Raw genomic sequence first — 144,179 nt, 5'->3', positions numbered from 1 at the left:
TGATGTAAAATCAATATTTTCCAAGATACAGCCAGTTAAATGGGGGGAGGTCAATTTCATCAAATTTCACACAGCCACAGTTAAGAACTAAACCACTAAGCAGGCTCAGACTTTGCACGCTGGTACAGTAATAGGTATAATATGTGACAAAATTAAACATTTGGTCCAGATGGGTTTTTGGCTTAGCTATGTTAGGCTTCAGAAATACATATTTGTAACCAACACAGACCTTGTGTTTTTTTTCCTTATTCAGATAACTAATACAGGCTTTCTGAAAAAACAATAAACAGAAAACTGTATCAGGTTTTAAACAGCAGACCTTTCAAATCGAAAAAATCATTTTAGATTTCATTTTCAGAGAACCCTAATGACATGTGGGAATGTGCAGATAATTTAAAAAATATTTCTCATTCTACACTGTCCCTTCTTTCTCAAAACACAAAACTTTACTTTTCTTATGCAAATCTTTTGTTTATTTTTCATCCTTAACATAAGCTGAACGTGCCATGTGTCAGTAATGGTAATCTTTGAGTTCAATCAGTAAGTTATCAAAAATGTCAAACTTTTTTTCATATCAAATGACAATGTCCTATCGCATGTTGCTGAAGACAGAATGTGATTCTCTATGGTCAAAAGAGTACCTGGCACTCAAGAATACCACTGTTACATCCCTACACAGGATGGCAAACTCAAAGTAAACTGGGTGACTGGTGAAGACAAGTTACTGTCCGAATATTCACCACTGAAGCAGCAGCTGAGATCTTGCCCTCTCATGTTCACACTCCAGATGGATCAGATGTGTCCCTCACATTAGACCAGTGTCCTATTGGAGGCTATGTTGGGTGCATGTATGATGAAAAATGTTGGACTGGTGATTCATGAAGCAGAGTCAGACATCCTGATGTGTTTCATGCATCCAAACTGTCTGGCAGTCTTTCCACTGGCCACCTAAAGGTGATATTTGTTGGGTGCCATTATAGTGTGTCATTGCACTGCTTAGTACACCTACAAAGGCCAATGGGAGGCAGCATCATCCTGATCTCAAAAACAAAGATGCCCTACACTTTGAACTTCAATTGAAACAGAAATGAAATGGGTCACATTCTTGCTGAAACAATATCAAGATGTTAACATTTCATTATAAACTAGTGCTGTATTTAATGATAAATTAAGCAGCTGTTGGTCATGTGTTGTGCTTAATGTGCCTTTGGTGATTTACTTTCTTCCATTAATCCTATACCCAAGATAGTGATGAAGAACTTGATGATCATCATCACTGATAAATGATGTTCAGAATGGAAAATAAAAATAAAAGATCCACATACGAAAAGTAAGACTTGTTTTTTTGAGAAAGAAGGGACCATGTAGGATACAGGACAAATACATTTAAAATGTCTGGACACTCCCACAGTGCATTAAGCAAGTCTGAAAAAGTAGACCTCAAAATGATTTTTTCATATTTGAGATGTCTGTTGGTCAAACCCTGATGCAGTCTCTAAATTGTTTATAACCTTTTCAAAAGCCCTGTGTAGGTATCTAAACATGGAAAATATTTCAGCAGGCTGTATCAGAAGTGTGCTTTCTGGATGCCTAAACATGACAAAGCCAAAGACACAAAATATTTTTTTTTTCCATTGTTGAAGGTCTGCTCTTACCAGGACCAAACATTTTGATTTTGTTACGTAATATGCTTATAAAGGTATCAGTATGCAAAATTTGAGGCTGCTAGGTGGTTTACTTCTTGAGATATGGTCTTGTGAGATTGATGAAAAAAAATAAAGCCATGCCAACTTTGACACCCTCACAAAATTGGCTGTATCTTGAAAAGTATTCATCTTACATCAAAATAATTTTACAGAGTGTCTCCTACATAACATGGTTACCCCTGGTATTTTGTTTTTGAAATTTATGAGACTGAAGTGCATGGATTTCTGTAAAACTGGTTGATCTGACATGGAAGGACCCATACAGTATAATAAAGAACTATGTGTCTATTTTGTGGAACTGAAAAAGCCTTTCACGGAGTAAACTGGATAAAACTGCTAGGAATACTAAGAGACCTAGGAGTAGATTGGCAGGACAGAAAGCTTATTAGGAAGCTACACTCATTGGCCACTTTATCAGGGACACCTTGCTAGTACCAGTTGGACCCCCTTTTGCCTTCAGAACTGCCACATTTCATCATGGCATAGATTCAACAAGGTGCTGGAAACATTACTCTGGGATTTTGGTTCATATTGACATGATAGCATCACACAGTTACTGCAGACTTCTCAGTCGCACATCCATAATGCAAATCTCCTGTTCTACCACATCCCAAAGGTGCTCTAATGGATTGAGATCTGGTGACTGTGGTGGACATTTGAGTATGGTGAACTCATTGTCCTGTTTAAGAAACCAATTTGAGATGATTTGAGCTTTGTGACATGGCATGTTATCCTTCTGGGAGTAGCCATCAGATGAAGGGTACGCTGTGGTCATAAAGGGATGGACCTGGTCAGCAACAATACTCAGGTAGGCTGTGGCATTTAAGTTATCTTCAATTGGTAGGTACTACGGGGCCCAAAGTGGTCCAAGAAAATATCCCCCATGCCATTATACCACCACCACCACCAGCCTGAACTGTTGATACAAGGCAGAATGGATCCATGCTTTCTTGTTGTTCACGTCAAATTCTGACCCTACCATCTGAATGTCACAGAAGAAATCGAGACTCAGACCAGGCAACGCTTTTCCAAATTTATATTGTCCAATTTTGGTGAGCCCTTGTGAATTGTAGCCGCAGTTGCCTGTTCTTAGCTGACAGGAGTGGCATCTGGTGTGGGTTTGACATGTTGTGCATTCAGAGATCCTCTTCTGCATACCTCAGTTGTAATGAGTGGGTATTTGAGTTAGTGTAGCCTTTCTATCAGCTCAAACCTGTCTGGCCATTCGTCTTTGACCTCTAGCATCAACAAGGCATTTTCACCCAGACAGCTTCTGCTCTCTGGATATTTTCCCTTCTTTGGACCATTCTCTGTAAAGAGGTGGATGTGTGTGAAAATCCCAATAGATCAGCAGTTTCTGAAATACTCAGACCACCAACAACCATGCCACATTCAAAGTCACTTAAATCAACCTTCTTCTCTATTGTGATGCTCAGTTTGAACTTCAGCAGGTCCTCCTGACAATGTCTACATGCTGAAATGCTTTGGGTTGCTGCTATGATTGGCTGATTAGATATTTGTGTTAGCAAGCAGTTGAACAGATGTACATAATAAAGTGGCTGGTGAGTGTATATCAGCAAAAGTAAGAACAATATATGGGCTAACAGAAAGGAGGAGGTAATAGGCAGGAATGCTCACTATCACCAGTCCGACTCAAACCACCTACAACTGAACACCAGCAAAACCAAGGAACTGGTGGTGGATTTTAGGAGACCCAGACCCCTCATGGACCCCGTGATCATCAAAGGTGACTGTGTGCAGATGGTGCAGACCTATAAATATCTGGGAGTGCAGCTGGATGATAAATTAGACTGGACTGCCAATACTGATGCTCTGTGCAAGAAAGGACAGAGCCGACTATACTTCCTTAGAAGGCTGGTGTCCTTCAACATCTGCAATAAGATGCTGCAGATGATGTTCTATCAGACAGTTGTGGCGAGCACCCTCTTCTACGCGGTGGTGTGCTGGGGAGGCAGCATTAAGAAGAAAGACGCCTTACGCCTGGACAAACTGGTGAGGAAGGCAAGCTCTATTGTTGGCATGGAGCTGGACAGTTTAACATCAGTGGCAGAGCGACGGGCGCTAAGCAGGCTCCTATCAATTATGGAGAATCCACTGCATCCACTAAATAGTATCATCTCCAGACAGAAGAGCAGCTTCAGCGACAGACTGCTGTCAACAGATTGAGGAGATCGTTCCTCCCCCAAACTATGCGACTCTTCAATTCCACCCGGGGGGGGGTTTAAACGTTAACATTTAACATTATACAAAGTTATTGTCTGTTTTTCACCTGCATTATTATCAACCTTTAATTTAATATTATTTATTGTATCAGTATGCTGCTGCTGGAGAATGTGAATTTCCCATTGGGATTAATAAAGTATCTATCTATCTAACACATACATACATACATACATACATACATACATACATACATACATACATACACACACACACACACACAGAGAGAGAGACATACAGACAGACAGGCAGGCAGACAGACAGAGAGATTGAGAAGCACTAACAAACAACATGTCGGGAAAAAAGTTAGAGGATGATGGATTACACCGATAAAATAACATCCAGCAATAAAGGACTATAAAAACTAAACAAAATTGATTACATATGTAAGACGTATGGATTAAAGATCAATATAAAAAAACAAAATTGGTGTGTACAAGAAAAGAAAGAACAACGAAACAGGTAATAATAATAACAAATCTAGCATCACCGCCTCGTATATCAATTCATCCCACCACTTGCAGAACAGCTAAATACTCCAAAACTCCCTTTTTTGCATCAGTCGGACTCAATGGTCCACATTGAACTCAACTCCTCCTTCTTCCGCTGATAGCAAAAGTTTTATCCAATCATACCATCCATCTTCAGTCACCTTTTATATGTTCTCTTTTTTTATTGGTCAAGAATATTTTCCAAGATGTCTGCTACTATGGTGGAGCATGTTGTTGCCGATTCGGGAGCGTTTTTAAAGAATGCGCAGTTACAGGTGAAGTATAAACTATTACAGTATGTCATATGGTCTTAAATGTTAAATAAAGCTGAGAAGCGCATTTTTCTGTTGTTTCAATGGAAACTCACATGTCAGTAGGCATTCGTATCTCCCACTGACGTTCTCACCTAGTTTGTTTGCTCAGGAGTTTGTTCTTTTAGCTTTTTTATGCATTCTATGTACGAATCAATATTATAGATAAATAAATGTTACATTTTAAAATTAGGAGGGGATTTGAAGATTGTGGACCCTAATCAGAACGAGATGCGCCATGTTCCAAAGATGGATAATTTTGTTAACTGGGGTAACTTCTTTGTACAACTTAATTTTACAAAAAATAAATAAATAAATAAACGCTTACCGGTTTTAAAAGCAACAGCATTGACTAACGAGACAATCAACAATAAGTATTTTTTTTTTTTTTTTTGCTTTAGTTGTAAGTTTCTTGTTGGAGTCGACCGGAAACCTGGCTTTGTTAGTAAACAGGACCAGTCTGTAAGATGTACACTACTGCCAGTTATTCCTTAGAACTAAAATTATAGTTTTTTGAGTCTTTTTAAACTTAGAATTATATTGAGACTATTAACTTCTGTAGTTCTTGCTTGATTCGAACATTCACGGCACAAATGTGCTACAAAGTCATAAGGATTGGTCTGAAATTGGATCAAATGTGCATTTTCAGGTTCAGTTCACCCAGCACTTCAAATTAAAATCTGGAGTGGTCTCCCCTAGACTTTCTCGTATACTCAGATATGGGGATGGATATTTGAGGATTAAACCGCAATACAATGATTCAATTTTTATATCGTGTACATTAAATGACCATCAACAACAAATCAAATTAATAATATATTGAACAAATATTATAAAAGTTGAATAAGGAGCTGCATGAATAAAAGGTAAAGTACTACTTCCCGTTAAGGAAAATAGCCCAAAAAATGTTATGCAAAATTTTGTTGACCAAAGTGAAAGTGTACTCAAGGTATCATGTTTACATATACACACACACACACACACACACAATTCCAAAAATGTTATTTTCGGACTCTGAGAGGTCTAAAATGTCAGAATTCATCAAAATCTCGACATTGAATCTTTGGACCATTGTAATACTTTACCTATACTTCGTATATGAGAAAAAAGTATTAAGTGCAAGTATCAAACAGGCAGTAAGTAACGGTTTTTCAAGTGATCATGTATTGACATTGTTGTTCAACATATTTCAACAGACAAACAATAGATCTTCATGCAAACAGATAAAAGTAATATACCTTGAATAGCAACATAAGGGAAATTTTGCCTTTTCAATGCAAGTGTTGTCTTCAGTTTTCAACAAGCAAGGCTACTGTCGCTATGGACAAACAACTCTGTCTTTAATTCATCTGTTCAGACTACATTGTTCCAGAAAGCCTAGTCTTTGCCTTGATGTTCATCTGAAAACTGTAGTCTTGCTTTTTCCCTGGAGAGCAAAGGCTTTTTTATTCTGGCAGAATTCACATGCATGTCAAACTTGTGCAGTCTCTTTTGGATTGTAGATGCAAGTACTTTCACACCAACTTTTGCATGAATTACCTGGAGATCCTGCAATGAAATTTTGGGGTTTTAGTATCAAAAGTTCAGCTATGGGCTGAATTTGCTGGGCTGGCCAGTCCTGGACAAATCAGAAGTTGCTTGAAGTTTGTGCCACTTGCAGATGATTTTCCTTACCTTGAAATGATTGATTGATTGATTGATTGATTTCCTAGGTGTCCACAACTTTCTCTCAAAGGGCCTTCAAGAGCTTTGATCTTGGTATGATGACACCCCACATGTCAGTAGCAAAGAGAAAGCAGACTCTCTATCTGTGGTTTAAATAAGTGGTACCACCTGCATACTCCCTAAAGTGGACCTAATCATTGGCACCCAATCTGGAACACTGGAGTCTAATTTTATGGCTTTGAAGTGGTGATAAATGTAGGGATGTAATTACGTAGGAGTAGATCTGCATTTTGTTAATTTATCAAATCAAATCAAAATCTTTATTGTCATTGTAGCAATGAGACATTGTACAACGAAATTTAGGTGCAATTTTCCAATGCAAAAATAAAATAAAAAAACAAAACACAATTACTCAAGTTAAAACTAAAATTTTCCATTCATACATACGTCATATTGCACTTGTCCCATAGCCAATGTTGACTTAGAGCTGTATTGTAAACATTTAGATTATCAGAATGAATGCACCGTCATTTTGTTCAAGTATATCATCTTTACCTTTAGGGTAATATAGTTATAATTCTTCAGGGGGAAATCTTGTTAACTGATTATAATTTTTAATTTACTTAGAACTATGCAACCTTGTACGTATTCAACATGTGAGTCTTTTGGAGCAAAAAATATTTGACTTGAATTTAATAGAAATTTATAGTGAATGTAGTTCCAAGTCATTTTAATAGTAAAAATCAATAGTTCAAGTATCTATAAAGTATATATACAGTAATCCCTCCTCTATCGCGGGGGTTGCGTTCCAGACCCCCCCCCGCAAAAGGTGAAAATCCGCGAAGTAGAAACCATATGTTTATATGGTTATTTTTATATTGTCATGCTTGGGTCACAGATTTGCACAGAAACACAGGAGGTTGTAGAGAGACAGGAACGTTATTCAAACACTGCAAACAAATATTTGTCTCTTTTTCAAAAGTTTAAACTGTGCTCCATAACAAGACAGAAATGACAGTTCCGTCTCACAATTAAAAGAATGCAAACATATCTTCCTCTTCAAAGGAGTGCGTGTCAGGAGCAGATAATGTCAGAGAGATAGACAGAAAAAAGCAAACAATCAGAAATCAATAGGGCTGTTTGGCTTTTAAGTATGCGAAGCACCGCCGGACAACGCAGCTGCTAGGAAGGGAGCAATGTTAAGATAGCCTTTCAGCAATTTTTTAGAGGAGCGTCCGTATTGTCTAGTGGTGCGAACAGCCCCCCCCCCCCCCCCTGCTCTCACCCCCTCCGTCAGGAGCACAGAATGTCAGAGAGAGAGAGAGAGACAGAGAAAAACAAACAATTAAAAATCAATACGTGCCGTTCGAGCTTTTAAGTATGCGAAGCACCATGCAGGAAGCATATTGCTTGACAAAACGGCCACATTTAAGCCCAGCAAGGAAGAGAGCAATGTGAAGGTAATCTTTCAGTGTGTTTTGAGGAGTGGCCGTATCCTCTAGGGGTGCGAACAGCCCCTGTGCTCACAATATATTTGAGGAGTTTTATTTAATACGTAATACATGCTCTGATTGGGTAGCTTCTCAGCCATCTGCCAATAGCGTCCCTTGTATGAAATCAACTGGGCAAACCAACTGAGGAAGCATGTACCAGAAATTAAAAGACCCATTGTCCGCAGAAATCCACGAACCAGCAAAAAATGCGCGATATATATTTATCGCAGATTTTATATGTAAGCATATTTAGAGTGAAGCCGCGAAAGTCGAAGCGCGATATAGCGAGGGATTACTGTATACATTAGGAGCACAGAGCTGCTTAGGTCACTTTTTTCACAGAGTAAGTTACCTGGCTGAATTAAATCCACCCTATTGCGTGTCCTGTCACTAGAATATCTGGTAAATGCTGTAACATGTATTAGTTTTGGAATGATCATCCTTGGGGGGCACGGTGGCACAGTGGTAGCGCTGCTGCCTCTCAGTTAGGAGACCCGGGTTCAATTCCTGGGTCCTCCCTGCGTGGAGTTTGCATGTTCTCCCTGTGTCTGCGTGGGTTTCCTCCGGGTACTCCGGTTTCCTCCCATAGTAAAAAGACATGCAGGTTAGGTGCATTGGCGATACTAAATTGACGTGGGTGTGTGTATGTGCGCCCTGCGGGTGGCTGGCGCCCTGCCCGGGGTTTGTTTCCTGCCTTGCGCCCTGTATTGGCTGGGATTGGCTCCAGTAGACCCCCATGACCCTGTAGTTAGGATTTAGCGGGTTGGGTAATGGATGGATGATCATCCTTTTTAGATGTTTTACAACTGTCTCATCAGCATGTTTCAGAGGTCCTATTAATTCTTCAACAGGAATTTGGAAAAAAACTCTATACACTGAAAGAAGTGGTCAGTGAAATCAGGGACAAAGAAACCAAAAAAAGGCTGGCATTTTTGCCATATAAGCTGGAGTTAAAGGAACCTTTGCCTGAGTATGTAAAACTGGGTAAGTACCATTAACCCATCCAGTTTTGATTGATTGAATTTGATAGCTCTTCATATATGTTTATCGATCAATCACTTGCTCTTAACATCTCTTCTACTGAAAACCATGAACATACTTTTAAGTGATCTCCTTTTACCGTCACAATGTGCTGTTTTAAATTGTATATGCATTATACCATGAACAGATTTTTATTACCACAATCCTCTTCAGATAAAACATACCATAAGAATAATATTCTGTAAAATAACAAAAATCAAAATTTTTTTTTCCTGCCTTATTAATTTAGTTATTGCCAGTTAAACAAACAAGAATTTTCATTGAAACAGTGTAACTGTAAAAATCTTCCGTCAGTTAAAAAAAAATGCAAATTGTGAATTTTTTAAATTGCTTTGATCTCTTTCCTTCAGTGACTGAATTTTCAAAAAAGACTGGTGACTACCCAAGTTTATCAGCTACAGATATTAAAGTGTTAGCTCTCACATACCAGCTAGAAGCTGAGCATGTTGGGGTCAGCCATTTAAAAAAGGAACCAGAAGTAAAAGTGAGTTTTGAAAATAATTTGTGTTTGTTTTTAACATTCCATCCGGAAAAAATGACAGCATTTTGATATGACCTATTGATTTGATTTTAGGTTTTGGCAAGCAGCACACATAGACACCCAGAAACACCTTTTGATATTGCTGGATTTCACTTTCCATCTAAGGTAAGGCTTAAGTACAGGCAATCTTACAGTATCTGAGGTGAGAAAATGAATTTATTTAAACGTCATTAACAGATACCCTTATTTCAATCCCCCCCTTTCCAGTTGTGAGGATTATGTTAGTTAGGAAGAAAAGTTTGCTTGTTTTGTTTCCTATTATGTAAAAACAAGGCATAGATAGATTTAAAATATACTTTTATTAAGTTGATATAGTGCTTTGCATTCGGTGCATTTTTGTTAATGCATTGGAAGAGATTATTGTTGCCTCACACGGGCTTTTCTTTTATATATTTGAATTTGCAGCATTGTTATTCATTTTTCATTAATTTTTAGGTTGTAGTTACAGAAATATAATGCATATATTGCATACCTTAACTATATACAGAGAATATCCATTCATTTTCTATCCCTCATATCCAGTTTACAGTAACAGAGAATATTGCATTTGAAAAATGTGTAATGGCACTTGAACAGCATTGGTGCCTTAAAGCGAAAACAGAATTTTTTTTTAGGAATATGCACATATTGTCAAATTTGCTAAATCAAATTTAAAGCTTGCAAAACTAATCCTAGTGTTACTGGATACAAGGTAGGAAGCCTCTCTAGACAGTGCAGCAGTCCAATGCTAGGCACAGACACCCACACTCACTAGTTTATAGTTGCCACTTGTGGTAATTGCTTGTTTTTTTGGAAACGCAGGAAGAAAGCTCAAGGATAGAATGTGCAAACTTCACACAGATGACAGCCATACTTTTTTAAAATGACTTCTCATTATACAAATCAGTAATAATCTAGAAGTTGTAAAAGCATTCTTGAAATCTAATACACACTAATGGTAATTAAGTGTGTTCATTTTTCTCATGGGATGGATAACTTATGATAATACATGTAATTCTGGTGATAGTATAATATGAATAATTTCAAATCTCAGCTAAATTAGTATAGGAGTAAGTCAGACATGGGAACTTATAAAGGACATTGCAGCATAGACTGAGACAGCAAAGTTCTGCTTTAGTAAATAGTACAGAACATAACAATTGAAAATGGATAGGCTATTGTGGACATGGTATGAAATATTAACTTTTAATTTTGCTTGACTTTTTTTTTTAATGAAATAATTCTTTAGAAAATATACTCCAATATCCAAAATATTGCACAAAGTCCAATGTCCTTTTTATCAATTAATATATTAATTAGGGATAGTTTTATTTAATACATAATTTTTAATTCTAGTTATCAATTTGAGTCCTAAAACTTATGTATATTATTTGTAAACAATCAGTTTCATGAGATAAAGAAATAAACAATTATTAGTTTTTATTGTTGTTATTATTCTAATACATATTAATGCTCTAAATACAAAACAAGATTATAATATTACTGTCACTGAGTACAGTTTTCCTACAATATCTTGCAAATTGGTGACTCAGAAACTTGTCTTCTGATTCTGTTGTGATTTTGGGTCTGCCAGATTTGCTCCTGTCACAGTTTCCAAGTTCTTTTTGATGGTGTAGCAATCTGTACTCACTGACAGTCATATTTCCTACATATTTACCAACCCTTGTAAAGGTTAGAGTGATCTGTCTGTCTTCCTTTGATAATCGCCCCTTTCTGGCCATTACGTTAGCAATATACAATGCAATATTGTCCAAATAATGCTTTAGAGGGTTTAGCAACACAATTTGTTACAGCACAGCTTTTATAGAGAGGGTTTGTAAGTAATCAGCTAACATTGGGACACTTGTAGAAATTGCTTGCATTAGCTTTCAAAACATATGTAACTTCATTTGCTACAGAAATTCTTTGTTATTAACCAATTACTTCCTCCTTTGTATATAACTGTGAAAATTACATTATTTTTCCGTTTTTCGTAACTGAATTTTTTTTTTTTTTTTTACACTGGCACTTAAACTCTTACCTTTGTGCCATTTCAGATTATTCACAGGACTTGAAATACTGAAATTTCAATAAATTCTTTTTTAAAAAAAAAAAAATGTGATTTTGTTTTAAACATTTGACCACTAGTGTATTAATAATTATTTTGTGGACAACTTCAACTAAGGCCACTTAAGCATGTCATAATGCATACAAGAAGTAGTACTACTATATAATTAGACTAAGACAAAAAAATCCACATCCTAAGTTGGACTGGGTATTGGCACTAATGTCCTGATTCAGTTCTGATTCATAATGTATTGATTCCATTCGATATTGATTTTTATCTTGACTGAATTAGCATGCACTGATATATTTCAAGTACTGATATATTTCAAGTGGTGACGTTTTTTAGAGATTACTTAACCAGCAAAGGGAATGTTAATGTAATGCAAGAAATTTATTTGAAGGGTGTCTACTAGTGCTGGGCGGTATACCGGTTCATACCGAAAACCGCTTTTTATTTTTTTTTATGATATGGATTTTTCTTATACCGCAACACCGGTTTAAATTGCCTAAACGACGTTCGGAACGTGGCACAGCGGGAAACTGTTCAAGTGGGGACCTTTTTCACTGCTACACCGCTAAACACAGATTTATTGCACTAGGGCTCTTTTTCACTGCTACACCACCAAATAGTGGGCAGTAGCATAGGTATGCCGTGCGGTGAAAATGGACAGAGAGACAAAAAAAACCAGTCACGTCTGTCGCCTGGAGATGCTTTAGTTTTAAAAGGTCAGATGTGTAAATACTGTTTCTATACTACTGGATAATACTGCAAGCCAAGTTGTACTTGTTTTTGTACTTGCTAGTGTATGTTTTGCTTGTATTGATCCTGCGATGTGGTGGCGACTCGTTCAGAGATGGGCGCAACTCTGAATGGATGGCATAATTAAACATGTATAACGAAGATATTTTTAAAGTTCTGAACACTCCATCGGCTAAGTTAATAACTAGTTTTAATTTCACAAAGACGTTTATCTGTGCGGTGATTGCTGCAGGCGTCTGCTCTTAGTGCGGAGGAAGTCCGTTTAAGAAGTGTAGTGATTAACGACTGGGTCGGGGAACACTTAACACAAAGTATTTGATGTGCTGCATTAACTTGTGACGGGGTTTGAGAAAATCTAGTAAATTAAACATTGATTTTAGGATGAAGTTTAGTTTACAACCTTCTACTTTAATTATAAAATAAACTACGAGAATAAAGTGGAAATGTTGACTTTAATTTTGACATAGTCAACATGTCGAATTTATTCTCGACATATAATTTGTTTTTTTCTTCCGTGTCCATATTTTTTTTTCTTCACAGTGGCCCTAATGCACTTCCATAGGGCTATACCACAAACAGCATTATAAATGCAAGCTGCAGTTTTTATTATTTATGTATATAGCTTAGCTTGAAGCAAGGTCCATATTAATGCAGTTTGCCTAAATGATGGTACAGTTGGTAAGATGTCATCACCAAGTTGCACTTGTTTTATTTTATTTTAATTTGGTGAATACTGTGTAATGCACCTGGGCTTGAAGCCTTGAAGTAATGGTGCAACTATCAGTAATACTACTATTATTTATTTTATTGTTATTATTTATTAGTTTAAATATTATGCAGTTTAATGATGGTAAAATTGTTTAAAAAGTCACTTTAACGTGTCAGTGGACAGAGATTGTTAACATTAACAGAAAGTGTAGTTGGTTTACAAAAAATATTTACTATTTATTCCTTTTCTAAGACGTGTTCAGTGTAATCCAACTTTTGACAAACACCTCTGGATATTTTACTAAGTCTAAATGCCTCTTTGGATGGTTGAAAATATGTTGTCAAAATCATAGTTTAATCTTTTGCAAAATTTGTTCAATTAAAAGGTTCTATATTTTGACTGCATCTGTCATGCAATGTGATTCCTTCTCTTTAGTGCCACCCCCTTGAAAACTATCACTTTATGGGGCCATGCAAACCTGGATTAATACTTGTGTGCACATTAAAATGTCTTTTTGTACGATGTACAATTCTCATAACAGTCTAATAGGTTATTCTTAGCCAGTCTACTGCAGTAATTGCAGTGGAAAATGTGGTTAACATCCACTCATGCATGGGGAAAAAAATACCGTCTAATACCGTGAAACCGGCAGAATTTAGAAAAATACCGTGATATAGAATTTTGGTCATACCGCCCACCTCTAGTGTCTACATAGTGACTTCATAACATATGCATAAGCATGGAATGACATTTAAGAAGACTAGGGGGCTCTATGAACTAGATACGTTGCGGCTCTGACGCTCCCGTATGGGGAAGCGGATATACAATTTAAACAGATTATTTTCATGGAAATTGTTACATATGCATAATAGAACTATTTTACATTACAGCAGGTAATTAACCAATGTAATAAATTTGAAATAAAATTATGTTTCATGTTGTGTTAGAGGTATTCGTTGCGTTATACGTTTTCATTCTATTTGGCTTTGAAATTAACACGCAAATACTTTTTAAGCTTACACTTTCTTGTAAAACTTCAGTAAAAACAATCTTTGGAATTAACTTTTCATCAAAATCGCATTGAATTTTGATTTCGTGTTTGGAGTTACAGTAATCCCTCCTCCATCGCGGGGGTTGCGTTCCAGAGCCACCCGCGAAATAAGAAAATCCGCGAAGTAGAAACCATATGTTTATATGGTTATTTTTATATTGTCATGCTCGGGTCACAGATTTGCGCAGAAACACAGGAGGTTGTAGAGAGACATGAACGTTATTCAAACACTGCAAACAAACATTTGTCTCTTTTTCAAAAGTTTAAACTGTGCTCCATGACAAGACAGAGATGACAGTTCTGTCTCACAATTAAAAGAAATCAAACATATCTTCCTCTTCAAAGGAAACAGAGAGGAAAGCAAACAAATCAATAGGGATGTTTGGCTTTTAAGCATGCGAAGCACCGCCGGTACAAAGCTGTTGAAGGCGGCAGCTCACACCCCCTCCGTCAGGAGCAGGGAGAGAGAGACCGAGAAAAACAAAGTCAAAAATCAATACGTGCCCTTTGAGCTTTTAAGTATGCGAAGCTTCACGAAGCAGCTGCACACAGAAGGTAGCAACGTGAAGGTAATCTTTCAGCATTTTTAGACGAGCGTCCGTATCGTCTAGGTGTGCGAACAGCCCCCCTGCTCACACCCCCTACGTCAGGATCAGAGAAAGTCAGCGTAAGAGAGAGAGAGAGAGAAAGTAAGTTGGGTAGCTTCTCAGCCATCTGCCAATAGCGTCCCTTGTATGAAATCAACTGGGCAAACCAACTGAGGAAGCATGTACCAGAAATTAAAAGACCCATTGTCCTCAGAAATCCGCGAACCAGCAAAAAATCTGCGATATATATTTAAATATGCTTACATATAAAATCCGCAATAGAGTGAAGCCGCGAAAGGCGAAGCGCGATATAGTGAGGGATCACTGTACATCGTGACAGTGCAACATATAACTGTCCGTTTCTTTCTCTCTAATATATAAACTGACTTTTTCGACTGTTTGTCCCTGTGATTTGTTAATTATCATAGCAAAAGCTATTTTAACGAGAAACTGTAAACATTGTAATACGAATGGCATGTCAAGATCTCCTTTGGTGTCTAATGTTATCCGCGGAAGATGTACTATATTACCTTTCTTGTCACCTGTTAAAATTTTAGATGATAGAATTGTTCGACCAATTTTGAATACAACTAATCTTGTCCTATTGCATAGCCCATCACTCATACATAAATTACACAATAACATTATGATGCATCCTTTTTTCAACAGTAATTCGGCCTGTGGAAGACCGGATGGTGTTAACAGTTGTAGATATTCTATGGGATATTGTAAGTTGATGTTTTCTGCTGTGTAACCTATTAACCAATTTTCACATTAATTCGTTTGACTTCGTCGTTTCTCGGTGCAAGGATTGCCTGTGTACTCATTTTTTCTGTTGATAACCCTTCGGGATGAAATTCTTCAATAAGACTTTTGACATAATAAGTCTTCTTTTATTGGGAACTTAAAGTGAGGAAACCTAAAAATGTATAGCTGAGGGCACAGGAACTGTGTCTGACAAAAGCATTCACAAGAGTGAGAGAACAGTGGGCCGTTAATGGTTGAGAGGAGGGTGGGACTTGAAAAAAAATCTCTTGGCAATAGTCTCGTCTCGTCTCAAGATTTTCTTTTTTAATAGAGAGAAATATTTGATTAGTAATCATCAGTTAACATTATTTGAGAGAAAAACACTTATTATAGTAAATTTTGAAATAGTAGAGTACTAACATATATTTCCCACATAGTTCACACATACTGGGGGGGACTCCTTGTTTTAATAGGCTACAGTGCAATGGCATCTACTTTATAAAATATCTGTATTATCTTAATTACATTATTATAAAATAATCAGATATTGCTTCTTAAATAATAAGTATGTTATTCAATAACCTACTTGTGTGTTATGAATCTCCATGTAGACACCCTTCAACTAAACTGTTCGCTAAATTTATTTCCCCATTGGACATTTAAAATAATCGTGAATTAGTCGAAATTAAAGCTACAGTAGGAAGACTCATGCCTTTCTATAATTGTACAAGTTACACATCTTCAGTTGCTTAATCGGTTTTTGAAAATGTGTCTTTACACAACCTCCTCAGACAGAAAGGAAGCATTTTAAAATGGGGATCTGGAGCTTATGCTTGTTTACAGCAGCATTGGATGAATGGAACATAAAAGAAAAAGAACCGGCCATTGTGACTGACGATGCCACTAATATGATCTGTACAGTGCAGCTTATGAAGATAATTCACGTCGACTGCTTTGAGTATAAGCTCACTTTGGTATCCCAGGCTGCTCTGAAGATTCCAACAATAGCTCGCTTGCTTGGCAGGGTGAGGCACGTTGAGAAGCAACGTTTATTGGAGTTGCCAACACACAAACTTGTGATTGATTGTGGTCATGCGGTGAAATGTTTATTGGATATGCTAGAAAGGTTTTTGGAACAATAAGCAGCGAGGTTGCTCCCGCTGTGACTGCCGTGCAGCACGCTTGTCTGCAACACAGTCGTTTTTAATGTAGTGACATATGATTGACACGTAGGAATCTGCTGCCCTGCATGTTCAGCAGTCACAAGTTAGGGCTGTTCTATCCACTGATCTGAGAAATGTGGTGATGTTTTGCTGAAAGTCTTCATAAAGCCTCAGTACAATAACTTCATTCATCTCTTGTCTGGTTGATATAGCATACTGCAGGTCAAAGACCTGTAGTATTTGTGGAAAGCCTTAGTTTTCAGCAATGATGAAGGGTCTCGTATCTTCACAGATAAAAACTGCTGTAGATTTTATTTTTTAGGCGTATATTAAACAACCTGTATAAGAATAAGATTTTCTTTATATGTGTAAAAAATTGTGGAGGTGGAAAAAAACTTTCAGTAGATCTGAATCTTTTTTTTTTTTTTTTTTAATTCCATACTGCTAAAATCATGGCATTGTGTTATTGTGTTGGGGAGGTTATATTTGTATGTCTAAATGAATTTTCCCATGCACTTCTTGTGGGATGGTAAAGTACAACAAATTGTAAACTAATGAAATATCATTGTTTGCTTTACAGAATACAACAGAGAAGCCTTCTAACATTTGTTCAAATTTAGAAACACCTGCACCAGTAGACACAGAATTCAACAGTTTTCAGTTTTGGAGGAATCCATTACCTAATATAGAGGCTGAACTTCTAGAATTACTGGTAAGTTGGAGCACATTTTTGTTGAGCTAAATTATAAATTTGGATAGAATAAAACATGACAGTACCACCTATACTTTGTGTACGATACAAGTAATCAATTTAAGAAAGCTTCTTACTAACTCAGAAATTTTCTCAACTTTTGTTTGTTAAATATCAGAAAGCCATGTTATGCTTGGTGCAGTAGTATTGAAAAGTATTTGACCACGCAAAAGTTTACCTTTATTTCATTTTTACTTTCAGGAATTTAATGAGTCTCAGAAAACAAAGCATAATGAAGATAAGTATTCTGGCAAAGATGAGGGAATCGATGGTGAAGAAGATCAAGGGAGAGAAGACTCTGGTGGTAATAGTGATGATGATGGCGGTTGGATAACTCCAAGTAATATCAAACAAATCCAGCAGGAAATGGGGTACTCTGAGACTCCTGCACAAGTAACTGTGGGCTGTTTGACTACAGATTTTGCTATGCAGGTAATTTATTCCCATCACAACAATGAGTGTATTAGTTGGCTGTGCCTTACAATGCCAATGTATAACTTCTGGGTCAGTTGCCAACTATGTAAAAGAGGGATGTGTTTTGCATACATCTAATCTCGGGTAAAAGTAATTTATTAGTTTACATGTGAAAGTTAAGTGATTGTTATCACTTAGTTTCCCTCAGTAAAATGAGATGACATACTGTATATAAAACCCAAAGTTCTTGAAATGTAAAAGAGTTTTAAATGACACCTTAGACAAGTGTTATCTTCAAGCTGAAAGCAATTCATTATTAGTTAATATTATGAAGTTTAGATTGTTGTATTGGGCATTCTCTTTATGGTGTATCTTAGTCTTATTTATAAATTAAACTCTGATCAACTGTTCATCAATCTTCTAAATCCTTTCAGAATGTACTGATTCACATTGGTCTGAATGTGCTCTCTATCAACGGAATGGTCATCAAACAAGCAAGAAACTTTGTTTTGCGATGTCATGCTTGCTTCAGGTGAGTCTTACAGTTATTATAGTATGAAAAGGAGCATTTTGTTTTTTTAATTTTTTTTTTTTTTTTTGGTCCAATAAGTGATATTTTCAGAAAGTCATTATTTATATCTGAAGTATAATGTCACAAGCCAATGTCAATACTCTGCAAAAATAAAAATAAAAACAAAAAAATGTATTTTATGGCTGGTTATGCCCATGGTGAAGAGACATCTTCAGGTGTCTGGTCCAGCATACAAAGTGGACACGAATTTTGGGTGATCAAAATTTAGAGCAATATACGAGTATTAACGTTAAATTTTGTGTGAAAATCGGCAAATGCAAACATTACAACTGTTGCAAGTGGCATATGGTGAAGATGATATGAAAAAGTCGAGTGCGTTTGTGTGGCATAAGAGGTTCAAAGATAGGTGAGAAGTGGACAACCGAAAACAACAATGACGGACGTTAATATTGAAAATGAGTTCCAGGCCTGTTTCCAGAAATGGGAAAGCCATTTAAGTCGGTGATAGATGCACAAGGGCAGTAGTTTGAAGGTGACAGTAGCCACTAGTGTACAGTTCCACATGTATATTTTTTAAAGGTGTTTTCTGGGAATTAAATTGTCACAGCTGTGTTATTTCCCCTTTTTTTTTTTTAATCATCCTGAGGTATCCTGTATTTACTTAACCCAAGGGGCTTCAATTACAGTATATGCAAGCATATATAAGCATGAGTAGCAGAAAAAATGCTCAGAAAGAAACAGAAAACACAGCTAATGCTTCATCCAAAATAAAGAAGGTTACAAATGACATAAGGAAAGATATACAGAACATACACAAGACAAATGAGAAGCTGCTTCAGGATATTAAAGACCAGGAGAAACATTTAAGTAATCACTTTGTGGCAACCTTTAACCCTTTAACCGCCAACTCCCTAAATATTCCCCACGCCAGGTGAAATCTGAACAATTTTCGTTTTTTTACTTTTTTACATTTTTTTTACATTTTTTACATTTATGCAAGCAGTATTGACCACTAAATGTTGTGCAAGTTGCCAGTGTATACACGAAATCTATAAATGTAACCTGAATTCTCAGCTAAGCAAAACATCTTGATACCAAACTGTGCCCTTTTCAATGGTAGATACTGTCGAAACTGTAAGCGGCCCTTCCACGACAATAAACTTTCATCAACTGCAACTGACGGTCCTGGCATGTAGGGCAACTGAAATGCTTCAAATAAATGATCGATCAAAGGACGTAGCTTGAACAAGTGGTTGCGGTTTGGATCTTTCTTATCTGGCTCGTTTCTGTTGTCATTCAAATGAAAGAATTTCAGCAGCAAAGAGAATCGGTTACGTGTCATGACAGCTGCAAAAATAGGTGTTGCATACATAGGATCTGTAGACCAGTACATCTCAATATCTGGTTTTCTGATTATTCCCATCAATATCAAAATCCCAATGAATTTTTTCATTTCGTTTTCATCAGTGTCAAACCAAGCACGAACACGGGAATGTGGAGGTAAATTGGGATTTTTCTCAATAAACTGTGCTGCATACAGATTTGTCTGATGAACAAAATGTCTGATCAAATCAGGTGACACAAACAGCTCATAAAACTGCTCAGCAGTGTAATTGTTTACATCAACAATAAAGCCACACGTTCCCTCAAACGAATGCAGAAAAGGTAGTTCACCACGGGCAGCAGCCCAGCTGAGATGCTGGGGATACACCCACTCAGCGCCGTCATCTGATGCGTCTTCATTCACATTATCATGCAGCGCACGTTGCTGCTCATCACTGTCACTAAAATCTTCTTCAGAACTGCTACAATCATGATCAGAACTGTCCAAAATCGCCTGCAAAGCCTCACTTGAAGTCAGTTTACGTTTCGCCATATTCACAGCTGTTACATGCGAATCACGTCACATGACCGGCCAAAACAACTACAGACTTGTCGAAATACAACATAGTAATAATACCCACGCCAAACCGTCAGTTATACTACTTGCCAGGCATTCATATAACCACAGGCAAATGTGCCGGATAATTCCGGCAGTATGGCGTTAGCATTAAAACAACGGTGCCGGATATATCCGGCAGAGGGCGGTTAAGGGGTTAAAGGTATGCTAGAAAAAACTGAGGAAAAAATACAGGAAAATGCGTCTTAAGTTTGACAATAAATTTAGAGCACATGGTGCTCAGTTTGAAGATGTTAAGCAAACATTCACGACTCGTATTGAAATAGTTGAACAACTGGCATATACCGCTGACGGAAAAGCAACAGCTGCAAATTCCGAATGCAGAGTACTCAGAAACAGAGTAACTGCACTGGAAGATGAATACAGAAGTAATAATACCAGAATTGAAGGTCTCTCTGAAAACAGTGAAAGTCCAAACCCAGTGAAATTCATAGCTGAACTATTCCCTAAAATAACTGGAGAGGACTTCAAATCAGACAATGAGATAGCAGCAACTTAACACATGCATGGATCGAATGCCTCAAAACCTAGAAGCCTCATTGTGCATTTTGACAAATTACAATCTAAATTAAATGTTACTTCACGGACAGAAGCAAGAGAGTATATTTGAAAATAACCACATTCGTAATTTCCCCGATTTCTCACCTTCAACAGCTGCTAAACATACTGCATACATATACAGTGCATCTGGAAAGTATTCACAGTGCATCACTTTTTCCACATTTTGTTATGTTACAGCCTTATTCCAAAATGGATTAAATTCATTTTTTTCCTTGGAATTCTACACACAACACCCCATAATGACAATGTGAAAAAAGTTTACTTGAGGTTTTTGTAAATTTATTAAAAATAAAAAAATTGAGAAAGCACATGTACATAAGTATTCACAGCCTTTGCCATGAAGCTCAAAATTGAGCTCAGGTGCATCCTGTTTCCCCTGATCATGCTTGAGATGTTTCTGCAGCTTAATTGGAGTCCACCTGTGGTAAATTCAGTTGATTGGACATGATTTGGAAAGGCACACACCTGTCTATATAAGGTCCCACAGTTGACAGTTCATGTCAGAGAACAAATCAAGCATGAAGTCAAAGGAATTGTCTGTAGACCTCCGAGACAGGATTGTCTCGAGGCACAAATCTGGGGAAGGTTACAGAAAAATTTCTGCTGCTTTGAAGGGCCCAATGAGCACAGTGGCCTCCATCATCTAAGTGGAAGAAGTTCGAGACCACCAGGACTATTCCTAGAGCTGGCCGACCATCTAAACTGAGTGATCGGGGGAGAAGGGCCTTAGTCAGGGAGGTGACCAAGAACCCGATGGTCACTCTGTCAGAGCTCCAGAGGTCCTCTGTGGAGAGAGGAGAACCTTCCAGAAGGACAACCATCTCTGCAGCAATCCACCAATCAGGCCTGTATGGTAGAGTGGCTAGACGGAAGCCTCTCCTTAGTAAAAGGCACATGGCAGCCCGCCTGGAGTTTGCCAAAAGGCACCTGAAGGACTCTCAGACCATGAGAAAATTTTCTGGTCTGTTGAGACAAAGATTGAACTCTTTGGTGTGAATGCCAGGCGTCACGTTTGGAGGAAACCAGGCACCACTCATCACCAGACCAATACCATCCCTACAGTGAAGCATGGTGGTGGCAGCATCATGGTGTGGGGATGTTTTTCAGCAGCAGGAACTGGGAGACTAGTCAGGATAAAGGGAAAGATGACTGCAGCAATGTACAGAGACATCCTGGATGAAAACCTGCTCCAGAGCGCTCTTGACCTCAGACTGGGGCGACGGTTCATCTTTCAGCAGGACAACGACCCTAAGCACACAGCCAAGATATCAAAGGAGTGGCTTCAGGACAACTCTGTGAATGTCCTTGAGTGGCCCAGCCAGAGCCCAGACTTGAATCCGATTGAACATCTCTGGAGAGATCTTAAAATGGCTGTGCACCGACGCTTCCCATCCAACCTGATGGAGCTTGAGAGGTGCTGCAAAGAGGAATGGGCGAAACTGGCCAAGGATAGGTGTGCCAAGCTTGTGGCATCACATTCAAAAAGACATGAGGCTGTAATTGCTGCCAAAGGTGAATCGACAAAGTATTGAGCAAAGGCTGTGAATACTTATGTACATGTGATTTATCAGTTTTTTTATTTTTAATAAATTTGCAAAAACCTCAAGTAAACTTTTTTCATGTTGTCATTATGGGGTGTTGTGTGTAGAATTCTGAGGAAAAAAATGAATTTAATCCATTTTGGAATAAGGCTGTAACATAACAAAAGGTGGAAAAAGTGATGCGCTGTGAATACTTTCCGGATGCACTGTGTGTGTGTGTGTGTATGTGTGTATATATATATATATATGTAATAATAATATAAATTCCCCAAAAATAGGGACTGTTTAACACCATACCCCTGCTTTTTTGTAGTAGGACTTAATATCACATGTTATCTTCTTATCCATGGCGGCTGTTTAACATCACATCATTTCATGGGTAAATACACTTTCAGGACTATTTAAAATTATATTTTATGTTTATAGTATTGGGACTGTATTGTCCATAGATTATACACTGCTGCTTGGGGGGCTTGTTTTGTTTTGGATGTGCGCTGTCTCTAGGTATGTCAGAGGAGTGGGACTTCATGAAGTGTTGTCTAGCCTCACATGGGGTGGCAAAATTCGGGGGGGGGGGGGGTTGTGTAGAACAAGCTATTTCTAATTTGTTCTTTTAATTCTTACAATTGTAAGTGCCAATGTAACTATAGTCTTCATAGGAATAACTCCTGAAAAAATTGGAAATTGAGGTCAAAGCAATCTTATGTAATTATGTATTATCTGAAATTAAGACTACAAAATTTCAACAAAAGTTCAGAAGCAATATCTCCATGACCAAACAGTTAACTTTGTGAGCTGGAATGTTAACGGACACAATCAAGAGTTAAAGGAAAATAAAGTTTTTTCTCTCGCCTAACAGGTCTAAATGCTAAAACAGTACATTTACAGGAGGCCCACTTAGTAAGCAAGGATCAGTTTCAGTTCCACAAAGATTGGACTGGCCAACTATTCCACTCCAGCTATACAAAGAAAACTAGAAGTGTGGGAATTCTTATACATAGAACAATTTCACCTGTAGTATCTTATTCCGGAGGGTTATATGCAATCGTCACAGGTAATTTATTTAACTGTAAAGTGATTTTGACAAATATCTATGCGCCCAATGTGGATGATAGGGACTTCATCCAAAATGTATTTGCATCCATTCCTAATGTGAACACTCATAAAATTATAATGGCTGGAGACTTTGTGTTTTAAATCCAGACCTGGATAGGTCTCCTGACACAGGGCGATGACATCTAACACTGCAAAAACAATTAACACAGTTTGTATCTGATGCTAACTTATCAGACCCCTGGAGATTTCTAAACCCAAACTCTGGAGCATATTCCTTCTACTCACCAGTACATCAGTTTTACTCAAGAAATTAAAGGCAGTATACAGTATAGCTGGTGAAGGGTGAGGGTGGGGTTGGGGGGTGGATTAGTAAGGTGGGGTTCGAAATGTGTTGGTCATAAAGTCTTTTTTTTTTTTATTTAGACGTTCTTCTTTTCAAGTCTTCATATGCTAGGTTCAAGTCCAAGTGTCTGTTAATGGTGTTTTCATTAGAGAGTCACAATTCAGCCAGCTCTCTGGCACTCTTAGTGTTGGCCCGGAGTTTTACTTTTACAGTGTCCCAGTTAAATGTGTGTCTGGTGGAACTTATGTGTGTGAATCAGTGATTGTGGGTCTTTTTTTCTGACTGCATTGCGATGTTCTTTGTGTGTGTGTGTGTGTGTGTGTGTGTATAAATTTAAAACAAAGAAAGTTCTATATGCTCATACTAAATATTGCAATGTATAGAATGTGATGGTTAATGTTTCATTTGATGTATTTCTCCACAATTATTTTAATGAGGAATACACAGCAAAGGAATCTGAGTTATTTTTAATCTGCTTCAGTGTATTGATTTTGGTGAAAACTTATACCATCATTTATTGAAGTACATTGTAACGTAGTTTAACTATATGGTCATTCATCACATTTAAAACAAGCAAAATAAATCAACCTTAGAATAAATGTGCAGTTGTTCTCTGTCACTGTATTAAAAACATAATGTAGTTAAAAGTATTTAATGGTGCAGTAATCCCTCGCGCTTCGCCTTTCGCGGCTTCACTCCATCGCGGATTTTATATGTAAGCATATTTAAATATATATCGCGGATTTTTCGCTGCTTCGCGGGTTTCTGCGGACAATGGGTCTTTTAATTTCTGGTACATGCTTCCTCAGTTGGTTTGCCCAGTTGATTTCATACAAGGGACGCTATTGGCAGATGGCTGAGAAGCTACCCAACTTACTTTCTCTTGCGCTGACTTTCTCTGATCCTGACGTAGGGGGATTGAGCAGGGGGGCTGTTCGCACACCTAGACGATACGGACGCTCGTCTAAAAATGCTGAAAGATTATCTTCACGTTGCTATCTTTTGTGCAGCTGCTTCCTGAAACGACATGCTGCACGGTGCTTCGCATACTTAAAAGCTCGAAGGGCACGTATTGATTTTTGATTGTTTGTTTTTCTCTGTCTCTATCTCTCTCTCTCTCTCTCTCTCTCTCTCTCTTTCTCTGCTCCTGACGGAGGGGGTGTGAGCTGCCGCCTTCAACAGCTTTGTGCCGCAGTGCTTCGCATAATTAAAAGGCAAAGAGTTCTATTGATTTGTTTGCTTTTCTCTCTATCTCTGTGACAGTCACTGCTCCTGACACACACTCCTTTGAAGAGGAAGATATGTTTGCATTCTTTTAATTGTGAGACGGAACTGTCATCTCTGTCTTGTCATGGAGCACAGTTTAAACTTTTGAAAAAGAGACAAATGTTTGTTTGCAGTGTTTGAATAACGTTCCTGTCTCTCTACAACCTCATGTGTTTCTTCGCAAATCTGTGACCCAAGCATGACAATATAAAAATAACCATATAAACATATGGTTTCTACTTCGTGGATTTTCTTATTTCGCGGGTGGCTCTGGAACGCAACCCCCGCGATGGAGGAGGGATTACTGTACTGTACTAGTTTTAGAGCAACCAGCAGTCTTTAAGTTTCCCTGCCTTCCTTTTACTGTATAACAGCACTAATAATTCATACAAATAATTTTACAAGTAATTTCTTTTGGGTAAATTGCTGTCATTAAAATGGAGAGTATGGTGTCACAGTGGTTTGTGTTGCTGGCTCTGAATGCCATGCCTGCTCGTCTCTGGGGAGTTCAGTTACCTCCTGTGTTTGCACCCACTGCGGTACTTTGCCCCATTTGAGTGCGACTGTTGATGCGGTTATTGTGTTTTTTTTTTTTTTTTTCTTTCCAGACAGAAATGCTGCCAGGGTTTGGCTCTAGGTCCCCATGCTAGTGAGTTGGATTAAGCAGATATTTGAGAATGTCATATTAGATAGATAGATATTTTATTAATCCCAAGGGGAAATTCACATACTCCAGCAGCAGCATACTGATACAAAAAAAACAAATTAAAAGAGTAATAAAAATGCAGGTAAAAACAGACAATAACTTTGAATAATTTTAACGTTTACCCCCCCGGGTGGAATTGAAGAGTCACATAGTTTGGGGGAGGAACGATCTTCTCAGTCTGTCAGTGGAGCAGGACATTGACAGCAGTCTGTCGCTGAAGCTGCTCCTCTGTCTGGAGACGATACTGTTTAGTGGATGCAGTGGATTCTCCATAATTGATAGGAGCCTGCTGAGTGCCCGTCGCTCTGCCACGGATGTCAAACTGTCCAGCTCCATGCCTACAATAGAGCCTGCCTTCCTCCTTTATGCTGCCTCCCCAGCACACCAACGCATAGAAGAGGGCGCTCGCCACAACCATCTGATAGAACATCTGCAGCATCTTATTGCAGATGTTGAAGGACGCCAGCCTTCTAAGGAAGTATAGTCGGCTCTGTCCTTTCTTACACAGAGCATCGGTATTGGCAGTCCAGTTTATCATCCAGCTGCACTCCCAGGTATTTATAGGGCTGCACACAGTCACCTCTGATGATCACAGGGTCCATGAGGGGTCTGGGCCTCCTAAAATTCACCACCAGCTCCTTGGTTTTGCTGGTGTTCAGTTGTAGGTGGTTTGAGTCGCACCATTTAACAAAGTCCTTGATTAGGTTCCTATACTCCTCCTCCTGCCCACTTCTGATGCAGCCCACGATAGCTGTGTCATCAGCGAACTTTTGCACGTGGCAGGACTCCGAGTTGTATTGTAAGTCCGATTGTATGTAGGCTGAACAGGACCGGAGAAAGTACAATCCCCTGTGGCGCTCCTGTGTTGCTGATCACAATGTCAGACCTGCAGTTCCCAAGACGCACATACTGAGGTCTGTCTTTAAGATAGTCCACAATCCATGCCACCAGGTATGAATCTACTCCCATCTCTGTCATCTTGTCCCTTAGGAGCAGAGGTTGGATTGTGTTGAATGCGCTAGAGAAGTCTAGAAACATAATTCTTACAGCACCACTGCCTCTGTCCAAGTGGGAATGGGATCGGTGTAGCATGTAGATGATGGCATCCTCCGCTCCCACCTTCTCCTGATATGCAAACTGCAGAGGGTCGAGGGCGTGTTGAACCTGTGGCCTCAGGTGGTGAAGCAGCAGCCTCTCCATGGTCTTATTATTAGATTAAAACCAAAAAAATGTTTGATTGTATTATCCTGTAAGAGGGATCAATATTTTGTATTACTATAGTAATAATAATGGATTGTATTTATTTAGTGCCTTTCCCATGCTCAAAGTGCTTCACAGTAATCAACAACAGGGCACATACAGCATTGATGCAATAATATCTGCAGAAAACGCTAAAGATGAATGCATAAAACACAAAGCTTAAGAGGCAGTAAACCAGAATAAAAACACAAAATACTATGAGTTATAAAAGTGCTCAGTGTATATTTCGACTTGAGCTATTATCCGAGCTGTTTGGGCTAGGCAATAAACTAGGAGTTAAAGTAAAACTTTTAATATTTGCCGATCTTCATCTTGGCATGGAATGAACCTTGATATCTAACGCAGGTTTCAGAAGGTTAAGTCACAGTGGACTGTTTTTACGTGTCTTTTCTTGGCAGACATTCCACTTTTACACATCCAGTGAGTTTTACCCGTCCAAAGCCAATGCTGCGGTCATCTGCAGGGCAACATGTGGTGGACCCCCTAATATCGAACAAGTTTTTGAAGGTGTTGGAATTATGTTTGCCCAATTTTTCAGTCACTCTACTTTTGTAAAATTATTAATAGACACGTATACAAAATGAAATAGTCATGACATTCTGCCAGTATTATTTAATCTGCATATTATGGATAGAAATTAAAGTGGTGTGAAATCATTAAGTATACAGTGCATCCAGAAAGTATTCAGAGCACATCACTTTTTCCACATTTTGTTATGTTACAGCCTTATTCCAAAATGGATTAAATTCATTTTTTTCCTCAGAATTCTACACACAACACCCCATAATGACAACATGAAAAAAGTTTACTTGAGGTTTTTGCAAATTTATTAAAAATAAAAAAACTGAGAAATCACATGTACATAAGTAGATAAATATAAACATAAATCACATGTACATATTAAGCCTTTGCTCAATACTTTGTCAATGTACCTTTGGCAGCAATTACAGCCTCAAGTCTTTTTGAATATGATGCCACAAGCTTGGCACACCAATCCTTGGCCAGTTTCGCCCATTCCTCTTTGCAGCACCTCTCAAGCTCCATCAGGTTGGATGGGAAGCGTCGGTGCACAGCCATTTTAAGACCTCTCCAGAGATGTTCAATCGGATTCAAGTCTGGGCTCTGGCTGGGCCACTCAAGGACATTCACAGAGTTGTCCTGAAGCCACTCCTTTGATATCTTGGCTGTGTGCTTAGGGTCGTTGTCCTGCTGAAAGATGAACCGTCGCCCCAGTCTGAGGTCAAGAGCGCTCTGGAGCAGGTTTTCATCCAGGATGTCTCTGTACATTACTGCAGTCATCTTTCCCTTTATCCTGACTAGTCTCCCAGTTCCTGCTGCTGAAAAACATCCCCACACCACCATGCTTCACTGTAGGGATGGTATTGGCCTGGTGATGAGCAGTGCCTGGTTTCCTCCAAACATGACGCCTGACATTCACACCAAAGAGTTCAATCTTTGTCTCATCAGACCAGAGAATTTTCTTTCTCATGGTCTGAGAGTCCTTCAGGTGCCTTTTGGCAAACTCCAGGCGGGCTGCCATGTGCCTTTTATTAAGGAGTGGCGTCCATCTGGCCACTCTACCATACAGGCCTGATTGGTGGATTGCTGCAGAGATGGTTGTCCTTCTGGAAGGTTCTCCTGTCTCCACAGAGGACCTCTGGAGCTCTGACAGAGTGACCATCAGGTTCTTGGTCACCTCCCTGACTAAGGCCCTTCTCCCCCGATTGCTCAGTTTAGATGGCCGGCCAACTCTAGGAAGAGTCCTGGTGGTTTCGAACTTCTTCCACTTACAGATGATGGAGGCCACTGTGCTCATTGGGACCTTCAAAGCAGCAGAAATTTTTCTGTAACCTTCCCCAGATTTGTGCCTCAAGACAATCCTGTCTCGGAGGTCTACAGATAATTCCTTTGATTTCATGCTTGGTTTGTGCTCTGACATGAACTGTCAACTGTAGGACCTTATATAGACAGGTGTGTGCCTTTCCAAATCATGTCCAGTCAACTGAATTTACCACAGGTGGACTCCAATTAAGCTGCAGAAACATCTCGAGGATGATCAGGGGAAACAGGATGCACCTGAGCTCAGTTTTGAGCTTCATGGCAAAGGCTGTGAATACTTATGTACATGTGCTTTCTCAATTTTTTTATTTTTAATAAATTTGCAAAAACCTCAAGTAAACTTTTTTCACGTTGTCATTATGGGGTGTTGTGTGTAGAATTCTGAGGAAAAAAATGAATTTAATCCATTTTGGAATAAGGCTGTAACATAACAAAATGTGGAAAAAGTGATGCGCTGTGAATACTTTCTGGATGCACTGTAACTTAAATGTGACGGGGCTACTTTGCCAAGGTTTGGTTTCCGTGTTGCCCCCTGTGGCTGACTGCCCTGCAAGTCTGAATTAAACAAGAAACTGAGAAAACGGACGAGTGGAGAAAACCATTAATCTGATGGTTACTGTGATTTAATAATCCCAATCACCCCAACGCCTTTTTTACACTTCCTCTGAAGTCCTCATGACAGCAGATACGGTTGGTTTTAGATGTATGAAAAAAATGTAATGGGTGTGAATACAGGAACAAGACGACTTCACTAATGACAGCAAATTGCTTTTAATCAAGAAATGAATGTTAGTAAGTGTTTACTGTCTCTCTCCCTTGAGAGTATTTTATGGCTCACAGCCATCATTCTGACTTCCTTCTTTAGCCTTCTGCTTGTGTGAACGATCACAGTTACATTCATCGCTCTTTAAAATCAAACCAAATGAGAATGAAGTGGTTGATGTGGACTTTTCAGCAATCTGTGATTAAATGTCACATTTCAATTTAATGCTGCTGTTAAACTAGCTGCCTATGATGGCCTGGTCAGGATTAAGAGGCTTAGGGGTTGGGGTCGCCGGTGTGTAACGTAATGTAAAGCTGCAAGTCTCTTAATAATTGACAAGAGGCGCCGTGTAGGAAAAAAGCTGATAACTCGACCGACAGCAGAATTCTTAAATGTCGAGAATTGTAAGCGAAAATGTCTACAGTATGGATAATAGAGAATTACAAAACGCTTTACACCATAGGAGGTGTCACATTGGACAGTTTTGGATTAATTTGTGTTCCACAATTTCTCTCCAGGACAACTTCCAACATGACAAAGGTATTTTGCCCAAACTGTGGAAATAAAACCCTAAAGAAGGTTTCTGTGACAATTCAGGAAGATGGCACTTTTCAGATGCATTTTTCACGTAACCCCAAAGTGCTCAATCCCAGAGGTCTGCGGGTGAGTGTGAAACGACACCTTCTTTGGCTCCTTTTTGCTAATTATTCTACAAATATGGTGAAGGATACACGTGTGTATTCAGCTAGAATCGAGTCTGTGACCTTTACTAAATATCCGTTCATGCCATGTTTCCATCATATTGATTTTTGTTTTGTTTTATTTCCCAGCATTCTCTCCCAAAGCCCCAGGGTGGTAAGCATGCTCACAACCCTCGCCTCGTGGAAGACCAGAGGTTCCCCCAGCAGCGGCTGTCCAGGAAAGCCCGGAAGAAGACGAACGCGTTAGACCCCGATTACATTGCTGCGGTGTCTCCTTTTTGTGAAAATGATGTTTATAGTCGAGCTGCTAACCTGAACATCCGTGATGAGCAGTCTGGTGCCGGTCGACGCAGGATCAACCCAAATATGGCTGGCAAGAAGAACATGAAAAGAAAATGAGAGCATTGTATATAGAATGTATTTTTGGTTATTCTGTATGGACTAAATGGCGCCAACTCTTGATACTAAATTATGAATTGCTTAACATTTTGATAACGTAGTCTGTAATTTATTTTTCCCTTTTCTTTCCCTTTAATATCATAGCGTCACTCTCCACAATCCTGAAGTTAGCATTGTATATAATGCTGGCATTTCCATTTATGAATACCTCTTTGTAAAGTAAGATTTGGCTTTTATCTGTGAAATCCAAGTAGAAGTTCATTTCAAATTTGGTCGTCATATGTTGTAAAATCAGGGGCTTGTAATCGCTTGTAAATACCGAATATCACCAAAGTACAAAGTTCAAATCTGGCACTGCTGCTGTTTCAGACGCGACCACAGTTGCATCTTACTTGGCTTGTAACCACCTTGATAACTGAGGTTAACCATTTAAGACGGCTCTCCTGCACTGATCCTGGAGGGCCGTAGTGGCTACCGGTTTTCTTTCCAGCCACTTTTATTTAGTAACTTGTTCCTGTTCTTCTTTCGCCTTTCATAATTGGTTTGCTTGATTGTTTTCTCCTGCAGTGGTGGCTGAACGATAAAGAGATGCAAAGCAAGCCAACAGTTGACTGGCTAACTCAGGCGGTGGTCCTTAAAAACCACTTTCATTCTCACCACTATGCAATTTAGCAGTGAAAATGGTCGGGTATTCACTTCTGTGTCGTTTCAGTGTCTTCATTCCACCACAGCAGTCATTTCTAAACTGATTTGCTTTATTTGCAGACCACAGCAAATCCCAAGTATTTCTCAGACCTTCACGTTTTTCTTTTCAAACATCTTTAAGACAAATTATATTAATGACACAGGCGCAAATGGGATCCAAGGTATCTGTTGGCTCAGTTTGCATCTCATTGTTTTAGGCTTCTGCTTAAAGCAAAACTGAAACAATTAAAATACAAGTCAGTTGAAATCGAGGAGACATCGCTTACTCCATTAGCAGTAGTAATCGGTTACTGAAGTGAACGGCCAGCAGGATCGGAGGTGAACACCCGAGATTTCAGCCGTGGTTACGGCCAATTCAGTACTGGATTGCTTTTGAGTATCACAAAAAAAAAAGTTTGTTTTTATTTTTTGAACTTGAACATAGTGTCTGATGAATATTTGTAATTCACATTTGAAGTCAACATTTTATAAGAAGAATCTTTACATATAAATGTCAGTTTAAACTCCACCTCAGTTTTGTCCGTTTTCTTCTCCTTCACTGAACATTCCCGTTCTGCTCCTCAACATACGGGTCAGACGTTGTTCTTTCAGAATTTGTACACCTGGAGAATTAGTTATGATGTACACAGGGTGCAGCAGCGCACGTTTCAACATTTTGAATGGGATTCAGATTTCTATTCCGGACAGCACAAAAGTGTCAGTGAATGTAAGAAAAATTGTTTTGAAGCAGTACAAAAAAAACCAAACAGGATTCTTTTTATCCACCTTTACTGTTTCCAAACACCTCAAGCCTACACATCCATTATTGAAGACCCAGGGCCTACAGGTCACTTTGAAGCGCAGATTGTATTCTTTCAGAACATATCACCAAAGTACAAAAAGTTTAAATCTGGCACTGCTCCTGTTTCAGGCAAGTCCACAGTTGCATCTCACAGTGGATGGTTGCTGGCGCGCTGTCGGGCTGAATGGCCAGTTCTCGTCCAGATTGTTCTAATCTGTCGCTGGTGAAGAAGTCGCACCGTAAATCCAAATGACAACAACAAAAGTTCCAAGACTCAGAAACGCCTTTACCAAAAAAAAATTATATACTATAGAAAGATAAAGTGGAATGTGTGTCGTGGCATTTTGGAAAAAAAAGTCAAAGCACCCTTCCCATTTATTAGACAATAGTCTGTCTGTCAAATTGTGCACATTTGAAATCGGGGCGGGGGGGGGGGGCAGGTGTTGCAATTCAGCCTTCGTTGTGGGAAGAAAGAAAAACATGGCAGCATTCTGTTGGGGTAAGCAGTATGCATTTTTAACAGCAAACCGCTGTACTTTAATTATAGCAGTGAGGAGATTAAACGGCTACATGCAGTTTTCTAAAAATACTGCAACATTTAGTTGCGCCAGTAGGTCCAAAACACTGGCGCCGAGATTAAATTGATCATCTAATCCCATCTTCACAAAGTGAACTTCTAGTCGGCTTCAGAGACTCTGGTGGTTTCTGTAAAAATGTTTCATTTTGAGTTTCCAGGTGTTTTGGACGGAGCTCATGACGCCCTTCTATTAATACAAATCCCAGTACAGATCTTCCACCGTATTCTTCAGCTGAAAGGAGGTTCTGCCTACCATGGTCATCCTTTCACCACCAGCACCCACAGCCCTTTCTGTATCTCACACAGTACCTCACTGAAGTCCAAGAACTCTGAAATTGCCATCCAACATCATCACCTTGTTACAGTGAGGGTAACTCAGATTAGGCATCCAAAAGATAAGATATTCCACTTTTGTCAGAATGTTTTTTGCACCATCGTTGCCTTCGCATTCTCTCATAGTCCAATCCCACCACTATTATGTGGTATTTAACAAATTTAAAAAGCACTCTATGAATAATTATGTTTATACCTTTGTGAACATTGGAATCTGGGATGCATTACTTGCTTACCTGAAAGAACAATTTGGCCCCCTTCATCCGGCAAGAAGGTTTTCCTTGTGACAGAGCACCATAAACTACATCTCCCCGTAGCCATACTTCAAATTACTAACCCCACAAACTGCTCTCAATGAACAGGGTAAGTGAAACATGACATTTCATCCAAGACCTTCGGCTTCAGTAATGAAGAGAGACCCAGACAGCCAGCATGTGTAACGCTGGGCTAAAACGTAGGATCTGCTCAATGGCCGTTCATTTTGTGACTGTCATCCTTGCACAACTGATCGTGATATTGCCAATTTTTTTCTCTTTTGTAAACAGTTGACACTTGCAAGATTAAAGTCTTTTTCTAGCATTTTGGTATATATACTTTTAAAAGCAACAATATTGACTTTTTTTTTTTTTATTCTTCTCAAATTCTTTGGATCAACTATAAATTTCACAGGTGAGGTCAGAACCTACCCTAACAGCATCAGGTTCAAGGCAGGAATCAACTCAGAAGGAATTTTGAGAACTGTATTCTTAGAGAACATATCACCTTCAGAACATGTGCAACTTCTTTTTATTGGAGGTAGAGAAGCCAAATTCTCATGGTGATATAAATTCAGTTTTCAGACTCACGGTGCCTGCCGAGGGTCTTGCTTTGGGCTGACGGTGCTGGCTGGCCCATCCGATTCTTGGTGGGCGTCAGTCCTGTGATGTTCCAAAGGCTCGGACGTGGAGTGTTCTGCAGTTACAAATTCTTTCTGAGGTCCGGCGGATGTAATGTCTACATCAGTACTAAGAGTAACAACCGTAGAAATGGATTCCTTTTTAGGCAAAATAAACTCCAAAGGTTCCAAAACTGAATTCACATTGATGCACCCCAGAGATCCGTATTTGTGGACTTGTGTTGGTGGAATACCTGCAATAAATACAAAAAACTGTTAATTGGTATTATGTTCATTATAAGCAGAAAGTATTTACTTAATCAAAATGCACAATTTGTAGGTTTTTTATATGTACAAGTAATAACCATAAGAAAATATATCTACCAAGTATTTGTGCAATCTGTGCAGGTGGAAAGAGAACTTGGAGACAGCGGTTAAGAAACGGAACCAAGTCCTCCGCAAATGCAGAGCAAAACTGGACGAACAATTCTTTTTCCCGACTGCTGAATGCTGTTTCCTCAGCACGATGAAAAGCCAGAATTAATTTTGTCACCTAGAAAGGTTAAAAAAAGTCATTTTTACCATTCAATGTGGACAGAAAATATTTTCTTAATACCTCAAAATCTTAACAGTGGCAGATGAGGACATTTCAACTGCACTTCAGGCTGACTTCTGTCATTTGAAGAGAAGTTATCTGTGAACTGCAGCTCAAGACATTGGGATCTTTGCCTTTTTAATGGCACTGACAATACAACCCTAGTGGCCTCCCGAGTTGAGAGTATGTTGAGCCCTCTGCATACCACTGCCTGCGGCCATTAAGAACGCTAGAGTTATGATCAGATTTACTGACAATACAATGAAAACAGGGCTGCTCTTGAATGACAAGGAGGCTGTTTACAACGGTGGCACCACACCAGGTTATTCCTAACTAGCTGTGCGACCTCTGCGTTAACATCTGCAGCTCACCATACAACGCACATGTCTCTGTTATATGCCATTTGGTATGGGATTTGTAAAAGCACTGTTATTGGAATGACAGACACATGGCAACTGAATGGACAGACACATCCTTTCATTAAGGTGGATGAGTGAGCTGATCACAGCCTGGCAGTAGCAGAGAGCGTACACACACACACTTTTATCATTTAGCCGAAGAGAGTACGTTTATATTTCTAAGTGTTCACTTTGTTGAAGTCTGGTGGAAATGAGGCACAAAGGCATCTCTGTAATCTCAAAAAATGTTTAACCTTCTTGAAGGGGCTCTTAGAGGGCTGGGACCACTGGGAAAGAATCCAATATGAAAAAAGTTATGATCAGCACCCTCAAAAGAAAGCATAAAACACTCTTAATGCCAATGTGCTGAAGCCACCCATTGGTTTACTCTTTAGTAAGTTGAGGGGGTCATTTCCTGCACAACTTGTGGTCAAAAAATATTTTTTTTTGTGCCTAGAGGGGGAAAACAAAAAAATGTGGGAACCCTAAAAAGCTCAATGTCCTGCATAACTTGACATCAAAAAGATTTGAACAGTATATCATATCTACGATTTTCTTATTGGCGGTGGAAAAAAAACAAACTAACTGATTTATATGAACACAAACAAACACACAACACTAAATGATCCCCATGTAACCTACATAAATGCTTGGTACATTCTACAAAAAGTCTAAAAACGTAGTTTTGTAATTTCTGCATTGACCTCCAAGGAATAACAGCCTGTCTAATGAGGCTAGGAGACCAATCAAAAACAGACGTTGGTTGGAACAAAAACCCTACAGCCATTTGGGGGGTTGGGGTTGATCTCATGATGGGGTCCGAGGACAAACAGCTCAGAGCTTCTCTCCAGGCATGAAGCCTACACCAGACAACATGTTCAAAGGGCACACATCCACCAACAGGATAATAACCCAAAAAGTATCCAAAAAACAGCCAAGAACAAAACATTGGATTCTTCTGAAATGGTCTTCTATGAGCCCGGATTTGAATTCTATCAGACATCTGTGGAAAGAACTGAAACATACAATCTGGAGAAGACCCCCTTCAGACCTGACATAGCTGTAGCGGTTTGCTCAGGATGAGTGGGTGAAACTACCTGGTGGCAGGTGCAGAAGCCTCATGGGGAGCTACAGCCTTTAAAGGGTCTGCAAAAAAATATTCCATCCATCAATCCATTTTCCAACCCGCTGAATCCAAACACAGGGTCACGGGGGTCTGCTGGAGCCAATCCCAGCCAACACAGGGCACAAGGCAGGGAACCAATCCCGGGCAGGGTGCCAACCCACCGCAGAAAATATTACATTAGGGGCCTTATCAGTTTTTTGTCCATGCAATTTTCATTTGTGTTGTCATTTGAAATATTCTGTCGAATCCAAACTCTAAAGCAAAGTCTATGTTTTTGTTAAATACAAAATAAACAATGCTGGGTGGGATTGGCTCCAGCAGACCCCCCGTGACCCTGTGCTCGGATTCAGCGGGTTGGAAAATGGATGGATGGATGGACGGGTGGGTGCCAATTACTTTTATCAGTTTGAAGTTATTTCAGAAACAATTGTGGGATCACCTTTTTTCCCCATGGAGGGGTACCAACATATTTACCCAAATCTATTCTATCAGAAAGTTTGTTACATCCGTCCTCCGAGAAAATGTGACACAGAGAGAGAGAGAGAGAAAGAAAGAAATAGAGAGTGAGAGAAAAATAGAGAGATTGAGATTGTGGTGTAACGAGTACACAGCTCACGTCAAAAAGGCCACTTTTTAAATAAATAATCGCCGCACTCGCGGCTTAGCGAGGAGCCATGGTATGTGTGGCAAGAGCGGTTCCCAGGTGATGCATGATGTGGATGGTCCACAGGTGAAGAGTCGTCCGCATCCGTAATTGGTGCCGGGAGCTGCTGATTGCCACATCTATTTATTACAGGGACGTGGATCAGAAGCGCGAGGCGGCTAGAAGGAAGGAAAAGAAACAAACAGAGGTTAAGGAATAAGGCAGCTGGAAGTGCAGGAGCCAGTGTGTGCGAGAGAGAAGGAGAGTGAATGAGCAAGCAAGCAGACTCGTGGATGTATGCAGGCAGCTGGGAGAGGTGAGCCCGAGTGGGGTGTTTGGCCAGCACCCGAGGGCCGACGGTAGTGGTCACTCCTGCTGAGCGCTTGTTTGGAGCAGGAGTGACCGGGAGAAGGTTGGCTCGGCGCAGCAAAGGCAGCGGGAGTCGGAGATTTGGAGTAGAATCCCCAGCGTGAGCATCCTGGCTGTTGGGGGAAGCAAAGTCTCGGTCTGGCAGGGGCTGAACGAAGCCAGGGAGCGGGAGGCCAGCAGACCAGAAGAAAGTCAGCTGCAGGTAGGGCGACTCCCATGGTGCATAGTCTGGATGGGAGAAGCAGGGGAGTCGCCAGTAAAAGAAGGCACCGTGCTTTGTGTTTTTAAAGAGACGGTTTCCAGCCGTTGTTTTAACCGCATTTTTTTTCTTATTTAAAGGATTTTTTTTTCTGTTGGATTTTAACCTCCACGATTTCACCTTTATTTATTTATTTAAAAGATTTTTGAGATGCACTCACTATTTGAACACTTTGATTTTTGTTGTTTTAATAAAAGCACTTTTTGCACCATCCCCTTGCTTTGTTGCGCCTCACTGTCTAGCTCATCTGTGACATTACTGACGGTGTCGGGTTCAAGGGCTCCCAGAAGCAAGATGGGAGCATGGAGCAAACCTGCATCGTCACAGAGATAGAGAGAGAGATATAGATAGACATACATTTTTGGGCAAAGTATTACATGATCAATTAACAGACCTAAAAATCCTCATAAAAGTAAGTTTCGTCATGCACTCCTGTCTTAATGTGGCACTTGCCTATTATATTACAGAAATGGCTATTGGGAAGATTATGCATACTTTACGAAGTGCAGCTTCCAAGCATGTTGTCACATCATAAGTGAGGGCAACCGGACAACAAAGTCTTAAGTCGTTGAATGCTGTTAAAATATTATTGAGAAAACAAGCCAGTGGTGGAAAGTCCAGAAGCACCATTGGAGGCTGCAGGTTCCCAGGCTGGGTAGAGGGGACCACAGGTGGAATGGTTGCACCCAGCACAGAAGGCACAGAGATCAGAGTGTAAAGATTCATGTCATCTTGGAACTTATTCAGTCCTTCCCCGACTGCCTTTTGGAAGGTCTGAAATGCAACTGTTTGGAACATTGGTGCTAGCTGGCCACGGAAATCTGCTCCAACCCGACTGAAAGACAATCCAAAATACATGCACTGTCCCAGTAAGGAATCTAGTCGAGCCCCCACTCCTTTCTCCAAGTCAGTTTCAAGAGTCTGAAGGAAATCTGAGACCTTCTGCACGACCCAGCCATGAAAAATTGCACTCTCATTCACTAGCTGTTCACTGGTAGAAAGCAGTGGATCTTCATCAGAGAAGATTGCTCGGTACTGGGTGATAATATCAAACAAATGAACCCGGTAGGCTTCAATGGTTTTGGTTATGTGGAAGTAAGGGTCATCATTGGATATGGCACACAGGATTGAACGTAGCCAAGTGCCACGAGCCTGGAGGAACTTGATGCGTAGCTCGGCTTCAGTAAAGACGTCCATACGACGCAGGTAGCTGATAACTCGCAGGCAGGCAGGCAGCTGGACGTTGCTGCAGAGCTGTTGAATCAGCTGATTTAGCATGAGTTGTGCAGACTGCCGTACTTCACTCACAATGCCCTGGGGAGAAAGAGACAGACATTAAACTATGCTGCCTACTTAAAATGTAAAGGATTAGCATGGGTATTATAATAAAATAATAAATAAATAGTACAAACATTACCTGGAGAACAGGAATAGAGGAATGTTTTTTCTCCAGCCTCTTTACATAAGCAGCCAGCTCCAGGGCTTCTTCATAATACCCATTTCTGACACAAGTATCCATAAGCTGAGGAATCTCCAGAATCTCCAGAATTTCAGTGTGTCGATTTAGGGTGAGGCTGTTCATTCTCCGATTGGCACCAATTTCCTCAGCATCTTTTACAAAGTTTCTAAAAATGGGAACATATAGTAGAAAAGGTCAAGAAAGAAAGCAGCACGTGTATTTATTGTTCATCCATGTCCCATTCCATATTATACTTTAGATTAAGCTCAATCTTGATGGGCCCACCTAATATAACACTAAGTGGTAAAGGGGGGGGGGTCACAAAACTTAATGTGTAATATTTATGTAATGTAATACATTTTGTAGCATTCACAATTTCATTATAAAATTTTACACTCACCTCATGGTACCGAGTCAGACACACATTGAGATTTTAATCTTTAACTAGTGAAAACACGTGAACCTACGGCCCTAAAATAAGTTTTTTTTTTTTTTATATTATATATATATATATATAAAAAAAAACCAAGTTGAACTTTTTTTCCCATTTTGGCAACACTTGTTTTCCACATGAAAATAAAAATCCAGTTTGCCATTGACCACAGTACTAATGTATATCTTTCCCAAGTAGTGCTCGTCTATCAGCATTCATTTCTCTCACGCTCATTCTTGTATTCTGTATCCTGGATTTTGTCTTGTGTGCCTATGAGCCTTCGTGTCTGCTCTGTTAAGCACTTTCCAAGATGCGCCCGACACTCAGCACATTATCACCGGTCCCCCCCCCCCCCCCCCCCCCCCCTTCGTCCTGTTAGAGTTCTTTATCACATTCAATGATCGACACACACAATACTTCCACTTGATCATGAATTTTGAACACTTATATACCATGTCCTGTGGGGTCATCAATAGAATTAGCTTTCAGGGAGCATGCTTTTATTACAAAACAAACATTTCCACTCATTAGTAAAGTGGCCACCAGGTGCAGCGACCAATTGCTTTATTTGGACGTTTATTTTCTTTCTTACACATCATGATGATTCTCTGCATTCTCATAGCCAACCAATGCAGATTTTATTTTTTTATCGCGCTCAGCCGCCTCTTGCCTATAACGTCATTATCTCGTTTAGCCTAAAAAATATATCCCCCCCAAAATTGTGCCTGAATTTGTGGAGGTCTGGAGCAGGCTGCCGAGGCGTCCGCTACGCCAGCGGCTCACACGGATTGACAGCTACAAATGACAACTGATACCAAACCGGTAAATTGCGGAGAAGGGGTGTAACTGAAGCTGACGTTATGGGCGGTCAGTGACTGACGTCATAGGTATTACAGGATGCAGTTGCCTCTGACAAGCCTTCTTCACTAACCAATCAGCTTCTAGTTCCGAATACAGGGCGGGCCAATAAATAAAGAAATACCGGTTCAGTTCCAAGCGATAGCACGGTACCTACTCGTCATGTACCCCACCACCCCTAAGTAAAAGCAAGCACTCACCTGCATTTTTCTCCAAACCCCGGAAGCTTGTCCAAAAGACGAGACACACAGTCCTCTACCTGGCCGAAATCCCGGTAGATTTCCTGAGTGCATTCCGCGGTGCGGATGAAGGTCTTGTAGTTGGAAAAGGCCAACTCCCTGGTCTGCTGCAGGATCTGCGCCCTCTCTTCGGCCAGCCGCTCCGGCTCCCTGCATAGCTTCTCCAAACCATACGAACTCAATTCCGACAAATAGGCAGCAAAATCAGGATTCTCCCGCCAGTTCTCAGCAAAACTATCCTTAAAAATAGAAGCCAAGATACTCTCATCTTCCACATCGACAGCCGCCATCTTTGTAAGGGCAAAGTGCTAACTTCTCAACGAGCTTTATTTAAACCGATATGATGACGTGTAGACATAGCAATGGAAGTAAGGCTACGTTCGCAATAACACGTTTTCATGTCAAAATAGAATTTTCAAACGAAAACAACTTCTGTTCCAACCATACAGTCTTCGCATCGTTTATAAAAGTATCCCTGCCAATACTAAAACGCCCGAAAGCGCATCTGACGGTGATCTTTACCTACACTGAGCATGCGCGCACCGTTTGCAAACTCCTTGAAGGGATTGACTCTTGGAGCCTTGTGGAAATCAGATGCCCGTGTGCTTTATGTATGGACATATACATGCGCATTCATAACTATCCTCGCAGACAGGAGTTTTATAGCATGTTCACATCATAAAGAAATAAAAGAAATAAGGTCTTTAAGGAACCCCCAGTGTCACGTTAATGCGCTAATTATAACAGTTGAAAGTAACGGGTCATCAGAACTGGCGACAGTGGTCTTGTCATTAAACAAAACAAAGAAAATGTTAAAGCGACACTTAAAGTGCTTAGCTCGTTCAGTCCGCAGCAATCAGAGTACATCTTGTACCAAACGTAATCTGTAAAACTAACTCAATAAATAAATAAGGTGAGTGCATCTATTGTCCCTTTACAGTACTTGTCTCTTTCTGACTGCCTGTAATATTCTGAGTTCGCCTGTTATTAATTTTGCTGCGGAATGCGTCTGGGGGATACAAGTAAAGTAGCACAACAAGCGCCATTGAAAGCAACGCATTTATGCCCTCTATGTTGGAAAAGAATATAAATGGTCAGAATATCTTATCTAAATTAATTTTTAACAATATGCAGGTTGTCTCAAAGGACACAGAGAATAATGAGCTGAGTTGATGGGTGTTCATGCCCTGGTTTCATGTTAAATTTTAAAAACATTGATGGAGTTTTGCTATACACAAAGGAAACCTTATTTATCTTGAATTTTAAAAAGAATCTGATATGGTGCCACATGAGAGGTTGGGCTTCAAACTAAAAGACGTGAGAGGTCAGAGTGTTGTGTTTAAAATAGATAGGTGCAGAATTGGCTAAAATACATAAAGCAGAGGGTTATGGTGTGAGGAAACGTATCAGGATTGGATGACATTAAGAGTGGTGTCCCACAGGGGCCTGTGCTGTTTTTAATATAAACAAATGATATGGATAGGAATATAAGTAACAAGGTGGTTAAGTTTGCAGATGATACCAAGGTGGATTGGCAGATAATCTAGAATCTGTGGAATCATTACAGAGGGATCAGGGACCTGGACAGCATACAAGCAGACAAATGTAAGTAAATGTAAAGTATTACATGCAGAAGTAAAAATTGTAGGTTTGAATACACAATGGGAGGTCTGTAAGTTGAAAGTACACCTTATGAGAAGGATTTCGGAGTCATAGTGGATTCAACACTATCAACTACTAGAGAGTGTTCAAAAGCCATTAAGAAGGCTAATAAAATGTTAGGTTATACAGCATGATGTGTGGAGTACAAGTCCAAGGAGGTTCTGCTCAAGCTTTAAAATGCATTGGTTAGACCTCAATTAGAGTACTGTGTGCAGTTTTGGTTTCCATGGTTACAAAAATGACATAGCAGCACTAGAAAAAAGTCCATAGAAGAGCATTTAGGATGATTACAAGACTGTAGAGGATGAGTTATATGGAAAGATTTAAAGAGCTGAGCCTTTTCAGTTTAAGTAAAAGGAGATTAGGAGGAGAAATGATGTGTTTAAAATTACAAAGGCAAATAGTACAGTTGCTCAAGAGTGTTTCATTAAAATAAGTCTTTGAAAATAAAAGGACACACAAACTTGTCAAGGGTAAATTTTGCACAAACATTTCTTCACACAGAAAACCATAGACACATGGAATATGTCACCAGGCTGTATGGTAGACAACAAAACTTTAGGGGCCTCAAAACTAGACTTGATGTTATAATGGATGAACCAAGTGCATACGTCTGACAAGTTTTGTTAGGGTGAATGATGTATTCCCATCTGAGTTTTTTCAAATGTTCTAAAATCAGTCAATGAGATAAAATAGGATAAAGAAAAAAAACAGACAGAGTAGTGATCTGTTCAGACTTCGGACTTAATGTTCAAGAATCTGAAGTCACATCATTTATGGAAGTATGTCATTTTTGATGGTCATTTACTTTATTTTGTTTGGTTATGTGTGTTTTGGCTGAAGTAGTACAGTTTTGCCAGATATTACAGATACTATATGATTTATTCACCTATGACTGTACAACAAAGCAAATGGGAAACACAACATCAAGTTTTCAGACAACACAACCATGATCATCAACAACAATGCTGAGGTTGACAAGAAGAAGGAGGTAAAATACCTGACTGTATGATGCCGTAACAACAATCTCTCCCTGAATGTCAACAAGAGAAAGGAGAGTATGACTTCAGCCAAGAACAGATGCATCAATGCTCCTCTGTCCAGATACAGTCATGGCCAAAATTATCGGCACCCCTGGAATTTTCCCAGAAAATGCACCATTTCTCCAAGAGAATTATTGCAATTACAAATGTTTTTGTATATACATGTTTATTTCCTTTTTGTGCATTGGAACAACACAAAAAAACAGAAAAAAAGCCAAATCTGACATCATGTCACACAGAACTCCAACAATGGGCCGAACAAAATTATTGGCACCCTTTCAAAATTGTGGGTAAATCGTTTTATTTCAAGCATATGATGCTCGTTTGAACTCACCTGTGGCAAGAAACAGGTGCTGGCAATATAGCAATCACACCTGAAGCCAGTTAAAATGGAGAAAAGTTGACTCAGCCTTTCTGTTGTGTGTCTGAGTGTGCCACACTAAGCATGGAGAACAGAAAGAAGAGCAGAGAATTGTCTAAGGACTTGAGAACAAAAATTGTGAAAAAATATCAACAATCTCAAGGCTACAAGTCCATCTCCAGAGATCTTCATGTTTTTTTGTCCACTGTGCACAACACAATCAAGAAGTTCACAACACATGGCACTGTAGCTAATCTGCCTGGACGTGGATGGAAGAGAAAAATTGATAAAAGACTACAACGAAGGATAGTCCAAATGGTGGATAAACAACCCCAATCAACTTCAAAACATATTCAAGCTGTTCTGCAGACTCAGGTTGCAACAGTGTCAGCTCGAACTATCTGTGGACATCTGAATGAAATGAAACACTATGGCAGGAGAGCCAGGAGGACCCCACTGCTGACACAGAAACATAAAAAAGCCAGACTGGAATTTGCCAAAATGTACTTGAGGAAGCCAAAATCCTTCTGGGCGAACGTCTTGTGGACAGATGAGACCAAGGTAGAGCTTTTTGGTAAAGCTTATCATTCTACTGTTTACAGAAAACAGAATGAGGCCTACGAAGAAAAGAACACAGTACCTACAGTCAAACATGGTGGAGGTTTTAAGATGTTTTGGGGATGTTTTGCTGCCTCTGGCACTGGATTCCTTGACTGTGTGCAAGACATCATGAAATCTGAAGACTACCAAAAGATATTGGGGCGCAATGTAGGGCCCAGTGTCAGAAAGCTGGGTCTGCGTCAGAGGTCATGGGTGTTCCAGCAGGACAATGACCCCAAACATACCTCTAAAAGCACTCAGAAATGGTTGAAGAGTTCTGAAGTGGCCAGCAATGAGTCTGGATCTAAATCTGATTGAACACTTATGGAGAGATCTCAAAATTGCTGTTGGGAGAAGGCACCCTTCAAATCTGAGAAACCTTGAGCAGTTTGCAAAAGAAGAGTGGTTGGAAATTCCATTTGAGAGGTGTAACAAGCTTGTTGATGGTTATAGTAAGCGCTTGATTTCAGTTATTTTTATCCAAAGGGCGTGCAACCAAATATTAAGTAGAGGGTGCCAATAATTTTGTCCAGCCCGGTTTTTGAGTTTTGTGTGAAATGATGTCAGATTTGGCTTTTTTTCTCTGTTTTTTTGTGTTGTTCCAATGCACATAAAGGAAATAAACATATGTATACCAAAACATTTGTAATTGCAACAATTTTCTGGGAGAAATGATGCCAATAATTTCGGCCATGACTGTAGTTTCCAGCTTCAGGTGGGTGTCCAGATCACTCATTGCCTTTTGTGGCCTTATATAATTTTTGTTTTTCTTGGCTTGTAACTACTTTTCCCAGATCTCATACACGCACTTTGAGCTACATCCTGTGTATGAAAATGTTCTTTAGAAATAAATGTTGTGGTTGCTGTTGTCTGTTAACACCATCTACATCCTCAAAAAGGCTCAGAAAAGGATCTTTTTTTCACAGGAGGCTAAAAAACTTTTGGGTGGAAATCAAACACTGGTGAACTACTACCACTGTATTATTGAATGCATCCTGAAGGTGGATAGGAGCAGATGGTCCATGAATAACAGAAGAGATAAACCGAATTCATGTTCTCTCCTCTCCACTGTTAAAATTACAGAGAAAGGTGGCGTTAATACTTATTTTTTATTATGCCTTACTGTTTTACATATTGTATTAAGTCGGTAGCCACACAAGACAAAGAGTGTGTTCAGAACTGTTTGTTGGCCGAGTCTGAGGTGACTGAAATGAATAACACCGAAATAACTCCTTAAAATGGAGATTTTAAAGCTGTTATATTAAGAAAAGGATAATTATGGAAATTAGGTTTCATTGTCATTAATGACAAAGAAATGCAGCTTTTTCTTGATTTGATTAGTCTAGCAAGAAGCAACAGTTGATCAGAGATCTCAGAAGCCTTGACGCTTTAATAATGACCAGAAAGTCTTAGCATTTTTTTTTATCCACGTTTTATATTACTATCTCTTTTTCAGAGGTGATAAAATCCTTGTCATTGGTGGTGCAGAATGCGGACTATTCTTTTCTTTTTATATCATTTTCCTATTGTTGTCTTTCTTGAGAACTAACTTTTCTATATTTGGATTTGATCTCTGCATTGTGCCTCGTGCTATATTGGTAGGCTCTGGAGGCTTAGGGAGATTTCGATTGTAAATGGATGGATACATTTAAAATGTTATTTGTTACAAAAAGGAATACATTTCTGGCCGTGCTTTCCCACGCAATATTTTCATGAAAGATGTAATGAATTAATTGTATGTACTTGAATATTTTAAATTAACATTTCACTTAATAAAAACATTTTAAAATCCATTCTGCAATGCATGAGAATTACTGCATATGGATACCTTGTTACATTGTATAATGTTAAGTGGCAGTGCCGGATTAACCAATAGGCACATGTAGCATATGCTACGGGCCCCGCAATTTAGGGGGCACCCAAATGGTGGACCCAATATTTAATGAAAAAGTGTAGCATTGAAAAACTGGTCTTTAAAAATATTATCTTTACGTTTTTAAACTGTAAATTTCTTACACAACAAAACTTTAGGGGCCCAACACATAAAATTCACATAAATATTATAAGATTCTTATTATAATCGAGAGTAAAATAATTATTTAGTCCGGTTTGAACTGTTCAGAATCTAAACTTCAGATGATGCAGACCAAAGGGCCCCCAAAGCTCTTAATCCGGCCCTGGGTAATGGAACTTAACAATGTTTGCTCACGTCGATCTGAGGGAACACTGAAGGTCAGACCTGTTTTATAGCAGACAGCTTTATATTAGTCAGCAACTATACAACTATATTTGTAGCTGTGATTGACTTACTTAAAAAAAGTTCGAGTCCTTTTTCGTGTGGGGTTTCCGCTATTTTGACTGACTTCAGTAACGGCTAGCGCACTTTGCTGTAGATGGCAGTGTTCACACAGCGCACACTTTCCAACTTTTTCTTTCCTCATATCTTGTCTCGGCTTGTTGTCTCGACGGTGACCACGATAAAGTTCCGTTTCCGGCTCCTGAGGTCCACATGCTTGTTTGTGTGCGCGCGGCGTGTGTTATATCGGGAGCAGCAAACACAGCAGTTTAAACTGACCTAGCGATGCGACCGTTAACGGACGAAGAGACCAAAGCGCTCTTTGAAAAAGTGTCTAAGTAGTAAGTACGCGAGAGTTAGTGCCTATTTATTCTAGTTCTTTTACAGTTGAGAGGAGTTCACGTGTTCAAAACGAGCTTGAGCTACTTCCGATCCTTGGCAAATTAGGTTGTCGTTCTTTACGTTGCTTTATTTCAATGGATCTGTCATGTTTTAACAGTTCTGCCTTCCTACTGTTATTGTTTACTGATTGTACTGAATTGTCATCTCTTACTGTTAAGTCTGTTTACTTTCTAAATTATAGTTGTCTTTTGTTTTATCCTACGATCCAGGAATGTCGTCTAGTTCATTTTGTAAGGTGATGGTTTGCTTTGAGAAGAATGCTGTGGTGATATCGATCGGTGCCGTTTTTAACTTCCTGATTCCAATTACTCTTGTATATAAAAGTATATGTAGGAACAAGTTTAGTGATGATGATATTCTGATTCAACCCAAAAATATACAGTGGAGGTGGATGCTAGTTTTTGTCAGCGATTGTCGTCCCTGTGAAAGGTGCAGTTGTTGTGGTCTTAAATCTTCCCTCTTGGTAGCAAAACTGATAGTGAATTGATAAATTGCAGAACATTCTGCTTTGGCGTTATGAGCCCTTAAGACTGAAGCAGGTATTGCACATCCTTCTTGAGGCCAATTGAGGTTTCTGAAGCTGACACCAGTCTGCTACTGTGATTACCATTGTGCTTTTTTCAGTCAGATATAATGGCATATAATTATTTTACAACTTGCTACTTCCTTCATGTTTTACTGAGTTAGTGAATCTTGTGGTTCACTTGCTTTTTGTCTATTGCAAAAATGATTTTCTCTAAACGGTTGTTACCTTTCAAACAGGTATGAACTAGGTTTGATTACGCAAAACCCATTGTCACTATGTCCCTCTTGAAGAACATATTCACCAATGTGTGTGTATATCATTAGTAATGCAGTTTTCTTCACTTTTTCCTTACTCAGCATTGGAGAAAACATCAAACTTTTAGTGGATCGCCCAGATGGAGTCTACTGCTTTCGTTTGCACAAGGATCGCGTTTACTACTTGAGGTAAGCTCCTTCTCTAAACGGTCACTTAGCCATTTTACAAGTGCTGCCTTCATGAGCCACGCTCTACCTCCTTATGACATACAATTCCACCAGCTTGAACATCTTTGTCTCTTTAGTGCAGGAAGGATGGTCCTTTAGAAGATACAATGAGAAGCAGATTCGACAGCTTGATCCTTGCCTGTCTCTGCTTTGCCACCAACATCAAGTCTTCACCTTAATCACTGTGGGAAGTTGTGAATTTCACACAAAATATATTCCCAACATTCAGCTGCCATTTGTTCAGGACATAGACAACATTCACCTTCTTTGGAAAGGAAAACACTATAATTAAAGACCTCAGCCATTCTATTCTGTATAGTCATTTTCTTCACCTCCTTTTTGCAAAACAGTAAAGGACCATTGTCACTTAACCAGTAGATTGAAAGACAGTTTCTATCGGCAGGTCATAGAATTACTGAACAGCCAATCATAATAACAAATATTGTAACATAAACATGATGAAGGCAACAAATATTACTAATACTATGTATACTGTTGTGGACAACCAGGCTGGCACTGCCGCCTCAACCCGACACAGACAAGCGTGGGATACAAGTTCAAGGCACACACTGCTTTTATTTTTCTCTTTTTACCTCACGGAAAAAACACCTTCCCCCATTTCCCACAAGTATAACATAGTCCCAGCACAAACACAATACTCTTCTGTCTCTTTCTCTTCTTCTCCACTCCTCTGGTCAAGCTTCGTCTTCCTCTTCCCAACTCTGGCTCTTCGAGTAGTGGCTGCTGGATGACCTAGTTTCCAGCAGCACTTCCAGGTGTGGCGGAAGAATTAGCCCAAAAGGGCTAAGCTGATCCTGCTGTAGCACCCGCGGATCCCTACAGAGCTGCACCAAACTCCAACTTCCATGAAGCCCTGTGGGAGTCTGAGGCACCGCTGCAACCCAGGGGGCTGCCATCAAGTGTCCCCGGGGAGGTAACACAGTGGCCATGCTTGCTCTCCCGGTCCATCCAGTGTGGAGGTGGCTAAGGGCCCCGGCCACACGCTACACTGTATATATGCATTTTTATAGATAATTTAAATAAACTGTACATTAACATTTTCATAAAAATGCCATGTATGTCTTTGTTGATACCGCATGTCTCCTCAGAACAGTAAGAATTTCATTGTACATGCTATGTACTGAGTACAGATGATAGTTAACAAATGAGCTACTTTAGAGAAATAAGTTCAAGTTAATATTTAAGTTTAAACTTAAATCAGGTAAATTTCTTTAGAAAAGCATAACATTCATTTGTACTCTTATTATGTTATTTGGTATTTTATATTTGCATATACATCTTGTTAATGTTTACTAGATTCTTGATTTTTTTTTTTCTTATTTTAATTTCAGTGAGAAACTGTTAAAACTGTCTACAAATATCTCCCGGGATAAACTTATCTCTGTTGGAACTTGCTTTGGGAAGTTCACAAAAACAATGAAATTCCGCCTTCATGTCACTGCTTTGGACTATCTGGCACCTTATGCAAAAGTAAGAGCCTGGACAAAATATAATCTGCATTGAAAACATAATATTCTCTTTCTGTTGCCTTACTTATCATATTCCACCAAACGTTTGAGGAATACTTGTGTGTTTACGAAATTCCTAATAATTACCTTCTAAAGAGATAGTTCTGTTCCAAAGTCCAGAGAGAGTGACAGTTTCATTTAGGTTGACTGGTAAATATAAATTGGACTGTGTGAGGGTTGGATGTGTCTGTGTGTGCCCTGTATTAGGATGGCATCCTGTTCAAGGCTCTCTTGTAGATATTGATTGTTGGGTTTGGCTTCAGCCTGTTGTGACCCACTCGAGGATGAAGCAAGTATAGAAAATATATGGCTAAATGAATTAGGGCTGCCAGATTTGCCAAAAATTAAATTTGGAATACTCATATTAAAAATAAGCATATATATTCAAATATATGTTAAAAATTCTGGGAGCTTTTTACATTTGTGCTTTATGTGAAATATTACATTTTTATTACTAATACAGTTTTTTCACTTTTTTGCTTGTAGTGCATCTACAAAGCATAAAGTGCTTGTAACTTGGCTACAGTTAATCTTAAAAGAAACAGGTGAAAACTGCAGGCTTTAAATGAATGTGACACTTGAAAACATAAGCCTTTATAAAAGTAGGATTCAGAGTAACACTATCAGAGAGGAAGCAGAATGGGGTACAGTTTGCACACAATAAAACCAGACACAATCACTTGTGATTGCTTGAACATGTTAAAAGTAGTTATTAATCATCTTTGTTTCTGACAGTCTTTTTATTTAAATGCAGCCAGTGCACAATTGATATGTTGTGTAGAACCCAACTTGATATATAACAGTGCAGCATGCCAGATGAGTACCATTGCCAGGAGCTGACGGTTAAGGAATAATATATGTGATAAAAGTAAATGTTTCACTTTTTCCCCTTTACCGTACAGCAAAAATGTTACAAAAGTAACTGGATAGTTTTTTTTTTTTTTCCATTACGTGTCTGACAATATGTCAAGTCAGCAGCCAGCTAAATCTCAGACTACATGTAAAACTGAGGCAGCTAATATAAACTCTGCTAACATCACTGAAAAGGCCAATTTAATTGTGATTTTTAAATCAATTTTAATGACAGTCCATTGTGTTAAGTGAGGAAGCAAATCAACTTTTGCTTGCTGCGATGAATGCTCAACACTGTTTAATACTTCTACCATAAAAGAGCAGGAATCTAAGGTTCAGGAGTCAATCCGAATTGAACTGGCAACAGAACAATACTTTTAGAGTGGCAGAGAAGTGTTTAAAAATCTGTTCTTAATACAAGAAGATCAGTGTGTAGTGGATGAAGTAGAAAACTCTCTTCAGAAATAGGTTTTAACAAGGTAAACGTAAGAAGCAGAAGCTTGTCAGTTTTCCTAATGACAATACAAGGTAACTATTCAATAAACAAAATAGGCACATGCACGTTAGATCAAGTGATGCTCAAACAGATCTGTAAAATACAGCAATGCTCCATGGGGTGGGGGGTGGGGGTTAAAGCAGAAAATTGTTAACATTTGAATGTCATTGGTAGCTTTAATATGAATGTAGGCATTTTGAGGATAAGAATCCCATACTCTTTTAGTGACTATTTAATGAATAATCTGTTTAAAATTATAGCTGTGGAAGTGCTTTCAGATAAATATAATTAACTTGGCCTGCTTTTATTGTAGTATAAAGTGTGGGTAAAGCCTGGTGCAGAGCAGTCATTTTTGTATGGAAATCATGTCCTCAAGTCTGGGCTGGGGCGGATAACAGAGAATACATCCCAGTATCAAGGAGTTGTTGTCTATTCTATGGCTGATGTCCCTTTGGTGAGTCTTTGTACTCTTCTGTGCAATCTAATTGGATAGTGTGGATTTTTTTTTAAATAATTAAGTTAAAACAAATTGAAATACATTTTTTGCATCCTCCTTTATAATTTTATCTAAATTATTAAATATTTATCTAAAGTGACTTCCTCATTAGATGTGCATGTGGTTTAACAGTAATTTAATATCTATTTAAGCAGCATAGTTTTATTCCTAGTTCAAGATTTTTTCTAAATAATTTAAATATTTCTTTGCAGGGGTTTGGTGTTGCAGCAAAGTCCACACAGGATTGCCGAAAGTTAGATCCAATGGCAATTGTGGTGTTTCATCAGGCAGATATTGGAGAGTATTTAAGAAGTGAAGATACTCTTACATAGTCTACTATTTAATAACATATTCAGAACTCAAAGACAAGACTGAAAAAATAACACCATGTCTGGTGCTGAAGGATCATTTCTGTAAGATGCTGAGATGCAGTGTGTGCCATACAAGGCTGAACTTCATACTGGACAGACTGATCATGGTTGCGGTTATCTGTGACCATTTAGCTTTGTCAAGTTTTCTGACAGGAAATGTACAGTTTTTTGATGCATTGCATTTATTACAACTGATATATATTGGTAAATAGCAATGTAATATACTGTAAAAAAAAAAAAAAAAAAATTCCAGTTAATATGTGATCTAAAATTAACACATTGCATTATATTTAGAGTTTGTGTTATGTGAAGTGTTCTTTCTTGGAGTTAATGGGCACTCCCACTAGTCCATTGTGCAGAATTGCACAGCAGGGTTACTTATCTGAGAGGCAACATGTATAGTGCCATTCTTTAACACAAAATGATATGAGTCTACTTTTAATAAAAGCAAAAATTGTAATTTCTTATTCATTGTTTTAATTTAAATTACAAATAAATTCAAACCTTAGGATGAATTACCATTTAGCTCCCTTCAGGCCATGTTATATATGACTACTTTTTTAGCTTTTTTTTTTTTTTTTTTTTTTTTAAATTGTAGCCTTCATGTAAATAATCTTAGTTAGTTGGAGACAGTCGGCAGCATGCTTCAATGAGGCTGTGTAATGTGACATACCTGGCAACTCCGTCCATCCAGTTTGCGACTCACTCCAACAAAATCAAACAGGTTTGATTTTTGTCTTTAGTTGCAGGGATAGACTCTGTGTACATGAGAGTAAACAACTGATGAATGTGTATCTGGGAGTACAATGCATAAAATGTAATGACAAGGAATAAGGAATGAGGTTGTTTTGGACCTCACAAACAGAAAATAATCTTGTCTGTCTGATGTCTTTCATTTTATGTACCGTGACAGAATAGAAGCAAAAAAAAAAAAAAAAAAAAAAGGGGGAGCCAAAATTGGGACTGAACTCTGTGTGCCTGAGAACATTTAGGTACAACATGGGCTTGGTTAGGCAGCATGTTACTGGCTTTCAGTAAAGGGGGTAAAGCATGACTGCTGGAAAGTCATGAAAACGTCACTAAATTTGACATGCCCAGTGATTTTTTTACTCGTATAAATGGATGTGGTATGGCAACAAGATCAGCAACTGTGCTTGGCAAGTCTGCCATACCCTACAACTAAAAGTGATGTAATGTAACATTGGCTTTAATGTTCTCATGTGTGCACTCACTTTATCATTTCAGTATATAACTAAAATAATGAAAATCTACCTTTATAATGAATATATTATTTGAAATGAGGGTTAATATCATAGTATTCCACAGTAAATGTTGTGAAATGCTTGAATGTCAAAGGTTCTTTAAAATGGCCTTCTAATATGTATGCACTGGGAATATTTACTGACTTGGTGAAGGCACTTGCTCTCAGCTGCTGCAGTTCAGGCTAAAACAACCTTTATATATCAGCCTCAGTTACATTTTCTTTCCGATTTTTAAAGAGAAGTAGGATGTACTTTAATTGTTGAGGTAACGAACACATCTGGAACAAAGATTGATTAAACAATAAGTCTGAGTAACAACTGTGGTTGACATCCAACAAAGAAAACCTTAAACTCCCATGGCCCTCCAGTGCAAATCATTGTGGCTCCTGTGAGGTAAGGAACACAACCAGCAGATAAATACATGAAGAATGGCAGCCATTTAACCCAGTTTATTTTTTCATTGCAACAAATTGCATATAAAAATTGACTGAAACATAATTTGATCAGAAATTGGTAAATTATGAACTTGCTGTAAAGACAGGTTTTGAAAATGCTTGACATTTGTGTGCTTTACCATTTTCACCAGTATTAGTTTCCCTAACCCTCTGCTTTTCAGAGAAAGTTGGCATCTTATGGTTTTGTCACTTTCTAACAGTAAGTACAATTCAGATGTTTTTTTAAAAACATGCCCAAAAGAATTTTTTCTAAATTAAGATACATTACTGGTTACTCCAGTGACAAAATTTGGAATACTTAACTGCCTCTCTGAAGTAAATTTGGTTGATTTTGTTAAATTATGCAGTGTATTTAAAAAAAAAAAAAAATGTTCATTGAGAGGCAAGCATGTAAACTAGAAGCAGAAAAATAAATTCCAAAATGAGCTTATCATTACACTTACTTTTTTTTAATGGGACTTTCAATTAATTATGAATCACAAAGTACACAAATCAGAAGTCACTTGACCTGCCAGTTTTAGAAATTAGATTTTTTCGCTCTTGTTACTTGAAACTTAAAGAATGTTTATCTAATTAAATAAAACTTGCAGCAAGACTGGGTAAACTGGAGTATATATATATAATGTGTTTGTGTATATATATATTATATAGACATATATAATATGGGAGAGATCCCTTAAAATTAATGTATTTAGTTTTATGAAGGAAAAATAAATGGAAGGGACCACATCAAGCTAAAATGTGCTCTGATTTACTTACATATTACGGATTATCTAGTCTGACTGCTGAGCAATTTCTGAAGACAAAGTCTTGTCAACACCTGGGCTTGTTGCTGTCAGTCACAGTTTTCGTATGGAAAAGGCGCTTCAGGAAGTAAAGCTGCAGCACACCAGCTAAGACAATGACCAGGCTCTGACACAGAGACCACCAGTTCACATAGTTGTAATTGGAGAGCACAAGGTAATAATCTGCGCCTTTCCGCATTCGTGCAAAATTGTAGTACCGCCACATGTGGAAAACGTAATTATGCAACTTGAATGTACTTTCCTAGGAAAGAAAGAACAAGTAAATTTGTAAATGAGTATAACAGTAAACAAATTTGAAATATAGAAACATCAATTCAGGTAAATACAATATGATACCATCCTTGCAGCAGACTATTTTATTAGTTAACCTCTTTCATGGATGTTGCTTAACAGCTTATAAATAAAAAATGGCATGTACAAGAAACTGGCAAATAATATTACAGGATTAAAAAATAAATTTGTAAAATTTTTATTTTTCTAGAAAAATCTGCTTAGATTGAATTTTTAAGATATGGGTGTGAGAACAGGTTTCATTTTCTATTTTTCAAGTTTAAGTGAAAATGGCAAAATGGCTGTAGTTATTAAGTGTAAATCTCGTGTTTTCTGAGTAGATATGAAATAGTTCCATTATCTTATTCTGTACTATATACATTACTTTCTCTGCATATAATGGATTTTGTCACATTATGCATCCCTGAGCAGCTTTTGAGAATTTTTGAAGTGACATGTCAGTGTGCGTGCGTCAGGATGTGAGACTAAGGTGACAATAACCACACAATCTGAAAGACACCTAGCACGCTTATTAGCAGGGTTAAGTACTCTAAGCCTATTCATTTTGAATGAAATTGCTCCAGAAAATTTTGCTCTACTGAGATAATGATTTTGTGTTTTTCTTTCTGTAGAATATATAAATGAAAATATTGAGAAGTATTTTGATGGTGTTACATTTTTCAACGAATGTACAGGTTTTGTAATGTACTAGTATGTATTTGTCAAGATTTGAATCTATCTCTGCTGAGGAATTTACTCAGGTCAGCATCCCTTCTCTCTGGCACCAGTGGGACTCAAACTTGGGGACTTTGGATCCAGAACAACTCTTTCATCCAGTGGAACTAAAGGCAAGTTCCCTCTTCCCAGAGACTTATCAAGCTTTTAACAGCAAGGGAGTCTCTAATGCGGCAAAAGGGCTCTCTTGCTGTCTCTCTGCCTCACTGTACTTGCCCCTGCCCTGAGCAAATCCTTGTAATGGCACCATTTTTCTCCTGCTGAGGAATTCTGTCAGGGCAACACTTCTCTGAGACAGCAGGAGTGAGACTCAACTCAAGAACACCATTTTTCAGCCTTTGTAAGTAAAGGAAATCTCTTTTGTTACAGTGGCGAACAGGAGCTCATAACAGCAATAATGCCTCTTACACAGCAGCAGAATCTCTCTGTCAGTCTTACTACACGTGGTCTTTGTGTTACAGAATCTGTGGATATCACAACTCAAAAGTGAATAAACTTTAATGAAATTTGCCACATCATAGTAAATACATTTCAGTAATAATATTTTATTATGCACCAACTGAACACATTAGGGGAAGGTCATACATCTTCTCAACAAGATTATGATTTGTCAGCATTTTTCCATATTATAAAATACTAACACGCAATATTTTATTGCTAAATGTAATGCTTTATGGAAGTTAAGTAATTTTCTGGACAAATTTGTCTGTTACCAGTTCAATTAAGGCAGTGGTTCATGACCGTTACTGCATCACAGCATTATTTGAGAGTTTTGACTTGGTGAATTTGGCAGTGTAAGAGATGATACAAAGTCATGATATTCCATGGAAGACTTTATGGAGTAAAGTAGAAGTCAAATGTAACACCATGTCAAAACCAAAGATGTGTTAAAAGAGTGCCTTCTCCACTCTTGGAAAATGTTTGCTCAATCCAGTCTACATCTGCTCAAAAATATTTGTACTCGGACATTATTATTTACCATTTATAGTCCGTTATATGATGGGTGTATGGTATGCAAGTCCTAGGAGATGACTGATGTACAGCACTGAAGTCAAGTGGAATCTGCTCCACTTCTGCAGCCTGATGGTTTTTGTTTATTCCATCAGGACATCCACTCCCTCCCACCTTAAATAATTTCAGGTTCTATTTGCAATTTTCTTGCAAGACTTTCAATGTGTAGGTGATGATGGCAAGTGTGTTCTTGATCCATTGTACCAATCGTTTTATTTAGCAATTCTGTCATATTCAACCTGTTTACATGCCCTATTTGCGATTTATTTTCATTGCTGCTCATCTTTCCTGTCACAATGGCATAATTGGAAAAAAAAAGAGTAATTCTGCAATAGTAGACAATGGAACAGAAATATAATTCTGTTACACAGTAATCGCTGCAATGTACTGACAAATCTATACGCGGTAAATTAATTCATACTCACTCCTTGTAACATCCCCGTGACCCTGTGTTAGGATATAGCGGGTTGGATAATGATTTGACTGACTTGTAACATCCGCAAAATCAGACCACATCTAATATGAGTATTCAACTGAAGGTCTTGCCCTGTCACCAATCACAAAACACCTCAACTATTGCAATTCCTTACTTGTAGGGGTGCCGTCATGTACTGTCAAGCCAACACAGATGCTACAAAATACAGTGTCATGTCTCATTTTCAACCAGCTGAGACAGATGTAAGGAAAATGAAGGTAATATAAACATGAGCAGCACATGGGGACTCGACTAATACCAGCGGACAGAGTCTATACATCATGATGTTTCATACCCTACCCATTCGCCCTAGCTGTGAATTCCTCCCAATATAGAGGAGGACACAAAACTCATTTCCTGTTTACCAGCACAGATGTCCCTTTGCTCAATAAGTTGCTTGGACTTGTCACTATGAGTGCCTGGGGGTCACTTCACTTGAGCACTTTTCTATACATTGTGCAAATCCAGTTTACATATTCACATTCTGTACTGCAAACCACAGTAAAGGGCTGACAAGCTCTTATGTGGGTATACATTCTTCTTTCTTTTTGTATTTGTGCCAATCTTTTCTGTACACATTGATCAGCTGCTTGCCCACAAATTGCAAGTATCTCATCCCATGATGTTGCTACCCCTAACCCTAATATTATCTTGCATTTAGTAGGCTACACCTAAAAAAATAATTTTTCCACACCTCAGCTCACTGAAGAATTCCACACAGTCTATTGAAGCTGTGTTAATTAGTGTTACGGACACAGTAAAATTTTGTGGACAAAATTAAGGAAAATCTCCATCAATGTACTTACTAGGTGAAAATGAAAGATCATTTCAAAGTTTTCATATTGTTACCGCTGTGGTATCCACAATGTCAGCAATAGAAATTCTCTATTCATTTTGTCAGTTAATTAATCTGATTGTTTTACAAGAAGCATCAAATCACTTTACCTTGTGAGGCAGTCAATGGGCTTAAATAAATGTACAGATACGCCAAACCAGAGGGTTTCTTTTACAGACCCTCAGAAGGAAAACCTGCCTGAGCTCACTAACAGTTATAGCCCTCAAAACACACCCCATCCTGTCACCCCACTATTAAGTCGCCATATCATCCCACTTCATTCAGTCCTATTCTGTTGTGCCTTTTTTCATGTATACAGGGTGGATCCCCAAAACGTCTTGGTTTTGTTGTTTCTTCATACAACACTTATTAGACTGTAAGCCATTGAATCTTTTGTTTAATCTCTTTACAGCTTGTTTACTTACCTTTATTGCATCCAGAGTGTCATTGACTATTTTCTTTTCCTGCTCTTGCTGCTGTTTTACATCTTCAAAGCCAAAACCATCATAAATGACTCCAAAGTCAAGGAAAATCTGCATTGACCCAAAGTGATTGTGAAAGTTGCTTATACAGATCTGATAGAATCCTAAAAATGGTAAACATGAAAAAATTAGGTGATATAAAAACAATCAGTGTTTAATAAGTTCTGTCCATTAGGAGTATAAAATGTCAATGTCAATTTATTTATTTAGCACATTTAAAACAACATAGGAATGCTGTGGCCAAAGTGCTTTACAATAAATAAAGAAAAAAAACATACAATTAACATAAATATAAATAAAATAAATGAACATAAATAAAATAAATAATAAATAGAAGTAAGATTACATAACCACAATGAGGAAACCATCAGTATTACTGAAGGTCACGAAAAGCAAGTGAACAGTCAATTGTAGACGACTCCTTTATGTAATGAGGTAAAGAGTTCCACAGGCGAGGAGCAGCAGCTGCAAAATCCCTGTCCCCCTTAGTTTTACACTTGGTACGAGGGCCAATAAGAGACAACTGACCAGAAGATCTAAGCACTCTAGATGGCTGGTGTAAAGCGCACAATTCAGATAAACAGGCAGGAGCAAGCCCATGTAAAGATTTTAAAATCAATTTGAAAACTGACAGGCAGCCAGTGTACAGAAGCTAATATTGGAGAAACAGAATCAGACTTTCTTGCCCCAACCAGAAAGCGAGCGGCAGCATTCTGAACCAACTGTAACCTGCGTATCAGGGATTTGCTAATCCCAGAATACAGCGAGTTGCAGTAATCAAGGTGAGAAAAGATAAAAGCATGAGTAGCTTTCTCAAGATCCCTAGAAGATAAAAAAAGGCTTGATCTTACCTAAAAGACGAAGCTGGAAAAAGCAACTCTTGACTACAGAATTAATCTGTTTCTCAAAAGAGAGGTTACTGTCAAAGATAACACCAAGATTGCAGACTTGAGGTTTGCAAAAGACAGAGAAAGAGCTGAGAAGTCCAAGACCAATTTGGACTTTAGCTGATGGACCCCACTAAGCACCTCCATTTTATTTTGATTCAGAAATGTGGATATGTTAATAGGGCAATAAGCCCATAGCCCCCCATTGTATCATTTCATTGATGAATTTTACTGTCTTCATAGACTAAAAAGACAAAGAAAATATAAAAGATGCCAACTATTAAAAAATAAACCAGCCCTAGTTACACTAAGTGTCTTCATGTTTCATTTTATTCATCATGTAGTTAATTATTGAACCACACGTCCTTGAGCAGAAAAAAAAGACAAACATACGTGTAATTTTTTTTCTGCTAATCTGAATTACTATACACCTACCTACATTTTCAAGGTTTCTAGTGCTGTATTGTGTCACAGAAGACAAAAGGTTATTGGCTACAGCCTGCCATAAAAATGGGGCAGAGAGGGTGTGTCAAAGCATAAATAAAGCAAAACATACAGTTAAGTCATAATAATTCAATTTGGCCACATCAAGCAGCCTGCCATTTACCACACTTACTGTTGAGTTATTGATTGGTCATTGAGATTGAAAGATTCAGCAGCAGATGAACTCAGTTAAGTGCATATTGAAACAGAATTAAAAACTGACGTGTTTGACGTGGTTGATATGCAATATAGTAGAGGTTTCAAATACTTGTTGAAAGAGCAGGCTTGTCTGACTATATGCTAAAGACCTGATGACAGTATTGATTTTTAAATGCATATATTTCACTTATTTATTTATTTAACTTTTGAGCATTGCACCTGTGGAGTATATTCTCATTTGCCTAGCTCAAATTGGTTATGTTACTGATGGTTATGGGATGAAGAGGCTCCCACAAACAGCGGGGACCACAGTCACAATTTTTACTATTTGAAATAACAACAGGATTGGTGTAAATTCTTTACTTGAAATTTCCATTTGTAGTGCTCCACTTTTTTCAAAAACCAAAGCAATATCCACAATGATGACACTAACAATAATTATAATAATAATCATCCTCCAACTGGAGTAGCAGGGCAAAATAAAACTGAACGATCCAACACCGGAGCATGACTGTATCAGTAGCTTTGCTAAAGGCTGATTTCATTCATAGTCAAAACACGTTATGTTAAGACTTGCATTAAAATATATTCCATTGTTCATTACAGTCTATGAAATCATTGATTGTTCGCTGTAGTCTGCTTCTTGTTTGAAAAATTCTGATATTCTGTGATTATATTGAGCTAAATAAAATCACTTTATTTACTTAACCTAAATTAAATGCATGTGTTTATGGTTAATGGGGCTTCTTTGGTAAGCCTAGAATTTTGCAGTCAACATCATCCTTGACTACTGGTTAGGCTGACAGGTCAGCTACAGTGGTTGTATTTATTAAGTGTTTTAGAGCAGATGGTTCTAACTGGTTCAAAATATTTCAGTGTGATGCAAATGAGGTCCTACTCTTAGGAGTAGGAATAATAGCATTTTATCAACTTTCCTAATTTAGGAAACAACTTCTAACTTTACCAAGATTTAGGAGAACTTGTGAGCTGTCCAATATTGCTACAGAAGATGGTGTTCAGGAAGAGATCGATACTCACATCCAGGGAAAGATGAATGTTTTGGTGACACTAGACAACAAGGAACTTGTAAAAAGATATTGATTTGACAGAGACTGAAAAATATTCATGACAAATCTTGTATGTCATATGATCGCTCCATCTATGCAGAGAAGCCATGTGCTGTCAGACAAAGTTAAAGTGTTGGTAATGTTGCATTCTTTTGGCCACAGAGAAAATGCAGCTTTGTAATAGTGATGATCTGAGTATGTCAGAACCATCTATTTCCCGCCTTCTGCACCAAACTTTGAACATCTTCACAAAGTTTGGTACTTGACGTAATACACAAATGTATACATTTTCCTACCACTCCACATGAGGTGATGTTAAAACAAGCTGCATTCATGCAAATCATGGATTTTCCAGGAGTTGTTGGTGTGATTGTTTATAAAGATCATTGCCCCAAATGTGGATAAGCACACATATGTAAACATTAAGCAATATCACAGTATCAACAGATGGTCATAGATGCATACTATATTTGTATTAGTGAGTGATTAAGAGCAAACTGTCACACACATACACAAAACACTGCATTTCACTAACCCCTGGAACAATTGTATTACACTGTACAATCCTGGGGTAGCTTTGGCTAGATTCAGTAACTAGAATTTTTCTTACCTTTGTCATCCGTAGCAACAAATAGTGTCAAATGCATCTGGCATAGATTTTACCAGAGCAGCTTTTGTGTAGCATTACTTTGCAGTGCCCCCCAAAGTTTATGACTGGAATCGGCAATTAATCCAATGCTTCCAATCAACGGTGCCTATGTCAAGACAGAATCTCATTTTGCTCTCCTCACCGGGTCCTGGCTAATATAAACTATCTACTCCTGCTACCTCTTCAGTATTAGTTGTCCCTCCTGCTTATATATATTCCCCGTTTACTGCCTACTAACCATTTTTAAACATTACTAATGATTTCTTGACATTATTTGTTCATCCAACTAGATTATTTTTATTTTTTTCTTGCATGACTTTATCTAAATTAGATTATCCATGAAAACCGGCACTCTAAAATTGTATTTTACTTCTTTAACAAAGATGATGATTATTTATAATTTTTTTTTTCTGTCACTGTGCCTCTTTGTGCTGTGTAAATTTGTACTTGGTGTTACTGTTGCCTAGTAAATCAATTACGTCAGCATTTATTAGGCTGTCTTAATTGTACAGGTACTGCCTATTATTTGTCGTCCATTTTAGCCATTTCACTCTCTGAGGAGCATTTTTTCATTCTGGGTTCTGTTAATCTTTTTTCTTCTTATTAAATAAAGAATCATTGTTCTAGTGATGTCATTTTTTTAAGTTCAGTATGGTCATAACAATTTTGTCTTGATCTTTGCATGGTTGCAGCCATATCATTTGTGGTTGGTTAGTTGCTCTGCCCATTGTTGGTAATGTGGAAGACTTAACATATTTGGTCATTTCCTTATGTCTATTTAAAATGGTAGAAGATAGCTTCTACCATCTTTGCTTTTAATCCCTTGTATTATTATTGTATTCTGTCATAGAGCAATTCAAATTACAAGATGTTAGTGCTAGGACTTTCTTTGCTTTGTTTCCTGGTTTTGTTACTAGTTTTGCATTTTGGATGTGATAGTTTGATTCTCTTTCTTTCTTCTGGTATTTTGTCTTCTCTGTCTGATCCGTGACTATGATTTTGCCAGCTCCTTGTCTATTCTTTCATCCCTGATCCTTTTCTCTCTTCTTCTCTTAAACACTGAACTGTGCCCAATGTTCACAACATTACTAGACTTTTGATGACTTCCTCAATTGGCCTGCCATTTGCTATGATAGTCACTTGCAAATTTCCTTTCTTTCCAATATGGCTTTCCACAACTTGATCAGAAGCATTGAAGTCCTCCACAATTATTATTTTACTTGCTACTTGTTGAGCCTGTCTGTCCCTAACCCAAGGATCTGCATTAACAGAATTCAGTAATATTTGCCAAACATATAATCTCCGAATTTGCTTCTTTCACGTTTATTAGCATGTGCCTGACATCCAATATTCATGAATATACTGTACTAGCAAAATACCCGCGCTTCGCAGCGGAGAAGTAGTGTGTTAAAGAGGTGACATAAACATTATATATATATATATATATATATATATATATATATATATATATATATATATATATACAGTAATCCCTCGCTATATCGCGCTTCGCCCTTCGCGGCTTCACTCCATCGCGGATTTTATATGTAAGCATATTTAATTATATATCGCGGATTTTTTCGCTGCTTCGCGGGTTTCTGAGGACAATGGGTCTTTTTAATTTCTGGTACATGCTTCCTCAGTTGGTTTGCCCAGTTGATTTCATACAAGGGACGCTATTGGCAGATGGCTGAGTAGCTACCCAGCTTACTTTTCTTTCTCTCTCTCTTGCGCTGACTATCTGTGATCCTGACGTAGGGGGTGTGAGCAGGGGGGCTGTTCGCACACCTAGACGATACGGACGCTCGTCTAAAAATGTTGAAAGATTATCTTCACGTTGCTACCTTCTGTGTGCAGCTTTTAAGTATGCTGCACGGTGCTTCGCATACTTAAAAGCTCAAAGGGCACGTATTGATTTTTTTATCTGTCTCTCTCTGCTCCTGACGGAGGGGGTGTGAGCTGCCGCCTTCAACAGCTTTGTGCCGCGGTGCTTCGCATACTTAAAAGCAAACAGCCCTATTGATTTATTTGCTCCTTTGAAGAGGAAGATATGTTTGCATTATTTTAATTGTGAGACTGAACTGTCATCTCTGTCTTGTCATGGAGCACAGTTTAAACTTTTGAAAAAGAGACAAATGTTTGTTTGCAATGTTTGAATAACGTTCCTATCTCTCTACAACCTCCTGTGTTTCTGCGCAAATCTGTGACCCAAGCATGACAATATAAAAATAACCATATAAATATATGGTTTCTACTTCGCGGATTTTCTTATTTCGCGGGTGGCTCTGGAACGCAACCCCCGCGATGGAGGAGGGATTACTGTAAACATATGGTTTCTACTTCGCGGATTTTCCTATTTCGCGGGTGGCTCTGGAACGCAACCCCCGCGATGGAGGAGGGATTACTGTATACACACATATATATACATATCTACATATACACATATCTACATATATATATATATATATATATATATATATATATATATATACATATACAAATCCACATATATATACATATATATATATATATACACATATCAACATATATATATATACACACATACATAAACACACACATATACATACACACACACACACATTATATATATATATATATATATACACACACACACACAGACACATATATATATACATAAATATTTACATATCTACATATATACACATCTACATATATATACATATCTACATATATCTATAATAATAAAAGGCAAAGCCCTCACTGACTGACTGACTGACTGACTCACTCACTCACTCACTGACTGACTCATCACTAATTCTCCAACTTCCCGTGTAGGTGGAAGGCTGAAATTTGGCAGGCTCATTCCTTACAGCTTACTTACAAAAGTTAGGCAGGTTTCATTTCGAAATTCAAAGCGTAATGGTCATAACTGGAACATATTTTTTGTCCATACACTGTAATGGAAGAGGCGGAGTCATGTATCGCGTCATCACGCCTCCTACGTAATCACGTGAACTAAAAACAAGGAAGAGATTTACAGCACGAGTCACACGCAGGAACGAAGGTAAATGACGTTAATTTTTGACTGTCTTTTAATACTGTGTAAGCATACATATTAACACGTGCAATTAAACGTGTGCATTTACGGGGTGATTTCTCAGGCTTAAAAGCTCACCTTTTATCAAACGCGGGAACAAAGGTAACTGACGTTGTTCACTGTCTTTTAATACTGTGTAACCATACATATTAACACATGTGCAATTAAACGTGTGCATTTACGGGGTGATTTCTCAGGCTTAAAAGCTCGCCTTTTACTAAAAAGGTAAATGCAAAACTATTTTCAATCAGTTTATTGAAACGCTCCCGTTAAGGATTGCAATAACATATTCGCGAGATAAAAGAACGAAGTAGGGGGAAATGGAGGAAGAGCCGCAAACAGCGAACAGCAAAAAATTAATTAAACAATTGAGAACGGAGCGACTTAAGCATACAAGCATGTTCATAAGGGAAACAAAGCACGGTGTAAAACGTAACTTTAAATTAAGTTTATAGAAACGCTCCCGCTGCGGATTGCAATAACATATTCGCGAGATAAAACTTTAATGAGAAGACACGAGGTATAAACGAACCACACGCCGTGGCGCAACGTTAGGGGCAACAGTTTCAACCATTCTATGATCTGCTTCTCGCAACTGAAAGACGGCACATGGCGGATGTTAGCCGACTTGCTGACCGCAACGTTAGGGGCTTCAACTATGGCGCTGACGCCACATCTCAGTGTCAACACTTTGCAGACTCTACTTAAAAGACACGCAAGCATGTTCATAAGGGAAAGAAAGCACGGTGTAAAACGTAACTTTAAATTAAGTTTATAGAAACGCTCCCGCTGCGGATTGCAATAACATATTCGCGAGATAAAACTTTAATGAGAACACACGAGGTATAAACGAACCACACGCTGTGGCGCAACGGTTTCAACCATTCTATGATCTGCTTCTCGCAACTGAAAGACGGCACATGGCGGATGTTAGCCGACTTGCTGACCGCAACGTTAGGGGCTTCAACTATGGCGCTGACGCCACATCTCAGTGCCAACACTTTGCAGACTGTACTTAAAAGACACGCCCTCCTCACTGGACAGTTAAAAAGACCAATCAAAGTAACGATGACATCAAGTATTACCCAATCAAAAGTAGGAAAGGAGGCATCTTCATAAAATGCGTGTGGGATGATTTGCATGAGACGCTGCTTTAAAAAAAAAATTATACAAAAAATACGGGATGAATCCTGTCCAGTATTGATTCAAAACGGGACGCGCAATTTCATTCTCAAACGTGGCACCATTCCGTATTTTAAAGGACGGGTGGATTTTACTGTTTAATAATTTATATTTATATGAAATGTGCTTCTTATATATTACTTCATATTCTCATATGATAATGATGTTAATGTTTATATTGATTTCCGTGTTATTAAAACTGCATGCATGTGTGTATATGTATATATATATATATATATATGTATATATATATATATATATATATATATAATATATATATATACTAGCAAAATACCCGCGCTTCGCAGCGGAGAAGTAGTGTGTTAAAGAGGTTATGAAAAAAAAAGGAAACATTTTAAAAATAACGTTACATGATTGTCAATGAAAGCCCGTTTCAGTCAGTAAGTCTTATGTGTGTATATATATGTAGATGTGTATATGTAGATATGTATATATATGTATATGTATATAAATGTTTATGTGTGTGTGTATATTATATATATAATTTATATATATATATATATATATATAAGACAGCAACAGTTATAACAATGAGAACACAATTACATTGACAATCATGTTACGTTATTTTTAAAATGTTTCCTTTTTTTTCATAACCTCTTTAACACACTACTTCTCTGCTGCGAAGCGCGGGTATTTTGCTAGTATATATATATATATATATATATATCTAGACATACATACATAGATAGACACATATATATATACATATCTACATATATATATATGTAATTGTGTTGTCATTGTTATGAGTGTTGCTGTCATATATATATATATATATATATATATATATAGCAAAATACCCGCGCTTTGCAGCGGAGAAGTAGTGTGTTAAAGAGGTTATGTAAACATATATATATACATATACATATATTCATATATATACATATCTACATATACAGATATCTACATATAGCAAAATACCCGCGCTTCGCAGCGGAGAAGTAGTGTGTTAAAGAGTTTATGTAACTATATATATATACATAAACATATACATATCTACATATACACATATCCACATATACATATATATACATATACACATCCACATATACATATATATACATATACAAATTTACATATCTACATATATATATATATATAGATATAAATATAGACATACATATATACATACATAAATTCACACACATATATATATATATATATATATATATATATATACTGTATATATACATATCTACTTATTGGCTCCTGTATTTAGGATATAGCGGGTTGGATAATGGATGGATGAACATCTGTATGCATAGCCCCATTTGCCCGTTTTCATTTTTTTTCTTTCTTCAGTAATATTTCAGTAAACCCGGAGCTTGTCAGTTCAAATCCTGGTACTGACACCACTGTGTGACCCTGAGGAAGTCACTTCACCTGCCTGTGCTGCAAAAAACAAAAGTAATATAACAAATTGTACCTCAGATGTTGCAAGTTGCTGGAATAAAGGCATAAGTAAAATAGATAAATATGTATTATACACATAGGAACTATTCATTTATTTTCAGTTAAGTCATCTGCAGCAAACTTTTATAAATGAGGGTTTCTCATTTTTAGATAGTGCAAACTGTTTCTTCTTCATTGACGTTTTCTCTTGGAGAGCTTTTTTCATTTCATTGAAAATTAAAGCAGCAGCTGCCAAAATATGTAGCTTTCTTATTAATTTTTCAACATTGTGTAAAATAAATTTATAAAGTAACATAAAAGGTTTAAATACTGGTTATCCTTTCACTGTACACTAAAATATTACTAAAGAGATACAAAAAAAGTAAAATGGATATGTTCTTTTTCTTTAAGGAGATTAAATGTTACTGAAGAAAGAAAAAAAAAAATAAACAGCCAAATGGGGCTATGCATACGAACTTAAAAGGTTTAAATAAAACAGAAATATATATTTTATTTTTACTTGCTTAACTTGTGGAGGGTGTATCCTGTAGCAAAGCCCTAACTTTTTTCGTGAAACCCCGTTTCAGTCAATAAGTCTTAAAAAAAGGTGTAAAGATATTGACAATAAGCTAAGCAAACCCAGGAAGACATGGAATCGTTTAAATCAAGTATCATTACATCTTCCTTTCTTAAAGAGAAGTAAGGCAGTACTTATAAGCTTACATATTTATATATAGACATACATACATTATATATATATATATATATATATATATATATATCTATATCCAAAGCCGTGCAAGCACACTCTTGAGAATGCAACGTATAGTTGTACAGAAGAAAAGCAATCTTGCCTCAAATCAATGGCAACCTTTTGTAGGTTTATGAACTTAATTTAAACTTTAGGTTTACACGGTGCTTTCTTTCCGAAGTACCTGCACTCATGAATATGTCTGTATGTGTCAGTTGGTCAAATCCACGCGCTTCGCACCGGCGAAGTACCGCTTTTAAATTTTTATGAAGAAGAAAAGAAAACCTTTTTAAATTGAGGGAAAATATACTAATAACAGTTTGTTAAGGATCTGTTTTTTTGTGAAGCTGCCTTCACTCGAGTGATCACTTCGACCTGACTTGGTGGCCAACTATAAGCGTTACCTGGTAGGTAACCACCCATACAATCAGATTGTGAATCAGACTATGAATGCCGTGAATGTAATTACCCCTATCTACATGTTGTCAAATAAACAAACCACACGCTGTGGCGTGGAATGTAATTACCCTGATCTACATGTTGTCAAATAAACGAACCACACGCCGTGGCGCAATTTTAGGGGCTTTGCCTGTAGCGCTGACGTCCGAGGTTCGATTCCCGTAAGGTAGTGAAGTGAGTGGCTGGTTACCTACCAGGTAACGCTTATGGTTGGCCAGCAAGTGAGGTAACATCAGCCACGGTGCCTTCAGTTGTGAGAAGCAGATCATAGAATGGTTGAAAATAGTTTACTGTCAAATAATGCAAAGAGTACGCGACACATCTTTCACCCTTATTCTTGGCTCATCAGGCGTACACACTCACTGCACTTGCTTACGGTAATCGAACCTCGGGCATCAGCGCTAGAGGGGCTTAGCAGCGGTGAAGTATTGCTTTTAAATTTTAATTAAGAACAAAAGAAAACCTCACAGGTTCGGTTCCCGTAAGGGAGTGAAGTGAGTGGCTGGTTACCTACCAGGTAACGCTTATGGTTGGCCAGCAAGTGACGTAACATCAGCCACGGTGCCTTCAGTTGTGAGAAGCAGATCATAGAATGATTGAAAATAGTTTTGCATTTACCTTTTTAGTAAAAGGCGAGCTTTTAAGCCTGAGAAATCACCCCGTAAATGCACAAGTTTAATTGCACATGTGTTAATATGTATGCTTACACAGTATTAAAAAACAGTGAACAACGTCATTTACCTTCGTTCCCGCGTTTGACTCGTACTGTAAATCTCTTCCTTGTTTTTAGTTCACGTGATTACGTAGGAGGCGTGATGACGCGATACGTGACTCCGCCTCCTCCATTAGAGTATATGGACAAAAAACATGTTCCAGTTATGACCATTATGCGTAGAATTTCGAAATGAAACCTGCCTAACTTTTGAAAGTAAGCTGTAAGGAATGAGCCTGCCAAATTTCAGCCTTCCACCTACACGGGAAGTTCGAGAATTAGTGATGAGTCAGTCAGTTAGTCAGTCAGTCAGTGAGGGCTTTGCCTTTTATTAATATGTATATATATATATATCTTTATCTATATATACATAAATATATATATATACATAAATATATATATACATATATATCTAAATCCCCGCGAAGTACTGCTTTTAAATTTTTATTAAGAAGAAAAGCTTTTTAAATTGAGGGAAAATATCCCAATAGCAATTTGTTTAGGATCTACTTTTTTGTGAAGCAGCCTTAACACAGCTTTTCCGCTGTTTTATAAACGAACGCCATATAAGGTCTTCCTTTTTCCTTGCTTTGCCAAGGAAGGAGCCTTTTTATTAAATCCAAGGGTTCTTCGCTTTTTTTTTTTGTTTGTTTATTACAATTGTTATAGTTCTGTTTGTATACGATGTTGTCAGTTCAGCACTCAGGTTGTAATATGACCAAGCTGTGCAAGCTTACTGTTAAGAATGCAACGTATAGTTGTACAGGAGAAAAGCAATCTTGCCTCAAATCAATGGCAACCTTTTGTAGGTGTATGAACTTAATTTAAAGTTTAGGTTTACACGGTGCTTTCTTTCTGAAGTACCTGCACTCATGAATATGTCTGTATGCGTCAGTCGTTCAAATCCCCGCGCTTCGCACCGGCGAAGTACTGCTTTGAAATTTTTATTAAGAAGAAAAGAAAACCTTTTAAAATTGAGGGAAAATATACCAATAGCAGTTTGTTAAGGATTTGTTTTTTTGTGAAGCTGCCTTCACTCGAGTGATCACTTCGAGCTGACTTGCTGGCTAACCATAAGCATTACCTGGTAGGTAACCACCCATACAATCAGATTGTGAATCAGACTACGAATGCCGTGAATGTAATTACTCCGATCTACATGCTGTCAAATAAACGAACCACACGCCGTGGCGCAATTTTAGGGGCTTCGCCTCTAGCGCTGACGTCCGAGGTTCGATTCCCGTAAGGGAGTGAAGTGAGTGGGTGGTTACCTACCAGGTAACGCTTATGGTTGGCCAGCAAGTCAGGTAACATCAGCCACGGTGCTTTCAGTTGTGAGAAGCAGATCATAGAATGGATGAAAATAGTTTACTGTCAAATAATGCAAAGAGTACGCGACACGTCTTTCACCCTTATTCTTGGCTCATCAGGCGTACACACTCACTGCACTCGCTTACGGTAATCGAACCTCGGACGTCAGCGCTAGAGGGGCTTCGCAGCGGTGAAGTATTGCTTTTAAATTTTAATTAAGAAGAAAAGAAAACCTTTTTAAATTAAGTCTTAAAAAGAGGTGTAAAGATATTGACAATAAGCTACGCAAACCCACCAAGACATGCAATCGTTTAAATCAAGGCGCGAGTCGAAAAATACCATCCCATAATATTAGTTAACGATTAACACATTTCTATATGTATTGTAAGCATACAATACAACTGATGATATGTTGCGCTTATTTATCTGGTGTACTGACATTTTTGCACGTTTAACGGCTGAAATCTAACGTGGTTTGTGCCCTTCAGAATGAAAAGAGTTTGCAATTACCTTTTTAATAAAGGGCGAGCTTTTAAGCCTGAGAAATCACCCCGTAAATGCACACGTTTAATTGCACATGTGTTAATATGTATGCTTACACAGTATTAAAAGACACTCAACAATTACACAGTATTAAAAGACAGTCAACAATTAAGTCATTTACCTTCGTTCCCGCGTTTGACTTGTGCTGTAAATCTCTTCCTCGTTTTCAGTTCACGTGATTACGTAGGAGGCGTAATACGTAATGACGCAATAAGTGACTCCGCCTCCTCCATTAGAGTATATGGACAAAAAACAGGTTCCAGTTATGACCATTACGCGTAGAATTTCGAAATGAAACCTGCCTAACTTTTGTAAGTAAGCTGTAAGGAATGAGCCTGCCAAATTTCAGCCTTCTACCTACACGGGAAGTTGGAGAATTAGTGATGAGTGAGTCAGTCAAACAGGTTCCAGTTATGACCATTACGTGTAGAATTTCGAAATGAAACCTGCCTAACTTTTGTAAGTAAGCTGTAAGGAATGAGCCTGCCAAATTTCAGCCTTCTACCTACACGGGAAGTTGGAGAATCAGTGATGAGTCAGTCAGTCAGTCAGTGAGTCAGTGAGGGCTTTGCCTTTTATTAGTATAGATTTCTGGTACCTGTTTTGTTTTGGGGTTGGAGATGCAGTTACAGGGCACATATGTTAGGGGTGTCTTACCTGTCTGTCTAGTTTGAAAATTAATTTGTCCTCGATAATCTTGAGAAGTTCCCAAAAGAAATCCATTGGGTGAGTGGACTGAGGTAGTGACTTGTCTTTCTTTTCCAATTCCGGTCACCCACTGAATCTAGACAAAGAGAAATATAATTACAGGGTACTGTCAATCATTGCTTTTTATAGAGAACACACCAATAACAATACACAATACTATACTGAGTGTCCACTTTATTAGGCACACCTACCTAATTGTGAGTTGACTTCTACTTGCTCTTGGAACAATCTTAGATTGTTGGATCTTGATCCCAACAAGGTGTCAAAAGTTTGGTACATGGATACAAAAATGTTGATCCAGTGTGCTCTTAAGTCACTGAAAATTTTCACCAATGCCTTTACTCCCTCAGATGTCTAAGGAAAACATAGATATATACATCTGTGCTCACCAAATGTGGCCCCCTCTCTAGCACTCATCCCAGCCACCTCAGTTGGTCAGAGCTAGGAAGCTCAGAGCCAGAAAACCATTGTTCTGCCACCAGCCTTTGGTTCAGAAGTACCCCTGTAATATTCGGTTCGTTCTGAGCCTTGAAAATGCTGAGCAGGAGCGATCTGCTCCTGATGTGCCTTTTCCCATGCTCCCTTCATGGGGCCACTGACCACTCTGCTTCCTTTCCACCATGCTGGCTTGATCTCCCGATTCACTCTCTGCTCTTTCCCAAACTGTCTCTTCAATAATTGAACTGTTCAAAACAAGATTAAAGATTCATTTCTATTCACTTGCATTCCATGACCTTCAGTAATACTGATGGTTTCCTCTTTGTGATTATATAACATTACTTCTATTTTTTATGTATATAACATTACTTCTATTTATTATGTATTTTATTTTATGCTCATATATTTTATTTCTATTTATGTTTTATGTTAATTGTTTTGTTTTTCTTTTATTCTATTATTGTAAAGCACTTTGGCCACAGGATTACTATGTTATTTTAAATGTGCTATATAAATAAATTGACATCTTTCTCAATCATTTTTTTCTGTCTTATTCACACTCCTTTTATTCCTTTGTGGGAGCAGGTATGTTGCTTACTGACTCAGAATGAAAATAAGGAAGAGTTGAGCCAATCATGTCTGCATGGTACAAGCAATCAGCTAGTTTCCCCATTGAACACCCCTTGGCTGCATGGCTTTACAGTGGTGCGCACCCACAACCACAAGCTTCAGCCACAGCATTATGCACTAACATAGACCCCTAATGCCCACCACCACAACTCTGATTTGCCCATGTGTTTTGTTCTCATGCTTTGTTCTTTGATCATTTGGTCTTGATCCTTGTTGGCACTTACATTTTTTTTTCTCATGTTTACATTTACTGGTCTTCTAATTAATCACAATAATCCATGCAGATACTGTCTCACAACAAACTCCCAATAGCTCACTCCATTTCATTCTGCAAATGTTCACTTGTACTTTATTAGCAAAAAGGTTCAGATGTCCTGTAGCATTCAAAGTTGCTCTGCTTGTACTGTACAAAGAGGACCAACCTGTGTCAAACAATACACCCGACACCAATATATCACTACCTCCAGCCTGCTTTGTTGACATAGTATAAAAGGGATCAACTACCAATTGTGGGTCTTGTTTCTTCCAGTGCCATAACATGTTGAAACTCATTTAAAAATTACCCATTCTCCTTCTGATCTGCACACACACATTTTGTATCTCTTTACCTCCACATATAAAGTGGTCACTGGCTGTAACATCACCTAGATGGAAGGACAATAAAATGGCTTCTTGGCATTGTGCTTAGTTTTTATAACATACACATTTCAATTAGAAAAGAAACAACTTAAAAATACAGAATGTCATAGATACACATGATAAGGTCCAATAAAACAGAATGCTAATTAATAATAGAAAACGTCTCTAACTGTATGTGATTTAAGACATTTATTTGTATAGTGAATAGAAAGAATGAAAAAGGGAAAAAAAAACTTTCAAGGTGACAGTCAGTAGATTGTATGAAAGTTGCAAGTGACTTGTGTTACACAATGATTAACTGGGCTCCATTACATGCTATCAGAACAAAAGATAAGGACCTGGTGCTAAGAGAAAAATACAAATGGCTCCCAAGTTTCATGTTAGGCTACTTTAAAAATAGATATCTGAAAGGTTTGCTAGCTTTACAGGTGTACAGAGTAAGGTACAACAATAGTTAGGACTGCTGCTTCTCTGTTTCAGTCTTGTCACTTTCTATGCTGAGTTTACATGTTCTCCCTATCTCTGTGTAGGCCTTTCTCTCATGTCCCAAAATGTACTGTTATGTTTAATGCCAACTCAAAATTAAGCCAGTGCATCTGGTGTAAAATTTTGCCACATCAATATGTGGACAACAATACAAATTTCCATACCAGATTGGTTGAGGCCAGTGTTAACAATGGCTGGCACCAGTACTGTTAGCCAACAGGGTGCTGACGAAAATTGGGCTACCGTTGGCTGAAGAAAGAGAAGGGGGGGGGGGGGGGGGATGTATCCGGAGGCAGGGGGAGAGGAGGAAGGTAAAGAGAGTGGAACTGAGGGTAGAAACTTTGAATGGAGGCAGTATGGCTGGCAAGGGAACAGAGTTAGCTGATGTGATGGAGAGAAGGAAGGTTGATATATTGTAAGAGACTAAATGGAAAGGGAGTAAGGCCAGGTGGATCGAAGGTGGATTCAAATTGTTCTATCATGGAGTGGATGGGAGGAGAAATGAGGTAGGGGTTATTCTGAAGAAACAGTATGTCAAGAGTGTTTTGGAGGTGAAAAAGGTGTCAGACAGAGTGATGATTATGAAGCTGGAAATTAAAGGTGTGATGATGAATGTTGTTAGTGCATATGTCCCGCAAGTTGGGTGTGCAATGGATGAGAAAGGTGGTTTCTGGAGTGACTTGGATGAAGTGATGGACAGTGTACCCAAGGGACAGAGAGTGGTGATTAGAGCAGATTTCAATGGACATGTTGGTGAAGAAAACAGAGGAGATGAAGAGGTGATGGTAATTACAGCAGAAGTAGTAAGGGTGACAGCAAGAAGGGTGATTGGTGTGACATCTGGACAGAGAAGGAGGAAACCTGGTGGTGGAATGGGGAAGTACAGGAGAGTATACAGAGGAAGAGGTTGGCGAAGAAGAAGTGGGATAGTCAGAGAGATGAAAAAAGTAGTCAACAGTACAAGGAGATAAGGTGTACAGTGAAGAGAGAGGTGGCAAAGGCTAAAGAAAAGGCGTATGATGACTTGTATGAGAAGCTGGACACTAACGAGGGAGAAAAGGACCTGACCGATTGGCTAGACAGAGAGACTGAACTGGGAAAGATGTGCAGCAGGTCAGGTAGATAAAGGATAAAGATGGAAATGTACTCACAAGTGAGGAGGGTGTGTTGAGCAGCTGGAAAGACTACTTTGAGTGGATGATGAATGAAGAAAATTACAGAGAGGGAAGATTGGATGATGTGGTGATAGTAAATCAGGAAGTGCAACGGATTAGCAAGGAGGAAGTAAGGACAGTTAAGAGGATGAAGAATGGAAAGGCCATTGGTCCAGATGACATACCTGTAGAAGCATGGAGGTGTTTAGGAGAGCTGGCAGTGGAGTTTTTAACCAGATTGTTTAATAGAATCTTGGAAAGTGAGAGGATGCCTGAGGAGTTGAGAAAAGTGTACTTGTACAGATTTTTAAGAATAAGTTGGATGTTTAGAGTTGTAGTAACTACAGGAGGATAAAACTGATGAGTCACAGCATGAAGTTATGGGAAAAGAGTAGTGGAAGCTAGGTTAATATGGGAGGTGATGATTAGTGAGCAGTAGTATGGTTTCATTCCATCACAGATGTGATGTTTGCTCTGAGGGTGTTGATGGAGATGTATAGAGAAGGCCAGAAGGAGCTGCATTGCATCTTGTGAACCTGGACAAAGCATATGACTGGGTGTCTCGAGAGTAGTTGTGGTATTGTATGAGGAAGTCGGAAGTGGCAGAGAAGTATGTAAGAGTGGTGAGGTCTGTGGTAGGAGTGACAGATGCATTCAACGTGGAGGTGGGATTATATCAGGGATTGGCTCTGAGCCTTTTCTTATTCGCAATGATGGACAGGTTGGCAGATGAGTTTAGACAGGAGTTCCCGTGGACTATGATGTTTACTGATGACATTGTGATCTGTAGTAAGAGTAGGGTGCAGGTTGAGGAGACCCTGGAGAGGTGAAGATATGCTCTAGAGAGGAGAGGGATGAAGGTCAGTAGGAACAAGACAGAATACATGTGTGTAAATGAGAGGGAGGTCAGTGGAATGGTGAGGATGCAGGGAGGTTTTTTGGCAAAACTGAACGAATTTAAATACTTGGGATCAACAGTACAGAGTAACAGGGACTGTGGAAGAGAGGTGAAAAAGAGAGTGCAGGCAGGGTGAAATGGGTGGAGATGAGTGTCAGGAGTAAATTGTGACAGACGGGTATCGGCAAGAGTAAACGGGAAGGTCTACAAGATGGTAGTGAGACCAGCTATGTTATATGGGATGTAGACGGTGGCACTGACCAAAAAAACAGGAGGGAGAGCTGGAGATAGTAGAGTTAAAGATACTAAGATTTGCATTGGGTGTGACAAGGACAGATAGGATTAGGAACGAGTACATTAGAGGGTCAAGCTCAGGTTGGATGGTTTGGAGACAAAGTCAGAGAGGCGAGATTGTGTTGGTTTGGACATGTACAGAGGAGAGATGCTGGGTATATTGGGAAAAGAATGCTAAGGATAGAGCTGCCAGGCAAAAGGAAAAGAAGAAAGCCCAAGATTCAAGATTCAGAAGACAGAAAGATATGGAAAAAGATGATCCGCTGTGGCAACCCCTAACGGGAGCAACCGAAAGAAGAAGGCATGCTTATATTTTTGTTTTCATTTTATAAACTATTTTTGATATTTTTGGCAGGCACCTTTACGTAAGTTAACTGTCAAGATCAGGCTGCATTGCTGTTCTTCACTTATTTACTTTCATAGTTGGAGCCCAAGCAAGTCAAATCATTCATTTGAAGGTGAGGTTTCAAAAAAACTGCTGCACATCCTGTCGGCCCACAAATTTGATTTGCATGTGTCCCGTTAGAATTTTCCTTGCTGCACTTTTGATTTGGACATACTGCTCAGTTACGTGTATTTTAAAATACTCCAGTTTTCTCTAAAAGATACCCACACTAACATTTGACTCTATACGTAGCAGTGCTATGGAAAGTCCAGAGAAGAGCAGCTAGGCTGATTTCAGGACTACGAGGTATGAGCTATGAGGAAAGACTGAAGGTGTAGAACCCATTTTAGTTTCAGCAAAAGGAGATCAAGAGGTGACATGATTGATGTGTTTAAAACTGAAGCAAATTATTATGGTGGACCCCATAATTCTTCATCAAGAACACTGGGACACACAGAAACTTGTCAAGGGTAAATTTCACACAAATGTTAGATGGTTTTTCTTCATACAGAGAACCAGAAATATGCAAATAAATTAAAAAGTAGTGTGGTAAAGAGAGGAACTTTAGATACCTTCAAAATGCAACTTGATGTTATTTTTGGAGAACTTATGTGAATAAGATCAGTGAGTTTCTTGGAATAAATGACCTACTCTTGTCAAAATTGTTCTAGTGATCTAAAATGGAGGTGGACATGTGCAACGCAATGGACTGGGATCCCATCCAGCACTGGCTAATATGTTGGACATGAGACCATGGGATTTAAGTCCCCCAACTTCCCATAAATTTGAAATGGAGAGACCCCAGCTTTTGTCTTTTCCTTTATTTAGCCTTCTTACAGTATCGAAGGTTGCATTCTAAAGATGGCCTGTTAAAATATAGAAAAAGAGCACAACAAAATTGCACAACACACACACAACAAAATTATATAATTACAATGTATTAATGTGGAATTAAATGTAAAAAAACTTGAAAATGTCAGTTTACACAGAACCATTTACTTGAAATTGTAGCAGATTCACAATTCAAGAAGGTACAGAAAGGTGCTATATAACAAAAACAAAATTAATTCAAGGGTAAAGCCTCCTAAGGAATGAAACTAGAAAAAAGCATTCGACAAAGGCACTTGTGTCAATGTGTGTAAATACATTAACAGATTATACTGAAAAGATACGTTTCCTTTACTTATTGAAATAAAACGAGGATAGGCATTAATGTGATTTTCTCATGCTGAACATATTTGATATTACTAACAAATATCAGAAATGTAAATAATATACATGCATAGAATACAATGACTCTCTTTAAACATGATTCCTCTAATTCTCATCAAAACCAATTTAGAAGCCAACCCTATGAGGAGGGGGGGGGGGGCGCACCAGTTCATGAAAGTGCCCCTTTTCTCACACATGCCACTTTAGAGTACCCCTTAATTTACTCTGTATGTGTTTGGGACATGATGAGAACCAGAAACTTCTTACAAAGAATACTTTAACTAGGATTAAACCCAAGTTGCAGTAAACAGCACCATCAGCATGCCACCCACAACTGTAAGGTTAAAAAAATTAAACAAAATTATCCTAGTTAAATAGCCTGTATAGCTCAGACTTTCTTACCTCATAACTGAAGTAAAAGTGGCCACTTTGATGAGCAAAATGCCAAAAACACTCACGTCCCGCTGCTGGTAGTACAATTGAAAAATCATACTGATCTGCTCCCCTGAACAAGGTCTCATCTCCTGTACCAGCCAAGGGTTCCGACTTCTGACACCAGCCAGTGCTGTAAGTGTGCAGAACAACACAAAACAATACAATGTTCATCAACACCATGGTGAAAAGTGTGCTACGTCTAACAGAACTGGACGGTTGCAAAGGCTAAACAGTGACACTGTCTTAAACCCTGGAAAATGATTAACTTTTAAAATCTAATCTCCTTTATTCACCTCTTTTTGAAATTTAAAAGCAAGTGCGACTTATCTGGTGTTTGTACTCCCTTTTCCAACAAGTGCTGCTTTCAATCTCAAGTGCAAATCAACAAGGCAATATGAAAATAGCAAAAAGAAAAAAAAACAGATGAAATTCATGTTAATTAAGCCAGGTCAGATGAAGTTCTCACATTAATTGTATCCCTCACCGTATGAGTTATGTAAAAATGCCCCTTAGTTTGTGCACTGTGCTTTGGGGTAAGCATAAAGGTGTTCTCTAACAGTTGAGAGAATACCAGCAAATCTACATCTTTTCATCATGCTGATCAGCAAAATTCAGCAATGTTTTTCGCAGTGAATATGATGTGTTTGCCAGTGACCTTGTTCATTGCATATTTCCTAAACATTTGCCTTGCTGTCAGCTTAGGTAACATTTTTTTTCTCAGCACTCCATTATGTTTTGTGAGGTCAGCAAGACATGTGAATGCTGTGACAGCCATGTGCACAAATTTTACGTATGCCTACTTTAAGATAGATGCCGATAGAGTTCAGCCACATGTGATGTCAGATTCAATCAATACTCTAGCTGAATTTTCATCCCACATGCTTTTTTTTTTTTTTTTTTTTTAAAGTAGTTTAATTTGAAGTGTACATTAGCTGACCATAATGTGAAAATTATCAATACTACCCGAGACATAAAACACTGATCCCTATAGTGCCACACATCTAATTTGTATGCATAATTAGCCATGTGTTCAGCTACAATCTCAAAACTAAACAAGCCCCCTTGTCAGAAAACAGGAGATGCTGTGAAATAACAACAAAAAACTTATTACTATTGTGAAATAAAAAAAACGATTCAACTACTCCTAGAGCCACAACATCAAACAATGGAACAAGCCAGTCCCACTGCCACTGCCTCCTGGCACGGTAAATATGTGCCCGACAATGAACTCTGTGAACACAATAATATATATTTTACTGACTTCTTTCTAGTTTGTGGCTATTCATTGTATTACGTTTGTGGCTATTGTTCTGTATGCATCTTGAGTTGTTTGACATACTGTGGATGCAGTGGTTAACACTGATGCTTCCAGCTCAGATTACATTTTTGACCACAATAATCAGTCCAGTATAGTTGGAAGATGCTTCCCTTGCCCTCAGGGACACTAAAAAGTCAATTGCAAAGTTCCTGAACATTTCTGTGATTTCAGAAACTCACAGCAAAGTGTTCACTCATCACTAATTATTATTAAGGCTGCAAAGGACATTTTCCAGGCCGTTAATGTAGTCAACCAAAGAAATTTAAAGAAATTCTTGTATACTCCACATTATAAAATATTTAATATAAAGCACAAAACATTTGTAAATATATGCAAACACATACCATATCTAATTATGCACTGATTTGAACCATGGCTGTGTGTGGAGTGGGCACACACTCCTGGGCCTGCATTGCAATGTACACCCAGCAATGCAAAGATTAACAAGTTTAAATTTGCCCCTATAGAGTGTATGAGGATATGTGCTGAAATGTGCCAAAACTGGGGTAGCTCCCTCACTTTGCTTTAATCTTAGCTACTCAACTAAAGTTTGTGGAGGGCCATAGTGGGCGCAGTTTTTGTTCCAACCAACACCTGGTCATAAACGAAACACCTACAGTATCTCAATTAGGCATGCTCTTATGTACTGCATTACACCTTTATCGTATCATTATAGAATAACACAATATGTACATTAAATTATGTGAATTTAAAAAATAATTACATTTTGCAGGCCTTGAGATTTTTCAGTGTTATTTGTATTGAAGTGCCATTGCTATTCAAGTAGTTACCTGCCAATGATCTTATTGAAATAGCTTCTCTTCATTAGCATTTAGTGCTTGTGTCCAGTCTTTTTTAGTTGTCAATTTAAGATCTATAAAAAAGTAAAATAAGATGAAAATGAAAAATTGACCGCTGTTCTTTGAAACTCTACAATAAAACAAGAGATTTCACACTGAATTGTCATTCTGACTGCAAAATTAGATTAGGAAAAGCAGATTAGTTACACGAGACGTTTAAATAGAAACAGTAGGCTACTATTTTTTTTTTTTTTATCAAATTGCATCAATTAAGAAAGATCAGACAGGTCAGTCATTTCTGCTTCTGTGATTATTAGCCATTAATATGGTGTGGGTAACAGCCTGGACACAGACAGGCAGACGTCATTTTGTCACCCAACACACGTTTATTATACAATCACTATTTACAGAAGTGCCACACAACCCACAGACTTCCCCAAAGTCCAGGCCAATACCACAATGCCTCACTCTCTTCGGGCCGCCTCCTGTCTCTCCTCTAAGACCTCGTTCACTTCCACCCAACTCCAGCCTCGAATGAAGGGAGGAGGCCCCTTTTATCCGTACTCGGATGTGTTCCAGGTGTGCACCGGCAATCCCGCAGACACGCCCCAGTGTGGCGGAAGTGCTGGCTGTCCTCCTGGAAGCACTCCGGGTGTTCCCTCTCTTCTTCCCCCCAGCACTTCCTGGTGTGGCGGAAGTACTGAGGTCCAGGGTCCTTCAGGCAGGGGGACGCCCCCTGGCGGTGTCCACGGGCCCCTACAGGGTTGGGCTTCTAAGCCCTGTACCCGTGGCCCCCAATACAACCAGGGCAGACGCCCCCTCGCGGTCTGGAGGAGGAATGAGCACTCCTCCTGTCTTCCTGGGTGTCCTGGTCAGGCATGAGCCCCGTCCGGGTACCACAATGGCTAATATTAATTAAATATTGATAATGTATATTAGTTTTACTGAAATGAAAACCACTTTAATTCAGGATGAAGTGCAAGTGGATGTTATTAGAGTATTTAAGTACACTTTCTAAAAGGTCAACATACTTATATATACTTCAAAGTATATATGAAGTACATCTTGGTACTCACTATCAAAGGCAATCACATATGTAAAGTTTGCTTCTTTGAAAGAGAATGTGGCCTACAATCAAAGATGTTGAACTACAACCCCAGCCACTCACTTTGTGTGTGACCTTGAATTTGTTCTTAAACGGTCAGCAGTCCAGCTGTAGCAGTACATAAATAGCTGTACCTTTATCTGTAAAGCTTTTGGTTACACAGTCCCTATAGGCATTGTATAAACATAATTTCTTTAATAAGGAGTGTGGCCTGCTAGCTAAGGTGTTAGGATTGTAAACCACAAGGTTACTGGTCCATGTTCCTACCACTGTCTCACCATCTTGAACAAATCTCAACCTGCTCACTATCCATTTATAGCAACTTGTAAATAGTTGTACATTATCTGTAAAGTGGCTGAGAGACAGGGATCATTATTTTGACAAAATGTGTAAAATCAAGGATGTCTCTTTGGAAAGTTGAGTGTCCTTGTAGGAAGACAGTAGGCTGAAAGCTGATAGTTCATCTTCCTAGAAAATAACTCACTGGGCTTAAACTTGCTACCTCTTCAAGTATAGCAATGTATGATATGTGCTACATCGGGAAAGCAACTGGGAGTTTTGTTCACTACACAATAATAAAATATTTTTTGTTTTAATACTATCTTTTCATCCTTTTATAAGCTTGGAGTTAAACAAGATAGAAATAAAAATTTAAAAAATGACCAGCCTTAGGGATGGGTGTTCAAACTTTTTTCAATCTTTTCACCACTTTTCACAAATCATCACTGAAAGCAATTTAACAAAAAAAAAAAACACTGTAGTGGACACAATCTATTTAAGAAAAAAAAAATCTGTAACAAACAATAGACATTCTAGTCAATGTGTGGAATTGGCATGTTCTACACATTTCTACATGCATTTCCTTCTGTTTACTAAAGAGAAGTGCATTAAATTAATTAGCCTGACAAGAGTATTCACTTTAAAATTTCAGCCAATCTGTGGTCAGTTATTCTGCATAATGTGGCAAATATGAATTGAGGCTCATTCATGCTATGCTAGAAGAGCAGCTTCAGCAAATTAACTAATGGTCATAATTGAGTGGCATATAATTTTGTGAGCACTTAGTCTGAAAATATGAAATAGAAATTTTGGAGAATACAAAGAGTATATAAATGAAGTTATCTTTAAAGTTTAATATGTAAATCAAACAAGTTTATTGACAATGCAGATCTATTCCTTTTCCCAGAGAGAGTGCCATTTACAGATTTCTCCACCAAAGGTGAATGTGGTTTAGGCAGCCAGTCTGAGCAAGCAATCAGTCTCCATAAAGCCCTCATAATCAGGAAATCAAAAAAAATACCTAGGAATGTGCTTGGGTTAATACTAAAGACCCAGAAGTTCCCAGTTAGGAAATCCAACTTCCACTTAGCATCTTGATTTATCCTGGAGGTCCTCAAATTTCCTCAAGTTCAGTCGTGTGCCCTCATCTCCCATATACAGACCACCATCCTTGGCTATATTCTGCACTAGCCCTCAGCTGGAGTGAGTGAATGAGTGAGTAGGTAGGTAGGTAGGTACTTTATTAATCCCAAGGGGAAATTCACAAGGATTAGCTGGGTTTGAAAATGTCATTATTTTTTATAGTGACCTATTGTTGAGACCAGTCTATCACACTCTGGTTTTCACAACCAAGGGTTTTGTATGTGTTTATTTTTATTTTTAAAACCTAAAGGAACATTTTAGATTTCATGAGGGAGGCTTATATTTGTGAAGTATGTATTCAGCTATAGAGGTGATCATATTCTATGGGGTTTTAATCTAAGAAACTCTCAATAAATAAACCAATGTATTAGTTTAACACATTCAAATTAAAAAAGTCAAAGTAGAAAGAACAGTTGTGATTAATGCACATTTCAGATATATTTTCTGTATCACAATAGATATTTACAAAACATCAAATAAAGAAGAACACAATGCATGATAAAAATGAACTGTGCCTTTAATGGTACATAATAATTAAGCTTCAAAAAATACAAGTACCTGAAACACAGAATATTAAGAAAGATAAGCCAAGCTAAAAATAATAAATACAATACTGTCTGAAAATTGAATTTATGTAATGACAAACTATTATATAGCAGATTGTTTTAGATCCTAATCAACTATTTTAAGTTTCTTCATTGTTCTCCAACGATCTTTGATTGAAACTGCTGTCCGTCCTTCAAAGGGAAAGTTAATCATAATGGTCTTCCAATTGCCTTCCCCAAACTTTGACACTCCTTGCTTAATCCACTCAGTTTCCTCCACTGTCCATTTGTGCTAAAATGAGACAATGAGTTTCAGTATGTTGAATATTCACATAGACAAGTGCACCACTTTCTATCCAGAAGTACAAATCACACACACATATAATTTAAAGGTAGACACATATAAATAAGTTGAATATCAATACTAGAAACCCTATATCTAAAATGCAGCTACCAACAATATACACTGGTTAAAAAAGGAAAAGTGGCTTCTTGCTAATGAAAGCATATTTTAATTTTGAAGTACAAGACAGATTTATTCAACAGTTATCAAGATTGATGGAGATTATGTTGCGTGAGTTTTGGCATTATCAATCATTTATTCAAAAGAGTGTTTGACCGTTGAGCTGCTTACCTTGATAAAGACAAAAAAACAACTTGCCACAACATGCGTAACTGTGAGATCTTATGTAGACTACCAAATATTAAAAAAGGATTACTACCAGATGTACAAGAAAAAAAAGTTTAAAAATGTTTAATTTAGACTCACAAACTAAGTATTTTCAGTAATTTCATTCTAATGTATAAATTCTTATTCCAGGAATATTTGTATCACTAATGCATTGAGTGAGAAAAAAAACATAAGTCAAGTTCCATGGTGAAATTACAAATTGACTACATCACAAAAACATCCAGAAATCACTTTCACAAAGAAGAGGTAGTGAAAATGTCACAAATAAAATTTGGCAAGCATGTACTGTTTTATTTACATGGGAATGATGAACTAGCCAGCCGGCTAGCAGTGCATAATGACAGACAGTGCTAATGTTGTTGACTTGATTATGGCTAAGTCTTCCTTATGAGGAGACCCAGAATTAAACAGCAGGGCAGATCAATGCCCAAGATGAGATCACACTCAATGCTGCCAAAGGCTTCTTAAGGACACTGGAGGATTTTGAGTTTGTTTCACGTTTCACACATATGAACAAATCTTCTCAGAAACTGATATGGTTTTTGACATTGTGCAGCCGAGGGTTATGGATGCTCTTTACTGCAAAGAAGGAACTGACAGTCTCCTTGCTTTTGCAAAGCAGAAGTAGTCAGAGAAGGCTTTCAAAGCTGTTTAAGCAAAAGTGGAAAGTCTTACATCAGACATCCATCACAACTGCAGGATCCCCAGGAGCATTACAGAAATAAGTACATGGCCATCCTAGACAATCTTATCGAACAGATTTCTCAGTGTTTTTCAAATTTAGAAAGTATGTAATTCCTAAAACTAATCAATCCAGAGAAATTTGATGAGGAGGCATTCCAAAGTGACCTGAAAAGTACTTTTCTTTGATTCAGGGAGACCAAGATCTGAAATCCAAGTCCTATATTCAAATCGTGACTTGCAGGGCAACAGGGGTAAGCTGTGTGATTTCTTGGTGTTTTTTAAAGACATGGACTTGGACAATGCAATGCCTCAGATATACATGCCATTGTCTTCAGTGGCAACAACTGGAGCTACATCAGCAGGGGACGAGAGGAGCTTCTCCTGCTCAACACAAGTCAAGTCATATATATCCTCACAGGTGGCGCAGTGGTAGTGCTGCTGCTTTGCAGTAAGGAGACTGTGGAAGATTGTGGGTTCACTTCCCGGTTCCTCCCTATGTGGATAGCGCTTTGAGTACTGAGAAAAGCACTATATAAATGTAATGAATTATTATTATTATTATTATTATTAGCCATAACTCAATAGAACAAAACCGTTTAAGCCGTGTTAAATCATGTTCTTCAACCGGGCCACAAAAAGTTTTGTCCAAATCATGTGCTGCATTGCTGTGGGGTGAGCGGGACACTGCATGCAATGAGTATAGGCGAAGTGAGCGGCTGCCGAATGCCAGTACTGTATCAGCTCGACTGTCGACGACACATTGCAAAAATTCTTATTTTATCACGTTTGTGCACATTGTTTTCTAATATTGTGTTGTGGAATTTCGAAAAACAAGATATTTCTTTCATAAAATTTGAAACTCTACAAAATGGAAACAAAAACAGTCAAACAGTAAAATCTTTTAAACTTCGATATTCAAGAGAAAAGTAGTGATGGTACCAAAAGTATGCCAAGTACTAGTGCTCCAAGTTTAGAAGAAACAAAGAAAAAGAAATAAGTTGATACTTCAGAATATGCAATACAAACCAAAAAGAGAAAAGGAAACTTTGTTAAGCATTACGATAAGGAGTATTTAAAGCTTGGTTTCATTGTAGCCTCTGGCAGTGAACTATCGTCACAGCCGTTGTGTGTAGTAAGTTACAAAATTCTGTCAAATGACGCTATGAAACCTTTCAAACTTGCTCATCAATTGCATTCGAAGCATAGAGATTTTACTGATAAGCCACTGGACTTTTTTGAATGATTACATGACCAGAAGACAATTCAGAAAAGTGAAATGAAAATGACGACGACTAGTGAGTGACAAGTCACTGCTCAAGCATCTTATTTAATTGCTCTTCGAACAGCTGAAACTAAAAATACTTTTACTATTGGTGAGGAGTTAGTAAAGCCTTGCATCTTAGATGTTGTAAGAGAAATTTTGGGTCCTCAAGCCACTAAAAAACTAGAGGTAATACCGCGGACACCACCATTCAGAGGAGTATTGAGTTATAAAGACTATCAAATTGTTGGTTATTTTTTGATTTCCTATTTGTGTGAAAAGACTTTTTCAGCCTTGTCAGTAATAAAAACCAAACCGAGAAATCAAATGGCTGTTAATGCAGCGCTTCGTCTCTCAGAAACAACACTGCAGCCAAGTATATAAAATTTTATAACAAAGAAGCAGCAGCAGATGTCGGACTAACTAAAAATTGTAATTTTATAACATTAGATTTAATAAATAAAATACTATCTACATTAGTTTTTATTTCTGTCTTAGCCGTCAGCCGGTCCGTGAAATATTTCTCCTATTTTTCCGGTCCGCAGGTGTAAAAAGGTTGAAGAATGCTGGTTTAAGCAACCTTGCTCTGCTGGCCACTGAGCGGAAAGTTTTCAAGTCTCTGGAAAAGACACCCAGTTGGTATGACTGGGTCAAAGACAATTTTCTACAAAAGAAAGGAGAGCAGAATTTACATATAAATAACGTTGCAATAACTTGACAAATTTTACGATGTAGCCTAGGCCTAACATGTGCTTCCCCTTTTTGAAATATTACCAACCACCACTGTTATGTATACAGTTAGGCCCATAAATATTTGGACAGAGACAACTTTTTTCTAATTTTGGTTCTGTACATTACCACAATGAATTTTAAATGAAACAACTCAGATGCAGTTTAAGTGCAGACTTTCAGCTTTAATTCAGTGGGGTGAACAAAACGATTGCATAAAAATGTGAGGCAACTAAAGCATTTTTTTAACACAATCCCTTCATTTCAGGGGCTCAAAAGTAATTGGACAAATTAATAACTGGAAATAAAATGTTCATTTCTAATACTTGGTTGAAAACCCATTGCTGGCAATGACAGCCTGACGTCTTGAACTCATGAACATGGTTTCCTGTTTTATATTTCAACATTGCTTTTTGATTATACTGTACATGTGTTTTTTCATTGCATATTTGTGGTTATTGTATAGTGCACTGGGCACACTAAGTGCGCTTAATAAGAATAAACTAAATATAATTAATAAGCCAGCAGGAATACTGTAAATACAAATGGAAAAAAGGCAAAGAGATAACAATATTATAGGGATAATAACTCACATCACAATGTCCACCTGCATTACTATTATACTAAAAGAGTCAAGAACAATAGGCTCACACTGGGAATCTGGGAAAAATGACAACTCAGAATATTTTCTTCCAGTTCCACCAACATTTTTATGTGAACACACAATAATGAGAAAGCATGCTCCTATATTACCTAAAATATATGGTATATAAGAGTAAAGGACAGAACTGATATGACTTGTGCACTGAAATTCACCATAATATCAGAGGTCTGCAGATTCCAAAGTCTACTAGACTAGTCATACCTGTTAAACCACACGAAACTCTGCTAATTCTAGTAAATTTAACAGAGTCAACTACAAGTTTAGCCTCATTTTTCTTCTCTTCCTAAAAAGTCTACTAAAAATTTATTTTAGCCAGTGATGTGAACTGTGTTTTTAATTCAGTCACATATTACTTATTACCAATATAGCTTATGTATCTTTTTAAAATATCAAGAATGTGCAGGGATTTTGTATCCTCAGCACTCAAGATACTACTCTTTCTCTCTCAATTACATAAAATGCATACCCAAAATTTACTACATGTTTATCCATCCATCCATTTTCCAACCCGCTGAATCCGAACACAGGGTCACGGGGGTCTGCTGGAGCCAATCCCAGCCAACACAGGGCACAAGGCAGGGAACCAATCCCGGGCAGGGTGCCAACCCACCGCAGGACACACACAAACACACCCACACACCAAGCACACACTAGGGCCAATTTAGAATCGCCAATCCACCTAACCTGCATGTCTTTGGACTGTGGGAGGAAACTACTACATGTTTATTCACAACAATATCTTTTTATCTGTACAATAATAAAACTATTGTAAACTTAAACTCTTTATCATGCGTTATGAACCTAGACTATAACTCTTTGCATTTTAATCTATACATACCAACATCAACTATGGGGAAAAAGGTGTCCCCTGCAGAATAAATTAATTGAACATGACTATACTGTTACATAAAATGCATTTCTGTGTGAATCTCACAAGGCATAAGAGACCAAATAATGTCATTCATTGTGTTTTAAAAGTTATCATACAAGGGGTACTTAGATTGGAAGGTCACCCCTAAAATGACAGAGGAAATGTACAAAAACCTCTCTGATCTTTAAAAAAAAAATACTATAACAAATTGATAATGATCTTTCATTTACAAAAAATACTCAAAGCCAGCTAATTAAACCAAGACGATCACATTATGACGAGAAAATTAATTTGATTTTAACATACCATATAAATGAGAGAACTGTATTACCAAAATTATTCTTGCCAACTGATCTATGAATGAAAATGAAGTGAGAAAGTAGTTAAGAAACATGACACAAACCTGTTCCTGTACCAATCAAGAATCAAACAGTGATCTTAAATAAACATCAGGGAGTAAGAAGGTGTACACTTCTACCCAGGAAAAACAAATGCTCAAGTCTTTTTCCCCCTCCCCGAGAAACCACTCGGATGATACTTAATCCTTTTGAAAGAATGTTCAGATGAGCATTCCACAGTAAGAACCTCATACCAGCAGTCAGCCATGGTGGAAATGCTGTAATGGTGCCAGCATACTTTAGTGACTCAGACCCTGAATGATTTGCCATAATTGAAGAAACCACACATTCTGTTCTTAAGGAAAAATGTCCAGACAGCTGTCTATGAGCTAAAGATGAAACACAATTGGGTCACACAGCAAGATGATGACCCAAAACACAACAGCAAACCCACATAACAATGTGTGAAAGAAACAAAAGTTCAGAACCAAGTCCAATACAGACGGTGAGGCAGGACAAGAAACAAGCAGTTCATGTTCAAAAATGAAGACTCACATACAATACGTGAGGACACTACTGGAAATGAAGGGAAAGTTCATTTAGGAGTGAAGCCAGAAAGCACTTCTTCACACAAAAAGTTGTGGAAATCTGAAATAAACTACTGACCTTGACAACCTTTAAGAAGTACGTGGATGACCTATTTGCTAAATGACCTTGATGGAATAAATGGTCTCCTCTCGTTTGTCAAATTTTGTATGTTCTTTTGTTCTAAAGCCTCTCAATATTTCCAAACCAAAGCAGTTCTGCAATGAAATGCTGAAATCCCGTCTATGTGAAATGCAAATACTGAATTATAGAGAGTGTTTTGGTTGCAGTTATTGGAACTAAATGTGGTGCAACCAGTTATTAAGTATAAGGGGCAGTTTGTTCATTCAATGTAAAAAAGTAAGGGAAAAAGTGTTATTTGTTCACTCCGTGACTTTAATCTAATATTACACTTTGCATAAAGACTTGAATACATTCAGTGTCAAAAATGTATACAGCAATAGCAGAAATCATTAAGGGGAAAATACTGTTCTTTTGTGTTGGTGGTAAAGCACTGTGAAAAATATATTTTCTTATTAAACTATTTTTCATAACTGGCAAATTAAAAAGTTTGTTCAATGAAGTATGTTTTTCAAATCTATTTATCTATTACTAGCCACATTACCTGCTGAACACAGATAATAAGAATAAATTTAATTATACTGGATATCTGTTGCCATACATTTACTTTCAGTATTGCTTGTGTGTCTGAACCGGTCTTGAATGGTTCTCCATTTCTCAAGTGCAATCTCATAAGGCCTGCTTCTTGGACTTTTTCATTTCCAGGCACCTTTATCGCTTCCTTTCTGCTTTTTGACTACAATTAATGTTACATGGGCCCCCACTACCTACTGCGAAAACATCATTTGTATTCTTGTGAATACTTCCCATCTTTGAAGGCAACTCTCAGTGTGCCTCCTCATATGTCTCAGTCTGTCTTGCCTAGCACTTCCTTTGTCGATCGCATCACCAAAGTGAAAATGGCCAAAAGCTCAAAGGAATGTGACATACTAACTCAGACAATAGCATTTTAATAGGTAGTGAATACAAAAATGTTATAAAAACCTGGACAATAAGCATCATTCTAAAATCAGTGTGTGTATTTCAACTGACCCTTTAAAAAAAAAAAAAAAAAAAAAAAGACTCCAAAAACCAGGACAGAATGAAGATCTCATTTTTACATTTTCAGATAACAAAGAGAAAGATACACTGAAAGGAAAAAATTCCTTCTTGATTTAAATTTGGACAGCATGGTGGTGCAGTAGTAGCGCTGCTGCCTCACAGTTAGGAGACCTGGGTTCACTTCCCGGGTCCTCCCTAAGTGGAATTTGCATGTTCTCCCCGTGTCTGCGTGGGTTTCCGCCGGGTGCTCTGGTTTGTTTCCTGCCTTGCGCCCTGTGTTGGCTGGGATTGGCTCCAGCAGACCCCCGTGACCCTGTAGTTAGGATATAACGGGTTGAATAATGGATGGATGGATGGATGATTTAAACTTGACACAGATTAATAGAATTTAAAACTGTACATATTGCACGGCTATTTACTTAGAACCCCAGTGTTCTTTGGAAATTTATTTTGCGACAACCCATAGCTTGAATTCCATTGTTTGTCTACTTTGACGCCACAATCCGGAGTCTTTGGAATAGAAACACACCTTTGACTACTTACTACAAGCTATCCCATATAGAAATCTGTTATTTATAGACCAGCATGCCTTTATTACACTGTTAGTGTGAAACCTAATTTTGAACTCCTGCAATGGCTTTAGAACACGCTAAACAAACAAAAATTAGAAAAAAAAGGCACACAACAAGAAGCATCATAACTATGTAAAAAATATGAGTTATATGAGATGCATTTAGAGAAATAAAATAGATAACACTCTTAAGTATATTTAACTCTATCCAAGGTTGATGTGGGCTGGAGACTACACCTGCATCACTGGGTACAAAGTAGGAACCAACCTGGACATAGTGCCAGTTTCACCATGATGTCATCCACATGCACACACTCAGAATCATGCAGTGTCAAATTTAGAAACACTGCTTAACCTAATATGTACAGTACATATTGGGAGTGTAGGGGAAGAACTGGAGTACCTGAAAAAGATCAACACAGACACAAGGAGAATGTATACCATAGATTTTACACAAAGACACTGGCAAGATATGGAATATGAACCCAGGTTGTTGGATCCACAAAGTGGAATGGCTAAACATTTTACCACCATGCTGCCCATACAACCAAATATGTATATAGAGAGGTTGGGAGCATGAACTGATAGCATGTTGCTGTACCCACCACGCGACAAACCACCTGAATTGGGACCCAAGTGCAGTGGGGTGAAATAAAAATGTGAATGGAAATCTTACAAAAAACACATATTAATACACCTGTATCCAGTAAACCTAGGAAGTGTATGGTTCCAGTACTATAAACAGTGCAAAAGATGGTGCTTGTCTGTACAAAGACACAATCATTAACCCCACCCCATGATATTTAGTCTATTGACTCAATATTTAAAGATAATCCAAACAAAAATAATTTTAGGCATTATTTGGTGTCATCCGTTATAGGAGATGGAAGTCTGAAGCAGGGCTCTGCTAGCAGCGGCTTTATTTTCCCACGTATTTCATATTATTTAGAGGTATCCTGTATTTAACCCGTCCAAGGGACTTCCACTACAATATACAAGCATGAGTAACAAGAAGAAAAGTCAGAAAGAACCGCAAAAGAAACTTAAAGCTGCATCAAAGTCTGGGCAGACATCCGGCCCGAGTGCAAGGTATGGCCTCTCGGAGACTGACCTGGAGCAGGCAGACGAATGCGCAGATTTCCTGGGACCCCGCTCCATTGTATCGTCTCCAGTTGAGAGTGAAAATAGGAGCAAAGGTGCAAGTGATGCAGGTCGCGATGGATCGCTGATTTCTGAGGATCATTCGAGACTAGAAAAGGCCCTGCAGAATGTGCTCTCATCTACTCATCGCGAGCCCGCAGCACCTGCTGTAACAGGAGCTGCAATTCAACTCGCGGAGCACGAAATCCGAAACAAACTGTCCGAACTGAAAACTGAACTGAAAGAGATGATCGCTACACTGGCCACTGCCATAAATGAGCTTAAGAAGGATAACAAGAATGAGCTTAAGAAGGTGAACATTGAGCTTAAGAACGAGCTTAAGAAGGATAACAAAGACCGGGAAACGCATCTATTTAAACATTTTGACGTGAACTTTAAAGGCATGTTGGAGAAATTAGAGGAACACATCGAAGAAAATAGATCCAAACTGATGATGTTAAGCAGGCATTCACGGCTCGAGTTGAAACAGCGAAACAACTGGCGTCTAATGCTGATGAAAAAGCTACAGCTGCGAATTCTGAATGCAAAAAACTCTGAGACAGACTTGCGGCCCTGGAAGATGGGTGCAGAAGAAACAATATAAGAATTGAGGGTATACCTGAGAAACAAGAAAGCTCAAACCCAGTGAAATTTGCAGTAGAGTTACTCTCTAAAATAATTGGAGATGATTTTAAACTCGACATTGAGATAGCAGCTGCTTATCGCATACACAGATCAAGCACCTTTAAACCTAGGTCTTTTATTGCCCGCTTCGAGCAATTACGATGTAAGCTTAATGTGATGGCACTTCTCAGACACAAGCAAGAGATTATATTTGAAAATAATCTTATTCGGATTTTCCCCGACTTCTCTCCATCAACAGCTGTAAAACGCGCAGCCTACTTTAACATTAAAAAGTTGCTACAGAAAGCCAATATCAAATACAGCCTCTTGTATCCCGCCAAACTGAAAGTGGAAGTTCAAGACCAATATTATGTACTTTCAAGCAAGGAGGAAGCTGAAAAGGAACTAAAGAAGCTGTTTCCGACACTCTTTTGAAAGTTAATAAGGAGCCGTATTCTGTCAAGGCATGGGAAGGACCTATCATCCTGCTGTCGGATCTATTTTTAAAGAGACTGGTATTATAATTATACATCCTTTTCTTTACTTGGACATTATATGTTTATGTCTTAATTACAGTTATAGACGCGAGTGTGGAAGTAATTTAAGTAGGTTTTTTTTGTTCTTTTACTACCTTTAAGTAGACTGTTTAACATCATACTCTTGGTTTATTGCTATCTCTACTATTACTATTACATTATACTATTACGCTATACTATTACATTAGGATTTACTATGTTTATCCTAGACTACTTTTTAAAATCATTCCCAGGGTTCATTCTTTTATTATCTTAATATCTTAAAATTGCTGAAGATTATTTTAAGCTTAAAGACTGTTAATGATTATATTTTTGGCAGATAGTATTTAGAATTCAGCTGCAATAGATATCTCTTTGTTTTAATTCTCAAACGCTGCTGCGGGGTGGGGTTTGTTTTGTTTTGGACATGCTCCGTCTCTTTGTATGTCAGAGGACCGGGACATCGCGAAGTGGGATCAAGCCTCATGTAGGGAGGCAAAATGGGGGGTGGGTGGGGGGATAAAGGGGGGAGAGAAGGAGAGCAGGCTATATCTAATCTATTCTTCTAATCCTTATAACTATAAATGTCAATGCAACAATAGGCTAAAATGCAATAACTCATAGGGAATTTTGAAATTAAGATTAAAACTGCCTCACTACCAGTTAAGACTATAAAATGACATTAAAAACTCAGAATCAATGTCTCCATGATGGGACAGTTAACTTTGTGAGCTGGAATGTTAAAGGCCTGAATCACGAATTAAAGAGAAAGAAAGTATACTCTCACCTAACAGGCTTAAACGCTAAAATAGTATTTTTATAGGAGACCCACTTACTAAGCAAGGATCAGTTTAGACTACAAAAAGACTGGACTGGCCAAATGTTCCATTCTAGCTTTATAAAGAAAACTAGAGGGGTGGGAATTCTCATACACAGAACAGTTCCATTTGTAGCATCAGATGTAGTATCAGACCCTGAAGGGAGATATGTGATGGTCATGGACAACTTATTTAACAGTAAAATGATTTTGATAAATGTTTATGCACCCAATGTCGATGATAAGGAATTCATGCAAAAATCTATTTGCATCCATTCCCAATGTGAACACTCATAAAATTATAATGGCTGGGAATTTTAATGTGTTTTAAATCCACTCTTAAATAGGACTCCTATGACAGGGGGGACAACATCTAACACTGCAAAGACAATTACACAGTTTTTAACGGACCACAACTTATCAGACCCCTGGAGGTTTCTTAACCCAAACTCAAGATCATATTCGTTCTACTCACCAGTGCATCATAGCTACTCAAGAATTGATTATTTTTTTATAGATAATAATTTCCTGCCTATGATTAAATCGTGCAAATACGACACAACTGTTATCTCCGACCATGCCCATCTAGTCTTGGAGCTAAAATCATTAAGCCCCTCACACTCACCTCGTAGATGGCGTCTTAACCCTCTTCTATTAGCAGATGACAACTGCACAGAATTTATATCCAAACAAATCAGCTTCTTCCTAGAGACAAACACGCCCACAGAGGTTTCTGCAGGAACACTCTGGGAAACTCTAAAGGCCTTCTTAAGAGGACAGATTATTTCATATCTATCCCACAGAAATAAATTAGAAACCAAGAAACTGTCAGAGCTAAGAAGCGAAATTACTAGAATAGATGAACAACAAGCCAGGCGTCCAAGTGAAGCTCTTCAGAGGAAAAGGCAGGCCCTGCATACAGAACTCAACATCTTATAAATAAGTTGTTCAGTTTCTTTAGTTGTTAAGTCAAGACATTATTACTATGAACACAGAGAGAAAGCTAATAAGCTCTTAGCTCAACAAATTCACAAACAAGAAGTTCACAATGCAATACCAGTAATCACCAACACGAATGGAGAAGAAATCATTGACTATCCATCCAGAGATTATTATAAATCCTTATATTTTACTGAGTTCAAAGAAGACAACACACAATCTAATGCATTTCTGGATACATTACGGACACCACAAATAGATGCTTTAAGTGCTGAGGAACTGGATAAACCTCTGACGCTAACAGAATTACTAGATGCTATAAAGTCACTTCAAAGCGGGAAATCAGCAGGCCCTGGTGGTTACCCCATAGAATTTTATAAGAAATTCTTCACTCAGCTAGCTCCCCTCTTATTGGCAACATTTACAGAAGCTAGAGACAACCAAATACTACCTCAAACATTTCGTCAAGCATTAATCACCATCTTTCCTAAACAAAATAAGGACTTGTTACAATGTGCATCATACAGACCAATTTCACTCCTGAATAATGATGTTAAGATACTCTCAAAAATTCTAGCTAGAAGGATGGAGAAAGTGCTGCCCTCAGTAATATCACAGGATCAAACTGGATTTATTAAAGGCCGACACCTATCTTCTAATCTCCGACGCTTGTTTAATGTTATATATTCCCCAGCAAAATCAAACACCCCAGAGATATTACTATCTTTAGACGCAGAAAAAGCACTTGATATGATTGAATGGAACTACCTTTTCACTGCATTGGAGAAATTTGGGTTTGGCCCGAATATTTGTGCATGGATCAAACTACTGTATACCAATCCAGAAGCTTCAGTTTGTATTAACAACATTTTACTACTTTAAGCTAGAACATGGTAACAGACAAGGATGCCCCTTGTCACCACTGCTCTTTGCAATCGCCATTGAACCACTGGCGGTTCACTGTCGAAATTCCTATCAGATAAAGGGGATTATCAGAGAAGGACTGGAACAGAAAATTTCTCTATATGCAGATGATATGGTTTTATATATATCAGACCCAGAAAACACTGTGCCTGCAGTTTTAACAGCACTCACAGAATTTCAAAAGATATCTGGTTTAGAATTAATCTGAATAAAAGTATACTTTTTCCAGTGAATTCACAAGCATATAATATTATATTAACTACCTTTTACCATAGAAGATCAGTTTAAATACCTAGGGGTAAATATCACACGTAAACATAAAGCTCTTTATCAACAAAATTTTGCCGTCTGTATGGAAAAAATTAAGCAAGACTTGCATAGATGGTCAACCCTTCATCTCACTCTAGCCGGAAGAATTAACGTTGTTAAGATGAATATCCTTCCTAAACTTCTTTTTTAATTTCAAAACATTCCAATATATATCAATAAATAGTTTTTTAAGCAATTAGATTCAACAATAACCTCATTCATTTGGAACTCAAAACACCCATGTATCCGAAGAGCGACCCTACAAAGACCTCAGGCAGAAGGTGGCATGGCTTTACCTAATTTCCAGTTTTATTACTGGGCAGCAAACATACAAGCCATAAAAACCTGGACACAAAAAAATGAACATACACAGGCTTGGTTCGCAATAGAAGTAAAACCTTTAGTACTTCTTTATAATCCCTGCTCTACGCTCCAATAAATGCAAGTTATCGCAAATATACTAATAACCCAATAGTGCTTTACTCACTTAGAATATGGAACCAACTTAGAAAGCATTTTAAGATGGAAAATCTTTTATCTGTGGCACCTCTGCAAGAGAACCACCTCTTTCAACCCTCGCAAACATATCCAGTTTTTAATATCTGGAAAAGTTTTGGGATTAAAATGCTCAGAGATCTTTATATAGACAACATATTTGCATCTTTTGAACAATTACGTTCCAAATTCAACCTCCCAGCTACACATTTCTTTCACTATCTTCAAATTAGAAATTTTGTTAAACAGAAACTACCTGATTTACCTCACCTCGTACCCTCCACCATGCTGGAAAAAATGCTGCTCAATTTCGAGGAATTAAACACCATTTCTGCATTATATAAGATCTTTTTAGAGTCCCAACCTTTCAAAGACCCAAGAGGACATTGGGAAGAAGATCTCTTAATCAATATATCAGAAAAGGAGTGGAAGGTAGCAAAGCAGAAAATTCACTCGAGGTCCATATGCGCAAAGCATAGAATTATTCAACTAAAAATTATATATCGAGCTCATCTGTCTCGCTTAAAACTGTCCAAAGTGTTTCCAGGCCAAGATCCAACCTGCGAACGCTGCAACCAAGCTCCTGCCTCACTGGGTCACATGTTTTGGGCCTGCACCAAACTAACATCATTTTGGACCAAAATTTTTAAGTGCCTTTCAGACAGCCTTGGGGTCAAAATCCCTCCTAACCCATTAACAGCTGTGTTTGGTGTTCTTCCAGACGGACTTGAAGTGGAGAAGGACAAGCAAATGGTGATTACATTCACTACACTTTTGGCACGCTGACTTATTTTGTTAAATTGGAAGAATCCTAACTCTACTCTGATAAGTCAGTGGGAAACCGATGTTTTATATTATTTGAAATTGGAAAAAATTAAATTCTCAGAGGATCTGTACAGCATTTTTTTAAAAATCTGGCAGGATCAATATTATTTTAGAATAAGAGAAATAACTATTACCGCATTTAATTCCCTTCTCCTTTTTTATTTACCTATATATATTTCTTCCTTTCTTTTGTTTATTGTTGCCTTATTAAAAAGCCCTAATCTCCTTTGGCTAAGCTCTCCTTCTCAGGGGTGGGGTTTGATTTGTCTTCAATTTTTTTTTTGTGATAAATTGATCTATTTGTATGGAATGATTACAATAAAATTAATAAATAAAATTAAAAAAAATAATAATTTTAGGCATTAAATACTTTTTGTATTTAATTCATAGGTATTAAGGGATTATTAATCCTGTCTCATTTGGGATGCTTTCTTGAAGAAATGGGGAATTGAGGAATTTATTATTCCTAATTTTACTGTTTTCCTTATTTTTACTCCCTTTTTCTTCAATTGGGCCAAGTAACAAGCTGCAGAACTTAAAAGTTAAATCTTTATTATCTTCCCTCTTAGTCTCATCAGGCTGTGATTACTAGCACATATTTGAACAGCCTGTAAACTGATTGTAATGAGGCTGGAATAAGACGTAGCATCACCTGAAAAAGGGTATCTTGTTGCTCAACAATTGAGTACATGTTTCAAGGAGGTTAAATGCCCCCACCTTGAGGGTAGATATGATTGTGAGTTTGACCAAAACATCAGTTTTACAAATATTGTATGGCTGTGAAATAGGAACAAAGCCCTCACTGGTATAATGCTTTCAGTGATGATAAAAAGGATGAGAATTTGCACAAGCAACCAAAATTGGGTTTCTCCATGTGCTTGCCAAGATCAGCTGCTGTGATGAGTCAACTCTTGATCAACAGGAGCTAGTTGAGAACATTTGGACATGGATGTAGAATGATTCTCATAACCTCTCACTGGATGTTTACATGGCATCAACCACTAACAGAAGACTACTGGACAGGACCACTAAGTGCAGAAGATTTTGCACCTCTTAAGTAATAATTCATTAATAATTCATTACATTTATATAGCACTTTTCTCAGTACTCAAAGCGCTATCCACACAGGGAGGAACTGGGAAGCGAACCCACAATCTTCCACAGTCTCCTTACTGCAAAGCAGCAGCACTACCACTGTGCCACCTGTGAGTCCAGGAACACCGGGGATTTCATGAGGAGAAGCCAAAAGTTTCTGTCATGTTGCCAATGTGAAACACCTCACAAAGAAAAGAAAAATGACTATTTACTATGGAGGTGATGATATAGAATGACCTAATTTCTGAAGTGAACTAAATTGTGAATACAACTAGAAACCCACAATGTTAAAAACCGTGCAATTATGTTCCATAAATGTTTGTTTTACAAATATGTACAGGACTACTTAAATATTTCTCTATTAAATAGTGGCTAATCTGAGAGATTGCTTAGAAGGTCAGAATAAATGGATGGAAATTTACACTACGGTGTATCCTCTTGGATTATGTTTCTTTATAGAGAACAGACTTGAAAGCATTTCTGTACTGAGGTTACTGTTATGCAAAAATTCAGGTCTTCACAGGAATGATGGCAAATAAACACAATAGTGTTAGTTTATGATTTGTTACTTAGTACAAACATAATAACTATATACATTAGGAACTTTGCAAGATCTTTACGCTGAAAAAGAAAACAAAGAATAATATGTATTACCTTTCTAGATCCATGACCATAGATACTGTCTGTATCAGAGCCTAAACGGTTGTTAGCTAAAAGAAAAAATACATATGTAGATAATCAGAGACTTGATTCAGAAAATACAATACCAAATGAAGAAATAAAAATTAATATAAAATTCACCTAGGAGTGAATATGTACAAAGTCTTGTTCAGTAACTGGTAATTTGAACGGATTTAATGTTCAGGCTGATAGGACCACAATAAAACCCACTACAAATATTAAATTTCTTAGACATGATTCTGCTTCATCAAATTCTTCCAAACATGCAGCATTTTAATAAAACGTTTTTTGAAATTATAGAAGTATAAAAAGAGTAGGTTCGTTTAATTCTGGATGAATGCCTCATTTACTTCATGTGGATAATCATAGGTTACCTCTAATTCAACAGTAATACAAGCATGATACTGGCATCTTTTACATTTTTTACACTTGAGAAAATTCTATTAAAGGATTTCAGTGACTACTGCCTCTGCCACCACATTTGAGAGTTGTAACATTTAACAGCATTTTCACAACAGATATCTATGAAAGGGGATTATTATCTCATATTTCAAAGTGTTACAGCACTAGGTTTACTCTAATCACAGATTAGATAACTTGTTAAAGGATATCAGTATTTGTTAATAATGTGAACAGTATGAAGCTATACTGGTTTTCTATAAACCCAGTGGAGCACATCCGATTTTCTGAAGCTCCATGAGGTTGTATGAAAACATAAAATATTTGATACACCCATAACTTGATGATGTTTTGGTACTTTTGTGATGTGTTCAGCATTTCTTTTGTTGTTATCTCTAACCAAACATGAATCTTAAAAATGTAACCATTAAAATAGTAAATCCACTCAGTATCAAAAAGGATACTTTACCTTCTTCTCAACCTTGTAGCAAAACACTTTGATATTTATAGATCACATCATTAGAGATTTTGCTGGTTTCCTTGCTAATGTAGCTGTAAATACTGATAAAATATATTAGTATTTTTAATATACACTTCCTGGGTGAGAAGTATCCTTTTTCATCAATATCTAAGAGCATCATAGGGGCTATTGCTATATTGGACATAAGTGAAAATACTCACCATTATAATTATACTAATTATACTATAGATCATCATCCAGTTTATAAAATGCAAGTCTTTAAGTTTCTTTCTTGCTTGCATTCATAACCCTGCCTTGTCTAATCATTTAATAAGTACATTTACCCTGCCCATGACTTACCCATTGTCTGTATATTTTAGGATATGTCGTTAACCTGCATGCACTACTAAAAAACAATTCCTACAACTTATTCATTCAGTTCCTTGTCAAAATGAACATGAATGACATGAGAGACCTCTTCAAAGCAACAGAGTAAACTTGATATTAACATTCTATAATAGTCCTTTCTCAGTTTCTTTCAGGATAACCATGCCAATATTAGAACAAATACATTAAAAATTATGCATCAAAAACCTACAGAAATGCCTAATGGTAAAAGACTTAGTTCCATATTTTACAGTTATCTAGTTAAAATCAGCTTACACATTTTACAGTGATCTAGTTAAACTCATCTATTCCTCTTCCTTTTAAGAAGATCCTCCATCATTAAAACTGTTCAAGGAACTTTTACTTGTAATATGGAAGCCTACTTCAGACAAATAATAAATTCAAGTACATATCTTAAGTTAAGCTATCACAGCTTCTTAAGTGCTTATCGATAGCTGTTTAATGGCAAAATTCAAAGTATTCAATGTTTTGGTGTGCCTTAAGTGCTCATTAAACTTGAAACTTTAATACTTCAGGATATTACCTTACCACTTTATATTATTATTCTACATGGCATTAACTATCACTGATATACAGTTGATACATAACTTTAATTATTAGTAAAACCCAGTAAACTAGCTCATTTAGTGAAGTTTATTGATGGTCTTAAAATCATTAGGTCTTGGATAACCACAAGTTTTCTTCTTTTAAACTCAGAGAAAACCGAGTTGTTAGTAGCAGACACAGGATATATCTTATATAGGTTCAACTTGGTTGTTTTATCAGTTTACAAGATGGAAAGAACTGTATGTAGTGGAAAAACTTGAGACGATTGTTTACCACAGAAACGAGGACACACTTTATGTGAGTCAGGCCGTTCAGTACCAGTTAAATCTGCCTAATCGGGCTTGGGCTACATCCAATTTCTACGCAGAGATGCCTCTAATAACAGAGTGACCACTATGTGTTGTGCTGAAAACAAAAAAAAAATTCTGACAAAAAAATGAGGATACATTTTCTTAATCACAAAATTTAACTCTGCCAATTCCCATTGAGGAGAGACTGACAAGTATTTCAATTTTTGAGTGTACTTACATTTCAGAAATAACATATATATGCACTGATTTGCTGCTGCCCTGAGTTTTGTACACATCATCCTTTGATGCTGTAAACTCCAATATAAAAAATGATTATACCACCTTTGACTCACTGCCAGCTGCACCTTAGATATGCTATATCACCAAATAAACCTTTCCACCGTTTGGAAGTTTTTCATATAAAAAAAAAATTCAGAACTGCAAAATATAATTCAAGTTTCAATTTAAACAACAGAAAACTTTCCACTTCTAGATTAAGCATACTCATATTTCTGAGAGGTTTGCTTATATCCTCATTATGGTAATGAGGAAGAAGTATTTAAAATCACAATGCAGCCTCTAATATATTTATTGTTTTCCCTTTTGTAAAGCACATAGTCTTTTTTCCCTTTTGTAAAGCATGTAAAGACTATAGAAGAGCCTACCTGCTTGTTGTCAATGTCTATGCTTGTTTAACACTATTGACGTAATTTCACAAAAAATAAGTCATATTTTGTCAAAATACCGTAAATCTAACAGTTTCTAACAGTGGATGATGCCAATTAAGTTGGAGAAAATGTCAGAGTGCTTGCTCTTTGATTAAGTCACTATGTGCATGCTGAGATTCCTGTTTATGTAAAGGTCTGTGCTTTCAAGTGTCAGCTTTTTTAAAGCTGCAGTTTTCATATGCGTATTTAAATGAAGTGTATGAGTCATGAGCATATACTTTATAGATGGAGCAGAGACACAAAAAATGTTAAATATATATATTTACAGTTGAAAATGTGACATTACTAACATTACTTTTTTTTAAATTAAAGAACCTATTCAGTACTTTATATTGGCTGTCAACAAATGGCAACAGTGCATTCCGAATTTATAGTGCATTTGTAACAGTTAATATTATAAACTGGATTCAAGAAATATTGGTAATTGATCCAATGAAATCATGATTTTAAAACAATAAAAAATATGTATATATACACATTTTTATTCTTACTTTTTGTAATTTTGTCAAACAGGATCCTACATATTTTAGTATGATCCTCTTCCAGCAAATTCACAAGTGGAGAAGAGCTTAAATGTAATTCAAGTACTGTATTTGAAAAAATGCCACCCTTTGCTGATCATCAATGAAATCTTTTGTACTGCCAACACAACTCATCAGTGCCAATAAATTATAAAAAGCAAAACTCACCCATGAAGTAACATAATTGCATGTAAAAATGCATGATTGGTGAAGAAAGTTAAGACAATTAGAGTTAATTTTAGCCATCAATATAATGAAAACAAAGTATGCAAGAATAAAAGCAAGAACCTTTACTAGATCTTGTCTTAACACTAAACAAAGAGTCTTCATCACTCCAATGTTCTCTCCCTTCTGGACAGGATCGCTTCCATCTACTAAAGAGGAAATAATCTGATTAAGAATTGTATTTTAATCCTAGCATATTATTTATGTTCCTAGTTATATACTTATGTTCCCAAACAAGAATATTTATAAAAATAAATTACTGGATTAGGAGAAATGTTTTAGCAAATGAAATACTACTTAACTAATAATAATGATTATAAACAATTACTGATGTAACAGGATTATACATGAAAACTTAAGGTAAAAACATTCAGTGGTTTTACACGTTACGAAACAATATTCTTTGAAATATCTAGAATTCAAATTTTTATTCTGTTTTTACGTTACCTTAAATTCCTATTTTCAAATTAGTTAAGGTAAATTAAACAAATGAATTACTTAATAAAAGAAAACAAGGGTGTTGTACCATGTTACCCATTATGAATGTAATGAGAAGTAAAGCAAAATGACACTTATTATTGGCTCACTAAAAGATTACAATATGCAAGCTTTCCAGGCAACTCCGGCCCCTTCTTCAGACAAGGCTTAATTGATTATAGGTGTCATTTTGCTTGACTCCTCATTAACAGAAAACAAACAAAAATACATATTTAAAACATTCATCAAGAAGCGTGAACAGCTGTAAATGATATATAACATTTATCTGTATGAGCTGAATTGATAAAATTCAAGTGTTTTTCTTGCTTAATGCACTAAGTTGACATCTGCTAAGGAACACAGCAAAGAGAGGTGAAAATGAAATGAGAACTGGCAGATTATAACAGCAACCTCAACAAACCATACTGCTGTAGTAATTGACTCACTAATGGCCACTAAGCAAAAAAACTGCAATTTCCAAATGAAGATATAGCAATAATATCCAGATATTAAAAGGAGACAATGGATATAACAAAGCCACTAAATACAGGTGTGTCTCAAGTTATTACCATTCTGTAAACACAAACAAGCATATAAAACCCCAAATTTATCTTTTTATAAGATTTTTATTTAAGTTTCACCTAATGACTTCTGTGTTTTCAGTTACAAATAAAGCAAACTAGTTTTGCCACAGTTGAATACATAACAGCCCTCACTAATGGGAAGGAATACTTATAGTAATGCACAACAGAGAAGAGTAAAAAAATATATAGAAGTAGAATTTTTAGGCAAATATTTACTTAAGTAAAAGTAAAAAAGTAAAAAGTTCAACTGAGTCACTTTAGAAATAAATTAGTAAATGTCTTCAAATATACAAGCACTTGTTGAAAAGCAAAAGCAGAATACATACAGCAATAAAAATGTGCCAAAAGGCATAGTAATGGCATATACTTAATATACAAACACACTTATAAACTGAAACAGTGTACCGTAGATGGCACTTAAAGTTCAAAATGTAATTACTGTATACTCCTAACAAATGCATAGTAAAAATGTAATCCTAACCATATTTAAATATCAGTTAGCAATGTAGTCTTTAGTTATCAATGAAAAACGATTATATGAGAATGCAAAAAACTGAGTAGAATAAAAAGAAAAAAACTTATAGTACAGTAGGAGGTGAAAGGTTTTGTAATCATGCTGACATAAGCAAGTATAATCTGCAAAGCACCACCATATATGGTGGGGAGGAAAAAAAAACACACAAAAAAAAAAACAACAAATAGGTCAGCCACTGGAACAAAAACTTTCTAAAATGAAAATGTTGATTATTGCTGATTAGAATCACAACAGTTGAAGTGTACAGGTACTGTATTTTTGTCAGTTGGTATTTAAAATATTTGCTCAGCCGAATACGAGTAAATTTAAAATCACTTGTAATACAAATGCAGCTGTTGCCTATAGCCATCCGTGTGACACAGATGGCCAATTTTTAGAAGCCGTGTGAGAGTGACAGACAGGTGTGTGCACTTGTCGTCACAGTCCTTTGTTGGTTGCTTTTGAAATGAATTCACTGCTCAAAATGTGAGACCAAAAACTTTGCAAGTTCCCACATTCTTACACAGAAAACTACTGCTAAATGTGCAAAATTAATGTACATTAATATAACTTATGAGCATTTTGGAAGTAGTGTATGTGCTAAATGCACCTTACTTATGTATTATGACCTGAAGGGTCCCTGTACAGGACACTGCCTCCTCTTTAGTTGTTCATCTACCCTATTGGTTAGTACTGGTGTTTGGCCCGTCAATTCTATACATTAAGCACACTTGCAGAACAAAGTATGTAAGTTAAAACAATATTAATAAATATCAACAAATAAAAAAACCTTTGGAAAAAAAAAATAATACAGCTCAGTCAATTCTCCTTTTCCTATAACATCACTAAATTTCAATCAAATCTGTCAAAGTGTTTTTGAGAGTTTGGGGTATATACACTGCCTGGCCAAAAAAAAAGTCGCCACCTGGATTTAACTAAGCAAATAGGTACGAGCCTCCTATTGGATAATTACTGCATGGGCGATTATCTTTCAGCTGGCAACACGTTATTTAACCCCAACTGGTGCAATGAGTTGCTTCTCATTTCTTAAACAACCATGTCGAAAGACACATCTCGTGGTCATGGAAAAGATGTTAGTCTGTTTGAGAAAGGTCAAATCACTGGCATGCATCAAGCAGAGAAAACATCTAAGGAGATTGCAGAAACTACTAAAATTGGGTTAAGAACTGTCCAACGCATTGTTAAAAACTGGAAGGATAGTGGGGACCCATCGTCTTCGAGGAAGAAATGTGGCCGGAAAAAAATCCTGAATGATCGTGATCGGCGATCACTTAAATGTTTGGTGAAATCAAATCGAAGAAAAACAACAGTAGAACTCAGGTCTATGTTTAATAGTGAAAGTAAGAGCATTTCCAAACGCACAATGCAAAGGGAACTCATGGCATTGGGACTGAACAGCTGTGCAGCCATAAGAAAACCACTAATCAGTGAGGCAAACCGGAAAAAAAGGCTTCAATTTGCTAGGGAGCATAAAGATTGGACTCTGGAGCAATGGAAGAAGGTCATGTGGTCTGATGAGTCCAGATTTACCCTGTTCCAGAGTGATGGGCGCATCAGGGTAAGAAGAGAGGCGGTCAGACTCTACCATCATCAATGCAAGATCTTGGTGAGAAATTAATGCAACACTGGATGGAACTAAATCTTGTGACATTGCAGAAGCTTACTAAAACAATGCCAAAGCGAATGCGTGCCGTAATCAAAGCTAAAGGCGGTCCAACGAAATATTACAGTTTGTGACCTTTTTTTTGGTGGCGACTTTTTTTTTTGGCCAGGCAGTGTAGTTTGTCTATTGTGAGGCATTTGCCCCTTAATATTAATACTTTCACAGGGGTTACACTCTTAGGAAACAATGTGAAATTTGATGACACATACATTGAACCTATAGGAAATAGGGAGTTCGGTTCCAGTGACTGTCAAAAACTAATCTTTCTCAAAATATACTTTTCTTAATGGAATTCTTTATAATTTAACACTATTTTTGGATAATACGCACTTTCACAACACAGTAATCATGAAATAACTCATACAATTAAGTAAACAAAATACAATTGGTAACATGCAAAAAACATTTTTTCTTCCTAGTCACTGCCTAGAATTTTATCACTTTTTGTGATCACATATTTAAAAAAAAAAAAAAAAAGCAAAAGAAAAACTGTAGTTGGTGAGTTGGTGAATGCAAAGACTAGCGAGATCTCAACACCACCTGTGACACTCCGTAATTCATGGCTGGCAGATGACGATGGAGAAGGAAGCACACACCTGAAATAATTAGTCACTGACATCTGCTTTGTGTGCCGTTTGAGATCCTTACAGCAGTGACGAGTTGATGTTTATTCTTGAAACTACGATCGATGATAGTATCAGTAGCTTTGATTTATCTAGCCAGCTGGTAGATTCGTTAACACCAAACTTGCAACAGACAGTTGCTGTGGTTTCTCACTAAGCATGCTTGGGTTCAAAGCCTAAAGGACTTGGACTAAGCTTTGGGGACATAAATGCGATACAAAAGCTCTTTATTCTACAACAGTAGGTGAACAAGACAGGTTTATCCAATTCAGTACCCCAGACCCCTGGCAAAAATATCAAACATGACATTTCACAATCAGGGTTTGTACCGATACCTGTACTAAAGGACGCCTTTCCCTATGGATCAGTTTTAAGACCCAATTTCCATTCTCTTAAAAATAAATTAATTAATTAAAAAAAAAAAAAGAGAGAGAAAAAAGTTATTACCGCTCCCCAAACCTAGGCCTCCTTTTTGTTTTCTCTCTACTGATCATAGCTGTAAAGCCCTCAAAAGTGTGAGATTGACAACACAAAAGTAAAAGAGGTTACAAACAAGAATCACACAAATGCTTAAAATCATGAAAGCTGAATGTGCGAATTTTGAGGATTGACTGAATATCAAAATGTCCTCAAAATAATGTTTTTATTGATGTCTGAGTGAGTCAATTCAAAGTTGCATTATATATACAGTGGCATGCAAAAGTTTGAACACCTTTGATTAAAACATCTGTTACTGTGAATAGTTAAGTGAGATAAGATGAACTGATCACCAAAAGGTATACAGCTTTTTATACAAGATTAGTGTATTGTTTTTGCTCTGTACAACTGTAAGTTAAAAAAGAAAGGAGTGCCATGCAAAGGTTTGGGCACCCCAAGATATTTGAGGTCTCATAACTTTTATCAAAGTCTCAGACCTTAATTAGCTTGTAAGGGCTATGGTTTGTTCACAGTCATTGTTAGGAAACCCAAGATGTTGCAAATTGTAAAGCTGCATAAACTGACACCTCAAACTTTGTCATAACAATCAGCAGCAATGGTCTCATCTAAGCAGTTGCCTAGCACTCTGAAAAATAAAATAATTGATGCTCACAAAACAGGAGAAGGCTACAAGAAGAAAGCAAAGCATTTTCAAGTAATTGTGTCATCAGTTCATAATGTTCTTAAAAAATGGTAATTGACAAGAATGGTGGAGGTCAAGTTGAGGTCTGGAAGACCAAGAAAACTTTCTGAAAGAACTGCTTCATAGAAAGGCAAATAAAAACTCCCATTTGACTGCAAAAGACCTTAAGGAAGACAGAGCAGACTCTGGAGTGGTGGTGAACTGTTCTACTGAGCAGTGACACCTGAAAAAATATTACCTTCATTGTAGAGTCAGTAGAAGAAAATCTTTCCTGCATCCAAGCCACAAAACTCAGTGCCTGAAGTTTGCAAATGACCATCTAAAACAAGTCTGACTCATTTTGGAAACTAGTTTCATGGACTAATTATGTCAAAATAAAACTTGTTGGCCACAATGTGCAAAGATCTGGAGAAAAAAAGGGTGCCGAATTCCACAAAAAGAACACTTCTCCAACTGTTAAGCATGGGAGTGGATCGATAATGCTTTGTGCTTGTGTTGCAGCCAAAGGCACAGGGAACATGTCATTGGTAGAGTGAAGAAAGTGAGTCAGATAAACATTAGCCAATTATGAAAGCAAACATCACACCATCTGTGAAAAAGTTTAAATTAAAAAGAGGATCGGTCCTAATGCAAGATAATGATCTGAAACACATTTCAAAATCTAAAATGGAATACCTCAACAGGCACAAGCTGACGGTTTTGCCATGACCCTCATAGTCCCTCAACCTAAACATCATTGAAAATCTGTGAGTAATCTGAGTAGTGCATGAGTGCAAAAGAGTAGTGCATGCAAGACAGCGTAAGAATCTTGCAGAATTAGAAGCCTTTTGCAAGAATTAATGACTTGAAAGACTCTTAGCTGGCTATAAAAAGTTTTTATAAGCTGTGATATTTGCCAAATGGGGTGTTACTAATTACTGACCATGTCAGTTGCCCAAATATCTGCTTCAGGCCCTTTTCATTTTTTTGGCATTTTGTAACTGGTGACTGAAGTATAACAGCACTATATACACAGTAATATAAAGAAAGAAGGACCACTTTTGACAAAAATGTACACAAAAAAAAACCCCCCAAAGCACTCCAAGAACAAGCATCAGTTTCAGCCATACTGCGCCAAATGTTTCTTGCTTTAGATCATAAATACAGGAATGTATCACCTGGAACCAGGATGTTTTACTTTTTAAAATTATACGGAAATATAAAAAAATAAATCTATGGTAAACAAGTCTCAATTTAAATAGCAAAAAGAAAATTTCGAGCTGTAGGTTTGACAGGTTAAATGGCAGTAACAAAGTCAATGCTAAAATAATCAAAGGTTTTAGAACAGCCCCATTTTCCATTTTTATTGAAATGTATGCAGTCTAATGTCTCAATGTACTCTGATATTAAAGTACAGAAAGTGCGACTTGCTTACTTTAACTACTAGCCAGTGCTTGAAGGAGTTGTCCATGACGCGTCCATCATACAAACTGTTCAACTCTCAGAAACTTGTTTTCTGATTCTATTGTGGCTTTCGGTCTGCCAGACCTGTTCCTGTCAGAGTTTTCTCTAGATTCTAAGATCCTTTTGATGGTTTATGGAATCTGTTCTCACTAATGCACTGACCTTCTCTGTAATTTCTCCAAAGGAATGACCTACACATTTTGAATGGTCTGCCTATCTGTTCTTGTTAATTTTTTTTCTCACCATTATGACAGCAATATACTAACTTTCTGCAGTGCAATTATTGTACAGACAATGTTCAAAGGTTGTATTCAAGTTTGTTTCAACATTGCTTTTATAGAGACAGAGGGTTTGTAAGTAATCAACAAAAGTTGTTACACCTGAAAGAACTGCATTAACTTTCAAGGCATAATTAACTTTCACTGCTGTAGAAAAGCTGTAAGTTGTTAACCCATTACTTGTTCCTTGAAAAAAAGACGTTTTGTACAACTCTAAAATTTTATTTTTCCAATTGTTCGTAGTTTAAACATTTATCTACCCTGTGATAGCATCATATCTTTTTATAAATAAAACATTTTACTGCTATATTCTATATATTTTAGCAATTTAATTACATTTTTTTAAAAAGGAACTTAATTGTACTTTTGAGCATTTTGCTCTGAACTTAGTTTTTACTTGTGAACTTTCCATACAAGTATATTTTTTCCACACAGTAATACTACAACTAGTTATGCAACTATAATCATATCAGTACACACAATAAGACTTGCCTCTTGCTTTCCCTTTTAATGGGTTTTTGGACAGTAAAATTAAGACATTCGATAGATTCATCAGAATCTTCAGATGAGTTGCTCACTATAGGGGGATGACTCCTAAAAAAGAAAAGAATGTCAATGATATGAGTTGCAGTAAAAATTTCTAGTTTCTTGATAGTGTTCTCAACTCTGGTTCAAAATTATCTAGTTTTGTTACTGGTTTTTGAAGACACCAGTAAGTGTTCTACCGGACTTATTTTAAAATAATAATTGACTTTAATTATAATCTTACTTCAATTAAACACAATGTGACAATGGACAAAACGCCACTATTTTCTAGTATATTTTGACATTCATGCAAATAAATGCATTTTGTTTTGTTATCTATTTTTAAATGATTGTGTCATGTATTTCACCTGTTTCCCTCACGATTCTACTTCATGTCTACATCAAACAGAATGAGATCATTAGAGTTATGCCCTTCAAATTTGCCAATTACTTTGTGTCACGTGTGATCTTCTAAAATAACCGAAGAATGCATGTTACTGAACTGCAATTATAATTAAAATGCCATATATAAAATACTAGAGGAAGTTCAAATGGAAGAATATATTTTTATGCAGACATCTGTGGTTTTGACTTGCTTGTCAATAGATTGCTGGGTCTTGTTCCACCCTGCTTTTCTTGTATTAAAATACTCTGATTCCTATACAGTAATGTAACTTGTCTCACACTGCATTTGCATAAGGTTTTACATGCTAATAAATCTGAAGTGCTCCCAATGAGGCTCCACTGTAGAAAAAGAAATAGCAAATAAAACATAAAATAAAATGGGGTGGTTACTGTTATTACTTGTAATTATTTCAAAACTTTTATTTTTTAATATCAACTGTTGTCTGGAAAAAAAAAATAACATTCTACCTTTTTTGACGAGTGAAGAGTTTCTGTGTTGGTTCAGAATGTGGAGGTGTACTGCTTTTTTGATTTACTTCCTGGAGCTCAGACTGGCTTTCGACACTTTCATTCTCCGTTTGGCTATCCGGTTCTATGACAAGCCGTGATACCGTTTGTACGTTTGTACCGTTTGGTACACTGCCAGAATTTCTGTTAACTAGGATCTCTCCAGATGAAGGCTCAAGGTCTGTCTCTTCAAGACGTGAAAATTGTATTGTTGCCTGTTTCATCTTAGACAAGGTACAGAAAGCAACTTTGAGAGCCGAGCGTCCAAATGTAGTCCACTTTGAAGATTCCCTTTAGAAAAGTGAATAAAAGCAAAAGCTTATAATGTCAAATGTACTGAAGATTACAATTTTTTGAAATGTACAGAAAACTATAAATTTACAAAGTTGAAATACAAGTTTCAAAGATTACAATAAAAATCAACGATTAAAGCAAAGAATCAACAGCAATACGACTCGTTTTATACAGCACCTTCCATTTTGCCTACAAGAACAAAAAGAAATTTAAACATTTCAATTAAACTTTTTATAGTGCTTTGCATTGAAGATATTATCAAAATAAAACAAACAAGGCAATTGTTATTTTATTTGCCAGTATTATTTTGTGTAGCACCTCTCATCATTAGTACTAATTAAAACAATTGTGCAAAGAACCAAAACACAAATATTATAATCACTATTATATACAGTATAGTAACTTTCACAGGGATCATTAATACTAAACTCTGCCATGGTAATTAAACATTGCAATAATTCTTTGAATGTTATCTTATATAGCAAATGCTCTTAAAAGGTAAATCATTTTACATGGCACCTTTCCTACGGCAATATTGAAAATATAAAGAAATTAATACAGACTTTACTATTAATGTCTCTGAAGAGAAATACATTTAATATACATAATTGTTATAAACAAATAAGTCTCTTTCATTAAATATAGAAAAAAAGACAAGTTACCTTTTTAAAGAAATATTTAGAAGACCACTGTGACAAGTAATGATATTTTTCCGAATTGCTAATTAAACAGAGCAGAAAGCACACAAGCAAGTAAGCTTATAGTTGTTCCTCCATGTTTTTCTGGAAAGAAATTACATGGGTTTTCTTTGCAAATATTTTTAAACAGAACAGACAAACCGCCACAGGCCTGTTTGTAGTGTTATCAGTTCCTTAATAAGTGGTTTGCAACTATCCTGCCCTTTTTTCAACTTTTTGTTCTATTTTTTTAAATGCATAGATGTCTACATAAAATAAAACAAATAAGTGTCAGCAGTCATCAAAACTGAACACTACTGATGTCCAAAAATTTTTGTCTGGAAAGAAAAATAAAATGTGCAATATTGCCTATTATATTTTCCAATTTTCAAATTTTACACAATTTATGGTGTCCTACCATTACCCAATGAGATGTAACAAATTCTTCATTACCTCATTTGCAGTTATAAATTTGGTACAGGTTTCTTTATCCATCCATCCATCCATTATCCAACCTGCTATAACCTAACTGCAGGGTTACGTTGGTCTGCTGGAGCCAATCCCAGCCAACACAGGGCGCAAGGCAGGAACCAATCCCGGGCAGGGCGCCAACCCACCGCAAGGTTTCTTTATTTATTCTTAATATTTTACTATTAAGATATGGCCCTTTACTGTCAAGCACATTTATTACTTACTAAAAAGGGGTTGTGCAATGTTACATAAAGATCTTAGGACACTTTCAGCTTTACATAAGCCAGGTCAAAAGCATGCAACCTACATTTCCCTTACGCTTTATGCATGCAAATTCTCTCTTTATTTTGATTTTGTGGTCAGCCCCCTTGTAGCTTGTTTTTTAGTGCTGTAAGTAAATATATAACTTTCAATTTTACTATTATACAGTATTACTTTATCTATTGCTTTTGATCAAAATGAAAATCAAAACTTCTATGCACTGTGTAAATGTAAGTACGTAAATGTTAAAAATCTGTTTTTTTCATAATTAATTTTATCCCATTGCGATTTATTGCAACCCTCCTTGTAAATCAATAACTGCCTTATGATAAATACACTGGTGCAAATGTAACCTTTTGTTCATATATAAATTTAGAAAGAGAAAAAGGATGACAATGGTACTTATTTTTATGTGCTGAGAATGTCTGAACAACTATCTGAATGGATTCTAATTAAAAATATGACAAAACACATACTTTGACTCTCCAAGATCAAGATAGTCAACAGGGGCAAATATTGCTTTTTTTTTTGTTTTAAACTAAATTTCACTTGAACCATATAGGGTATTAAATTGAGAGTGCATAGACATGCACCCGAGAACTGAGCATCTTTTGACAAAGAGGGGTTCCAGTTTCATTTTCACAAAGTGCCAAAACTATTCCAACTCAAGATAACATATGATGCTGTATAAATCCCTAAACTCTTCATTTTAAATGTGCAGTGGCATCTTAAAAATAGTAACCATGCTCCAATGACTGAGTTGAAGATAGTTTTTTTTTTTTTTTCAAACTTCATTAGCGCTTGATTGTTTTTCAATTTCCTGCCTTTGAAATAGTATTTTAGTATGGTTTGATATTCTGAAAATTAAATTAATGAAATATCATAAATGGTAAAGTACCTTGGGTAAGAAATGTTCACTAGCACTGCAGTAAAAGTACTGTATTATTTCTATTTATCATCAATACTACTTCCAATAGTAATACAAAAATTACCAACATGAAAATAATCCCATTATGCCATCTCCTGAGTGGAGATTAAATGCAATATACTGCTTTTTTATTTTTTTTTTTACTGCGATCTTCCACTGTTCTTCCAGCTTTCTCCCACGGTCCATACACTAGGGAGTGACTATAGACATGGTATAGGCATCTTAGTGAGTATGCTCTACGATGGACAAGTACCCAGTACAGGGTTGGATTCAGCCTTAAGCCTGCTTCTGCTAGCCTTTGTGCAACTCATAAAATGAGTGCCGGGGGTGTAAAGTCTTCAGAAAGATATGACAAATAGCAGTCCAAAATATGTTTGAAAGCATTACAGATAAGTGGCAAAAGAAATAAGTAAAAGTAAAGTAAGTATTTTAACAAAACTTTCTCTGTTGCTCAGCCTGTATTAAAAAGTGAATACAGTAGAGGAAGTCATATTGTGTGTGCTTGGGCACTGCTGCTAATTTTCCAATTACTTACAATGTTCCATTTCATAAATATTTGGACTGACACCATGGGAATAAACATTTCTTCAAAAATGCAGAGTTCTGAATATATCTTGGTTTGGTACATTTCAGTGAAGTAATCAAGTCAAGGCAAACTTATGTATTACACATTTATAACAATTAAAAGTGGCCCAACAATGAGCTACATAGCAAATTAATACACAGGAGTAGAACATAATAAATTAAGAGTAAAAAAAAAATAGGTGAAAAATAAAACCAACAAAGACCAAACAGAATGACCACAAATGCACAAGTATAGCATGAACACACAATTAGGATGAAAAACAACAGAGTAGGAACTAGACCCTTTAAACTTTTAACAGGGATGTAAGATTATTAACCATGTGGTCTGATTTTATTGTGATGTAAAACAGTTTTTGGTGTCTGACACACTAACACAGAATAAATAATAAAAAATTGTCACAAGACCACTTTATTGATATTTATCTTTAATATCCTGTAATAAAGTAATATGTAGAAATATATGCATAAAAAAATGTGTGATATTTACAAAGTAACATGAATACACAATTTGAAGAAACAACAACATAAAATACAAGTAATGGGAGTGAAGGCAAATGTCAGAAATACTTCCAAATGTTTTTCTGACGGGTGCTCTCTAATTCTTTTTTTTTTTTTTTTTTTTGTAATTTTTATTGATTTTATTGAAATCACACAACATTCCATACAAATACATCAATTTTACAAGAATAGGATTGAAAACAAATCAATCCCACCCCGAGAAAGAGAGCATGGCCAGCAGAATAGAATTTAATCCTTATTTAAAAATAAGCAAATAAATAGAGTAATAAGTTAATATAGATAAATGGAGAAGACAAAAAAAGGCAGAGAATCTGCTTCCTCAGTGCTTTAAAAGCTTATTCTAAAATGTTATTGATTAGATCCTGCCAGGGTTGGAAAAATTTTCTGCACAGATTCTCTAAGTGAGAATTTTATTTTTTCCAATTTCAGATAATATATAACATCAGTCATCCATTGACTTAAAAGGGGAGAGTTAGGATTCTTCCAGTTGAGCAAGATTAAGTCTACGTGCCAATAGTGTAGTAAAGGCAATTACAGTTTGTTTGTCCTTCCCCACTTTAAGCCCCTCTGGAAGTACACCAAACACAGCTGTTAGTGGATTAGGAGGGATTGTGACACCAAGGCTGTCTGAAAGGCATTTAAAAATCTTGGACCACAATGATGTTAGTTTGATGCAGGCCCAGAACATGTGACCCAGTGAGGCTGGAACTTGATTGCAGCGTTCGCAGGTTGAATCTTGCCCTGGAAACATTTTGGATAATTTTAAGCGAGACAGATGTGCTCGATATATAATTTTTTTTGAATAATTGTATGCTTTGCACATATGGAGCTCAAGTGAATTCTCTGCATTGCTACCTTCCACTCCTTTTCTGATATGTTGAGGGAGAGATCCTTTTCCCATTGTACTCTTGGATCTTTGAAAGGGACTGTAAAATGGTTTTATATATTGCAGAGATTCTGTCTAAGTCCTTTAAACTGATGAGTATTTTTTCTAGCATACAGGGAGGTGGGAGATGACGGAAATTGGGCAGGTTCTGTTTAACAAAGTTTCTAATTTGAAGATAGTGAAAGAAATGTGTTGCTGGAAAGTTAAATTTAGAATGTAATTGTTCAAAGGATGCAAACACGTTGTCTATGTATAGATCTCAAAGTGATTTAACCCAAATGTTTTCCAGACATTAAAAACTGCACGTTTGCGATGGTTGAAAAAGGTGGTTCTTGTGCAGTGGTGCCACCGATAAAAGATTCTCTGTCTTAAAATGTTTCCTACATTGGTTCTATATTCTGAGTGAGTGAAACACTATTGAGTTATTAGTATATTGACGATAATTTGTATTTATTGGGGCGCAAAGCAAGGAATATAAAGATGAACTGCAGGATTCTATTTCTATCGCAGACCAAGCCTACATATGTTCATCTATTTGTGTCAATGTCCAGGTTTTTATATGTTGTATGTTTGCTGCCCAGTAGTAAAACTGAAAGTTAGGCAGCGCCATGCCACCTTCTGCCTTTGAGCTTTGTAGGGTCGCTCTTTGGATACGTGGAGGTTTTGAATTCCAAACAAATGTGGTTATGGTTGAATCTAATTTCTTAAAGAATGATTTATTGATGTATATTGGAATATTTTGAAATAAAAAGAGAAGCTTAGGGAGGATATTCATCTTAACAATGTTAATTCTTCCAGCTAAAGTGAGATGAAGGGTTGACCATCTATGCAAGTCTTGCTTGATTTTTTCCATACAGACAGCAAAATTTTGCTGATAAAGAGCTTTATGTTTACTTGTGATGTTTACCCCTAGATATTTGAACTGATCTGCAATGATAAAGGGGAAGGTGTCTAATCTAATATTGTGTGCTTGAGAATTCACTGGAAAGGGCACACTTTTAGTCAAATTAATTCAGAGACCAGAAATCTTTTGGAATTCTGTTAGTGCTGTTAGGACTGTAGGCACAGTATTTTGTGGGTCTGATATATACAGTACCATATCATCTGCATATAAAGAAATTTTCTGTTCAAGTCCTTCTCTGATAATCCCCTTTATCTGTGATGCATTTCAAAAGTGAACTGCCAGTGGCTCAATGGCGATTGCAAAAAGTAGTGGTGACAAGGGGCATCCTTGTCTGGTACCATGTTCTAGTTTAAAGTAGTCTGAATTAATGTTGTTAATACAAAATGAAGCTTCTGGATTGATATACAGTAGTTTAATCCATGCACAAATGTTTGGCCCAAACCCAAATTTCTCCAATGTAGTCAATCATATCAAATGCGTTTTCTGCATCCAAGGATAATAAAATCTCTGGGATATTTGACTTTGCGGGTGAGTATATTACATTAAACAGGCGTCGAAGATTGGACGCTAAATGTCGGCCTTTAATAAATCCTGTTTGATCTTGTGATATTACTGAAGGCAGCACTTTCTCCATCCTTCAAGCTAGGACTTTGGAGAGTATTTTAATATCATTACTCAGCAGTGAAATTGATCTGTATGATGCACACTGTAATACATCCTTATTTTGTTTAGGAAAGACAGTGATTGATTCTTGACGAAAAGTTTGAGGTAGAATTTTATTGTCTCTAGCTTCTCTGTTAATGTTGCTAATAGAAGGGGAGCTAGCTGAGATGCTCTCTAATTCTTGATCTGCTTACCTGTGACCAGTTTGCTTTTACAGAGACCATTAAATTAAGTTTCTGAATATACTGTAGTTTTACTTCTACAGCATTTGCAGGAGAATTATAAGTTTTTCACAGTACTTACTAATTTTTTTTCTTTTTGTATGCAGCTCTTTTAGTTTTCTGACGCTACTGGGTCACCAACAACCTTGTACGGAGAGATTTTTCTTTCTCCTCTTAACTAAAAATCTGTGGCTAGACAAAGGCGGTTTCTTTGTAACATCTTAAGGTTAAAACTGTCCCAACTACCACATAAAATTCACACATTGTCCTCCAATGAGCAAGAGTATCCATCTCATTATTGACAAAACAAAGCTACAGATTCACATAATTTAGCTCCATTACTGTATTAGCTATTTAAAAAGATGCCTAAAAAAATTCCACAATTAGCACAACTGCTTCAAACCTCAGGTGTAAACTGGCCACAAAAGAATTTCATTATGCACTAATTTTCTTAAGGCATATATATGCACAGCTGAATAAAGTAATTTGGTGGTGGGAGGAGTTCAGCTCTGTGGTGCTCCTACGTTTGCCAAATTGTGAAAGACAGTACTTGATTACTCTGATAGTGTAAGTAATTTGTTTAATTCTTACCTCTTATTAAGGGAGCAGGAACTTTCTCCAGCCAATGAACAATTTACCTCTTCTTGTACCCTTTCTTCAGTTTCATTTACTTGATCTATATTACTATTTTCTTCTGAAGAGTGCTTGGCAAGATGATTTTTTGCAATCTGTATAAAAAATGTAAATTCTAACCCAAAAACCATTGTAAAATGTTTTCAAAACAAAAAATAAATAAAAAATGCAATTCTACATAATGTATTAAGATTACCACAATTTTATTCCAAGTATGAAAATTACAAAAAAAAAAGTTAAAACAAGGGCATGACTCCTTTTCTTTGACATTTCTGCTTACAGTAAACAATAGTTTAATTTGTATACAATAATGGGCAGACCACTATAATTGTCAATGTTATTTAAAATGATTTTCTAATAAAATCAAGGTTTAGTGTTAAAGATACAATTAAGAACCTGGTAAGAATGCCTAGGTTATACTAAATTTCAAATTTCTAATAGTGGTTTGAAATTATTTAAAAACTACTCTTAGATAGGTATTGTAAGGAAAGACCAATATAAAACAAAGGATCAAGAAATATACTGATGGAAAAAAGAAAACACTGATTGTTGGACTGAAATTTTAACCTTTCATTGCTGAAAGAACAATTCAAAATAACAATTACAGTAGAGTCTCGCTTATCCGACCTTCGCTTATCCAACATTTTGTTTTATCCAACGTCCCACCGCAAAAAAAAAAAAAATGCATCAATTGGCAACAAGAACTGCAAGTTGCAAGCATGAGTGTAGTCTATTTTTTGTTGCTAAGTTCATTTTTTCAGTTAAATTTTTCTGTTGTTTTGTTGTAAAACATGATTACAGTGGCTTATATGACCAGCCCTCTCCGGCGTGTGTATCTGTCTCTCTCTCTCTCTCTCTCTCTCGTGCGTGCGTGTGTGTGTGTGTCTCTCTTGCGCTCTCTCTCTGTCTGCACAGGGAGAGACTGAACACGTGCGGAAATCATCGGCGTGCACAAACCGAAAGGGAAACTGGCTTGTTCGCATACTTAGCGTGTGGTCGTGAATAGAGGCAAAAGTTTGGCGAACTTTTTGGTCATAACCCAATTTGTACGTGTTCAGAGACGTTTGTGAACCGAGGTTCCACTGTATTAGGTTCGCAATGTGTAAAATAACATAGTTTGACGTTTAATAGGCTTTTTCTTAACACCTCCCATTATACGACATTTTCGCTTATCCAACGTTCTGCCGGCCCGTTTATGTCGGATAAGCGAGACTCTACTGTAATAGGAAAACAAAAGAGTGCAACAACATAAACAACAGCAAAGCAATAACATTAACAAAAGTCATCTTACACATCTGCAGTACCTTGTGTTACCACCTCAGGACAACAGATTCAAATGGACTATCAACCTGCAATTGGGGAATGACACCCCACTTCTGACAAAGCTGTTTGCCTCTGGAAGGCATATGGTCACATCTAAGGATGTTGTAATCCAGGACATCACAAAGGTGCTGTATGGAGTTAAGGTTAGAAGTCAGTCAGCACCAGCAATCATCATTCCTTAGGATGGTTTTGATAACAGAAGCAGAAATTCACATTGCTCTAAGGCCATGACCACAGAGCCACTCTCTCATTGCCCTGTCACAAATACAAGAATAGTGTCTGCAGACAGTTTCAGCAGCAATATGGGAGGCAGATCTGACACAATCTCTTAGATGGACCACTCTGATGTGTTGGTCCTACTCTGGTGTGATTACTTGAGAACTGCCCAAGATCTGGACATGTTCTGTCCAGCTGATCTGTTAAAACCTCAGGACACAGAGGAGATATGGGGCAATGTTGGCACATGCACCAGCATGCCAATGTCTTTCTTCCTAGCTCCTGGTGACATTCAATGCATTAGGAATGCAGAGAAAATGGACTAAATGTGGGTTTTGTCTAGCTATGACAATTGCTTAAAATTAAGGGTTTTTGGAAGGTTACATGATCAAGCATTATTCCACCTTGGCCTCATTTGTAAATACTGTACCTAACTAGCTTTTTTATGTGCCGGGCAAGTTGCAAAGCCTCACTGCACAAGTTGTACTGCAGGCCAGGCACTAAACTGTCATCTTCCTGTGAACAAACACAAGCAATAACTATTGTTTTCTCATTCCGGACAATGCAGCGTTTTTATTTTCCCCATCAGTATGTTTTACATATAAATGCACACATGCACATTCACATGTTATTGACTTTTATGTAAATGTAGCTTTAACTGTATACAAACCTTAAGAAGAATAGGTTCAGACACAGTGATAATAGTCTGACAAAACCTATACATTTTTTCCCGAAAATGCTCATATGTCATTTCTTCAAGACTTGGATGGCTGTTATTTTTTTGCTGAATCAAGTCCATAAACTCTGCTTTCTAAAAAAGCAAAAGCAGTGATTGGACACAGAAACAATATGCTTTCTGCTATGAAGCAATAAGAATACTACTAACAAACACTGAAAAAGCTGAAATGCAACACCTTTAAACTTTATGTAAAAATTCAACCACTCAAGCATGTAAATCAATATATAAGAACTGAATATACTAATCTGACCTGAAGATCCTGACCTGGTGGAAAATGCTTCTTCAGTATATTCTGCGCTTTTTCAAAGTTGTTTTGTTGAATGCAAACAATCACTGCCTGCAAGCAACATACAGGTTAAGAAGACAGCAATGAAGTATGCAAGTTTTTTTTCTTTCTTTTGAAATACAAATGCAAAAAACAGCCATTAGATTTCAATTTTACAAAATATTGTGCAGTTAACGGAAGATTTTGAAAAGTAAAAATCCAAGTAAATAAACAGATCCAAATGCTGTCAATTTTAATTTCAACCTTATTCATTAATAGGAACTACACCTCAGATAGGATTACAGGCAGCCAAATGGTAACAGTTATGCATACTTTAAGTAATAATTTTTTACATTACACACAACAGACAGATGGATGTTCATGTGCATATGCAAATAAGCTATATGCATAAAAAACACTTTACCATTTTTCTGACAAGTCTTTTAGCATTGTCAATTTCAGCCTTTGGTAGTGCTACTTCTTCACAGGTCATCTTTAGTATATTCAAAGCAGACTCAAGGGGTGTCTGCTCATCTATTTCAAATATACAATCTGTTAAAAAATAAAATGTATATCTTAAAATCTTTATCAAATAAAATCAGTTCAAGTTTACTTTTACAAGCACATACTGTAATGTGCTCCAACAAACTAGTAATGCAAAACCAACACCAGACAAATAAAAAATTATTATACATTAAATAAAACGGTCATCTAGCTGCCACTTTATAAGTTACACTCTCCACCTTCATAAAAATTCTAAATTCACTGGTTTTCACACACAACCATTTCAAAGGGGTTACTGATAATTGTGTGAAACACAAAAAAACACTACCAGAAATAGGTGGTCCTTTGTATAAAAACATCTTGTGAATCAGTGAGGTCAAAGGAGAATTGCGATTTATATAAGCAAACATATGGGCCACAACCTGGAGAATTACATCTACATTCAACGGTGGTATGCAGAATGACATCTCAGAGTGTACCACTTTATCTCAAATGTGCCATAACAACTGAAAACCATTTTGGATGCTGATGATGTCAGTGGGGAAAAAAAAACACACACAAATGAGTGCAGATCCAGATGGCACAATGTCAACATAACTGGAATGCAGAGGAGTGGAAAAAACATGGCTAGGAGGATGAATTCAGGATACTTTTCCATCACTGATAAAAGTATTTGGAACAAACAACATAAGAGCAAGACACCATTCTGCTTGGTGTCTGCAGTACAGGCTGGTGGTGGCAGTGTGGGGAAATATTTTCCTGGAAAACACTAAGGTCCCTGATACACACTGACTGGCAAAGTACATCTGGTCTTCATTGCTGACCAAGTTCATACCTTCATGGCTATGGTTTATCTACAGTGGCATGCAAAAGTCTGGGCACCCACCCTTGCTTAAAATGTCTGATACTGTGAATAGTTAAGTGAGCAAAAGGTGAACTGATCACCAAAAGGCATAAAGCTCACACATTTCTTTAGTACTTTAAGCTAGATTACATTATATTTCCATCATTCATTGGTACTGTCACCTTGTGTCACCTTTAATTTTATGCCAAGGGTCTTTACTCACAGTCCTGAAGGGCCATAGTGGCTGCAGGTTTTTCCTCCAACCCAATTGCTTAATAAGAAGCAGTTGTTGCTCAAGTAACACTTATGCTTCACTTTAGATGTCTCACTCTAAGATTTTGAACGCTTATTGCTTAGTCTTAAACAGCTGTATTCTTGATTTTTAATTGCTCCTAATTAGCAATAACATGCAAATGAAAAAAATAGACCAGCATTTCTCCATTTAGCTTATTACCATTTATACCTGTATGTATTTATCATGTACTATTGGGTTTAATTAAATACTTGGAAGGAAAGTGAAGAGAAAAAAGTGAAAGACTGAGAATTACTCATCCATTTTAGCCTTCAAATCCTTTGGATATCCTTAGAAAGGGGAAGAAAATCTAGGATATGAGAATTATCTGACATAGCAGAGTTAAAGCACTAATAAGCCATGAGTCATGACATTAAATTATTGGCAAGAATTGATTTCTAATTAAGCAACAGGGTTAGAGAAAAACCTGCAGCCACTGTGGCCCCCCAGGACTGTGATTGAGGACCTCTGCTTTATGCGTTTTGGTGATCAGCTCATATTCTGCTCAGTTAACTATTCACAACAACAAACGTTTTAAGCAAGGTTTCCCAAACTTTTACATGCCACTGTATATCCTAAATAAAGGGTGGTAGTTTGGCTGGTGACCATGGGCCTCATGAATAAACAGTGTGTACGCACAAAAATGTTGTGTACACCCGTTTCCACACTCACTTCACGATGTATAAAAACTAAACTTGGCGTAAAGCCACACACATTTTCACGCTAGCTCAATCCCTGGTGTATGCAAGTTCTCCGCTCGGTTTTGAAAACTGGCAGCACCCAGCGTCAAAGCAGTGCTTTTGTTCCAGTGTGTTTTCCCTTTATTTTTAGATCCACATCCCTGACACGGCTTTATCAAATACACTGAAATTAACCGCATATTGTTTATTAGTTTAAGGCATCTGATTTACTTAACCTGTAACAATATAATGGTCCATGGAATGGCCAAACTATTCCAAATACCATAGCTGCTTTAGCATTGTCACTGTCAGTGCATCACTCAAAGTATTTATCCTACTGTATCTGAGTGAGAAATCACAGCTCTACAGCAGCTGATCGGAAAGAGAATTATCGGCATACAGCATCAAGCACATGCTGCCTCAGCCATGCACACAGTCTATTGGACTGCTCGCAAACGACAAATGCTTCAGAGCCTTTCTTGTAAGGACCTCGCGGCTCAAAAACAGTTTCATCCCAAGAACTATAAATGCACTCAATCAGTCCATCAAGTGCTCCTTGTAGAAATGTATGAACTTATAAGTACACTTACCTCACTGTAAACTTGCACTACAGTTATAATATTGAACAACCTGAGCCACTTTATAAAGCATGTATTTACATGTGATGATGAATGGCTTCTAAGTCGATTTAGATTTCCTAGATTTGGAACTCTTGATATCATTTTAAGATTAAATGCAGCAAAGTATATTTATTACATTATACAGATACAATGTTAACATCATTTAAATAATCTATATTCTGCGGTGGGTTGGCACCCTGCCTAGGATTGGTTCCTGCCTTGTGCCCTGTGTTGGCTGGGATTGGCTCCAGCAGACCCCCGTGACCCTGTGTTCGGATTCAGCGGGTTGGAAAATGGATGGAAATAATCTATATTGTTAACAATTAATATCTTAAAGACAGACCTCAGTATGTGCGTCTTGGGAACTGCACGTCTGACATTGTGGTCAGCAACACAGGAGCGCTACAAGGGACTGTATTTTCTCCGATCCTGTTCAGCCTATATACATCGGACTTCCAACACAACTCGGAGTCCTGCCACATGCAAAAGTTCGCTGATGACACTGCTATCGTGGGCTGCATCAGGAGTGGGCAGGAGGAGGAGTATAGGGACCTAATCAATGACTTTGTTAAATGGTGCGACTCAAACCAACTACACCTGAACACCAGCAAAACCAAGGAGCTGGTGGTGGATTTTAGGAGGCCCAGACCCCTCATGGACCCCGTGATCATCAGAGGTGACTGTGTGCAGATGGTGCAGACCTATAAATACCTGGGAGTGCAGCTGGATGATAAATTAGACTGGACTGCCAATACTGATGCTCTGTGCAAGAAAGGACAGAGCCGGTTATACTTCCTTAGAAGGCTGGCGTCCTTCAACATCTGCAATAAGATGCTGCAGATGATCTATCAGACGGTTGTGGCGAGCACCCTCTTCTACGTGGTGGTGTGCTGGGGAGGCAGCATTAAAAAGAAAGATGCCTCACGCCTGGACAAACTGGTGAGGAAGGCAGGCTCTATTGTTGGCATGGAGCTAGACAGTTTGACATCTGTGGCAGAGCGACGGGCGCTCAGCAGGCTCCTATCAATTATGGAAAATCCACTGCATCCACTAAACAGTGTCATCTCTAGACAGAAGAGCAGCTTCAGCGACAGATTTCTGTCACTGACCTGCTCCACTGACAGACTGAGAAGATTGTTCCTCCTCCAAACTATGCGACTCTTCAGTTCCACCCGGGGGGGTAAACGTTAACATTATATAAAAGTTATTGTCTGTTTTTACCTGCATTATTATCAATCTTTAATTTAATATTGTTTTTTGTATCAGTAAGGTACTGCTGGAGTATGTGAATTTCCCCTTGGGATTAATAAAGTATCTATCTATCTATCTATGTGAGAACATGGTATCACAGCGCTAGCGACGAGCTGGCGCCCCGTTCAGGGATTGTTCCTGCCTCACGCTGTATGCTTGCTGGGACTGGCGCGACACTGGATAGATAGATAGATAGAATAATTAAACATGTACTACAAAGATATTTCAATGTTCCTTAGAAGTTTTGAAGAATCGGTGTTCTCAGCTTACAGATGGCTTGACATCTATTACAGAATTGATTGTGTGGCGATTGGATACTTGGAGAAAGAAAAGTAAGGACAGGAATTGGTTAGCACAGCACTGCTGCAATAAATTATTTCATCGAAGGTTGCGACACGGTGCAGCAAGCATCTTGCGGGAGGCAGGAACAACCTCTGGATGGGGCGCCAGTTCGTCACTATCACTGTGCCACCATGTTCCCATGTTTAATACATGCTTTAATTCCTATCATGAAAATAATATCAAGTATACATCTCAGTATTTAAATTATTCAGAGAGCTGTAATATCAAAAAATGTAATGTATTCTGTGTCCTGTCGGCGTAAGAGAAAGCCTGCTTAAGAAGCACGTAGTGATTCACACACAGAGCACATAAAAGAACACATACAAAACAAAGCATTTAACATGCTACTTTAGTTACGATAGTATATGAGAAACTAGTAAATTAAACGATTTTAAGATGAAGTTTATGATGTTCTACTTTAATGACAAAATGAACTACGTAATTAAAGTGGACATTGAGCTTTTTTCCCCACAGTGTGCCTATTTTTTTTTCTTTTCTCTGTACCCTAATAAGCTTCCAAATGACTCTCAGACGGTGGGCTATGACTCACCTTTTCACAGCAGCTTTGATATGTGACAACTTTTTTTATTTCGGGCACTGTGCGACTTTCGAATTTCTCCAACACTATGTCACTCGCTCAACTTCCTTTGGTTGTCTATACCACTGTTTAACCAACAAATAGTACATTTTTCCTTGCCTCCACTTGGTATTTGCTGAAACCTTAACCTGCAATTGCTGAGCGCTTTGAGTAGTGAGAAAAGCGCTATATAAATGCAAAGAATTATTATTATTATTATTTTTCTATTTTCTCCCCCGAGCTTTTGCCATTATCTTTTCACAGAATGCTGAGCTTAAGGGGTATTTATATTGATTTGCATATTCAAAGAGGTGTAATTCTGGTAGGAGTTGGGGAGTGGCGGCAGGCGCGTATGCGTGCGTCACTTTTCACGGTGACCAGGATTTATGTAGTGGAAGATTTATGCATCTGGATTTTTTGTGCGTACAGTAATCCCTCCTCCATCGTGGGGGTTGCGTTCCAGAGCCACCCGCGAAATAGGAAAATCCACGAAGTAGAAACCATATGTTTATATGATTATTTTTAGAATGTCATGCTTGGGTCACAGATTTGCGCAGAAACACAGGAGGTTGTAGAGAGACAGGAACGTTATTCAAACACTGCAAACAAACATTTGTCTCTTTTTCAAAAGTTTAAACTGTGCTCCATGACAAGACAGAGATGACAGTTCTGTCTCACAATTAAAAGAATGCAAACATATCTTCCTTTTCAAAGGAGTGCGCGTCAGGAGACAGAGAACAAAGCAAGCAGTCAAAAAAAAAAATCAATAGGGCTTTTTGGCTTTTAAGTATGCGAAGCACCGCCGGTACAAAGCTGTTGAAGGCGGCAGCTCACACCCCCTCTGTCAGGAGCAGGAAGAGAGAGAGAGAGAGAGAGCCACAGAAAAACAAAGTCAAAAATCAATACGTGCCCTTTGAGCTTTTAAGAATGCGAAGCACCGTGCAGCTTGTCCTTCAGGAAGCAGCTGCACACAGCCCCCCTGCTCACACCCCCCTACGTCAGCGCAAGAGAGAGAGAGAGAGAGAGAAAGAAAGTAAGTTGGGTAGCTTCTCAGCCATCTGCCAATAGCGTCCCTTGTATGAAATCAACTGGGCAAACCAACTGAGGAAGCATGTACCAGAAATTAAAAGACCCATTGTCCGCAGAAACCCGCGAAGCAGCGAAAAATCCGCGATATATATTTAAATATGCTTACATATAAAATCCGCGATGGAGTGAAGCCGCGAAAGGCGAAGCGCGATATAGCGAGGGATCACTGTACACCCATTTCCGCTTTTGTCCTTACGCCATGTTTAGTGTGAATTCTACACACAGTGTTATGCATGAGGCCCCAGATCATCGATGGTGATGTTATCATTAAATTAAATGGAGTTGGAGCTGCATTTCACCATTCAGTCATAACTGAACAAGTAGTAGACCAGAAGGCTATCAACTTTTGAAAGTAAGTAAACTGAAACCAAGTTATCTACTGTGTTTGCTTACTTTTGCATGGTGCTCATGTTATTATTCCGTAATGTTTCACACTGATTGATAGCCAAAATGACCCACTCGTTACAATACATGCATGGCACATTAACCGATATGGAATCAGTGTGAGAATTCAGAAACAATCTAATACTTTGCATTGCACTGTGACTCATTTAAGGTAACAGATCCAGTGACTAAGGAGTGGAAAACAGCAGCATTTCTGAAAAGTGACATGACTTTCATCAAAAACTCATTGAAAACTCTTTAGAAATATATACAGTGGTGTGAAAAACTATTTGCCCTCTTCCTGATTTCTTATTCTTTTGCATGTTTGTCACACAAAATGTTTCTGATCATCAAACACATTTAACCATTAGTCAAATATAACACAAGTAAACACAATATGCAGTTTTAAATGATGGTGTTTATTATTTAGGGAGAAAAAAAATCCAAACCTACATGGCCCTGTGTGAAAAAGTAATTGCCCCCTTGTTAAAAAATAACCTAACTGTGGTGTATCACACCTGAGTTCAATTTCCGTAGCCACCCCCAGGCCTGATTACTGCCACACCTGTTTCAATCAAGAAATCACTTAAATAGGAGCTGCCTGACACAGAGAAGTAGACCAAAAGCACCTCAAAAGCTAGACGTCATGCCAAGATCCAAAGAAATTCAGGAACAAATGAGAACAGAAGTAATTGAGATCTATCAGTCTGGTAAAGGTTATAAAGCCATTTCTAAAGCTTTGGGACTCCAGCGAACCACAGTGAGAGCCATTATCCACAAATGGCAAAAACATGGAACAGTGGTGAACCTTCCCAGGAGTGGCCGGCCGACCAAAATTACCCCAAGAGCGCAGAGACGACTCATCCGAGAGGTCACAAAAGACCCCAGGACAACGTCTAAAGAACTGCAGGCCTCACTTGCCTCAATTAAGGTCAGTGTTCACGACTCCACCATAAGAAAGAGACTGGGCAAAAACGGCCTGCATGGCAGATTTCCAAGACGCAAACCACTGTTAAGCAAAAAGAACATTAGGGCTCGTCTCAATTTTGCTAAGAAACATCTCAATGATTGCCAAGACTTTTGGGAAAATACCTTGTGGACTGATGAGTCAAAAGTTGAACTTTTTGGAAGGCAAATGTCCCGTTACATCTGGCGTAAAAGGAACACAGCATTTCAGAAAAAGAACATCATACCAACAGTAAAATATGGTGGTGGTAGTGTGATGGTCTGGGGTTGTTTTGCTGCTTCAGGACCTGGAAGGCTTGCTGTGATCGATGGAACCATGAATTCTACTGTCTACCAAAAAATCCTGAAGGAGAATGTCCGGCCATCTGTTCGTCAACTCAAGCTGAAGCGATCTTGGGTGCTGCAACAGGACAATGACCCAAAACACACCAGCAAATCCACCTCTGAATGGCTGAAGAAAAACAAAATGAAGACTTTGGAGTGGCCTAGTCAAAGTCCTGACCTGAATCCAATTGAGATGCTATGGCATGACCTTAAAAAGGCGGTTCATGCTAGAAAACCCTCAAATAAAGCTGAATTACAACAATTTTGCAAAGATGAGTGGGCCAAAATTCCTCCAGAGCTCTGTAAAAGACTCATTGCAAGTTATCGCAAACGCTTGATTGCAGTTATTGCTGCTAAGGGTGGCCCAACCAGTTATTAGGTTCAGGGGGCAATTACTTTTTCACACAGGGCCATGTAGGTTTGGATTTTTTTTTCCTCCCTAAATAATAAAAACCACCATTTACAAACTGCATTTTGTGTTTACTTGTGTTATATTTGACTAATGGTTAAATGTGTTTGATGATCAGAAACATTTTGTGTGACAAACATGCAAAAGAATAAGAAATCAGGAAGGGGGCAAATAGTTTTTCACACCACTGTATGTGAAACTCCCTTTTATCAATAACATGATTACTACCTCACCTTAAAAGCAAATGTATTCCTGTAATTTTTACCTCCTTTCAATAGTTTTAACACATTATGAAAACAAGTGTTCTGACATCCAATTGATTATCACAACTTATAAAATGTAATTCAATAAAGAGTAACAATGAGTACTGTATGTCTATTTTTTGTAGATGTGCCCTTAGTTAATGTGATTTAAATTGAAATTTGTACATATGTATTATTTGTGGGTATGCTCACTGTCTATAATCTCCTCAGGGTTGCGCTGCATCTTTTTTGGCATGAAAAATTACATTTTTATTAAATCTCAAAAGTATAATAATGGTAATAATAATAATGATGATGAATAAAAATAATTATGAACAATAATAATAAAAATAATAACAGTAATACTGCTACTACTACTAATGATGCCAAAACAGCATATTATCTCAAAATGAATCCCTTGTGTGGTAAGCACGGTGAAAGACACAATCCAACGTCACAGTCGGGACAATAATGGTGTGTTTCTTTTTGGATATTCTTTCCAGATTTATCAGTTTTTGAACAGCACACTGCACAAATATGAGGTGGAAGTATATAATCAATAAAATCTCTACCAATAAGTCGCTCTGGATTGATCTGCTATGTGCCGGGTCGGCCGTATCTCTTTAGTGGTAGTGTGGCCGTTGGATGTGTGGCAATGATTTGTTCTACAAGCTGGCATGTAAAGTCTGCACAAGATATACAAATAAAAACCTGGTGAAAGTGTAAGACGATTGAATGCATTCCAAATGCACTGTTCCATCAGATGAAATATTTTTTGTACTGTATCTTTTGCTGCCTCCGTATAAAAGGGATAGAGAATCAATTCTTGATCCGCAAGATATACACCACCCATTGTGCTATTGTAGTCAACTACAGCACAAGGATTTGTGAACTGCTTGTTGCCTTTTGCTTGTGCATTGACTGTAACTGCATTATGTATGGTGCTAAGAAGACAAACATCTTTCTTGTTTTTCCATTTCAGTGCAAGCACTTTACCCTTTTGCCAAACTACTAGCGCACCTCACTGTAATTTAGCTCTGCCAAAGTCTTTGGGCATGCCATGATGGTTGGGATGCACTGTTCCATATGTGTCAGTACTTCTTTGCAGCAAGATGTCAAATAGGTCTGGCGAAGTATAAAAATTGTCCATGGTTACAACAGTAACCTTGATCTGGCATGACATCTATCAAAGTCAGCACCAATGACGAAGCAACGCCATACTGATTGTATTTCAGATCAAACATTGTCCCTTTCCCTGTGTACAGAACAAAATTCTAAATGTATCCCGTTTAAGATTCACAAAGCTCATAAAACTTTATGCCAAATCTTGCTCTTTTGATGTGATGTACTATATCAATGACAGTCTACCCTTAAAGCCATGAGACTTTAGTCAATGTTGACATCACAGTCTGGAATATAAATGCTCCGAGATTTTTCTACAATAGTCTGGTATATCTCCCAAATTTTCTTCAGCTTGGGTGGTGGATGGGTATTCTCATCAAAGTCTTCATTGTTGGTAAAGTTTGGATATTTCATAATTAGTGAAATCCTGCACTCAGACATAATTTCTCCAAAGAACGGCAGCACTGACAGCACTTTTACAGCCCAAATGATTCTCGGTTCTAATGCTTACGTAAGATGCATCTGTACAGTTGCCCAAGTGACACTCAGGACTAACACTTTTAGCACTGTTTTCGCAGTCCAAGTAACACTCTGGTCTAACACTAAGGAGGTTAACAAGGCATAAAATAACTTGAAAATGAAACAAAGATAAGCAGTAGAATAATATTTACAAGTAATCTGAAGCAACTATAAACAGAAATTAAACCTTGGTAAACAGCATAGTGGTTTCAGTATTCTTTTGGAAAAGGCAGAAACACTAGTTGGAAATTATAAAAACAATAAGATAAAAGTAGTATTAAAAACAAAATAAACAAACATGAAATTCATCCTTTTACCAAGATTCTGTCCTTCATTAATTCTTGACAAAAGCTGCAAGACACGGAGCTTCTTGGTGACATACTCTTCAAGCCTCAATGGCTGGCATAACATGCCTAAACAGAAAACAATATTGTAAATGAGGAAACCTAAATATAAATGAGTTTCAATACAATGTGAAAAACCACAGACCAGAAACTGGATGATCTCACTAATCTAGAATACAACCATTAAATCATATTAGTTAAAGGGCAAGAATGGTACTGTGCAAGAAGAGCAAAAAGTCAATTCTATGAAAATTAGGCACACAATTCTGTAAAATAAACTGCAGATTAAAATAAAAGATGTAAATTTAAATTAATGTAAGTGTTCAATTTGTGTGTAAAGTCTATAAGATTTACAATGACAATAATTAAAATTAACAACCTTTCTGTTTTATGAACCCACAATTTAAAATTACAAGCCAACAGCAAAAAGAGACAAGAGGCAGAAAACCAACTTTGGATAGGACCATACTGCACATATTCACGCTCACTCAAACAGACCAATTTATACTGTAGATGCTAATAACCTTATAAACAATGTTTTAAAATGTAGAAAAAAACCACAGTACCCATAGAAAAACATGCAAACACTATTTAGAGTGACTATGCCAAGAGTTGAAAACACGTCTAATGGGCAATGGGGCAGCAGTGTAAACAACTGAGCAAATGTGTACAATTTGCAACAAAAAAAAATCATATTTAATATTTACTAAGAACATGCAATGTAAAAAGCTATTTAAACAACTTTGAATAAAGAAAACAAGAAAAGATAAAGTATACATTATTTAAATTAACATATTATCTCATACTTGTATATTGAAAAAATACAAATAAAACACAACCTGCTATTATTCACAGTTTTAAATGCTTTTGATTTATCTAGCAATCTTTCAACTGTAACTACATGGTAGCTTGATCTGATCCACAGAACATTCAGAATTGCAAGGCTGGAAGGAATCTCTCACATTTGAGATATATGGAAGACAAATACATTACAATACGATCAATAACAAAACACAAGGCTAATCAGCTTTAGTCAGCTACTTGTTCAGCTAGTATTTTCAGTCAGTTACATGTACCTGCAACAGCTCTAGGGTATTGAAAATGTGTTAAGGTTAAATTTAACACAAGTATTAGGAAATTTTTCTTTACATAGAGAACCATAGACACATGGAATAAGTTAACATAAGTTAAAGTATTGTGGTAGACAATAAAATTTAAGGACCTTCAAAATTATGTCTTGGAGGAATTAAGTGGATAGGCCTGGCAAGCTTTGCTAGGCAGAATGACCGGTTCTTGTCTGAATCTTTTTAATGTTTTAATGTACAGTAACATGAACATAATATCCATATTACTAACCGAGAATGCTAAACCGGATGATGGACGCAGGCACATCCGGCCATGGGCCGTAGCTGCAAAAAGACGTACTGCGCCGGCGCAACAAACAGTCCGCGAGAGTCGGCTGAGGACCCGAGAAAGGCGGACAAAAGAGGGCGACAGAGGCGGATGAGGGTCCGCGAGAGACGCAGGAGCAAAAAGAGTCCGACAGGAGCACAGAAAACAGGAGTGAGCACATACAGAAAGGAGTCACAAAAATGAGGCTCAACAAGCACCAAAATAAGGAAAAAAAAACATTAAAGAGTACTCAAACGAGGGGAAAGCACGAAACACATTGCACACGAAACTAAACACACCACAAAAAAAAGAACAGACGAGCGCACAATAGCAAGGCACGACCATACCCCCGCCACCCTACAGGCACGGGACGGGACACACACCAAGAGGGGGATTCAACAAGCCCATGGAAGACCAAAAAAAAGAACACAAAACCACCCCACAGACCCTACAAGCAAGGGACGGGACACACACAAAGAGGGGGAGAGAGGCGGATGAGGGGCCGCGAGAGACGCAGGCGCAAAAAGAGTCCGACAAGAGCACAGAAAACAGGAGTGAGCACATACAGAAAGGAGTCACAAAAATGAGGCTCAACAAGCACCAAAATAAGGAAAAGGCACATAAAAGAGTACTCAAACGAGGGGAAAGCACGAAACACGTGAAACGGACTTTGCGCAAAGCCGAGGCGAATAAAAAAAAAGAAAAAAATAACGCGTCACAAATAATGGACATGCAACAAAAAGGCAAGCAACCGCAAAAAGCAAAACATGCCCGTCGCGGTCATCAACGCCACGCACCTGTTAAACGCTTACGACAATTGGCTGAAAACGCCTTCAATAAGGAATCCACTATTGAGGAAAATTCATTGGGATTAATGAATGTCATTTGCAATCATTGTCATTCACTTAACTTCACAGAAGAAACAACTGGCAATACAAATAATGAATTTACACGTTGTTGTCAAAAAGGTCAGATTACACTGCCTCCTTTACATTCATATCCTGAATATCTAAAGAAGCTTCTAACTAACGATGTGCCTGAAAGTAAAAACTTTATGAACTGTATTAGATCCTACAATAGTTCATTTGCTTTTGCATCTACCGGAGTAAATATCAGGCCACCAAAAGGCAATGGCCCATACTGCTTTCGCATATGTGGACAAATATTGCATCGCATTGGAACAGTGCACCCTGAAACAAATCAACAACGCAAATATGCACAAATCTACATCCTAGATCCGGATGAGGCGATCTATCAACGCATGAACCTTCCTGAAAACAAACAATGCACAGAGCTTATAATGAGAAACGTCACTCATGTCATAAACAATCACCCATTAGCTAAGTCTATAAAAATGCTACATGAAGTTGAAAAGGAGGCAAATACAAAAGCAAATGCAGAAGGTATAGCAGCAACTACAATTGCTTTGGTCTTGATAAAGGACAAAGAACAAGATCCAAGACGATACAATCTGCCCGTCGTTAATGAAGTGGCAATTGTCTTTCAAAGTAAAGATGGTGAGCCTCCATTTCACAGAGATATTGTTCTACATTTACGTCCTGATAAAAACAACACACCTACATTCAAACGCATAGACATTTGCTTTCCGCTTCTTGATACTTTAACATACCCCATATTATTTCCAACTGGACAGGAAGGATTGGCTCTTATGCTCCTTGGGTATACATTGGAAAACTTCCATTTACCAAATGTTCCAGATTCCTTACCGGATATAAATTACACACCTATTGATCTACAACAAGAAGAACGAATTGCACAAACTATGCTTTCCTCTTTAAATGAATTACAATCTGATGCTTTTCAACAAATTATTCATGCCACGGAGGACAACAGCCCTATACCCAAATGCTTCTTTCTTGACAGCCCTGGAGGAAGCGGAAAAACATACCTTTATGAAACACTTATACATTTCTTTGCTGCAAGACAACAGATGATTATCGCATCTGCTACAACCGGAGTGGCAGCAAATCTGTTAATAAATGGTCGTACATGTCACTCAATATTCAAAATACCGGTCCCAATCACAGAGACATCAGTATCCACTATGAACATTCACAGTAGCAATGCCCGAGACATCCGTCTTGCAAAACTGATAATTATTGATGAATGTACAATGGCATCCAGTCACTTACTCAACACCATTGATAAACTTCTACAAACGTTGATGAATAATAATATTCCCTTTGGAGGAAAAGTTCTTTTATTAGGAGGAGATTTTAGACAATGCTTAGCTATTGTTCCACATGCCATGCGCTCAGCTATTGTTCAGTCCACCTTAAAATACGCAGACAATTGGCATTGCTTTAAAACAATACAGTTGGTACAAAACATGCGATGTCCAGATCCAGAATATAACAGTTGGCTAATACAACTGGGAAATGGTACACTCACAAATACAGATGGACTTCACCCAGATATTATTTCCATTCCACAATCCTTTATCTCAGACGACTTAGTAAAAGAGATATTTGGAACAGCAATCACATTAGACCAAATACCCCTGTTAACACAACGCACTATATTATGTCCAAAAAATATTAATGTTAATCACATTAATAACCAAGTCATTTCATTACTTCCTGGAGAGACACAGATCTTTCTAAGCTCAGACAAAGTTGACTCTGATGATGACAATGAACATATAAATTTCCCCTTAGAATATTTGAACACTATTAACCCTGCCGGATTACCACAACACAACCTTACCCTTAAAAACGGAACAATAATCATGCTATTAAGAAACCTTAACACAAAACAGGGTTTATGCAATGGCACACGGTTAGTCGTCAACACCATGACACGCAATGTTATTCAAGCAACAGTTCTTACAGGATCACATGCTAACAATACTGTTCTCATTCCTAGAATTGACCTTACAAGTTCTGAGCTAGAATTACCTTTTACATTGAAACTCCGACAGTTCCCCATTAAACCTGCATTTGCCATGACCATCAACAAATCACAAGGACAAACCATGGACAAGGTTGGCATCTACCTCTCTGAACCCGTTTTTGGACATGGACAACTTTATGTTGCCTTCTCACGTGTTCGCCGTTCATCTGACGTTAAAGTTAAAATTATAAATAATCCATGCCAAGGAAGACTCATTCAAGGACAAGACACCATCTTTACTACTAATGTTGTATACAAAGAAATATTCCAATAAAACATTAATATATGACAAACACTCTATTTGTTATTTCTATGGGCATCATCCAAAGCTGCACACTATTCTATATCTAATTCATACATCTGACTCTTTCTCATGTCCCAACGCCAGGGGTTGGCGAGCGAAGCGAGCAGGGGGCGGAGCCCCCTAGTATTGTAAAAGCTATGTATTGGTTGGTGGAATTAAATATCAATAATTTGAAAATTTACGCTTAAACCAATGCAAACTTTACATGGTTAAATCATTCATATTCTTTGGCAAACCTAAAACACTCCCACTTCTGCAACAAAGAAGGATATAGTAATGCAGAAAAGAATGGCACACACTCTTTTAGTGTTTGGGACATACTAGTCAAGTCTGGGAGCATGCACTGGTACAATGCGTTGCCGCACCCACTACACAACGAAACAACTTGGGATCCCAGTTGGCAACCCCCCAGGCAAACACGCAGTCCAGTCCCACCCTCCGGAAATGACCCTCTACTTGCCACAGCCAGGTGTTACATGGGTGATCTCTTGGCCTGGTCCAGCCACTCGGGTACCCAACAATTAGGATCCTACGAGCTGGATCACCCTCGGGGAAATGCGCCACATGGCCATAGTGCCGTAACTGACACTCCCTCACAATGCAGGTAATGTGCCTGATTCGGGACTCCATGAGCAACTGCTCATTAGACACAAAGTCAAACCTATGGTATCCAAGGATTTTTACGGAGACAGTACCAAAAGAGTCCAGTCTTTGTCTCAGGTCACTGGATAGCGTCCATGTCTCGCAACCATATAGCAAGACAGGAAGCACCAGGACTCTAAAGACATGGACCTTCATCCTTGGCCTGGATCTTGGTTTTTATCCAGGACACTCGCAAGCCCAGACACTCAAGACTCCTTGCTCAGTTTCTCGAGTGCTCTGATCAGAGCCTCCATTTACTCCGTGAAGATCACAGCATTGTCAGCAAAGTCAAGATCCGTGAATCTTTCTTCACTAACAGATGCCCCACAGCCATTGGACCCCACGACCCTGCCCAACACCCAGTCCATACAAGCATTGAACAGAGGAGTAAAAACAACAACTTTGAGCAGTTGTTCAAAGCTGATCCTCTGGCTAGGACGTTGGATATTGCTGGGTCCACGGTTCTTGAGGTTGATCCTCCAATTAGGTGTGAACCACCCAATCTCACTGAGATTGCACAGGTGGGTAAACCAGCTGAGGGGAGGAAAGGCTGCAGGGATCTGTGGTATCCAGGCTGAACTTCTCCAGGCTGGTGGGGTAAGGCTGTCCTCCTGGCATTGCAAGCAATCTTTGCTTCCTTTTGGGAGACTGGCATCATCCCAACTGACTGGAAAATACGACTTGTCTCTATCTGGAAATGGAAGGGTGATCGCCTGGATTGCAGCAACTACAGGGGGATAACACTGCTCTCGGTGCTGGGTAAGGTCCTTGCTAGGCTCGTCCTCAATAGGATCCATGATCACTTGCTCACCTACCAGCGACCGGAACAGTCTGGCTTTACGCCTAAGAAGTCTACCATCGACCGCATCCTACCACTGAGGGTTCTCATGGTGCTTACATTTTTGCTTTACTGCCATACATAACAATATAAAGAAGCCAATTAGAAAAAGCAAGCACATCTTTCTATACCAATTAAGAAGTAAGTTAAAGACAGATACTGTTAATCAAATGCACTAAAAGCTAACCCTTCTGTTAGGTCGGTCTGGGGCGTTCAGAACTGTAATAACACCATGCCAAGACAAAAATATAAACTGACCAATAATATCAGGACATGATAAACTGTGCCAATATGGGGTCACTAATAATTTATCAGTTGGTATTCATAGATTCATCATCAATTTTATGTTCAAATTCACTCTTCAAAACAAACCAATTTAAATTATTTGCCTAGTATACACAGCCACAGTTTGAAAAACTGTTCCAATTGAGAACTGAGCACTAAAAAGAATGCGCAAAACAATTATTGGGGCTTCAAAATTCTAAACTTCAAAGAAATTCATTGACCCTGGAACTAAAGGTGGGGCTAAATTTTACAAAAGGTGCAAAAAAATCGTTCATTTACTTACTGTCACACTTTGAAGTTCACAATTGTTCTGTTAAAATGCCATACTCCAAGATTCCCTACTTTTCCCTATTGTATTCACAGTCTGCTCAAAGCTTGCATGAGGCTTTCCCTCGAAAGCTAAGACTGTCTTGTTTCAAAAGTCAGATATTTATCTACTAAAAAAAAAAAAAATAGAACAGAAGTTCTGCTTTTTAATCGTTGTGTACTTATGTTTTTCTCAGTGACTGCTCAATGAAGCTCACACTGTACTTGGTGTGAGCTTGCAGAAAAAAGTGTTGGTTTATCCCATATTCCAGCATCTGTTTTTCTATCAATGTCATGTGGAGGTTCAAATCACCAGTTTATCAGCTCTAAGAAGAGTAGGGGTTGGCTGTGTAAGTCACACAACTATTGCTAAAGAGGACAATTTATTTGTCAATAACTGCATTAAAACATGATCTTGCTATAGATTCAACAGCATTTATTTGTATCAAAGTGTCTGGCAGGTCTTTGTCCAACATCATAACCAAAATCCTTATCCTATCAGCTTTCAAAAGAGGACTCACATGTTACTCTGGACAAAACATAAGCCTTGCCAATATGCTTTGCTGACTGTGAATTAGGTGTATTTACAAATCCTTACAAAACAGAGGTGCTTTACTTTAACAAACAAACAAAAAAAAAAAAATAGTTTACATATTTCAGGATAAACTCTTTGCATATTACATTTTAGTTCCAGATTGTGAGTTAGAAAATCAGTCAATAGTCTGCATGTCTTGAGAATGTTGAGCTTCATACAGGCAGACAGCTGCAAAACAAGTTATAGTCTCTTTTAGTCAGGAAAATTAGTGGAAAAAATTCTCTCTTGGTGAGAAGACAAAAACAAATTATGCCTTCGATTATTTTATGTTTATGGGCAGCAAAATAGCGTACTGGTTAGTAGTCCTACTTCATGTACCCAGTGTCTGGAGGTCAATTCCCATCCAAGCCATGGGCTGTAATGATTATGCACATTCTTCTGTATCATCTTATATATTATTTTACTCCTGATGCTTGGGTATTCTCCACAAATACACACAGGTTAAGGCAGTGTTTCCCAGCCTCGCTCCTGTGGCCCCCCCGTGACTGCAGGTTTTTGTTCCAACCAGATTCCTAATCAGTGACAACACCTGATATAGCACTGATCTCATTTAATTAGCTGGTATTATTTTTCTTTTATTCTACATTCAGAAAAGCACAGCAGCATGATTTTTACATTTATAAGACATTTAGAAATAGTTCTGCTTTTGCTATAGATTTAAATGCTTAACTCTCTTTTGTTGATGTCATTATATTTTGCCCTCACTCTGTGCAGTTTTTCCCCCTTCGTTGTATCTAATTAATGACAATTGAAAATGAGCAGAGCAGCCACGCTGGCAAACAACACTGAATAATCAAAGGCTGCAAGTACTTCAGCATCAGACCCACTAATTAGTAAATAATGGATTAATTAAACAATTAGAACACCTAGAAAAGTAGAAAATCAAGATGAAAATATTGTTAAAAAGAAAAAAATACATTATTCCCATATAACTGCTTGGTACATTGTAATATAAATATTTTTACCAAACTTATTTCCTAAGGTCTGTGTTTTGGGAACAATATAGAAATTAGAAAACTAGCACATCATTTAATTAGCCCAGGAGTCCAATTAAAAATAGAAGCTGGTTGGAACAAAAACCTGCAGCCACAGGACTGAGATTGGGAAACACTGGGTTAGGGTGAACAAAGATTCACATTGAGTCTAAGTGGACCCTGCAATTGAATGGTACTCTGTCAAGAGTTTTCTCCCTTGTGCTTGGTGCCTCTGGATAAGCTCCATTCCCAGCAATTCTGAATTGGACTAAGCCAGGGGTAGGCAACGTCAGTCCTGGTGAGCCGCAGTGGCTACAGGTTTTCATTCCAACCCAATTGCTTAATTAGAAACCAATCATTGCCAATCTCAGACCTTATTTAATTTTATGGCTTGTTAGTCTGTGCAATGTAAGGCTCTTATATCGTAGATTTTTTTTCCTTTCCAAGGATATCATCCAAATGATATGAAGCCTAAAACAGATCATTTTCAGTCTGTCACATTTGTGTTTTATTAAATCAAACAGTGCATGAGGAACACACACAGATGTAATTGGAAAAAAGCTAGCTGGAGAACTGCTGGCTGCTTTGTCTTTTACATCTTATTGCTAATAAGGAGCAATTAAAACACTGAATGCAGCAGTTTAAGATTGAAATAAGCAATTAAGGTTGGAGAACCTTAACAAGCGAGACCACTAAAATGAAGCATCAAAATGTCACTTAAGCAATATGTGCTTCATCAGCAATAATTGAGTTCTCGTTAAAGAACCGGGTTGGAACAAAAACCTGCACATACTGCGGCTCACCAGGACCGACGTTGCCTACCCCTGGACTAAGCAGGTCAGACTATATATGTATGTATGGTACTGATGTTTATGTGCCACTCATTCTAATTATGTGGTTATTTTAAATTTGAACTAGAATTCCACTTGATTTTAAGAGGTGATTTTGCATTTTCTTTTCATCTTTCAGAAACATTAGTAAACAGAATTTCACATATTCTGCTACATGGTCATCATTTATGAGCAAGCGCTTTTTTCCCCCACAATTTTAATAAATAGATAGTTTTTTACTAAATCCTACTTGTTTAAAATCATTTTGTTTTGCAATATTTAAACTTAATGAACTTAAATGAAATTTTCACGACTTGTTATTTCTAAACACATCCAGAAGTCAAAACATATTCACTAGATATTCACCACTCTGTCTAATGCTGTTTCTTCCATTAATATCTGCCACTGGTGAACTAGGAATATTGAGACTTATTTTGTCTTACAATATGTGTATTCTCTCTCTTTTATGTATTCTCTCTCTTTCCAAAAGGAGGAAATACCGAGGAAGAAAGACAAAGTGGGTAAAACAAGTGTATTGATAAGGTTCCGGGTAATGTTCATGCCCATTAAGCTGAATAGCAACATTGAGGACATTCTTAAAATCTCAAGATCGACCTCTTAAATCTCTATCTTGCGCAATTACTAAATGCAAGTGTGAGAGAGAATATGTTTAAATTTGTACTGACCAAATATCTGCACTGTTTTACAGAAAAAACCTAAAGAAATAAAATTTAATCTTTGATTACAATTAGTAAAAAACATTAGTTTGTTTATATTATACATACATAATAATGCATAAAGGTACACTATATGACATCTTTGAGCCAGGTGCCACAAAGATATGAAAATAAATGAGTATGTGCTGCTTTAGAACCATTAGGCTACTATATATAATAGTTATTGAATGCAGTTTACCAATAATGAGAAAACAGATAATTATTGGGATATACAGTATGTTGTATATCTGCATAATGCTTAAAAATATTGAGAGATTTTTTAATCATACCAGCCTGCACTCTGTGTTATTAGTAAGTTGTTTCACTAGGTTAAATGTTAAATTGAAGCATTTCATGTGAAAACATTATACATTTATCATCTTTTCTTTCATTATATTTTCTTAGGAAACCTAATACTCAAACACACAAACGATATAGATACACTATGTATACTATTTGTTGCCAATATATTAATATCGTTAACAGTCTAAAAATTCCATATCGGCTGGGCACTAGACAAACACATTTGCAATTATTTTAGACAAGAAACTGTTTATGTTTACCAGTCTATGAAAATTTATACCATTACCAAAGTCCAACATTTGATTGTAAGAAGGGTTATTTACAAAACTGGAATACTTTAGACAGCTGGGCATCCAAACAAATACACCTAAAAATTGGACCATATATATGCTGTAAGAAATAATAAAGTACCTAAGAGCAATACAGCAGAATTTCCAGGCTTCTGTCAAAACGGTAAATGTTACACTTTGAGCAAAATAAGTATGAATTTCACAAAATAGTATGCACAAAAAAGGCTTGTCTCTCCAAAAAAAATATAAATATACAGCTTAAGTTTACAAAGTTGTATCTGAACAAATCACAATGAGAACACAGCACCGCTGTTTAATCGTTATGACCAATATCAGTTTCTGAAACCAAAAAATCAAGAACTACAACCTCACACCAGCCATTTGGCACAATGTTAATTTGGGGTTTTGGCCAAAGAACTTGGACCCCTCAGATTCACCGACTCCATCATGAACTCCTCTTTATACTATTGTATATATAATACAATGTAAAAGGTGTTACTGTGTTGTGCTTGACACCTCAGAACTAGGACTGTAAAATACAGAAAAAATGTGCCAAGATTATAAAATGAATTTTAATGGATTGGATAAAACTAACTGTTTGAGTGCCTAATAAATACTGGGAATTCTCTTATACTGTAGACTGCAATTTGCCTTCATAATTTGCAGTTCCTCTTCTTCAAAACATCTTAAAATAAATGTAGTTCCACCCTCTGCAATGGCAGTTATATACTGTACTTCATCATGCCCTGTGCAACACAAGTGGCACTACGTATGTCATGTTTGCCAGTGAATTGCATGAGCACATGTGTACCAGGAAAAACTCATAAAATATGAGGACCACATTTAATTGCTCCACATTCTCTTCCCAGCTAAGTCACGGCATGCCCCATACATCATCTTATCAGGGAAAAAGGACAGCCAAGATCTTTACTAAAGGAAAACCATCGATATACATATAAAAGTATTAACTTGGCTCTCTATTAGACATTCAGGACTTTAACTATGTTTTGAGATATCGAAGATTAATCTATTTAAAAAAAAAAAACTATGGCCAAAATAATACATTTTTCACTGGATTCGTATTTTATTTTTCTCCAAAATTGCTTAGTTTGTATTAAAGAATACAAGATGTAACGAGGACCAAACAAGTTCAATCCATCCATCCATCCTCCAGCACGCTGAAACCGAACACAGGACGTTTGTTAAAACCGTCAAACAGTGTAAAAGTCGCGCGATAGCTTGAAATGGCCGAGCATTATCAAATAACAAAAAATAAACCTAGCTCACCCTGAACAATAAAATTGGTATAATTTTTTTTGCTTGGTTATTTTATAATCCTTCAAGCACATTAAAATTGTTCCCTCTGGGGTAGCCTTGTCATTTCTTGACAGGTTCATATGAAAAACAAAAATGTCAGATACACTATATGTATATAAATACAAATGCTGGGAAAAGAAAGACGTCGCTGCAAAGGAGACTGGACCACCATAACTAAATATATTACTTTAAAGCGTATAAGTTACATTACAGTTACCAAATTGTCAGATATACAATTTAATTATTTTGGAAATGACAGAAGGAAATGTAGCAATGTTGCTTTGATACAGACTTTTACGGCTACAGCATTGTCAGCGAAATTCGTTTATTTCGTCGTATTTTCAAAGAAACTCCAGGTAATTCGTTCATTGCATTACCTTGAATCACGTCCCGAATCTGGCAGAAGTCATCATGTTCTCCATTCTCAAATGCTTTCAGTCCTAGATAAAAATAAAAATCAAAAACCCAGTGACGGACAATGCACTCCGGGGACCAAGTCGGACATTCCACATTAGCTGGTGTACTGCTTCTAGCAGCATCGCCAGACACAGCGTTGGAGACACCTTCTTCATCGTTTCGTCCCGCCATGATACAAAAACAGAGGCGACTCTCTGTGACGTCACAGCTCTAGCGACGGAATATTCGCGCGATATTCATTACCATTACCATTACCATTACTACATCTAGAGGGCAACTGCATTCTTTCGGACGCTTTGAGTGAACTGGTCAGTAAACGCGTTGAAGTGGCAGTGCAGTTCTTTAAACATTTTTGTTTCATGACGTCGTCATAATCTTTGCCACCTGCATACTGTTAATTTACATATCCGCAGTAGACTTTTGTTTTGCTTCAATTTTATGAGATTAGTAGAACTTTAAATATACACCGGTTTGTCACTTTCTTAACTGCTTTTTGAAAAAATGTATACTTCTGTCTGAAATGCATGTGCATTTTTTATCTATGGTAACATGGAGCGGGAGAGGTTTCGTTACGATGTTTTTAATAAAACACTTGTGTTGCATTTGAGAGGCGGTGCTATGCAAACACTAGGGGGTGTAAAGTATTCTCAAAGTCAGTGGTTTGTAGTTAATAAAACTGCAGGTCGTATATAGTATTGGGCACAGGGTGCAAGGCAGGAACAAATCCCTGGCAGGGTGCCAGCCCACCGCAGGTCGGATTGATATACTTTGTAAATATGGCATTTACGACTGATTAATAACTAGTAAATTATATTGTTATCCATAAAATTTTGGCACCTGTTTGTTCAAGTTTTGTTTAGTTTTATTATTGTTAATTTTTCGTCCATTTATTATAGTTGTATTTGTTATATTTAAATAAAAAGCAAATGGTTCTGGTTTCCACTAAACACATTTAAGTGATGTGTAATTAGCAAATGGGTGAATAGATGGATTTAATTAAGGGTCAGTGTAGGGATTTACCTATACATTTTCTAATCTTACTTAAAACATTTGGCTTCAGCATTGGACACAAAGCAAGTACCAACTCTTTCTAAGGCACAATCCCATTGTATAGGTCAGGTCAGGGAGTAGACCCTGGTACAGCACATTACTGCACACACCACGCAACAGAATAGCTCTTAATCGCTGCTGGCAATCCCCCCCATGCAGACACACCATCCATTCCCACTAACAACTAACATTAACTAACTCCAAACCTTAATCATTTATCCTACATGCTAACTATATTAACCTTAACTTCAGTTCTGTAACTGCTGGTGTATACCTGCAGTGACGTATGGTGCTCTGGCTCTGCAGTTGGATATTATTGCAGCCAGGTGTTACAAGGGTGTTTTTGGTCTGGTCCATCTGCTCAGGTCCTCAACAATGAATATCCTGTG

General features: G+C 37.6%; 5 protein-coding genes across 6 annotated transcripts; 2 read left to right on the top strand and 3 right to left on the bottom strand.

Moving 5' to 3' along the window:
- Positions 1 to 4,552: 4,552 nt before the first annotated feature.
- On the top strand, positions 4,553 to 30,729 carry nob1 (NIN1 (RPN12) binding protein 1 homolog). The gene is made up of 9 exons (XM_028809862.2): positions 4,553 to 4,713; positions 8,759 to 8,891; positions 9,299 to 9,432; positions 9,523 to 9,594; positions 17,133 to 17,264; positions 17,505 to 17,735; positions 18,152 to 18,249; positions 30,063 to 30,207; positions 30,375 to 30,729. The coding sequence occupies exons 1-9, from the start codon at positions 4,645 to 4,647 to the stop codon at positions 30,642 to 30,644; spliced, it is 1,284 nt and encodes a 427-aa protein (XP_028665695.1). The 5' UTR covers positions 4,553 to 4,644; the 3' UTR covers positions 30,645 to 30,729.
- A 3,078-nt stretch (positions 30,730 to 33,807) lies between these two features.
- cog8 (component of oligomeric golgi complex 8) lies at positions 33,808 to 40,804 on the bottom strand. The gene is made up of 5 exons (XM_028809861.2): positions 40,255 to 40,804; positions 38,722 to 38,929; positions 37,800 to 38,618; positions 34,299 to 34,467; positions 33,808 to 34,168 (listed from the first exon to the last, which is right to left on the bottom strand). Exons 1-5 carry the CDS (start codon positions 40,581 to 40,583, stop codon positions 33,882 to 33,884), a joined length of 1,812 nt encoding a protein of 603 aa, XP_028665694.2. The 5' UTR covers positions 40,584 to 40,804; the 3' UTR covers positions 33,808 to 33,881.
- A 5,629-nt stretch (positions 40,805 to 46,433) lies between these two features.
- On the top strand, positions 46,434 to 51,869 carry nip7 (NIP7 nucleolar pre-rRNA processing protein). Its single transcript, XM_028809860.2, has 5 exons — positions 46,434 to 46,596; positions 47,540 to 47,626; positions 49,018 to 49,156; positions 50,856 to 50,996; positions 51,251 to 51,869. Exons 1-5 carry the CDS (start codon positions 46,541 to 46,543, stop codon positions 51,368 to 51,370), a joined length of 543 nt encoding a protein of 180 aa, XP_028665693.1. The 5' UTR covers positions 46,434 to 46,540; the 3' UTR covers positions 51,371 to 51,869.
- A 1,877-nt stretch (positions 51,870 to 53,746) lies between these two features.
- tmed6 (transmembrane p24 trafficking protein 6) lies at positions 53,747 to 79,919 on the bottom strand. Of its 2 annotated transcripts, XM_028809859.2 has the most exons (5): positions 79,827 to 79,919; positions 77,685 to 77,847; positions 71,096 to 71,222; positions 57,684 to 57,844; positions 53,747 to 54,173 (listed from the first exon to the last, which is right to left on the bottom strand). In XM_028809859.2, the coding sequence occupies exons 1-5, from the start codon at positions 79,865 to 79,867 to the stop codon at positions 53,940 to 53,942; spliced, it is 726 nt and encodes a 241-aa protein (XP_028665692.1). In that variant the 5' UTR covers positions 79,868 to 79,919; the 3' UTR covers positions 53,747 to 53,939. The 2 variants fall into 2 exon arrangements, with proteins under 2 accessions (XP_028665692.1, XP_028665691.1); XM_028809858.2 differs by lacking the exon at positions 79,827 to 79,919 and having other exon boundaries at positions 53,748 to 54,173; positions 77,685 to 77,995.
- A 2,942-nt stretch (positions 79,920 to 82,861) lies between these two features.
- On the bottom strand, positions 82,862 to 143,014 carry terfa (telomeric repeat binding factor a). The gene is made up of 11 exons (XM_028809853.2): positions 142,701 to 143,014; positions 130,592 to 130,687; positions 120,534 to 120,661; positions 120,095 to 120,181; positions 119,776 to 119,916; positions 117,525 to 117,661; positions 110,486 to 110,815; positions 109,580 to 109,681; positions 102,428 to 102,513; positions 98,761 to 98,816; positions 82,862 to 83,199 (listed from the first exon to the last, which is right to left on the bottom strand). Exons 1-11 carry the CDS (start codon positions 142,909 to 142,911, stop codon positions 83,035 to 83,037), a joined length of 1,539 nt encoding a protein of 512 aa, XP_028665686.1. The 5' UTR covers positions 142,912 to 143,014; the 3' UTR covers positions 82,862 to 83,034.
- Positions 143,015 to 144,179: the final 1,165 nt, after the last annotated feature.

The sequence above is a fragment of the Erpetoichthys calabaricus genome, chromosome 9, assembly GCF_900747795.2.
Source record: "Erpetoichthys calabaricus chromosome 9, fErpCal1.3, whole genome shotgun sequence".
Taxonomy (NCBI): Eukaryota; Metazoa; Chordata; class Cladistia; order Polypteriformes; family Polypteridae; genus Erpetoichthys; species Erpetoichthys calabaricus.
Note: the sequence above shows the minus strand (reverse complement) of the source record. Positions and strands in the feature narration are given on the sequence as shown.

Excerpts from the sequence above, each read along its gene's own strand:
- nip7 (XM_028809860.2), top strand. The coding sequence starts at position 46,541 with ATGCGACCGTTAACGGACGAAGAGACCAAAGCGCTCTTTGAAAAAGTG. Across the intron at positions 47,627-49,017 it reads GATCGCGTTTACTACTTGAG|TGAGAAACTGTTAAAACTGT; the intron begins GTAAGCTCCTTC and ends TTTTAATTTCAG. Across the intron at positions 49,157-50,855 it reads ATCTGGCACCTTATGCAAAA|TATAAAGTGTGGGTAAAGCC; the intron begins GTAAGAGCCTGG and ends CTTTTATTGTAG.
- terfa (XM_028809853.2), bottom strand. The coding sequence starts at position 142,911 with ATGGCGGGACGAAACGATGAAGAAGGTGTCTCCAACGCTGTGTCTGGC. Across the intron at positions 120,182-120,533 it reads AAAGACTTGTCAGAAAAATG|GCAGTGATTGTTTGCATTCA; the intron begins GTAAAGTGTTTT and ends TGTTGCTTGCAG. Across the intron at positions 110,816-117,524 it reads TCCTGCTCCCTTAATAAGAG|GGAATCTTCAAAGTGGACTA; the intron begins GTAAGAATTAAA and ends ACTTTTCTAAAG.
- cog8 (XM_028809861.2), bottom strand. The coding sequence starts at position 40,583 with ATGGCGGCTGTCGATGTGGAAGATGAGAGTATCTTGGCTTCTATTTTT. Across the intron at positions 38,930-40,254 it reads GGGTTTGGAGAAAAATGCAG|AAACTTTGTAAAAGATGCTG; the intron begins GTGAGTGCTTGC and ends TCCCATTTTTAG. Across the intron at positions 38,619-38,721 it reads CCTCTATTCCTGTTCTCCAG|GGCATTGTGAGTGAAGTACG; the intron begins GTAATGTTTGTA and ends CTTTCTCCCCAG.
- nob1 (XM_028809862.2), top strand. The coding sequence starts at position 4,645 with ATGTCTGCTACTATGGTGGAGCATGTTGTTGCCGATTCGGGAGCGTTT. Across the intron at positions 8,892-9,298 it reads GCCTGAGTATGTAAAACTGG|TGACTGAATTTTCAAAAAAG; the intron begins GTAAGTACCATT and ends TCTTTCCTTCAG. Across the intron at positions 9,595-17,132 it reads GATTTCACTTTCCATCTAAG|AATACAACAGAGAAGCCTTC; the intron begins GTAAGGCTTAAG and ends TTTGCTTTACAG.
- tmed6 (XM_028809858.2), bottom strand. The coding sequence starts at position 77,897 with ATGGTGTTGATGAACATTGTATTGTTTTGTGTTGTTCTGCACACTTAC. Across the intron at positions 71,223-77,684 it reads ACTTTTACTTCAGTTATGAG|ATTCAGTGGGTGACCGGAAT; the intron begins GTAAGAAAGTCT and ends CTCTTTGTCTAG. Across the intron at positions 54,174-57,683 it reads ACACTCTGGATGCAATAAAG|GAAAGTACATTCAAGTTGCA; the intron begins GTAAGTAAACAA and ends TTTCTTTCCTAG.